The sequence below is a fragment of the Eriocheir sinensis genome, chromosome 55 (assembly GCF_024679095.1).
Source record: "Eriocheir sinensis breed Jianghai 21 chromosome 55, ASM2467909v1, whole genome shotgun sequence".
Classification (NCBI taxonomy): Eukaryota; Metazoa; Arthropoda; class Malacostraca; order Decapoda; family Varunidae; genus Eriocheir; species Eriocheir sinensis.
Window position 1 is genome coordinate 5,546,587 of NC_066563.1, and position 142,419 is coordinate 5,689,005.

Sequence of the window (142,419 nt, forward strand, 5' to 3'; positions counted from 1 at the left end):
TGCATCTCAAACGGGATAGTCACCCATGACAACCCGGTTAGTCTTTTCTGTGGCCTTGGAGAAGAGTCGTAATGGGAGCCCGATATATACGTTTTAAGACTATGGACCTTTGAGTCTATAGAGGCACACACAGGATCCATTAAATTGTTGTTGTTTTTATAGAAGGGAGAGTGAGATTTCAATGTTCTAGCCCGCGTTGGTGCATATCCTGGGAGCACACGAGACAGCCGGCATAAGCAATGGATGTGGGGCGCCGCTCCCTCCTCTTTCTCCTTCTGTATTCCACTGTGCGTGTAATTAAAAGAGAGAGAGAGAGAGAGAGAGAGAGAGAGAGAGAGAGAGAGAGAGAGAGAGAGAGAGAGAGAGAGAGAGAGAGAGAGAGAGAGAGATTAAGGAGTGTAGGCCTATCGAATTTAAGTTTAAGGAACAAAGGAAGGATTTAAGTTTAAGGAACAAAGGAAGGATTTAAGTTTAAGGAACAAAGGAAGGATTTAAGTTTACGGAACAAAGGAAGGATTTAAGTTTACGGAACAAAGGAAGGATTTAAGTTTACGGAACAAAGGAAGGATTTAAGTTTACGGAACAAAGGAAGGATTTAAGTTTACGGAACAAAGGAAGGATTTAAGTTTAAGGAACAAAGGAAGGATTTCTAATGAATGTTTTATGCTCAAAGTACAAAATATATAAGGGTCAAAGTACCACCAGGATCATTGAAATACTCATGGAAATGCCCCTAACTCCTACAAATAAATGACGTTAAATATGTGTGTGCTTCGATAGGCGCCTCAGATCAACTATTTTCAAAAGCCAAACAGGAGATCATTTAGATTCTAATGAGTGTGTGGGGTGGGGGGGGGGGTTAGATTCATGGTACTGTATAGGAATTAGGGTCATAAAACTACCCATGAAACTGCCCAAAACTTCTGCGAAAACCTTGTCTACAGAATTTTATCCTTGTTTTTTTAGGTTCATGGTACAGATAAGAAGCTAGGGCCATTAAACTATCCCTGGAAATGCCCAGAACTCCTACAAAAGCCGTGTCAAATATCTCCCAGGTTCGTCCCCAGCGCGCGAAAAGAATATTATCCATTTTTTTTAGGTTCATGGTACAGATAAAGAGCTAAGCCGCCATTAAACTATCCCTGGAAATGCCCAAAGTCCTACAAAAACCGTGTCAAATATGCTCCCAAGTTAAGTCCCCAGCGCGAGACGGGACAAGAGACGTCAACGGGATGGTGTTTGATAGTTTATTGTTGCAGGTAAACAACAAGCGAGAAGGTACAGATAAAGAGCTAAACCACCACTAGGGCCATTAAACTATCCCCGGAAATGCCTAAAACTCCTACAAAAGCCGTGTCAAATATGCTCCCAAGTTCTTCCCCAGCCCGAGACGGCCCAAGAGACGTAAACAAGATGGTGGTTGACACGAAGGCAGCTCCTGACAGCGCCGCCAAGAAGGAGCCACAGAGCAACCCCCTGGCCAGGAAAATCAACAAGATCCTCGAGACCCGCCTGGAAAATGACAAGGTGAGAATATAATCTTGCCATAGTTGTCGCCATTGCCTGGAGTGCCACTTGCCACTAGCTACCTACCCGGAACTTTGGTAAAACTTTTTGCTTATTTACTTCAGTGCCGCGTCTTAGTTTCCTTCCTTTCCTTCATTGCCGCTTCTTAGTTTCCTTCCTTTCCTTCATTGCCGCTTCTTAGTTTCCTTCCTTTCCTTCATTGCCGCTTCTTAGTTTCCTTCCTTTCCTTCATTGCCGCTGCTTAGTTTCCTTCCTTTCCTTCATTGCCGCTGCTTAGTTTCCTTCCTTTCCTTCATTGCCGCTGCTTAGTTTCCTTCCTTTCCTTCATTGCCGCTGCTTAGTTTCCTTCCTTTCCTTCTTCCTTCCTTTCCTTCATTTTCCTTCATTGCCGCTTTTGCTTCCTTCCTTTCCTTCATTGCTTCTTAGTTTCCTTCCTTTCCTTCATTGCTTAGTTTCCTTCCTTTCCTTCATTGCCGCTGCTTAGTTTCCTTCCTTTCCTTCATTGCCGCTGCTTAGTTTCCTTCCTTTCCTTCATTGCCGCTGCTTAGTTTCCTTCCTTTCCTTCGTTAGTTTCCTTCATTGCCGCTGCTTAGTTTCCTTCATTAGCGTCCTTAGTTTCCTTCATTGCTGCTGCTTAGTTTCCTTCATTAGTTTCCTTCATTGCCGCTGCTTAGTTTCAATGTTGTTTTCTCACACTTCATAGATTTTTAGTTCATTTGAGTGTTTTAGGGCCTCTTGTTGTGTAAATGAATAACAATGGCTAATGTTGAAGATGGGGTCGCCACCTCCTGCGAAGCTCATACTTTATGGATCCTTTTTTGGTCCCTGAATTCAGTGCAGTAAAATATGACTTCTGGAAAACTGAAGGGGGGATCGAGGGGAGTGAAGCCTAAATGTTAAGGGGACGAGGAGCTTCCCCATTAGGCAGGTTACATTAAATTAGGTTAGTGTAAATTTATGCAGCATGCGGTGTAGGCCGGTGGAAATATGCCAACGGGACGGGATGGGGCGGTGGTGGTCCACTACACTGGCCGATGATCACAGGTGGGAGTGTGGTGTCTGCGGGTGCACCTCAGGCATTGAAAAGTCAATTTATCACACAGTTGAAAGACAAATTAGGCATGAAAGTACCCAAATAAACTAAAAATCTATACCTTAAATTGATATAAAAAAATGGGAAGCAGTAATTAAGGAAATATTTATATACGTACCCATTTTTCTCAAGTGGTGAATGAATGGAACTAACTGCCAGAAGAAATTATCAACTGCAATAATGTTAATGTTAAATAAATAACTATGACTGGCATGTTAGAAAGCTGAGATGAGGCACCCTTTTATGAATGCTAACTCCCTTGCCTCAAGCCATCACTAGGGTAGCAAACATTTCCTGGTTCCCTGATTCCTTGACTCTTGCCGGCAGGACACCGTGGACGCCCTCAAGGAACTCTCCACCTTCTTCAAGGACAACACACTTAGAAGCCGCAGGAACCTCAGAGGGGAGATTGAGAAGCGAAGTGTTGGAATCAGCGAGGTATGGGAATGTTTTTTATTGTTTAACTTACAACGCCTTTATGACACATGATTGTAAAAATGGTAGATACCAGAAATATACATCATATGGTTGGAGCAGCTTGCTTAGTAGGAGTGGACATTGCAAAGGTGGTCACAGCAATGTAGTGCCCATTGTCAATAACATTATTATTTTTAGCCAGAATTAGTTTAAAGCTGCTCCTGTATTATGGTCTATGCCTTCTGTCTTTTTACCTATAGGAGATATGGATCCAAATAACAGTAGATAATGATGTTTATGTCCTCACAGGAATTTGTAGCTGCTCTCAGAGATGTGAAAGAGGCTGTGGATGACATCTACAAGGAAGTGAGTTCCATGAATGAGGTGTGTGTCGACATGAAGACACGGCTGCAGGCAACCAAGTCAGAGACTCGGCACCTCATTCACCAGACCAACTCCCTCCAAAATCAGAGGTATATAGATGATCATAGAAATTATATTTACAGTATTTTATTATGTAGCTAAAAGACACACATTTAATAGAGCAGTCATTTTATCTTTTTTTTTTTTTTTTACAGTAAAAGAGGCAGCTCAAGGGCAGAAAAGAAGTTACAAAAAATGCTTGCTATAGCACCATTAATGTTTACAGGATGCCCCACAAATTTGTGAATATGCTGATGTCTGGGGATACCTGTGTAAATGTCAAATATCACTCATCTGCCACACAAATATACATACTAGCAGTTCTAAGATTATTTTCAGTCGCTGATGCTTGGCAACTTTTACAGCAATAAGCTGCACATGCAGGAGACAGTTGCTGAAGCCTTTGTGAAGTGCTTCCAGCTGACGCCGGAGGAGGTGGCCGTCATCAAGGGCTCTTCCCGGGAGTCCCCAATCACACCAGAGTTTTTCATGGTCCTGGACAAGACTCAGAAAATACGCAGCAACACCAAATACCTTCTACAGGTCAGTGATGTAGCTGCTATAATGCAGTCTGGCAAATAATATAAATAGACATATTCAAAAGGTTAGCAGCATATCCCAAAGCCTTCCATCCTGTATTGTTCATCTCAGCCTCTGTAGCACTTGTGCCATTGATGGATAAATCTTTGTGGAAATAAATCCTTATGAATATTATGTGCACTTGATATCCATCAACCCAGTAAATATTCAGTCACAACAGCTAGAAATAAATGCTAATAAGTTTTGCTTTTCCCCTCACAGACCGGTCACCAGAAGACTGCCCTGGATGTAATGGAGCAGATGAATGTTTGTCGAGAGGCGGGCCTTGAGAGGCTCTACCGCTGGTGTCAGGCACAGTGTCGCTCCCCTGACCCCTCCCCCCTCCTCACTCAGGCCTTGGCAGCTCTTCAGGAAAGACCAGTGCTTTTCAAGTGAGGACATTTTCATTTCATAGACATCAAAATGTTTGCAATATTTTATGTGTTTGATGCATTTACTTTTGTGCCCTGTTACCTTATTCAGCACCTCTGTGGTGAAGTGGTTAGCAAGCCTAGCTACAAATGCACCAGCCTGGATTTGAGTCCTGGCCTGGGCAGTTTATTGTTTATATTTATTTATTTATTTATTTATTTATTTTTAATAACTGGATGTGGATCTCAAATTACTGTGGAGGAGCAATCCAGGGTGTTATAATGGTGGATAATTTTTACTATTCAGGAGATGTAAATCCTTCCCCTCTTCAGCCTGGTTGTTGAGGAGTGGGTGGTGGTGCGGCGCGGGTGGCTGGTGCGAGGGTTCCTGGACGCCCTCACTATCGGGGGTCCAGGCGGAGCACCCCGACCCATAGAGCTGCAAGCCCATGACCCACTGCGCTATGTGGGGGACATGCTGGCATGGGTGCATCAGGCCCTGCCATCTGAGCGGGAGGCAGCCCAGACTCTCTTTGCCAAATGTACCAACCTGGGTGAGTGCAGCGATCCTTGTGACCATGTTTTTATTTATGTTTTTTATCTATTTGCTTTTATGTAGAGGTTCTGTTGCACAATTGGTTATCCCATAGACAGTGAACTGTCCCAGGCCATTATTAATATCATAGGTGGATGATTACCAAAGCAATGTGTAACAAATCATGCATGCCTCTGACTTCATATGGTGTCAGTGTGTGCCTAGGGCTGTAAAATTCCCAGGAATTTTGAACTGGAAAACTTTCCATGGGAATTTCGAGAATTTTGAGGATAAAGAAAAATTTACTAGTTTGCCTGTGGTGCCTTTGGGCTTTTTTTTTGGCTGAGGTTATTGTTGCCCCATTAGACTTCAGTTTTAGGGGACTGTTAATGAATGTCTCTTAGCCTGGTGGTGATGCAGTTAGGATTGTTTAAGTGACGCCTATTGAGGCACATGCTGCCCTCCCGTTAACCAAACCTAACCTAACATAACCCCAAACAGTTATTATAGGTCTTGACTCAGAAACTTTATATATGCTTCCTTACTAATGAGACTTTCTATACAACAAAGTAAGGTCATTCTTTGTTGATTTATACCATAAGGTGGTGGCTATCATGTTTTGAAGATACACTAAACTTTACCTTAACGTGACAAAACCCCAAACAGTTACTAGAGGTCTTGACTCAGAAAATTCATATATGCTTTCTTACTGATGAGACTTTCTATACAACAAAGTGAGGTCATTCTTTGGTGCTGGCTGTCACTGTTTGAATATACCTTAAACTTAACCTAATCTAACAAAACCCCAAACAGTTACTAAGGGTCTTGACTTAAAAAAATCATATATGCTTCCTTACTAATGAGACTTTCTACACAACAAAGTGAGGTCATTCTTTGTTGATTTATACCATAAGGTGCTGGCTGTCATGTGTTTGAAGATATGCAAAACATAACCTATCAAAACCAAAACAAACACTACAGGTCTTGACTCAGAAAATTCATATATGCTTTCTTACTAATGAGACTTTCTATACAAATTGATTAAATAGTTATATCAACCAAAATTGATTTGTTTATTAATACAAATACACGTGAAAAAATTGAAAATTCCCGGAAACTTTCCTTGGAAAGTTTCTATTTTTCCAGAAACCTTCCCACCCTTTGCAACCCTTTCTGTGCCACAAAGAGCATCATGCAGGACACTCAGTATGCTCTTTCTCCACAGATCCCTCAGAGCAGACTAGAACAACCGTGGCCAATGTGTCCGAGAGTGTGTGTCGGCCCCTGAGGACAAGAATAGAGCAGATGATTGTGACGGACCAGCGGCGGGAGGGAGGGAAGAAGCCCGTCATGCTGTACAAGATCAGCAACCTCCTCAGATTCTACCACAACACCATTATGCAGGTAATTGTTTGTCCACTGCTTTGTTACGCATCCATTTCATTCCTTCTATACCCAGCAATGTATAATATTTGATGCTATCTTGGGATTTTGAGAACAAATATCATCTGAATCAAATCAGGTTCATAGTGGTAATTTTTATTATTTTACAGAAAGGTTAGTAAGGTTTCATCATCCTTAAGTTCAGTATAGTAGTGCCTGATGTTTCCTTAGAGATCTTAAACCAGTCTTTGTATGTATTGAGCTTTTTATTATAGTATACAGGTTCAAAATATTTATTCCTTTACTTCTCATGTTTTTGATATGAAGGTTAAAGAACAGGTTTCAGTGGGAAAAACAATTAAACTGCAATGTTAACCTCTTTCTTCCTTATCTGTCAACCTTTTTCTCGATCCACTGTGTACTTGATCTTCCTGTTCCTCTTGCAGGTGACAGATGGGGGCCTGCTGGTGGCCACCCTGGATGAGCTGCACCAGCTGAGCTACAAGATGTTCATTTCTGCCCTTCAGAGTCAGGTGAGAAGAAATATAAATGATACAAGGGAATTAAATGAATTGATAGTTATTATTTCTGGCTATAACATTACTCTGTTTTCAGGACATTTGCTTGTCCAGGTTCTTACAATCTTCTTGGCAGACAAATCACTTGATACAGTAGGACAGTCTAACCTCACAATAAAAAGATAAGAAACCGTGAAAGCTAGATTTTGATGATTTGTAGAGGTAAGGAGGAATGAAAATGCATCACTTCTTAAATTATCGCCTGGATGTTATCAGTAGAATTTTAACTAAGGATGAAGGTGCTTGAGTAATTTATATATCTCATATTGTTAGATTTATTTACTCTTGATACTTGCGGTCACAGGTGAGTCATGTAAGTGAAAGGATTGAGCCACCGGGGGAGACCCTATCGCCCACCCCCGGCGTGGCGCGCACCCTCAGCCTGCTCACGGAGGTCATCACCGCCGCCACCGTGGCCGACGACGCCCAGCACGACTTTAAGCAGGTAAGTTTGGCAGGTGGTCATGTGGGTTACTGGAGGTGTAGTGGTAAACCCTTGACACTGTGGCCTTGGCATTTTTGTATTAACTGTTTACTTTGAGGCCTATTCTAAAGATTTGTTTTGTCATCTGTTCGATTTTTACTTGGATCAGGACCTTTCTAGCTTATACATGCTTGGACAGACCACATTATTCTTGTTATTTTATCTTGCTTACAAGAAATATGTACTTTTTACTCATCTGCCCCAAGCACTGTACGATATATTCACTATCTATAACCTTGAAATACCGCACTCAAACCTGATGTACAGATAATCAGTTTTAAAGTTTCCACCTAAAATGTATCCATCTCATCACAACATTGACGCTCCTCCAGATTGTAAGCTGTGTAGTGGACCCTCTGATGAATGCTGTGAGTGAGAGCGCCTCAGGGCTGGGTGCTGTGGAGTCTGCCGTCTACCTTCTGAACTGCTTCCACCAGCTTCACTCCACACTCTCCCTCCTTCACACCACAGGAGAGAAGTTAGAAATGATCCAGGTACATCTACTCCCTTTTTCTGTATCCAGCTCATCATCATCATCTGCTCTGCTATGTATTGGTCTATAATGTGAAACTGCACTCTCTCATCTTGCAATCATAAGCCTTTTCCATTATAGTCGAACCATTTCATAAAGTCCATTGAGGCGCTGGCTTCTGCAGGTCGTTTCCTCCCCTCTGCTCTGCCATACAGTCCCAACACATATTTTTCCTCTCATATGTTACCTATAGCTAATATACGAGAGGAAGAGATGGGTGTTGGGACTGTGTGGCAGAGCAGAGTGGTGGATAGGATCCTTGTAATCCAATGTCCCAACAGACTATTTGAAATGGTTTTACTATAGCTCTCCTCTCTTCGGTAATATAGGGCCAGTTTTACACTTCAATACAGCAAGTTTGTAAGCTCCCCAACCAAACACAGAATACGACGAAAATTCCTCGCTTGGCGTTGATATAAAAAGGAGAAAATTTTAGGAAACCACACAGGAAATCTCTTTAGTATCTAGTAGAAACAACTGATCATTGTGGAGATATAGTTTGGTTTGGGCGCTTACAATGACTGTGTTGGACTGTCAATTTGGCCCACCTTTATTGAGCTGGTGTGTTTCTTTATGACAAATCATTGCTCATCAGCTTACCTTACAGTAATAAAGTTGCCGTTTCCTTTTTCCAGGGCCAGATCGATGCACAGCTGGACACCTTGACCCAGGAGCAGATCAACGGAGTGTGTCATAGCATAGGGGTGGCCTCCATGTACCCCCTGGTGACCAACCCGCCCTCCACCCCTCTCTCACAACACCCTTCGTGTCAACCTCTGGCCATACAGGCGTTCATGGTAACACATCTATTCTAGCAGCAGTGTCAAAAACAGTACTTACATTATGGCAACATTTGCTCAGTGGAAAAAAAATGCAACCATATATCCTTTTATCACAATGTTACAAGTGACGGATAATGACTGAATAGTTAATGGCACATCCTTTATACGGTCATAGTTAACATGTTAAGAGGTAAAAGAAGGAAGTTTCTACAGGCTGAGCATTGTTTTTGACATGCAGGAATGGTGTAAAATATTTGGTTGATACTGAATTACCTAAGATTATTTATAAACTGTCATGGTAGCATGTAAAGAATCTGATGCTGTGTACTTGTACATACCCTATGTATTCATGCAAAACCTTCAAATGCAATGATATAATCTGGAACCCTTCTATCTGTTAATATTCAAACTATTAAGTGTAATTTATTGAGCAGTCATGTCAGGGTTTCATGTTCATAAATAAGAGGTGGATATCAGACTGAAGAGAAGGTTAACCACAAGGCAGGCAAAGGGTGGCAAGAAGGGAAATGTATCCACCTCTGTATTTGGTCAACTGATTATATTGCAACCATTCTGCATCCTAGCACCAATGACATACATCAGAAATATATTTATCTTGCAGACTAAACTGGATGGATTCTTAGCCGCTCCTGACCACCTCATGCTGCCCCACACCAGGCTGCTGCTCGCCTCTTCCTTCCGACGCACACTTCAGCAGCGCACGGCAGAGGCAGTGTGCATGGTGTACAAGAAGCTGCACGAGATAGTCCATGACCCCAACCATGGCTACACAGACCCCAGCTCCCTCCTGCCCCGTGACCCAGAAACAGTCAAGACTCTCCTTTCATAGCAGTGATTCTAGACTTATGCCTCAATTGTTTTTGTATTTTGCATCTTTTTTGTAGTAAGTATAAAGCAACAGCCTCAGTCAGGTCATTTAGCTATGGTTATTTATGCACTGGGTTTTTGTTGTTTAGGTATTGTTGGGGAGGGTAAACTTCTTTGATAATATCAATCAAGTTCCTGGGCATGGAAGTCTTGCAGGTTTTGGCATATTTACTGCATTAGCATCCTGATTATTTTCATTAATAAGAAAACACTTGCCAGAATATCAGCTTAAGTGATGCAGTGCCTGCCATCAACAGTACTCAATCCAGTTTCACCATTCAAGAAGTTGTTCCATCAAGTTGCTTTTCCATCATTCTGTATAGCTATATCAAACAAACTAAACATTCCACAGTTTCTGTAAATAGTTAAATACAAATGCGTAATCTATATTTACACATTTATGTGATATTAAGTAATATAGCTGAAAAGGTATTGACAAGATAAAATTTTGGCATGAGCTAAGGGAATTAGCTAATTTAAATAACTCCACAAGTTCCTTCAAGAGCAGCAACCTTTTTTAGCCCTAGTGTGAGGTCATTGATTTATCTATTCACCATTCTTTGTGTATTTATATCAGGCAAACAACAGAGTTTTTTTGTAAGATGCAGTCTGCATTATATATTAACTTGGGTTTGTTGAAAAGTCGTGTAAGGTTGGACATCCATTTGTCTGTGATCCATATCCATGGCATTGTCATTCTTGCACAACTACATTTCTAAGTTTATATTTTGAGGCAGGACAGGACAGGAAAGAAAAGTTGCAATTACTGTCAGGCAATAGCTTTGATAAGGTCAGTGGAGGCTTCTTGGACTTTTCCTATGTTTGATTATATATTCACCAATACTGATTTGGACGTGGATCACAGACTTGTGGATGTCCGACCCAGAAAGGATTTCATATACATGGGAGTCGGTATTAATGAGAGAGAGAGAGAGAGAGAGAGACCCCCCCAGGGGTCCCTTTCAGCAAGTCTCCATGCAGGCCTCCTTCCCATCATCCTGAGTACCTCAAAATGGGATCCACAATTTGTTCAAACCCCAGTCTTTGTGGGCATCCCTTTGCCCTCATCCACTCAGTACCCTGGTGGTGTCTCACATGTCCATAGCCAGTGTTGGTGTTCACAGACTATGCAGGTAATAGGCCTAGATTCTTCGGTCTCTTGGAATAATTGGAGTAATGACTCGGTGAGACTGAATCAAGGCTTGGTACCTGCATAGTCCATGAATGCCAACTCCAAATTTAAGGACATAAGGCATGCTACCAAAAAGTTGAACCTATCCACTTACTTGTTTCTATAAGAAACAATCTCATGTGAAGTAGGTCAAGGGGGCACCCACAAAGCTCTTAGCTTGACCAAGTCCATAGATCCTGCCTCGAGTTCCTGGGAATGAGGTGGCCTGCATGGAGACTTGCTTGGAGGGATCCTTGAGAATATCGTCAGAGGGAGGGGGAAGCTGTGTACCCCCAACCGTATATTCCCCATGATTCTGAAATGTAGCTAGACAACCAAGGTTGAAAGATGAATTTCAAGTGTTTACCAGAGTAGGATAGGATATGTTGACTTTGACAGGTGAAGAATGTTTGGGAAGCCCTTTGTCCCTACAGTGGACTATTGTCCATTCATGGAAGCTGGATCCCTAGCTCCTACTTGAGCAAGTAAGGACGCTGCTTATTATTGGCTTTTGGTGGGCGGGGTGTCTGCTGTCTCAGGCGTCGAACACACTAGTTCAAGTTGTGTTCACTATAACACAATTTTCAAAACTCGATAGGGCAAAAAAACGTAATTACAGCAAGTAGAATTCAGGGAACAAAATTTGATCTTTATAACACTTTTTATTTATTAATATTTTGGGTAATTATGGAATAAATATTTTGAATAAAAAGTTTGAACTTGAATATAAAATCATCCTAAATATGATGGTACTTTTAAATTTTAGATAAAAAGCAATAGAAGAGGAGGTGGGGAAGGTAGTACAAATATTGAGTTATATTCTGATTTATACTCCTCAAAATTACTTTTTTACATTAATCAAATTTTGGAAATTGTGTTATAGTCATATAATCATTACTTGATCCAATGCTATCAACAAAATTTGCTCATCTTGTGTAGCAGGTAAGAAATGAATATTTTCTGAACATAACGTTTGTGTTGTGCAGCAGAGACAATCCACAGCAGCTTCCTTATTTACTCAGGCAGGGATGCAGCCACTGTTGGGAGGGATTCAGTTGAAGTGAATGGACTGCTGCAGTAAAGGATGAAATAATAGTGTTGAATAAGAAATAACTCCTTAAATTACTATTAATCCATATGGTAATATCAAATTAATCTAAATTTCAGTATATGTGACATTTCCATGAAACCTATATTCTTGTAAAGTAAAAATACACTGCAACATACACTATAAAAATTGAGATACCAACTTGCATATAGTTTACACGTATACAAATATATCAAGCAATTTATGGAAACTAGGGTTTTTGTTTGCCTGATTTAGTTATACTACGATGAATGGTGAATAACTTTACCAAGCTCCTCACCTCACAGCGAGTCAAGGTGTTGCTCCAGAGACCACTTGACCCAGGGTGTTGTTGAAAGCAGGAACCCACTGGGTGATCTTCTAGCTAGTGATATCTAAATGCCTTATTGCTAATATGAAGGACAAGTTCCTGGAATAAATACTGGTATTATTGAAAGTGTGAATCAGGTGTTAAAAAAATATTTTGTTTGAGAAAATATATTTATAAAAAATGACAGGTTCATTACCTCCCTGAAAAATACAGCTTTATGAGTGACTGCAACGTATACAAAAATATTTGTTGATCTGTAAATATTTAGTTTTTAATCTGAATTTTATTATTGTTTAGCTTATGAGATGAGATAAAATATATCAATGAAAGAGATGGATTTAAATAAAATCTTTAACTAGGCTTGTTTCAAGTTATTAAGCCAATCATAGTTTCATCAAAATGTACATGGATATATTTAACAAAATAAAAATCAAATCAAATTAAAATTAAGTGTTCAAATATTAAAAGAAAATCATCCATGTGAACAATGTCTTTGGGCATTAGTATACAGACAACTGGTGAAAGCTGATGTCTTCTGAAGTCTTCACAACCAAAGTAAGAAGAAAAGAAACAGATGGTGCCATAACACACAAACCATGGGAGGGTAGGTTTACAGCACCATTGGTACAAAAATCATCGTCTGCCATGAAGCACAGCTCCCTTGTGCATGACAAATGATTTTCATTACTCATCAGTTGGGGCTTGAGGGGGAGAAGTTGATTAGTAATAACTACACTCCTTTTTCAAACAAACACTCAAAACAAACAACTAGTATTAACTTCAAACATCTTGCAATAAAAGATAAACCCTGATAACTGCACAGTAATCTTGGATACAGTTCCAGACAAAAATACAGATCCACCATCATGGTGAAGTGGTTAGCACACCTGGCTATGAGTCCGTGGGTCTGGGTTTGAATACCGGCTTGGAGAGTTTGTGCACAGCCCAACCAGGTGCTCATCCTCCCTTAGGACTGGTCAAGAAATGGGTACCTGGGAATGGTGAACTGTGGTAACCCAGATGTCACACCAGCCTTGTGTCCCAGGGTAACGGTAGTTTCCTGCTATAGGCTCAAAGGCCAGTGTCACTGACTGAGATGGAGTAGATTTACTTTCTTTGTCTGCAACTGTATATAAGAACTTTTGCTAGTGATCAGATCAGTCACTCCACCCTCTAAGTGAGAAAACTGCCTCCTTCGTGTGCTTAGTGGCATAGCTAAACTGGTTTCACATTTCCTACTATTAAAACCCACACACCTAAGTTTCCTTCACCCTTACAGAAACAACAATATTGATAACAAGCATGGCCATTGAGGTCTGGAGACAAGCACCTAGAGCACAACATCAGCTGTATCTTAAACCTGTGTCAAGCATCAACTTAGTAATAGGATAGCATACAAGTTGAAGAATGAGCAAGTAGTCTATGCCAAGGCTCTTAACAGAGTCCCTACATTATGGTGCCTCTTTCACTAGTGTAAATATATGAAAATAATGCCAAACGTTCATAATTCATATTTCAGTAAAAGACATGAGAACACTAAGTAGTAAATTTAAGTTTATGGGCAAGACTAACTAAATGGATGCAAATCATTAGCACTTTTCAATGAAACGTTTGAGTTCGCTACTTCTCCACAAATTGTGCGACTAACGACAACTAAACCTCTGAATATCAATAACAATAAGTAATGCTTATAATACAGATATCAATAAACAAAATTTCTATTAATACTGAATCTGAATACTCAAGTAGCATTTACCACTTATCAAGCTTAATACAAAACAGTCATTCTTGACAAAGTTGAGTTTCCATTCTAACATCAAAAATATATAGCTATTCAGTACCGTAATCACTTTGTTTTATGCGCATTTAGACTATTTTAAACATGAACAGTTAGGTAGGTATTTCCTCTGCTATTTCCAGATTACTACACAATGCCAAGTAAAAGTAATGATTCATACTTTATTACTGTATTAATCATTCATATTAGTAAGCAGTATATCAACTGTTCTAATCAATAGGATCAGTGAACTAAGGCACCAGATTTTGCCAGCCATTCCATTTTCAAGTTTCTTAAATCCCTTTCTTCAAATGTTAAAATCTTACATATTTTTATCATATAAATATATATATAAATATCTATAATCAATATTAACAGCAAACAATCATGATGCGAGACTTGTGCCTTACTTTAGATTGGAGCAGGGCAGGCTTCACTAACTTCACAGAAAAATATTCGCCATTTCATCAAAGGCACCCGATAGGTATCAAAGGGCTTTATAATGCACTCTCTTCATGTGAGGTGGATTTCTGCATCAATCCTGGATAAGGAGATAGATTCAAAATGTTGATCACTGATACATTTGGTCTCATACAATTATATCTGTACCTTTACTCCGTTCATGATGGGGAGGGATGGTCTCAAGGGTGGCTTTAGAGCTCCATATCTTTTGGTCTGGTCTTGAAGTACACCAGGAGGGCAATGAGGAGGAAGATGACTCCCAGCACTGGCAGGGCAATGGTGAATGCTTTATCCTTGTTCTCCATAAATTCTTTCTTCCTTTCCTTTCTTTCTTTTGCCGTTTCTTTTACCTTTCCCTTTAGTTGACGCATTTTGTTTCCACCACTGCAAGACAAGAAACTGTAGCAGCAGGGGAAAGGCGACTGCTATGTTAGGGTTGATGGAGGAACAATGAAATCTGGGCCATAGCACCAACCCTTTACTGTAGAATGGGTTGACTTGAGCCCTGATCAAATTTAACAAAAATTGATTGTATAAAATTATTATTTTAGCAGATACAGGTTACTATAAATTAAGTTAAGTAAGTTTATCGTACACTTGATAAGTGTATCTCTCCACAAATCAAGTGGCAAGAGGTTACTATATTAGTGGGAATAAATTACTATTGTGAGTGAACTCTAGCAAACATATACTGGAGGAAGAAGCATTTGATACAACAGATGCAGGATGGTTATCAAACATCTATCCTTGTATGCAGCGAATTAATCACCAGTCCCAAAAGTATGGTTTTAAAACGTTATTGTATTGCCTTGGCTAGAAAATCCTGCCATACGTTGCTTCTATAACATTTTAGAAGATTAACCCTCTCGCACACCGTAAGTTTCCAATAAGTTTCTGTTTCACTCATAATGCATTTCTCAGGCCCGACCGGCCTTTTTTTTGCCACCGCGATACTCAACATTCCTGGACGTATTTACATTCACAGATATATCGTACTCCAATAAATTTGGTATCAATGGCTTCATAGACTTGTACTAGAGCACGCACAAATAAAAATAGAGGAAAATATATATATAAACAATACAAACTTGTTTCAAGTCTCCATATAGAGTATTGGAGACAATAAATCCTAAGTACCAACTCTTCCCCACTTGCTAGCTCCAATTTTTGTGGGCCAACTTTTTTAACAGAATATATGTTTCGAAGTGGAATTTAGTGAGGATTCTTATGGTATCCTCAAAATCCTCATACGCATGTTAGTTCTCGAGTTACACCAAGAAAACTGTATTTTTTTCCTCTCCCGTCAGAGTAGGCTAATAATTAAAAATTGCTCCACATTCCTCATCTACGCTCCTTAGAAAGGTTGCCATGTGTTACCATTAAGAAACTTATCCCAACAAATGGCGCTCCCAAATTTGACGCAATTTCACCGAAAACTTAATTTTCAATCAATTTTTTTAACTTTTATGACGCGTTTCGCATCATCGTGCGCCAGGACCTTTTACCCGTGCGCAAGAGGGTTAATGGGTAAAGATTGGTTTTATCAATTTTCCAATATCTTGTTTACTGAACCAACTGCTCCTCTGTTGTCAAACAGGTATCCTCCTAACCTCCTGGAAAACCACTGGAAATAGTGTAGAGATCAAAACAACTGTAAGAATAACCACAAAATGTGTGGGGGAACTGATGCAGCCACGGGCAAAGGAATAGCCCACAGAGTTCCACGGCAGCCAAAACCCACAGCTCACCACAGCTAAAATTCAATGGGCTCTTATCTATGGGAGGGAGCTTTGCCCCTCTCAACCCTCCTTTAGTAGCATAAAAGACAGGTGAATATACATGACCCTCTTAACAACTCCCTTGACCACCCTGTGTCTCCACATTTGGCTTACCTGAATTCCTTACCTGGATGGGGACACGACCCATCCAAAAACTGTGTGATGTCTCCAACCAAAACTGCAGCTGATGAATTTTCATGAAGATGGTCAGATGGTTGGCTAATATGACATCACAAGATGGCACGGACAACTACTAATTTTCAATACCCAGTCAAAACAATCAATCCAAACAAGACACCCAAAGAACAACCAAACCATGTGGCAAATTAATCAAACTCTTATAAGATCTGACCAAGATGCTCGCCCAGCTGGTGCCGGTGGTGGCTCAAGTCCTCAGCCTCCCGCAGCCCAGAGGGTTCGAACACAACTTTCCTCGCTATTTTCACATACGTTTTTATCATAACACTTTCCTACAGTTTTCCGGGAGTTAGGAAAGTTAGTAAAGACATACATGACAACAGCAGAGTACTTCGTAAGGCAGTGAGTGAGACATGGGTGCGTGAATATAACGAATCTCAACTGACCAACGGATAAATTACATGGGAAAGGAAACCAATGTCAAAAGATAAGGGGGCGGGGTATGCCTGCCACGGGTCATTGACAGGTGCACACACACACACACACACACACACACACCGTCACTGCCTGCCGGGGTGGTCAAGGGGGTTTACAGCTTACCCTGGTGAAGGCCTGGAAGGGTACGGGACGAAATCACACCCGGGGAAGGCCACAGGGGGAGGCGTGGGCAAGGAGCGGCCGCCGGGGAAAGCCTCAGCTGGGGACGTGGCGGCGTGGCGGTGTTTACGTGGGGCGGCCTGTCAAGAGTCAAGTGGCAGATTATCGTACTCAAAGGATCGTATTTACCGGTTTCTCGCCCATAACTATTGCCAAGAAACACATATAATTAACCATTTTAACGATAACTATATATGAAGGCAGTTATTTGGGTGGTGAGCAGCTTTTGGGTCGGAAATAGGCAAACACAGAATTCTGAGTACGACAATCTGGCACGTTCAGGAGTCAAGTGGCAGTCTTAAGTTCCTTGGGACGTCTGTCAGTATGTTGCACCTATTAATTATTAAGCAACAATACAAAAGAAATGACCTCTTTATCTTAGTACACCTGTCAAACCTGCCTCAAACATATTAAATAACAATAGTACCTACAATAAAAATGCAAATCCTAACTAATCTAACTTCCTATCTAACTAGTATATCTCTATAAACTATCACCTACTAACCTTTCCAACTATTAACCTACTAACAAGTGTTTCGGTTTCTCGACAAATACTTCGGTTTCTCGACAAGTGCTTCGCCAATAGAGCCGAGTCCTGGTTGAGTCAATATCTATGTCGTTCTTTATAACTTCTGATTTAACAAAACGAAGGCAAGAAATTAACAAGTGCTTCGGTTTTCTCATTAAGTGGTTCGTCAATCTGGGTATAGCTACTGCATGGTTGGGTCCCTATATATAGTTAAGGCGCCACCTATAACTCCTGATATAGCAAAACGAAGGCAAGAAATAAATAAAAAAATGTTAGATTAATTCCTTATATTTGACCTCACATAGATCGATAATGTCAGTTACCAAAGCACGATAACCATTCTGGAGGCCTTTCAGTAGGGCTAAGTCAAGTTCTCTTCAAAACTTACCTCATATGTACTGCTCAATATATTACGAGAGTATGAATCTGTTAACAAGACTATTGCACTATGCCTCTCTGTGAAGTCCTAAGAAGTGCACTGCATCTCCTAAGTCAAGTTCTCTTCAAACCTGACCTAATTTTATGCATGGGTCAATATATTACGAGAGCTCAAATTTGTTAAGCCTATCTGTGGAGTTCCATAAAACTGCGCTCCATCCCCCAAGTTAAGTTCTCTTCAAACCTGATTTAATTTTATGCATGGCTCAAAATATTACGAGAGCTCAAATTTGTTAAGCCTATCTGTGGAGTTCCATAAAACTGCGCTCCATCCCCAAAGTCAAGTTCTCTTCAAACCTGCCCGCATATGAATGGCTAAATTAGATGCCGGAGACTGAATTTGTTAACCGGACTATAACAGAGCTCTCTATCGTGTTTCTGATAAGTACGCTCCCTTAAATCATGTTCTCTTCAAATGTTCGTTTAGCAAAATAGAGAAACTTACCTTGTGCTGAATTTGGAGGCACAGTGGAAGGCCAACAGACCACTTGATTACGCGCGTCCAGCCACCATCAGTCTCAACAGTGATTAGGCCTTAGGCAGGTCCAAGGGAGTCTCGTCCGGTTCGAAGCGCGACTCGGTACTACTGCTTCATGACCCCGAACTTCAACGATTCCATTCGATTCTCCTCAGTTAAATGTTATAATATGATAGACTATGACATTTTTAGTCCCTGTTGTGTCTCGGAAACCATCTTAGGAAAGCTTTAGCAATGGATTCATCACCTGACTGAGGAATGAAAATAAAGGCTTCGTTTTTCTCGATAAGAGCTTCGTTATTTTGAGTCCTGGTTCGGTCTTTAAGGAGCGCATTATTATTCCTGATATCAGAAAACGAAAGTGAGAAATTCAATGACTGAACTACCATGGCGAGAGGACATGCAGTTTGCTCTTTGCTCTATTCACCTATAGATTCTCACACCTTCAGATACAAGACAAGTATAAGGAAAACTCAAATGAATTACAAGCATGAGAAAGCATAAAAGAACTCTTGATATGAATGTAGGGGAAACACTGTATATGCTTTTTAATATTAGTTCCAGTAGGGTATATGAACAGCACTCAGATTTAATGGCAACAAGTGTTTACAGTAATTGACTTTATCCTATTCAGTACACGTAACCTATGGGCCTGGTCGTTTGATTTTAGTTCACGTGGCTCAGTTTCTCATTGTAGTTTTTGTTAAATTTGATCTGTGGCTGATATGAAGTTGCTTGCTCCACACAGGACAGATATATGCAGAGAAATAGATTTGAAAGGCTTCCCCATTAATTACAGTGCAAATAGAGTAAAGGGCCACACCATCCTTAGTCTACATATCTTAAATCTTATGTCCTGTTCTCTTCTGCTTGTTTCATCATCATCATCATCATCATCATTTAACGTCCATTTATTCCCAATGGTGGGGTTGGACGGGGTATGAGCCTCCACTGTTAGCCATATCTTCCGTGGTGTTCAGCCTCCTCATATCTTCCTCTTCTGCTTATGTTTCTCTCTATGAATTCCACATTACTACCTGGTCAGATAAGTCAAATAAGAGAATAAGGAATCCAGTAGTTTTTCTTTACCACATTAGTTGACAAAGAATTTCCAGCCCTTGCCACCCATAGGTATAATACCCAAGGACATAAGAAAGTGGTCACTTATATCCTACAAAAAACATGATCAAAAAGCAACACTGATAGGCAGAAGATTTTATTTATCAGCACATTTGAAATCACTTACTTGCTAAAATAAATATTAATAATGCATTAGCAGATCATGGTATTTACATGCACCTCTAACTCCACATTTCTTTAATTGGAATGTTTTAACTATTAATGGAATGTAAATTTTGCACAGGACTGTAAATCTTTTTCCTGTACCAAGACGAATTTGTTTGTCAAAGGCACATAAATTTACTGTATATAAATTTGTAAAAATTTCGGTAGCATCTTTGAACAGGAATGTCAGACTAGCTGCAGTAAAATTATAAAACTGCCCTCAAATTATATCTAGTATGTCAAAACACTTCCATAGCCTCTCAGCCTCAGATTACTGTCTCCAAACAAATATATCCTCTCAAGTAAACCCTAGCCTCCATATTTACATTTAAAGCATACCCAAACTGTTATTTTGTTCCATATCTACCTGGTGCTTGGATAAAGACGACTCGCTATTGGCACACAGTAACTCTTACCCAGAGTCACAACAGAAGGTTCTCCAGACAGAGGCAGCCCCTGCAGCAGAGCAACACTGCCCCCAAGAATTGCACATAGTAGCCAGACCAGACAAGTTCAGCTCATCTACCTGGAATTTTGGTTTCCTTGTTCCCTGGTTTCCAATGAGATACTGCCGGAGGAAAAGTGCACGAGGCCAAAAACAAGTTAGCTTATTACAAACTTCCTCACACTAAATTACTTTCTCCTTTTATTACTTTTACACATACATGTATCACATTCTATCACAACTTTGCATTATTTACAAGTGCTATCACTAAAACTTTCATCACTGATGAAATAAAGATTATCTTTGTAACTGTACACTTCTGAAATGCACTGCAGTAAGTTAACATTCCACAAGACAAGATTAGTTTGTAACTATGACCAGAATGCTTCCCTACTTTGTGAGAAGCTTGGATGTGAACCATCAAACATCCCAAGGAGGGAGAGACCACATGCCAGCACACTGTCAGGCAGCTCAGTTTAAAAAGAAATTGCTGCTGCAGCAATTTTCCACGTGTGAATCTTGCCAATATTCTTATGTGCTTCACCTTTCTAAATACAGTTGCTATGGAAATGATGAATTATAAAATTGTTACAAACCACTAATGAGGAGATTTAATTACAGGGAAATATGATTTTGCTGATTCAATATGAGAAGAGAATAAGCAACTCCTAACATATATACAGTTTAGATGAGATTCCAGATTTCCAAGTGGTGAAGTACATGGCACTTGGATGGGAATATCAGCTGTTGGCATCCTTTTGGAGCACAGGAGAGCAGGCCTTTGTGTCTTCAGCCCCCTGAAGGCCCTCATCTGGATGTGAGGGAGTAGCCTCGCCTCTTACCAAGGTTCTTTTTCTTCTCCCGAATCATCATCTCGAAATCCGCCCTGAAATAAAGTTGTGTAAATTTTATACTTTGAAAACTTGAAAATATATAATCATGGTGGACAGCCTAAAAGATATATTATGTTCAATCATCGCTTGCCATTCAGAGCATGACTATTAATGATGATATTTTTAATAATAAAAATAATAATAATAATAATAATAATAATAATAATAATAATAATGATAATAAAAATATAAATAATAATAATAATAATAATAATAATAATACTCTCTAATTTTGCTATCCCAGCAATGGTTACTTAGATAGCACCTATATTATATATAAGACTACAAGCTGCTCAACACTCCTAGATGCCCAGGTGCATATGTAGTATTCCAAGAACTGAATTACAGGGGTTGACATACAGTCATTAAGATGCTGCCATTCCTGATACACTGATAAATGTTTTACCGTCATGTCAAATATAGATAAATCAACTTGAAACAAAGACACAACACACATCACTGACCATTAGATTTTTGTAGTAATAGGGTGACTTAGCTATATATAAGCTTATAAAGTTGATTTGTAAATTCAATTTTAGTGTATATTAGTCAAAATAATAATTTATAGCATAAATTCTTCAATACTAAGTGTAAAGGAAATATGAAACAGTTCTCAAACTTAATCTCATTGTGGAATATTTCATCTACTGCCAACCTGCTTACTGAAGCTCATCATAGCAAGTAATTGACTTGAAACATTTACTTACAGGAAACTCCCTTTTAAAGACAGGAGGAAAGAGAAATAAAGCTTAAAAATCACTGAAGAAAATATCTTCTGTGTACCAAATCTCTCGTTATTGCATGCATGGATGTGTAAATAACAGTCACTGGAAAAATATCAAGAACAGTGAAACATTAAATTAAGTTTTATGAAATCACTTTGGAAAATTTTTCATGACATCAGAAGATGAAGGGAAATGGTATATGTAACCGTATATATGAACATTTTTAGATCTTGAAACTTTGTTGCTATGGGCCAAATGTTAAAAAGAAAAGCTTAAAAAAAAACTTAAGAACAACGTGTTAAAATAATAAGAGGAGATTCATGGTACAAACTCAACAGAAGAAAACATACCCAAGACTTCATTGAATTAAAAAAGAAGACTTTTGTATTCATGAACCTCTAAATAGTGTATAACCAACAGGATGATTCTAACTTACTGTTTCACTGCATCAGGAATGTCCAGCTGGTCCAGAGGTATCATCTGTGCAAGCTCAGTCAGGTTGTTCACAAAGGTCAACTTGCGGTAGAATTTGGTGCTGTGGGAAAAAAAGGGTTGCTGTTTATGAAGCTTTAAAATTGTATTCCTTGTTTTCAAAAGGTATCACTTGTGGCCTCACTGTGGCGTGCGTCTCATATACTTGATGCCGTCCAGGAGGATGGTTCAACTCACCTGATGAAGGGTCTGGAGAATGCAACCACGGCCCTCACCCAGAAGGTTGGATGCACCACGTGGAGGGACTTGAGGTTTTTGCGCAGCTTCCGGTCAATCATCTGGTACGCTCGTTTCAGCCAGTGGAAGCTTGGCATGCTGGACTTTGGGGTTCCTCCAGCAAGGTAGAGCAAGATGTAGTCATCAGCAATCAGCTGCTCCAGAGTTGACAACACATACCTAGAGGTACAAATATAATGCTAGCATAACTCAAAGTGGCTACTCATTATAATAAAGATATTGTAATGAAAAATTGTAAATACACCATTATAATGAGAGTGTACGTTCTAACACATTCACATTGCCTGCCATATTGGCCAGTTTTTATGCCACTTATGTGCTGGAGAGTTAAGATTTGTACAGTAAAGACATCAAAGGTGTATTTAGTTATATACTTTTTATCATATTTCAAACTAGAGCTACATATTTTCCCTTGAAATAAGGAAACAATTATTACACTAAACAAAAATATGCATTCTGTATCATGGATGTCAAGAGGACTTTACTGCACAGGACATTTCGATGATATATAGCATTTCATGACTGCAAGTGTAAATTCTAACCACCACCCTCGAACTCACAGGAATAAGTTATCCATGACGTAATTGTAGTCTCTGCGAGAGCGGTCAGGAAGCTGGCAGGCGCTGATGACTATAACGGCATTCTGGTTCTGGCCGAGGTAACCGCCGTGACTCACGCACTGGTGGGGGTGATATCAAATGGTAAAGACACTTTTGAATGGGACGAATGACTTTTATTATCCTTAAAAATATATCTAGTTACATATGTACTTTAGTATTCAAGGATGTGAAGTGGGGATGAGCTGCTTGTGAAGGGTTTGTGGACTAAGAAATGGACTATAGCAAGAAATAAGTAAGTGGATAGGTGGACAAGCATAAAAGAAAGGTTTTGGGAGAAGTCGGCTTTTCTTTTGTGGAGAGTCGTTCAAGGGAATGACTGAAGGAACTGGGAGTATGACCTCTATAGGCAGATAGGCTACACAGCATGAAACACAAATCAGCAATTCAGAAAACTATGCAAATATTAATGTTCAACTGAACTAATTATAAAGAAACCAGTAGGAAAATAACTTTTATAGAGCATGATTAACCCACCTTCTTATACGGAGCAATAACCTTCATGTCAATCCTGTGCCACACGCCACCGATCACGATACTTCTCCAGTGCCTCTCCTCAAAGCTCTCCTCGGCCGCTGTGAGCTCCGGGATCAGCTGTGGCGGCGGGAGGGGCAGTGGCTCAAGGTGCGGATCACTGTCGAACTTGAAGTGTGCTGCAGGGATCTTGGTTTTGAAGGTTTCTATGTCATCCTGATGGTAAAGAAATCAGAAATTAAATTCATTGCAATGTCAATACTCCTCCCCCATCTTCTTACCCTAAACCCCCAATCTTTAATCTAACCCTCAACCCAGTCGTCTACTCCCTTTCCCCCTTTCCTTACTCTCCCCTTTTCTCCCTTACTTTCCCATTATCCACTTCCTCCCCTCATCCCTTCCTCCGGCACCTAACCAACAGTGGAAATAAAGGGCATTGAATGAGGAGGAGGGTTATCAGGAGCAAGGGAGCAGAATGATGGGATGGGCAGAATAACTGGAATGAATTTCTAGCAAGGGCAGTAAAGCAAAAAGTTCATGAACACACTACTACATATATGGAAGCAAATACAAAAAGATGTCAACTTGTTAAAGGACAGCCAGTCAGTTGGATTGAAAGAGTTGAGGTCTGCATGAGGGGGGCATATAAGATGTGAAGTGCTTGCGTTACAAAAAGAGAGTATGAAAAGAAGAAATGGAGACTATATCAACATGGGCACCCCTTCACTGAGGGGTCAGGACATCAGAGTTATACATACTCATTTATACAGATGTGGAAAGAAATATAAAGGACAAAATTTGTAATGACATACCACAATCCTTCTAAAATAATATTTATTACTTTATAAGAGCCCATGGAGCTATACTGAGGCTCTGTTGATGTTCAACAGAGACTGAGATGATCTTCATAACTATAGGACAAATTTATGTCCTAGGTACTTCACAACTTTCAAACCAAACCATCTTGTACAGAATATGAACAAATTAAGTGTATTAGAATCATAAGCTACAAAGCAACACATTTTTTACTTTGTCACTCACCTCAACTTCATCTTCACAGTCACTCCGCTGGCTGAAGGCCGAGGCAACAGAGATGCTGTCATCATCGGGGGATCGAAGGATGTCTTCAGCCACAGATATTCTTCTTCGGTGAAGTGAAATTTCATAATCCTCAAATCTGGTTTTGTCTGCAAAAGAAACTATTGTATAACAACTGATATTGATTTTTTGTGAGCAGGAGTCTTGAGAAATTTTCTTCCTTTTAATCAAAGTTAAACTTTAAAAGTACCATGACATTGTCTTTCAGCTTATATTTGATTTTAAAATGCAACTTAATAAGAAGGTAATTATTACACATAGCTGAGTTGTAGAGCCGTGTTATACGACAATAGTTTTCAGTAAATAAAATGCTACATACCTTCCTCTGGGATGATGTCATTGGAGGTGTCTGACACCTCAGGAGACTCACTTCCTGTGTACCTACTACACTTTGGTAAAAACATAGACTCGTCGTCCTCATCTATGACAGACTCTGCGGCATCAGTGATGACAATATCTGGGACAACAGAGGCTGGAGTCTCACCACCCTGCTCAGCAGTGGAAGGTTCAGGGATGGCAGAGGATGGCTCCCCAGCCTGTGACTGGCTGACATCAGTGTTGGAGAGGTCTGGGACATCATTCAGTTCGTCTGAAGTGTTTTCAATCAAGTCTATGGTTGGGGCTTTGATCTTCTTCAGGCCAATGTCTTGTGATTTGCTCTCAACAAAGACCCCCTCAACTTCCACCTCCTTCTTCCCTTCCTTCCCAAGTCTGAAGGACCTGCGATGCTCTAGCCTGAAGCCAGCAGCCTCATCCTCAAAGTCATCATCAACAAATGCACACGAGGACCTCTTGGAGGTGTTACCTTGATCTTCTTCACTTCTAGGATCACTGTCATCAATCACAGCCCGAATGTCAGCATCATCTTCCTGCTCTACTTCCACACCTTCAACACAAATTACCTTTTTGGGACATGAAATGCCACTATCAAACTGACCAGTAATACTGAGCGAGTTCTGCTGCTCCTGCACGGAGTTGTGTAGTGCTTCTATGACTTCTTTGTTCACGTACTCACTGTACTTTTCAGAATTATTTAGAATTTCTTCAACTTCTAAGTCAGTGAGTATGTCTTGCAGTCTTCCACTGAGAACATAGATATCCTTCAACTTAGTAAAGTCCAAACACTCACGAACCTTCATCATTGTGGTCTGTTCTATGCTCATGTTATCATCACTAATGTTTTCTTCTTTAGGGCTCATAAAGTAGCCTTCAGCATCACCGTTTGAGCCGGTGTTTGTGCGGCTGGACTTGGGTGTGGACGTAATGCCCTGAATATCTGCCACGGATAAGCCTCTCTCTTCACTCCTTTCATTTGACAGATCACCAATTATATCAGACACATCTCCAACTTCATCATCAAGCATACTCTCGATTTCTCTCAAGTCTTTAGCAAATGCTCCTGTCATCTCACTATTCATGTTGGACCGAGTTTCCTGGGCGCTCTCGTTAAGCTCGGAGGGGCTCTGGCCATTCTCGAGAACTATGCTCGACTCCTCTGGCACCATCTTCCTCCTGATACTTCCATGTCTCTGGAACTCTCCTGCGCGAACAAGGCCTTCAATCTTCTCTGCGTCGGGGGCATCAATGGGCGTCAGGTGAACCTTGCGCCTAAAACTCTTGTGCCTCACGAATGCGTTCTCATGAGAGTTGGGCAGGTGGTACTCCTCAAAGTAATCCTCCTCTAGGTCACTACTAACTTCAAAGCCATTGCCTTGCTTAGGAGTGTCATCATAGGACTCAAAATCATCTGCAAGCAAAGCCGCCAATTACTACAGCATACCATGGGGTCATACTCATTACTTAAACTCTCACTAAGACCTACAGTTACTTGAAGCATAGAGTAGCAAAAAAAAAATGGATTAGTCATAGACTATAGGGGATGCTAAACAACTTTTGCTTCTTATCTACATATTAAAATGTTTTACAAGGAATAGTTCTGTAGCTGTCCATCTATCTCCAATATTTTTTATCTCTCTATATATTTTTTTACAGCAGAGGAAACAGCTCAAGGGCAAAAAAAAAAAGGAAACAACAATGAAAAAAAAAGCCCACTACTCGCTGCTCCTATAAAGCACTCAGAGGAGTGGCCGAAAGATAGGTCAATTTCGGGAGGAGAGGTGTCCTGATACCCTCCTCTTGAAAGAGTTAAAGTGTAAGGTAAGAGGAAATACAGATGAAGGGAAAATTGTTCCAGAGTTTATCTGCGCGAGGGATGAAAGTGAAGATGCTGATTAACTCGTGCGTAAGGGATTTGGACAGTAAAGGGATGAGCTTGAGCAGAGAGTTGTGTGTGGCGAGGCTGTGGGAGGTAGGGAGGCATGCAGTTAGCAAGTTCAGAAGAGCAGTCAATATGAAAATATCGATAGAAGATAGTAAGAGAGGCAACATGGCAGCGGAATTTAAGAGGTAGAAGACTATCAGTAAGAGGAAGAGAGCTGATGAGACAAAGAGCCTTAGACTCCACTCTGTCCAAGAGAGCTGTGTGAGTGGAGCCCCCCACACGTGAGATGCATACTCCATATGAGGGCGGACAAGGCCCCTGTATATGGATAGCAACTGTGCGGGAGAGAAGAACTGGCGGAGACGATACAGAACGCTCAACCTTGAGGAAGCTGATTTAGTGAGAGAAGAGTTGTGAAGATTCCAGTTAAGATTTTGAGTTAAGGATAGACCGAGGATGTTTAGTGTTGAAGAAGGTGACAGCTGAGTGTGGTTGAGGAATAGGGGATAGGTGTTTGGAAGATTGTGTCAGGTTGGTAGGTGGAGATATTGGGTTTTTGAGGCACTGAAAGACAAGGTTCCTTTTACCCGAATCGGAAATGATAGCAAGGTCTGAGGTTAAGCTTTCTGCAGCCTCCAGTCTGGAGTCTTGTAATTCCTGTTGATAGGGTCTTTTGTTGAAGGAAGTTGAATAATGCAGAGTGGAGTCATCAGTGTATGAGTAGAGAAGACAGTTCGTTTTGGAAAGATCATCATCAATGAACAACAGAAAGAGAGTGGGAGATAGGACAGAGCCCTGTGGGACACCACTGTTGATAGATTTAGGGGAAGAACAGCGACCGTTTACCACAGCAGAGATAGAACGGCTGGAAAGGAAACTGGAGATAAAAGGAACAGAGAGAAGGATAGAATCCGAAAGAGGGCAGTTTAGAAAGCGAAGAGTTGTGCCCATCAAGGAGATTGCCAGTAGAACGCCCCTTGCGGAACCCATACTGACGATCAGATAGAAGGTCAGAAGTGGAAAGGTGCTTTTGAATCTTCCGGTCAAGGACTGATTCAAAAGCTTTAGATAAACCGGAAAGTAAAGCTATAGGAATTGGAACGGTTACCCTTCTTAGGCACAGACTGTATGAAGGCGTACTTCCAACAGGAAGGAAAGGTAGATGTTAATAGGCGGAGACGATAGAGTTTGACCAGGCAGGGTGTCAGCACGGAAGCAAAGTTTTTAAGGACAATAGGAGGCACTCCATCAGGTCCATAAGCCTTCTGAGAGTTGAGGTCAGAGAAGGCATAGAAAACATCATTCTTAATTAAGAATCGTATTAACAGGCATAAAGGAGTCAGAGGGGGGGATGAGCATTAGGGATATGCCCAGAATCATCCAGAGTGGAGTTTTTACAGAAAGTTTGAGAGAAAAGTTCAGCCTTAGAGATAGATGAGACGGCGGTGCTGCCATCAGGGTTAAGGAGAGGAGAGAAAGATGAAAAACTGAAATTGGAGGAGATATTTTTGGCCAGGTGCCAGAAGTCTCTAAAAATTAGAAAAAAGCAAGGTTTTGACATTTACTATGGATGAAAGAGCTTTCGGTAAGTTGAGGAATAGATTGGCACTATTCCGGGCAGAAATGTAATGTTTATGTTTAGCAGGAGTGGGAAGGCTCTGGTACCTTTTGTGAGCTGCCTCTCTATCTCTGATAGCTCGAGAACAAGCATGATTAAACCAAGGCTTTTTAGCATGAAGAGTAGAGAAAGTACGTGGAATATGTGCCTCCATTCCAGAGACAATCACCCCTGCGATGCGCTGGGGACACACAGAGGGGTCTCTCTCCTGGAAGCAGTAATCATTCCACGGGAAATCGGAATAAAACATCCTCAGGTCGTCCCACCGAGCTGAAGCAAAATGCCAGAAGTATCGCCTCTTCGGTGGGTCCAGAGGATGTACAGGAGCGATAGGACAGGATACAGAAGTAAGGTAGTGATCGGATCTCGAGGAGCCCAACGGAAAGAACAGTTTGACAGAGTAAGCAGAAGTGTTAGAGGTAAGGAAGAGGTCTATTATGATGGGCCTGTCTCCAAGACGGTCGGGAATACGTGTAGGAGTACTCCCCCAGGCGGGGACTCCGAGGCTATGTTAAGGTACGCCATTTTGAATTTGTAAAATTTGGGGAAAAAGTGTGTATGTTGTGTGAATGTAGTGTGGTGTGAAAAGAGAGTATCTGTCTTTAGAGAGCATGCTGAACTACTCTCTGGTGTTGAGACAATAGGGAAACGGAAAGTTAGGACATGGGAAGGGTCTTTGGAGGGCTTCAGCACCCTCTTCACTTCCCATATATACCTCTCCGGGAGTGACTTACGCCCGTTTGCCTTCCTATTTTAGTTAGCTAGCCATACTCTGGACTCGCACACACTTTCACTCTTTTTCATAGCCTACAGGATGCTAAATAACTATAGATGGCGTTCCTATCTACAAATATATCAAAATGGTGTAAAAAGGATAGTTCAGTACGTGTCCAACTATCTCCATTATTTATATTTCTACTTTAGTTATCCAGTCATACTTTGGACGTACTAACTTCCACTAGAGATAACACCAGCTCCGGAAATACTACTACGCACAAAGATAATTACACAGAGGGATAATGATACAACAACTGTGAACATTTTACATAAACATCCTATACTCTAAAGCTATCTAAATTACCCTCAAGATACCCTATAGGAGCTTACATCGCCCCTCCCGGCTTCGTTCTCCCCCCCGGACTCACCCGTCTTGTAGTTTGGCGTGAGGTAGTTCGTGGTGAGCACTTCGTCGGTCTCCAAGAAGCAGACTCCCGCGGCGCGACGGCCTCCACCCTTGAGCGACCGCGGGCTAGTCGGGAACTCAACTGAAACGCGTGCAGACTGTCATACACTAGGCACCTCAAAGCAGGCACTGAGGGGCGGTGTGTGTGTGTGCGTGCGTGACTGTGTGAATGTATGTGTGTGTGTTATCAATGAACATGCTTTTTAGTCGCCTCATGAGCATTGCCTTATTTGTAGGGTTTAATATTGGCATGGAGGTTAGAACAGTGAAGCACATGTACATTCTAACTTCCTTGGTACACGAGATCAGTATTTCCATCAAGTAAACAAGTGTATATACGCATAAGCCTCTTTATAATAGCACACCATTGAGTTGTTTTGTTGCAGGAAGGCAAAGTATTACAACCTACGTAGTCACAAGTGTTTGATAACTGAGAGTGAGAGGATTTCCACTTCCGGTCCTGCGAATTATTCACCTCCCTTTCCCTCGTGATTCAGTGTGTCCCGGCGGCCCCTCCACCCACCACCGCCCACGCCCACACATTACACGCGGGTTCAGTCAGGGGCACATCCACCAACAACCCCGCCCCAGCCTGTCACTGCAGCTACTGTTCGTCCCTTCAACTGGATACGGGGTCTATATACGCTGCTAACGACGCCTCACCCCATCCACTTTTTTCCTGATCCCAATATAATCATAATATTTAAAGCACTACAGGGAACATATACATGCAGTCCAGCCCCAGCCTATCAGCCTACTGTTTATCCCTTCATGCAACTGGATACAGAGTCTATATACGTTGCTAACGATGCCTTACCCCATCCACTTTCTTCCTGATCACATGAGTCAATATTAAAAGCACTACAGGGAACATATACATACAGTCCCGCCCCAGCCTATCAACTTACTGTTTGTCCCTTCTACATGCGTGGCTAACGATGCCACGCCCCTTTTTGCTTCCTTCCTGATCACACGAGTCAATGATTGAAGCACTACGGGAACATAGTCTATAGTAGTACCGTACATTAAGTCCCGCCCCAGCCTATGAGTATACTACTGTTTGTCCTTCAACCATAATATGCGCTGCTAACGATTCCACGCCCCATGCACTTCCTTCCTAATCACACGAGTCAATGGCTGAAGCACTACGGGGATATAGCCATGCAGTTCCGCCCCAGCCGTACACTGTTTGTCCCTCCAACTATAGAGCAACTTTAACACGACTTTCCACCGAGATGATATAACAAGACAACAAATTTGACCAGCATCCGTCACTCACCTGTCTCCGCCGTGTACTCTTCAGGGGCGGGCAAGGTGAGTTCGGGTGCCACCAGGCCGAAGGAGGAGGCGGGTCTGGAGGGCGGGTCTGACGGCGATGGGGACTCGGGGGTCAGGTCCAGGTCCGTGGCGGGGAGGGACACCTGCGAGGATGAGGGAGGCCGGGAAGACGCCGCGGAGGAGTACGCTGAAGAAGTGACTAGGTCGGGGTCACTGGTGGTCAGGTCACTCGGAGCCAGGGACACTTGGGAGACGGCAGCGCTGAGGGGTGGACTGGCCGTTCCCTTCACGCCCACCCCCTCGTGCCGCACCATGTCCCCTATCCCGCCCACCACGGCTTCACTGCTCTCGCCACGCATCACGCCCTGCCGGGAAAACACGTCGATCATTAGCCATTTGTTCCACTTTCGGGACGTCAAAGAAAGCCATTTTTTGAGAGGTTTTGAGAGAAGCCATTTAGTTATACTTTTTGGGAGATCAAAGAAAGCAACTTTTTGAGAGGTTTTGAGAGAAGCCATTTAGTTATACTTTTGGGGACGCCAAAGAAAGCCATTTTTTGAGAGGTTTTGAGAGAAGCCATTTAGTTATACTTTTTTGGGAGGTCAAAGAAAGCCATTTAACAAGAAGAGGGAATGGCGAAACACAGATACAAGGTACAGAGTTGATGCAAAACTTATCTCATTCTATTTGCACTGTTGATAAAGTTACGGCACTACTTATAAGATTGATCTCTTTGCACACGGGAGTAGACTGGCACCTGAGCCTTCCGAGTGTAAGCAGAGGGTCGGTCACTCCCTCTCACCCTGAACGAAAGTGATAGTTCATCTTGGCAAACAGTGAACATGGAGATCGTGGTGAGTCTGACAATGATGGCCAGAGGGGAAAAAAACACAGAAACACGACCCACAACTTTCTTTGTTCATTGTTTTTCTTATGTGTACTAGAGAAACACTGCACTTAAAAACCAACAAGTCAAAATTTTCTCTTTCACCTTTCCAAGCTTAAATATAGAGAAAAAATAAACGGATGAAAAAGATGGATATATAGCCTACCATGTTAAAGGAAAGTCTCGTTAACTTAATAAAAAGCTAAAAGGAAAAAAGATTGATTGATTGATTGATAGTTTACTGTTGCAAGTAAACAACAAGGGAGAAGGGAGAAGCATGCCATCCCAACCCCCAGGCAGTACAGAGTGTGGAAAAAGGTGGAATGGAAAACTATAAAGGAAAAGTTACTTTCTGCACACAAAACGGTAAAAGGAACTAAAGGAAGGAGTGTCAAAGGTCGGAGAAAACTAAGTAAAAAATGGTAAAATTATACAATGGAAGGAGGGGGGGGAGGAGGAAAGCGGCAACAGGTTATTAGGGGTTGAGAGGGAGGGAGGGGGGAGAGGAAACATGAGGGGCAGGAGGGGGGCGCAAGAACGGTTAAGGATGAAGTGGGAGAGCTTAAGCAGTTGAAGGCAGCACTGCACAAAACGCAACATAACTAACTGATTACATTTCACTCACACATCTAAATTCATACCACATTCCCTGCAACATAAAAATCCTTCACTACATACAATCTCTACGTTTTAAAGTTACCATCGGCGTCTCTATACACTCACAGAACATAAACAGACTACCATACCCTCTCATTGCGTTCATTCGCTTATTCAACATGACCCCTTCGTTCACTACACCTCTTCCTTATTATAGTTAGGTTACCATACATCACACATACGGTCATACGGTACGCCCCACGACAGAGCTAGGTTTTAATTTGTTTTATAGGTAGCGATGGTGTCCTTTAAATAGCTTTCGTTTTACATAGATAAGACGCAAGAGACGAATAAGAGAGGCAAGGAAGTGTATTAAGAAAAGTCATATGTGTAATTCAAGTAGACGATTGGACAACACTCATTAGTCCACTCCTATGGTGAAGAGACAATCACTTTCCCTTCAGACTACCCCCCTCCCAACCCCTACCCCTACTACGTGTGTATGTGGGCTGGGGTGTCATTCTCATCATGATTTCTGGTCAGCTGTGAAAAGAGCTTAGCCTTGCATGACGTATAAGGCCACACAGTCATAGTCATGTTATACGCCTCTACGTGTGTGTGTGTGTGTGTGTGTGTGATTATTACGTCATCCCTAAATCCTGCCATGAGAAAACGCACGAGCCACCAACTAATTTAAATCCCACTGCAAAAGGGAAGACAAACTTTTTATCGCTCTCATACATTAACGGACTAACTGCACCACATCAACAAAGGAGCTAAAGAGAACAGAGACTCCTCCTTTAACCCGCCTTAGCCAGGACGTGCAGGTGCCTGTCTTAACCGGGGAATAAAGGAGGAAACACCAAAATCATCGGAGGCGGGTGGCGGCGGCCAGTGAAGGGCCCCGTAACCGTCCACACACCTGCCCACATCCGCTGTTTAAAAGTCCAGCGGCGCCTCACCCACCCACTTCACTCACCTCTACTTAAGCTTCAGGCCGCCAAGGAACCCAGGAAACTCACGTGGCTCGCCTCCATGCGCTGGTATACGGGTATGGGTTAGGGACATCCACACGAACACGAAGTTAAGATCATCACTGGGTCGTCCCGTGCCCAGTGAAAGGTCCCCCGCCGCCGCCCGCTTGCAGGACCGCGGTGCCGGGCGTGGGGGTTAGATACTGTCGTACTGCACTGTTGAAATTGCCTCCCCGGTGTAGCAGGATAAATTTCCCCCCTGACTGAAGTTTCCCCCGGGGAGTGTTGCTACCCTTACTACTGCTCGGGGTAATCTGGCACTCGGCTGCTCTACACAAGGCCTTCTTTGCTCTACATCGCCTGTTGTTGACTTTGTTTCTTTATTTTCGTAATGCTGAAGTCCCTGTCTCGTGATGATCGAGTCACTGTATTGTTAGGCTAAAGTGATTTGTCAGTTTGCCTTGTTATGTTGGAGTTACTGTTTTTTGTAATGCGGTGCGTTGACTCGTTACGGCCATAGTTATAAACATTCACTTCATGCTTCCCGCTAGTGGTCCTTCTTACCCTGGATCATCCCTTATTATTGAAGACTTAGAAAAGTTGAATTTCTTGTATACATTACATCAGTATTGTTAAAAGAATGACGGTTTAATTTATGTCATTATTTCATTTGTTTAGTGATATTGTGGTTGTGTGTGTGTGTGTGTGTGTGTGTGTGTGTGTGTTGGGGGGGGGAGGGGAGGGGGGGGATTATTGGCAAGGAGGAGGGAATCTTATCCTGGGTCAAAATTCCCTCTCGGGGAGATCTATCCTGGGCCAGATTTCAGTCTGGGAGAATTTCAGACGGGGGGAAATACAGAATGGTACACCTGTAGCGAAACTTTACCATAGATTCGAGGTAGTCATTTCCCCATCTTTTCCAACCCTTGCCTTCCTGTAGCTAAGTGGGATGAGGCTGCACGTGAGGAATAAACATAATGCAGTACTTATTTTTTTTTATATTCTAGTTAAAAATCTGACTCTTGATAATACGTTTTACAGTTAAACGAGATACTATCGGGTGCGTGTAAGAAGGAAATCGATGAAGCATTAAATGCCCATCGACAACCAGAACGAAGCAACAGGCGCCCGGAAGCAGCAGCAGGTGGTTGGTGGGTTGCAAGGATGGGGTGACGCGGACCAAAGCACCCACTCGTCTCCCTCACCTGGGCGGGGCGGGGCGGGGAGGTACTGCTGGTGGACGCCGCGGAAGGAAGGAACAAGCAGCCACGCCTATGTTTAGCTCAATAATCTCCCTACGAATAATTCCAACGCATTAGGGATGTAGGCTGAAGCGCTGCAGGTGGAACTAATCCCTACATTCAATAATATACAGCAAATCACCAGCCTTTTCAATCCTATTCTGGTATTGATGTATCCGTAATCCATGTCTTTGTAACGGTAGCAATTAATTAATAACAATTAAAGTAACTACAGGTAAACAGATGCCCATGCATTAAGACTCGTTACACCTGTAGTTTCAGATTTACACCCAAGTCAGTTCTCGGAGCATGAGATTATCCAGATTTCGGTGTCAAATCCTTTCTCTGGCGTCCCCAAGATGACCACCAGCCCGCACCAGCCTCGGCCAGCCTACGATTTTTAACATACCTCGCTACTATTAAAAATCGTTCATCCTACTTTAAACCCTCCGTAAACCGCTGGTAAATGAAAATACACGGCTCCGGAGCTTGATATTTACTTTTTTTCAATCCTCCCTCCCCCGCACAGGCTTACCGTAACCTTTTCTCGTCCTCACGCGTGGGTTTAAACCATGTGATTGTACACCTGTTTTCAGACTAACAGGTACACTCAACCCTTCGTGCCTAGGGGAATACCTCTTTTGACGTGCGTGTTTAATTAGTTTTATTAATCTAGCTTAGTGGGGAGCCCGAAATTGACCTCTCCTTTGGCCACTTTACTTTTGGAGCAGTGCTTAGCGTTTTTTTTTTTTCATTTATTTTTTGCCCTTGAGCTGCTTCCTTTACTGTAAAAAAGTCATCATAATTTAATTACTTATATATATATATATATATATATATATATATATATATATATATATATATATATATATATATATGTATATATATATATATATATATATCAACTAATTCATATGATCACTTGTTTCGATGGCCCAGATTTGACAGGGAGTGCGCATGTTTCTTTAAATTGAAAAGAGGAAAAATTGAGTCTCACAAAAGTAAACTTATATCCTTCGGTATCTCGTTGCACGGTTTTCACTGTAAATTTGTCTTTCGAAACTATACTATAAGGGAGAAATGTACATAAGTATTATTATTATATGTGTAGTAGTAGTAGTAGGAGTAGGAGGAGGAGGAGGAGGAGGAGCAGGAAGAGGAGTAACTATCATTAGCAGCATCAGTTATCGTGAACACAAAACACCCGCATCTCCGCTCCCAGCTCTTCCTGCCTACGCGAGAGTTAATCTATAAGGCTACACTGCTATGGGGGCGGACGAGAGGGTGGGGGCGGCGGTGGCAACGACCCCTGAGAGGACCAGACCGAGGCACGACTGGATTCTTCTTAGAAATGTAGATAAAGAAAATAAAGGAATACATCTTTAAATACTAACAAATCATCTGCTCCTTTTCGGTAACCTTTTCTCGCAAACCACACCTGCTTGAGGCTGAGTATGGGCGTGGACCTGTCTCAACACCCTCACCCTACTTGAGGTCAGGTCAGTAGGGTAGTGCAACCTGAGTTCAGAGACACTGAGGTAAGCGTGGTCAGGCCAGGAAGGTGTGGCAGTATGTGACGGATGTGTATTTATTTTTATTCCTGTGGCTTTGTTTACTTCTTGGTCTGCCTTTTCTTACCTTAAAAAAACAGCAACAATAATATTAACCGTTTGTGCTCTTGTCTCTTTTTTTCTGAAGCGTAACTGATAACAAGACACAAACTGCTCCCGTACCGTTAAATATAATAAGTTTCTACTCTGTTTTGTCTCTTTTTTATCTTGAGTGTAACATCGAACACAACAAAGGCCAGGCGAATGTTTACGGGGTGAGGGCGGGACGCAGCGGAGGCGTGGCAGTGAAGGTTTGGGTTTGGCAACGAGACTTCAGAGGACGATCGTATAAAGATGAGAATAATCAACGCATACTCTCACTCTTGTTGATAGCTCGCCCTGCACCCTTGTAACCCTGCTCGTAAAGGTGAGTCATGATGATGATGATGATGATGATGACTTTCAATTTTACGAAGGTGGCATGGGTACAAGGCAAGATATATCAACAAAAGCGAGTGAGTTTAGAAGTAATAAACACCAAAAATCCGCTCTTGTTGATGCAATGAAAAACAGAGAACGAGAAAGTGAAGGACATCTGAATAAAAGTAATACAGAAAACTAGAAACCCAGGCAGAGCACGAAACCAATGGCAGAAAAGTGAAAAGAAAACAATAATGATAAAAATAAATAATAACAATAATAATAAAGTAATATGATAAAATAATAACAAGGAATAAGATATGTGTGTGTGTGTGTGTGTGTGTGTGTGTGTGTGTGTGTGTGTGTGTGTGTGTGTGTGTGTGTGTGTGTGTGTGTGTGTGTGTGTGTGTGTGTGTGTGTGTGTGTGTGTATAATTTATGGGAGGAAAATGATGTAAGAAAGGAAAGTGTGGGGTACCATAAATCCTCCTCCTCCTCCTCCTCTTTCCTATTCACTCGCTGCACAACTGTCTTCCTGCCCCGCCTCCCCCAACCCCCATTCCCACACACCTTCTGCTCCAACCTCTCCATAACATCAGTACACACCCGATCCTATGGCAAGCACGTTCCTACTGACCACACTCCTTCCTGTGCATCCCCTTCCTTTAGCACACTCTCCTTCCTTTGCATATCTCTTCTTCCCTTTAAAATTCTTCCCCTTCTATGTAATCTCCATTTGCTTCCATCTTTCCTTTGGTACGCTCCTCTTTTTCCTTTGTTGTCTTTCTTGGGTTTCATCTTCCTTTAATTGTAAGACTTCCTTCGCTTACATTCTCCTTTTAGTATATTCTCATTCCTCCTTTGTTACCTCCCTTCGCTTACGTCTTCATTTTACTACTCTCTTCTTCTCCCTTCCTTCTTTCTTCCCTTGACTTACGCTCTTCCTTCATGTCAAGTGGCGTAAGGTTGTAAGTCACTCATTCCGAAATACATACAAGTGTTTAAACCTACGCCGTCCTGAGTTTTGGTTTCATATCATTCTACTTTCTACTCTGCCCGTGTTTCCTCTCCTCCTCTAAACGCCTCTCATGCCCCTTCCTCAACAACAGAGCGGGGCACGTGGTTTGAGGTCCGTCCCTTTCCCTTCCCCCGCCATCAGGTCCTCCTTCCCAGCTGTTCCTTCCTTCACCCGCTCAATTACAATGCTGATCACGGAGCGGCTCGTGTGGCAGCTCCTAGCCTCGTTATTACATCTACAGGCGTCATGCACCATCTCCACCCTTCCCGAGAGATCACCGCTAATCATCAGTGTGACGCGACATATGTGGAGGCGAAGTCAACACATGCACCGAGGAGTGAAGTGGTCCGTTTGTGTGTGCGGTGTTGCGCTAGAACACTCCGGCGCCCCAGCACACATATTTGACAAGGCTTTCGTAGGAGTTTCGGACATTTCCAAGGGTAATTTATTGACCCTAGTGGTAGTTTGACCCTTCTTCTGTGGCATGAACCAACAAAAACACTCCTTAGAACCCGACTGATCTCATTTTTGGCCTTTGGAAATAGTTGATGTAAGAGTCGGAACTGTCTAAGAATACCAACCTTGGCTCAGTATTCCTCATCGTATCGGAGCCTCAGTTTGCCTGTTTAAAAAGCCTCTCGTAGTAGTTCCTGTGCTTTGTTTGGACCGTGTTGTGATCTTTGTGATAATTTTACCCAACTTCTACATCTTGAACGGGAAAAAGTCACCCATGAAAACCCAGTTAGTCTTCTTTGTAGTCGTGGAAAATAGTCTTAAAAAGCCTCTCGTAGTAGTTCCTGTGCTTTGTTTGGACCGTTTTGTGACCCTGGTGATAATTTTACCAGACTTCTACATCTTGAACGAGTGAAAAAAAAACCAGTTATTCTTCTTTGTAGTCATAAGGCTCGAGTGGTTCTGTCTTAGCAGCACGGAAGAAGGCTACTCGCAAACTGGTTCTGATTCTACAATAAGGCTACGGCTGTCACCTCGCCAACCATCCATGACGTGCATTAGAAGCCCTACGGTGGAGAGGCTAATGGGGTTGGTTTTGTCAGACACTTCCACTCCCTCACATCAACTATTTTCAAAGGTAAAGGTGGAGATCAGTCGGGTCCTCATGAGTGTTCTTTTAGGTTCATGGTACAGAAGAAGGGTCAAACTACCACTAGGCTCATAAAACTACCCCTGGAAATGCCCACAACTCCTACGAAAGCCTTGTCAAATGTGTGCTTGGGCGCCTAAGTGCCCGTTTTACAGTCCACTACAGCAAGTTCGTAAGCTCCCTAACCAAACACGAAATACCACGAGAATTCCTTGTCTAGTGTTTGGCGTCGATATAAAAAGGAGGAAATTTTAGGAAACCACACAGGAAATCTCTCTAGTATCTGGTATTGAATAGAGATAGCGGATCATTGTGGAGAATATAGTTTGGTTTGGGAGCTTACAATGGCTGGGTTGGACTGTCGAACTGGCCCTCTATGTTTAGGAATATGCCCCTCAGTGCGTCGCAGCGGCTCGGCAGTGTAAAGCATCGCCCCTTTAAGGACAGGATCAGGTTCTTGTAGCCTGTAGGTGTCGGTGCAGTTATACACGGCGCCCACGGTTAGGAAAAAAGCGGTTGTTACGTCAAGTCCCATCAGTGGTCGGTATGGTACGTTACATAAGCTTCGTTGAGTGTCTTGCTATTGCTGAAGACTATAGGTGACGGTATAGTTATGTAGCAACAACGACAGGGTAAAATAAAAGAGATATCCAATAGTGACTTCGTTGAGTGTCTTGCTATTGCTGAAGACGATAGGTGACGGTATAGTTATGTAGCAACAACGACAGGGGAAAATAAACGAAATATCCAACAGTGAGAGTATGGAAAGCTACGCCAATGATGTAGGTGCGCCACCTTCCCATTGGTGGTGCGGTTTGGTTAGTACAACTGCCCCAAAAATGAAATAATAAGCAAAAACTAGAGAGGACTGACCTTGCTAAATGTAAATTATGTATATCTTGGCCGGTTTTCATATCACTGAACAACCAGGAGGATTATTTTGTTTCCTCGATGCTATGATTGTAGATATTTGCAGGAGTCCCCCAGAAGAAGTAGCACAGAGAAAAGGTATTATTGAATTTATCGTATATGATCGTGTAACATTTTTTTTCTGTTATTTTTTTCGATAAAGTTTAGGCGGTCAATTCTTACATGAATGCTAATTATTAAGGGCACTACTATTACTACTACTATAACTACTACTACTACTACTACTACTACTTCCTTGGTGGATTGTCAAAGAGAAAGTCTAGTCATCTCGTTGGTTCTGAGGAGTGTAGTAAGGGAACACCTGGGGCAGACGAGCGCTTCCCTTCCTCCTTTCTCTGATACGCTTCCCAGCCTCACCAACCCACCCACCCACCAGCTGACTCCAGTCCTGCTCAGCGCTACCAGATGATCGTGCTGAGAACATTACATTTATCAGTTTCTGCCTAAAACCTATCACACGCATAGGTGACGGTATTCAGTCAAACTTATCACCTAAAACTAAATGATTACTACATTCTTATGCAAATCAACGCTAATGAACCTGATTTGACCGTCGTATTTATGTATGTACTTATGTATGTTGCGTCTCAGGCTCAGTATTCCTCATCGTATCGGAGCTTCAGTTTGCCTGTTAAAAAGCCTCTCGTAGTAGTTCCTGTGCTTTTTTTGAACCGTTTTGTGACCCTGGTGATAGTTTTACCCAACTTCTACATCTTGAACGGGAAACACACATGATACCAGATAATCGTACTCAGATCATTATCAGTTTATGCCTAAAAGCTGTCACACCCACACAAATGACGGTATTCACTCAAACGTGTCACCTAAACCTTGATCATTATTCTATACGAGTGGAAAGAACAAAGTAAGAATAAGGTAAGCTGACTTGACCGTCGTATCTTAGAATCATCGTCGCGTCTATGAGAACACTATCCCGCTGCTCTCCCAGGAATGTAAAAGTAGGAATCGTTGGCATTCTCTCGCCATACGAAGACATTAACCTGTGCCACTTCTACCTGTTGATAATTAGAACTGAAAGTGATGTTAGCGTGCGGGGTCAGGCGTGTAGGGCACCTGATCCTGCGCAAGTTGCAGGCTCATGCACTCAAGCGAGGATCGGCTTGCATCACACACACACACAGGCGTTGGCTAAGCGTGGGTGTTACAGGTGACTCGAGTCGGAGGTTGGCCAGAGTTAGATACAGAACAACAAGGAGGATTAGATACTGAACAACAAGAAGGATTAGATACTGAACAACAAGGAGGATTAGATACTGAACAACGTTGCCAGATTGTCGTATTCAGCCTCTTATATTTACCGACTTCCGACCCCAAAAACTGTCTCCTGGGCCCCAATGACAAGATTAATTTATATTTATCGTTAAAATAGTTAATTCCTGATGTTTCCTGGCAATAGTTATGCGTCAGAAACTGGTAAACACTATGCTCTGAATACGATAATATGGCAACGGTTATACTGAATAAGATATAAGGATTACAGATATAGAGCAGCAAGAAGGATCAAACACAAAACAATAAAGATTAGATACAAAACATCAAGGTGGATTACAGACTGAACGACCAGGAGGATTATTTTGTTTTCTTGATATTTGCAGGAGTCCCCCGGAAGAAGTAGCACAGAAAAGAGATATTATTGAATTTATCGTATATGATCGTGTAACATTTTTTTTCTGCTATTTTTTTTCCGTCAAAGTTTAGGCGGTCAACTCTTACATGATTGCTAATTATTAAGGACACTACTATTACTACTACTATAACTACTACTACTACTACTACTACTACTACTGCTACTACTACTACTACTACTACTACCACTACTACTACTACTACTACTACTACTACAACTACTACTACTACTACTACTACTATCACTACCTTTTATATAGATTTAAGATTTTTTCCTCAACTAAACTTAATATAGCCATGTAATCGACTTTTCCAGCACCAACTCATTATTTCCACAGATGTTCTTTTAAAAGTCATTATCCAATCAATTAATTAATCACATTCTATTTATCTATGATCCTGTGTAACACTTCTGGACGGGGGGACCGACTGTGCACGGCGCTTTCACGATACTCCTTTTCTTGATCTGATACGAGTTCTATTTTGTAGCTGGTTCAACTATAAAGATGCTGAATCCCTTGCCCCTTCACCTTCTACCCCCCCCCCTCCCGCTCTTCTGTTACTTCACCCCCCATCTCTCTCTAAAAAATAAATAAATAAATAAATAAATAAATCGCCATCAAGAGAGACAGTTGTGGCGGGTCAGGCATCACACAGGTACAGTTAACGCCTAGGAGCAGAACAAGCACAAAGCATGCACGTGTAACCCCCATCACAGGCCACACGGCAACATCCCCACCCACCCACACCGGAGGCTAAGGTCGCTATTTGCAGACGCCTCCACCTCTCACATCAACTATTTCCAAAGGCCGAAAAGGAGATCAGTCGGGTCCCCATGAGTGTTTTTTTAGGTTCACGGTACAGAAGAAAGGTCAAACTACCACCAAGGTCATTAAACTACCCCTGGAAATGACCACAGCTCCTAAAGCCTTGTCAAATGTGTGCTTACTTGGGAGCTGAAGTGTTTAAGAATATGTCCCTCATCTCTCCGTTCTAAGGCTCTGCAGCACTGAGGAGGGAAGGGGGGAAGGAGGGGAGGCTGCTAGGTGTTAATGGACCGCCGGAATGTGCACCAAGTGGATAAAACACGCTAAACTGCATTAACGGTGAGTCCTTGATGTGTGTGTGTTGGGTGGGTGGTGGGTGTGGGGAAGAGGCGCCAGGTGAGGAGACCAGCTGATTGTGGCCTTGCCGGGGGGGATGAGGTGGTGGAAGAGGAGGAGGAGGAGGAGGAGGAGGAGGAGGAGGAGGGAAGAAAGGAATAATACTGAGAAGAGTCTGAATAAGAAGTAGAAGCAGAAAAAGTAGAAGAAAAAGAAAGAGAAGAAAAAAAGAAAGATTGTAAGAATGAACGAGAACAACAAGAACAAAAATAAAAAGAAGAAGAAGAAGAAGAAGAAGAAGAAGAGGCAGAAGAAGAAGAAGAAGAAGAAGAAGAAGAAGAAGAAGAAGAAGAAGAAGAAGAAGAAGAAGATAGCAAAAAAACAAGAAAAAATGAGGAACAAGCAGATGAAAACGATAACACACACACACACACACACACACACACACACACACACACACACACACACACACACACACACACACACACACACACACACAAATAAAGAGACAAACCCCCCAAACTAAAACCTTCCACCCTTTCCAAACCCCACTACGACCTTGCTTCCTTTGCACACTAATAAACAAAACAACAAATAAAAACAAAACACGGTGCAAGCCAGCGGGAACGATCCATCAGACACTCAGGAGAGTCACCCACTGCAACACCTCACGACTCGGAACACCAGTCACTCGCCGAAGAAGGAAAGGGAGGACATAACAGAAAGGGGGCGTAGCGTTAGGGACAGGAAAGGGAGGATTAGAAGGAAAGCAAGACAGAACGAGTCAGCCCTTTAGTCAACCCTCGAGTCAGCCCTTGAGTCGGTTCCTGAGTCAGTTGTTGTGTGCCGTTCCTGAGTCCTCATGCACTCTTTTGGGTCGCTGCCAGACAAGCTGCAACGCCGACGCCAAGTTATCGCTGTTTTGACCTCCACGCTCTCACAACGCCCGTACCCGTCCCTCCTGCCTTTTCCTATCCTTAGCCTGGCATGCCTCTCCCTTCCCCCCTCGCATTGCCTTTACTCTTTCCAAGGAGGTATAGAGGGTGGAGTCGATCTTAGTGCCTGACCTGTGAAGCCGCCGAACTGTCATTCTCTAGTCGGCAAGATGGCGGATAACTGTCATGTGTCAGAGAGTCATGTAAGACTCGTCCACCTGCATGGGTTTTCGCAGTGTGAAGGGATTATAGCAGACTCATTTTCAGTTTAGCTGTGAGACCAATAGGATGTAGGAAAACAGTTTACAGCAAGAAGCGCTGCTCTAAAATCTGTTAAAAGCAGGAACACTATGAATAAGTTAGTGAAGATTCGTGGCAGACACACAAACACCTTATAGTCACGCCTTCATTCTCACTCTCTGTCACGCCTCCCCAACGCACTTCCCTGTTACAGTACATCAACGCCACGCCCCTCCACGCCTCCATGCACCTTATAGACTTCCACGCCTCCTCTCCTTGCTCCACGCCTCCATTCGCTGTCCCTATCTCCCTGCTGCACCCTTCCGCACCCCGGCCAGCTCACCCTCTCCTCCTGAACAATCTGCTCCTCTCCCACGCTGCCCCATGATGCCGCCGCCTCCGCCCACAGTGAAGCCTATAGTAAATTTTCTGCCTCTCGACGCTAAACACGGCAACTCACGCCATCTACACGCACGCACGCACACACGCTCCACCGAGGTATACCGAGGTTTACGAGAAGGTTTAAACGCCTACGCGTCACTCACGAGGGAAAATAGGGAGGAAGTTGATGAAGTTTCGTTATACTTGGACGTGTGCTGGACGAAATGCGTTGCAGTAGGCTTCGTTTTTTTCATAATGATGTGCAATGCAAAGGACAGAAAGAAGGAAGGCGATTACAAGGAACGAAAGAAAACAGAGAAGTAGTTAATGTGTTGGTCATGTTTGGACGATTAGGGAAAAAGAGAAAGAAATCTGGGAACGAAGGATTACGAGGATTAGAGGAAAGAAAGACATAAGGAAAGAGGTAAGAACAGGCTGTGGGAAAGGAATTAAAGAATGAATAAAGTAACGGAAGTAGTGTAAGGAAGGATGAGAAGGAAGGAAGGAAAGGAAGAAATGAGGAAGATGGAGAGCAATGACTGGTGGAATGCAGGAAGCAGAAGGAAGGAAGGAAAGAAAGAAAGGAGAGGAAGAAATGAGGAAGAAGGAGAGCAATGACTGGCGGAATGCAGGAAGCAGAAGGAAGGCCGTGGAGGTTACGTGGCTGGCTCCTCCTCCTGCTCTCTGGCCGCCGCCTCGCGCTGGTCACGCACGAAAATGTTCCCCGGAGCGCAGCGGGACACACAGGCCCGTTACCGTGATTTGCTGGCCTTTACGCGGCGCTGGTGGAGTCGAACGGCGGTGTTAGCATAGCGGGGGATGATGAGCCACGATGCTTGTTTTCCCGCGTGTGGAGGAGGAAAAATGTTTAAACTTTGGAAGGAGGATGAACGACCTTGTTTTTCTTGTGTATGAAGGTTAAGAAAAGTTAACTCTTTTTTTTTTCTCTCTCTCTCTCTCTCTCTCTCTCTCTCTCTCTCTCTCTCTCTCTCTCTCTCTCTCTCTCTCTCTCTCTCTCTCATATAACTTAAGCCCATTATAGTTCCAGACGTAGGCTTCAGCGCGCACTACGTATAAGGTCTTTGCTGCCAAATACAATACTAATATCAATCCTCATGTATTATCAAAGGGTGACGAGTGTGGGCGAACCTGCTGTGGCGGCTTGCACGAACGGGGCTTCAGTTTTTACTCTTTTGTTGGCGTTATAATCTGCTGGTGGATTGTGAGGGACTGTAGGATGGTGGAAGGACGCGTGTGTGTGTATGTGTGTGTGTGTGTGTGTGTGTGTGTGTGTGTGTGTGTGTGTGTGTGTGTGTGTGTGTGTGTGTGTGTGTGTGTGAGGACTCGGTGCATGAGGAGAGTTTCAGTTTTCATCCCTTTGTTTTCTTTATAATACCAGTGGATAGCGAGGGACTGGAAAGGTGGTGGAAGGACATGTAGGCTGTGTGTGAATGGGCTGTGTGTGTTTGGGGGGGGGGAGGGGTAGGCGTTATAGGTAGGGTGTGTTTGGTAATGACTGTGTATGTGTGTGTGTGTGTGTGTGTGTGGTTATAGCTGAGTGGGTTAGGTGTGTGGGGGAAGGCTGGGTGGATTAGGTATGTCAGTGTGAGTGGTTGGGTAACAAAGGACGATGGGTGTGGGTGTATATAATAGCAAACAAACAAGGAAACAGAGTCAGGCGGGCGTGTGAAAGGAGAATTACGGTATAGTGGAGGCGTAAGGAGGCAGCTCAACGGCAAAAAAACAAAACTAGCTACGAAAAAGCCCGCTAGACGCAACTAAAACAACAACAACAACAAAGAAAACAGAACGAGAGGCCAGAGGAGAGGTCAATGTCGGATGGAGAGGCGTCTTGATACTCTCCTCTTCAATATGTTCAAGTCGTAGGCAGGAGGAGATACAGGTACATGTGAGGGAGTGGCCGCGTAACAAAGGTGTGTGGATATGTATCAGAAAACAAGGTAACAAAGAGCGAACAGGTGTGAAGGGAGGTAAATAGTAGAGGTAGGTGTGTGCGTGTGTGTGTGCGTGTGGGCGGTGAGAGGTGACGGAGGGGCGTGGGAGAGGGCGGATGATAGGAAGGACGTAGAGGAGGAAGGGAGGGAGGGAGGGAGGAAAGGATGATTATGTGAAGGTGTGGGAAGGAAGAGGAAGAGGGGGTAGGGATAACGGAACAAGTGGAAGGGGAAGAGAGGGGGAAAGGAAGGGAGAGAGGGAAGGGATGGGGAAGAAAGAGGAGGAGGAGGAGAAGTAAGGGGAGAGAGGAGGGTAGAAGAGAGGGAAAGAGAAATGGAGGGGTGATGATAAGGTGGAAAAGGGAACTGGAAGAAAATAAAGAGAAAAGGGAAGATTGATAGTAGGGAGAGAGGGAGGAGATGGAAGAAAGAAGCGAAGGGGGAGGGAGAGGGAAGAAAGGAAGGGAGAGAGGAGGGAGGGGAAGGAGAGGGAAGAAAAAGGAAGGGAGGAGAGGGAAGAAAGGAAGGTGGGGATGGACGAAAGGAAAGGAAGAGAGTGAGGAGAAGGGAGGAAGAAAGGAAGAGGAGAGGGAATGATTGAAAGCAAGGGAAAGGAGAAGGAAAACTGAACGTAAGAAGAAGGAAGGGAAGAGCTTGAAAGTGAGAAGGAAGGCAGAAAGGAAGAGGAGAGGGAGAGAATGAGGAAAAGGAAAGCAGAGAGGAAGAAGAGAGACCAAGCAAGGAGAAGAAAGGCAGAAAGGAAAGGAAGAGGTTGAAAGTGAGAAGGATGGCAGAAAAGGAAGGGAAGAGGGAGAGAGTGAAGAAAAGGAAAGCAGAGAGGAAGAAGAGAAAGAGAGAGCAAGGAGAAGAAAGGCAGAAAGGAAAGGAAGAGGTTGAAAATGAAAAGGAAGGCAGAAAAGGAATGGAAGAGGGAGAGAGTGAGGAAAAGGAAAGCAGAGAGGTAGAAGAGAGACCAAGCAAGGAGAAGAAAGGCAGAAAGGAAAGGAAGAGGTTGAAAGTGAAAAGGAAGGCAGAAAAGGAAGGGAAGAGGGAGAGAGGGAAGAAAAGGAAAGCAGAGAGGAAGAAGAGAAAGAGAGAGCAAGGAGAAGAAAGGCAGAAAGGAAAGGAAGAGGTTGAAAATGAAAAGGAAGGCAGAAAAGGAATGGAAGAGGGAGAGAGTGAGGAGAAGGAAGGAAGAGAGGAAGAAGAGAGAGAGCAAGAAGAAAGGCAGAAAGGAAAGGAAGAGGTTGAAAATGAAAAGGAAGGCAGAAAAGGAATGGAAGAGGGAGAGAGTGAGGAGAAGGAAGGAAGAGAGGAAGAAGAGAGAGAGCAAGAAGAAAGGCAGAAAGGAAAGGAAAAGGTTGAGAGTGAAGCGAAGACAGGAAGAAAGGAAGGGGTTGGTGGCTGGCCTCTGACACGGCACCGACCCACCAACCAACGGATCTACGGGAACGAGAGCGTGACGGCCCCCGGGATCACCTGTGTGGCAATCAGGCGTCCTCAGGTGGGCGGGCAGGTGAACGCGGCGCCTCCCAGGTAACCACAACGACAGGGAGGTAATTGATGAGTGTTGTGTTGATTTTGTGTGTGTGTGTGATTTACGGTGGTTTTATTTTGTTTTGCTTTTTATCTTTATTTTTGTTTTTGTTTGTTATTGTTGTTTTCTTTCTAATTCTTCTTCGTGTTCGTGTGCCCTTGTGATTTATGGGGGGTTACTTTATATATATTTTTTTCTTATTTTCTTCTTGTTATTGTTGTTTTTCTTCCTTATTCTTCTTCTTCGTGTTTTTATTTTGTCTTTCTTCTTCTTTTTCTTCTTGTTCCTCTTGTTCTTGTTCTTTTTTTCTTTTTCTTCTTCTTCTACTTCTTCATTATCTTATTATTATTACACTGATTTACGTTCTGTTGTGTTATAGTCACGTGTTTCTACTGGCCTGAATTTAGTGGACAGACAGACAGACAGACAGACAGAAAGATAGACATAAATCGTGACCACCTTTGTTTCACCTTCTCTTTCTCCCCCTTCCACTTCTACCATCACCTCCACCTCTTCCTCCTATACCATATGTGCGTGAGACAGGGGGGGAGGGAGGAAGGAGGAGGAGAGAGAGGACAAATATGGAGGTAATGACGGAGGGGTTGCGGGTTGCAGGTCCTCAGAGGCGTCGGTGCAGCGGACAAAGAAAGCCTCACGTTCTCAGCCAGACTTTCTTTACTTTTATACCGGCGGTTCACGGGCGCGAGGGAGGGGGAGGGGAGGCGGAGCAAACAGCTGGAGGGAGGCGGGACGGCGTGGGCGCGGCGAGCCTTTAAAGGAAAGTCAAGGTCCCATTCAGGAGGGAGAGAGGCCCATTGAGAGAGGCCGAGTCGGGGTGTTGATTTGACCCACCCTTGCCTCCTCCCACCTGTCTCTCCCTTCCTCTCTCTCTGTACTTGTGTTGCAGCAGCGCCATGGTAAACACTTCCACCTGCAACAGTGTGCCTCAGCCTCCATCACCACCACCACCATCACCACTACCACCAGCATCACCATTACCACCTCCAACACTATTACCAGGACTAAATCACCACCAGCACTATCATCGGGATCATCACTAACTTGCAAGAGGAGAATATCTAAACACCTTCTTCACCCGAAATTGACCTCACTTTTGGGCACTCATCCATACTTTTTTTTTTATAACGGCAGTGATTAGCGGACTTTTTTCTGCTCATTTATTTTTTTGCCCTTGAGCTGCTTCCTTTACTGTAAACGACAAAGAAAACACACCATCCTACCACCACCACCACCACTATAATCATCACCAGCAACCACAAACATTTTCAGTACTACCATAAACATCGCCAGCATTACTAAACCATCACCATCACCACCACTACAACCACCACCACTACCATCACCAGTAACCACAAACACCTCCAACACCATAACCATCGCTAACATTACTCTGCTATCACCACCACCACCACCACCATCATCAGTAACCACAAACACCTCCAACACCATAACCATCGCTAACATTACTGTACCATCACCACCACTACCATCATCAGTAACCACAAACACCTCCAACACCATAACCATCGCTAACATTACTCTGCCATCATCATCAGCACCACCACAACGACACACTAAAGCATCACTGTCACCATCTTATCTCCTGCACCACCACCAGCATCACCATCACCACCACCAGCATCACCACCAGCACTACCACTACCACCACCACCACCATTACCACCTCCAACACTATTACCAGGACTAAATCACCACCACTTCCAGTACCATCACCAAGAGCAAGATAGATAGATGGATAGATAGATAGTGAAAGATATAGAGAGGAGGACATGTCTGTGCTGTGAATGTCAATGTGGAGAGAGTTATGTATTCTCTCTCTCTCTCTCTCTCTCTCTCTCTCTCTCTCTCTCTCTCTCTCTCTCTCTCTCGACCCCGTATAGGATGGTTGTCATTGTTACCAAGTCAGCAGTAACTCTTTTCCCTTCTCTTCTTCTCGCTCTCCTTGGCAACAGTTTAACAGAGGGGAGTGAGCGGCCGGGAAGAAAAAAAGGAAAAGAAAAAAAGAAGTTGGTTGTTTGTCTTTAACCAATAAGAACAAACGAAAGTGAAGATACAACTTTAAAAAAAACATGCACGTAAGAAATAAAACGTAACATGAGACACAGCAACAAGTAACCTCACACAATAATAAAAAAAGAAAAAAAGAAAATGAGAGAAAATACGAAATAGTGAATAGAAATCTGAGAGGAAATAACTTTAGAGACATACACGAAAGAGAAGAAAAAAGTAACATGACAGACACAGCAACAACCAGTAACAGCGGAGAAAAAAAAGTAAGAAAAAAGTAAGAAAAAGAAGCGAAAGTACAAATCTTTGACCAATAAGAAAACAAGAAAAGGAAGAGTAAACAATTTTAGAGATAAGCATGAATGAAAGAAAACGTAACATAGCAAACAACAAGAACCAGTAACAGGAGAAAAAAAGAAAAAAAGAAAAGAAAAAAAAGAAAGAAACGAGAAAGTATATCAATCTTTAACCAGCAAGAAACAAAACAAAACAAAAAAAAAAAGAGAGAGGAAACAACTAAACTAACAAACAAAGATGAGAAAAAAAAAGTAACATGAACAAACACCAACATCAAGTAACCTCACAGAAAGAACCAAACAAAAACTAAGACAAAAAGCAAGAGAAAGTTCGAAACACACACACGCACACACACACACCTATAAATGAATGGACACGTAATAGGTCTGCTTTAGCTCGCTTCTGCTTCTTCAGGTTCTAATACTTTCGCTTTTCTCTCTCACTCAATCCCTTATGCGCCCTTTCTCTCGCACTCCGCTTACTTTCTCTTGCGCCGTCTGAAGTCTACCGCCTGATTGTAAGAACGTCGTATTAAGAAAGACAACAATAACGTGGCTGATATACCTTTCTGGATCCGTTTTTAAGGCGTGGTTAGTTTATTCCCTCTCAGTCTTTTACGAATGGAGTGGAAGGAACAGGGAACTGGAAGAGAACGGATTGGAATGGAGGGGACAGGGAAGAGATAAGGAAGGGGTTGGATGAGAGGAAAGGAAGAGAAGGGGAAAGGAAGGGAAGTTGTGGAGTGGCAGGAGGAGGGAAGTGGAAGGGAAGGGATTGGCTGGTGGACGGATTTTGTGGAAGGGGAGCATAGGAGAAATGGAAGGAAGATGATGAGGCGGAAGGAAAAGAAGAGGGAAGACAGATTATAGGGAGAGAAAGAGAGAGAAAGAATGGAAGGAAGAAAGAAGCATAAAGGGAAGGGGTTGGGAAGGGGTGATGGAAGGGAGAGAAGAAAATAATGGAAAATAAGAGATAAGAGGGAGGGAAAATGGATTGCAAGGGAGAGATAAAAAGAAAAGAAGGGTAGTTGTGGAGTGGAAGGAAGAAAAAAGAGGAATGGAAGAGATTGGAATGAGAGAGGAGAGAGAGAAAGAATGGAAAATGAGAGAGAGGAAAGAGGGAAAGTGGATTGCAAGGGAGAGAGAGATGAGAGGAAAAGGGAAAAGAAAGAGGAATGGAAGATATTGGAATGAGAGAGGAGAGAGAGAGAAAGAATGGAAAAGGAGAGAGAGGAGAGAGGGAATGTGGAATGCAAGGGAGAGATAAGAGGAGAAGAGAAGAAAGAAAAAAGAGGAAAGGAAGAGACTGGAATGATAGAGGAGAGAGAGAAAGAAAGAAAAGGGGAGAGGAGAGAGGGAATGTGGAATGCAAGGGAGAGATAAGAGGAGAAGAGAAGAAAGAAAAAAGAGGAATGGAAGAGATTGGAATGAGAGAGGAGAGAGAGAAAGAATGGAAAAGGAGGGAGAGGAGAGAGGGAAAATGAAGTGAAAGGAAGAGAGAAGTGGACAGGAAAGAGGTTAACTGGTGCTTTCAAGAGACATAAGGACAGTCAAGTGAATTACAGTTGTTCGTTCCCCAGAGTGCTGAGAACTCGGCCTAGGGAAGTCTTATAAACAACGGGACGGACGTAACCTGTTTGTCCGCTGCCGCCAAGGTCACTCCGCACACACAAGACACCGTAACGGGCCTGGGTAACTCCTGCTCCCACGCACACACACACACACACACACACACACACACACGCTGACACACACACACACAAACACACATTCAAACCCGCAAAAGTTTAGACAAGAAAGAACAGAAAAGAAGTAAAGTTAAGCAAGAACACTCTGGCACACTTCTACACACACACACACATACACGAATTCCCCCCACCCCTCTCCCCACACACACACACGTACACACACTTCACCAAACGCTTCCTGTGATCATAAGGGGGAACAACCTCTCTAAGATCAGGTTGTTTAAATGTTTATATATAAGAAAAAGAGAGAGGGAGAAGGGAAGAGAAAGAGAGAGAAGCGAGAGGCAGCAACTAAGGAAGAGGTAACTGACCATCTTACATCAGCCGCAGGAGAAGATAATGATTAAACTTACTTTCATTTTTACTTTCTCCGATACGGGTCACCTTTTTTTCTCTCTCTCTCTCAGCCTCCTCGTGGTCTTATGACATTAGAGAGACGTCTACTAACTACTACACTCCACTATTTACCTGTTTATAATCATTAGTACCTGCGCTGTTTCTGGTTTTTGTGTTTTACTTTCGCTGGTGATGGTTCTCTTTTTTTTTTTTTTTTTTCCTTTTCAATCTCGTGGTTTTATGAAATTGCAAGGCTTTTCCATAATTTTTTTTCTTTCTTTCTTTCTTTCTTTCTTTCTTTCTTTCTTTCTTTCTTTCTTTGTCTGTTTGTCTATCTGTTTGTCTATCTCTCTATCTATTTATCTATCTATCTATCTATCTATCTATCTGTTCATCCATCATTCTATCATTCTATTTATCTATGTATTATCTATTTTCTATATATACTAGTTCCGATACATTGTTTAAGGTCCTTTCTATTGAACGAATGGGATGTTATTAGTATACCTGCATTGCCTTAATATATAATCTACTTGTATTTACTCCTTTCCATTAAATACATGTTTGGGAGAGGGACATTACCCCTTGCTTTATTTCCCTTACGTCTATTACATGTTCGTCTATTATACAGGGACGTTTAAAAAGGAATATTACCTCTTTCATTACTTACTGAACTTCTATTACATTCTCGTCTCTTACACACGTTTTTAAAGGGCTGTTACTTCTTCTTATTACATGTTCGTCTCTTACAATCGGAGTTTTACACATACGCGGTGGACGAGGGGACGTTAGTAGTCTTCCTCCTAACCAGACTTGTTGATTCAGCGAAGAGAAGGAGAGAGCAAGGTGCGTTGTGTGTATAGGTGAGCCTGGAGAGCCGTATAAGAGGCCGCAGGGTAGGGAGAGGGGGAGAGAGTGGTCGAGTGAAGGTTGGAAAGGTTGATGGACGGATGGAAGATGGAATGAGGGAGAGAGGAAGGAAGGGAAGGGTAGGGTAGGTGCATAAGTGAGGAACAAAGGGACAGAAGAGGAGAGGAGATGAAAGGGAAGAAAGAAGATAGAAAAGGTGAGAGAAGGAATACATAAAGATGGGAGGAGGAGGAAGGGAAGAAAAGAAGATGAAAGGGAGAGAGAAGAAACATATATACAGTCGTGGAACAGAGAGATAAGGAGGAAAGAACGGAGGAAAGGTGAGAGAGGAGAGATAGAAATAGTTAAGAGGGAGAGGAAAGGAGAATGATAGGAAAGCAAAGAAGAAAGAAGGGAACATATGCAACTAAGGAAAGGAGAGGAAAAAAAGGGAAAGAGGAAGGGAGAGAATGAAGCACAGAGGAAGGAGGTAAAACAAACATAAAGAAAGGGAAGGAGAAAAAGAAAGAGTAGGTTAAGGTTAAATACAGGGAGATAGGGAGGAGAGGGAGAGAGGGGAAGAGGAGAGGAGAGAGGAGGGAAGGGAGGGAGAGGAAAGGGGTAGCAATGTACACAAAACAGGTAGGGAGGTGAAGGGGAAGGAGAGGAGAGGGAGAGGACAGGTAAGGTAGGTAAGAGGTAGGGAGGTGAAGGAGAGGAGAGGAGGGGAGGGAGAGGACAGGTGTATAAGGTAGGTAACACAGGGAGGTGAAGAGGAGGGGGAGGGAGAGGAGAGGGGAGGGAAGGTGAGGGGAGAGGACAGGTAAGGTAGCACAGGTAGGGAGGCAGGTGAAGGGGAAGGGTTAGTCAGCAGGTGGGTGGGAGGGTGCGTGGCTTTGCTTGTGGGTCTTCCCGAAGCAACTCAACGCAACTCAACTCGCCGCGACCTTCCACTTCGGTTCATCGGTCTACAACACACAAAAAACAAGACTCACGTAACCCTGACCTTCCTCGACCTTTTGTTATCCTTTACTATGCATTTGTTATTTCTTTGTTATTCTTTTGTTTTTTCTTTGTTTTCTTTACTCAATTTGTTACGATCTTTCACCTCGCTTCATCGACCTACAACACATAAAAACAAAACTCACGTAACCCTGACTTTCCTTGACCTTTTGTTATTCCTCTGTTATGCGTTTGTTATTCTTTTGTTTTTCCTTTGTTTTCTTTACTGAACTTGTTACGATCTTCCATCTCGCTTCATCGACCTAAAGCACACAAATACAAGACTCACGTAACTCTGAATTTCCTCGTCCTTTTGTTGTTCTTTTGTTATGCATTTGTTATTCTTTTGTTTTTCCTTTGTTTTCTTTACTGAACTTGTTACGATCTTCCATCTCGCTTCATCGCCCTACAGCACACAAATACAAGACTCACGCAGCCCTGAATTTCCTCGCTCCTTTGTTTTTCCTGTGTTATTCTTTTGTTTTATTCACTTAATTCGCCAAGACCTTCCACTTCGGCTTTGTTATTCCCCTGACAATTTTTTTGACCTTTTTTTTGACGCATATCAGTCTCATTTTATACCGAATGAGGAAGTTCAAGAAATAAAAAAAAAGACGAAAAAAAAAGACGGTTAGGAAAAAAAAAAAGCTCGCTAGAAACAAAAACAACAATGACAACAACATAAGAAAACAGAGGAAAAATACCCATTAGAAAAAAAAGAGAAAACAATACCTCTGGAAACAACAACAGCAACAACAACAAAGTCCTAGAACTGAACAAACCCTCTAAAAAAAAAAAAAAAGAGGAGAGGGAAGGGAGAGGAAAAGGGGTGGTAAGGTGGATAACACAGGTAGGGAGGTGAAGGAGAAAAGGAGGGGAGGGAGAGGAAAGGGGTGGTAAGGTAGGAAACACAGGTAGGGAGGTGAAGAGGAGAAGAGGAGGGGAGGGAAAGGGGTGGTAAGGTAGGAAACACTGGTAGGGAGGCGAAGGAGAAAAGGAGGGGAGGGAGAGGAAAGGGGTGGTAAGGTAGGGAGGTGAAGGAGAGAAGAGGAGGGGAGGGAGAAAACAGGTGAGGCAGGTACATAACACAGGTAGGAGGGAGGTGAAGGGGAATGAGGGGAAGAATTAGCAACATAAGTTCGTTAGTACCTGGTTTAAGTCAAGTTCTGGTTTACGATCCTAATCCCAGCTATGTTATTCTTCTGTTAAAAAAAAACGCTAAAAACTACAAAAATCTAGAAACACACAAGCAAACAAATACAGAAAGAAACGATGGAAAAAATAACAATCACTGAAATCAAAGAGTTCGTTACCCAATTCAAGTTCTGGTTCACAATTAGAGTCAAGTTCTGGTTTGCGATCCTATTCCCAGCTGTTATTCTTCTGTAAAAAAACCCTTAAAACTACAAAACGCTAGAAACATACAAGCAAATAAATACAGAAAAAAACGATAGAAAAAAATAACCATCACTGAAATCAAATAGTTCGTTACCCAATTCAAGTTCTGGTTCACAATATCTTCCACTCTAACGTCTGTACCCGCTCTCTGTTTAATTTCTTTTTCTTTTCCGACTTCCAGCATCAGGCGCAGCGTCCCGGCGTGTTTCCCTTGACCTTCAGCACGGAGGACAGCAGCACCAGGGTCATGTCCGCTGCCCACACCCACCCTCACAGAGAAGAATTTCCCCTCCTACTTTCTCTCCCTCCATCTTCCCTCTTGTTCTCATCCCCTTTGTTCTCTTCTTTCTTCTCTCTCTTGTTCTCTTCCCCCTGCTGTTCCCTTTCCTTCTGTTCTCTTATTTCCTTCTGTCGTGTAGTTTTTCTCTCTTTCCCTGTCTCTGTCTTTCTTTCTCTTCTCTCTTGTTGTCTTCTTTCCTGTTTTATTCACTTTTGCTCTCCGATTTTCCTTTGAATTCTCTTTTAATCCTCTCTCTCTCTCTCTCTCTCTCTCTCTCTCTCTCTGTCCCTCAATGTGTTTTTCTGTCTAAATAAGAAGAGGAGAGAAAAGAAGAGAAGAGATGAGAAGGGAAGGTATTTGTATTGATATTATTATCATTATTATTATTAGTATTAAAACAGCAAAATGTATAGAAATCAATTTTAGTTTTGAATATAGAAAAAAAACATCATTCATAATTATATTTTCCATTTTTTTTACCGTAACTTCGCTTAGAATATTCATGACTTTACGAGCAATTTTACAACCCTATATTTATACCTCCTCCCGCGCCCACACCGCCTTCCGACACCCCCCTCACTCCTTAACAACCTGAGAACTGTAATCACCCACACCTGGCCGCCTCCAACACCTGCTTCCCTTGTTACGTGGGCGGGGAGGAGTCATCTGGCTTTCCACCTTAACAGCCGCTCATTTCAGTACGGAACCACGTAGGCGGACGCTGCTAACTACTACAAGAACGGTAAGTTGTAGACCGGATTCAAGCGTTTCATGTTCTGACGTAGGATTTAATTTGCTTGATTCTACTTTCTGGCTCCCCATCTCTACTGCACTTCATTCAGCACAGAAGAGGTTAAGGGAGCAACGTAGACGAACACTGTTAACTACTAGAACCGTAAGCCTTAGGCCGTATTCAAGCGTTTCTTGGATTGCCGTAGGATTTATTTGATTCTATTTTCTGACATCCCATCTTTGTTGCACCTCATTCTAGTACAGTAGAAGATGAGGGAAACCAGGTAGACGAACACTGCTAACTACCACAAGAACCACAACCTTGAGACCGTATTCGTATCATCTTAGGTTTTGACGTCGGGTTGGATTTGTTGGGCTGGATGCATAGTTACCCCAAAATTATCGCCCACCATTTGTTAGTCTGGCTTTCCATCTCAACTGCATATCATTTCAGTGGAGTAAGGGATGAGTGAAACGATAAAGACGCTGTTTACTACAAGAACCGTAAGAGGCCGTATTCCTATTCATATCACTTTAAGTTTTGACGTAAGATTGGATTTGTTTGGTTGAATGTATAGTTGCCCCTCAAATGATCGTCTACGTTCTCGCTTCCCATCTCAATATGACCTCGTTTCAGTAAAGGATGAGTGAAACCAGACGGACGCTCTTCACTACATGAGGAGTTAAGTTCAAGACAGTTTTCAGCTGACACGCACGCACAGAAACATGCACTCCCCCCTCTCATCCACACCCCCACACACGCACACACGTACACGCACTTAAGTAAAAACCTGATAGCGTTGATTCTTCCCTCCAACTTTCTCTTAGTCGCGAAATATGAACGCAGAAAAAAGGGAAACTATAAAAAAGAAGAATTAACAAAAAAAAATATATATTAGAACATAAGAACGTAGGAGTCTGCAAGAGGCCGGTAGGCACGATGACACAGACGAAGACAAGCAAATTAAATGAAATAACGTAATAATAATAATAATAATAATAATAATAATAATAATAATAATAATAATAATAATAATAATAATAATAATAATGCTACTATTACTACTACTACTACTACTACCATCAAGAAGAAGAAGGAGAAGAAGAAGAAGAAGAAAAAGAAGAAGAAGAAAAAGAAGAAAAAGAAGAATAAGAAGAAAACGAAGAAGACGAAGAACACGAAAAAGAAAAAAAAAAGACGAAGAAGAGAGAAAAGAGGAAAAGAAAAAGAAATTCAAGAGGAACCATGACGGAGAAAAACAAAACAAAAAAAATCAAACGGAAAACAACAACATTGAAGAAGAAAAAGAAGAAAAAGAAAAAAAAAACACAAACAAAAACGCAAACGGAGAAGAAAACAACCCAACCAAAAAACAAACGCCCCCCCCCCAAAAAAAAAACACTATTCCCACGCTCTTTCCAACCAGTCCCATAATGCCAAAGGAATCCAAACCTCTTTCCACCACTCTGAGAATCCCATTGTTCTCTATAATTCAAAGCGGCGAGACGCAACACACTCAACACACGGCCAATAGAAGGGCGGTGTTCCCACTTCCTCAGGCTCATTTCCTGCCCTCAGTGACCCTGGCAGCCGCGTGTTGAGAGATGCAAGGGTCAGGTCAGGTCAGGTGAGGTCAAGAGGGAGATGGGAAAAAGCGCAGAGGTCACGGAGTATATTTCTTGTTTGGTTCCTGATGCAGACTTGACTTCCTTTTCCCACCATTGGCTGTATTTGACTTCATCGTCCCTCTCTCTCTCTCTTTCTCTTTTTTCTCTTCTCTCCTGTTTCTTCTCTCTTCTCTTCTCCCGTCATCTTAGTTTCAATCTCTCTCCCTCTCCCCCTATTAGTCTATCTATCTCTTCCTTCCCTCAATCTTTCCTTTCATTCTCCTTTTCTATCTCATTTTCTGTCATATCTTATTGCTTGTTTTCCTTTTCTCATATATTTTCCTTTTCCGTTGCATTTTTCAATTTTCCCCTCCATCTCTTTCTCCCTTCTTTGGTTTCCTCTCATCTTTCGTCTTTCTTCTTTTCTCTCTCTCCTTTCTCTTCGTGCCTCATCTCTTAATCTTCCTCTCATTTCCTCCCTCTCTCTCTCTCCTTTCTTTTCCTTACGTCTTTCTAACTCCCTCCCCCTCCCTTCTCTCTCAATCTTCCCCTTGTTCTCATTTCCTTTCTTTTCCTCTTATCTTTCGTCTTTCTTTCTCGCTCCCTTCCTTCTCACTCTCAACCTTCCCCCTGCTCTCATTTCCTCCCTCCCTTCTTTCCTTTCCTTTCTTTCTCTCTCATCTCTCGTCTTTTCCCTCTCTCCTTCCCTTTCCTCCGTCCTCTTCCTCGCAGCCCCAGATATACTGCCCCCTAACCTCTGCTCACGACGTCTCTCCCGCGGAAAATTGGGCCAAACTTGAACTCTTACACAACGAAAGCAAAGACTCCAGACGGCTTTCAGTATACCGGCTTAATGCTGGCTAGACGAGGAAGGCGTATAAGGAGGGTTTTTACTGCATTGATTTTGAGTTACGTTGACATCCACGGGGAGAGAGAACTTTTTAATTGACTAACTAATTTGGGAAGAATAGCAAAAGGAAAATGATAGCATGAAGATAGCAAACGAAAGAAAAAGACGATAAATAGGAAGAAAGGACTATATAATGTTGGCATCCACAAGGGGGGGGGGGGGAGAGAGAGAGAGAGAGAGAGAGAGAGAGAGAGAGAGAGAGAGAGAGAGAGAGAGAGAGAGAGAGAGAGAGAGAATGAAGAAAAAAGAAAAGGAAGAAAATAATCGGACAAAAAACTCGGCCATTCGATTGGAGAAGAAAAACAAGAGGAAAAACGATAACAAGAAGAAAGCAAACGAAAGAAAAAAGAAGAAAAGGAAAAGGAAGAAGAGGGTTGGACACTTATCTAACTGACTAACTTCCAAGTGTTAGAAGAAAAACAACAAGAGAAAAAGGAAGCAAGCAAGCAAGAAAGAAAGAAAAGCAAGAGAGAAAATCAGGGAAAGAAAAGAAAAAAAATAAAGAGAAGGAAAAAGAAGCAAAGAAAAAAAAATAGATAGAAAAGCAATCAAGAAAATCAAGAAAAGAAAGCAAGAAAGAAAATCAATTGAAGAGAAAGAATAATAAAAAAAAAAAAAAAAACCAAAAACCAAAAAAAAGGAAAATAAGGTAGAAGAATGAAAAACAACAACAACAACTCGGTCACTGCAGGCTGAGGCAGGACACGACGAAAACAGGGCCAGCTTAAAAGAAGGTTAGAAACTTATTAACTAACTAACAAACTGGATGAAAACAACAGGAAGGAAAATTGATAACAAAGCAAACGAAAGAGGAAAAAAAGGAAAAGAAAGAAGAAGGAAAAAAACAACCCGGTCACTGGAGGCTGAAGCAGGACATGACGGGAAGTAGGTCAGCTTAAAAGAAGGTCGGGCCAGAGTGAAGCGGTGATTCTGAGGCCATTCCAAGCTGGGCAGGAAGAGCCTTAAAACGTGTTAGGTGATTGGGGGAAAAGCTTTGGTGATTCTCTCTCTCTCTCTCTCTCTCTCTCTCTCTCTCTCTCTCTCTCTCTCTCTCTCTTCCTTTCTTTCGTTTGCTATCTTGCTTTTCTTTCTTTTTCTTTGATTTTCTTTCTTTGTTTTGCTTTCTTTTTTGCTTCCTTTTGTTGTTGTTCTCTCTTCTTTCTTCTTCCTTTTCTCAATTCTCTCTCTCTCTCTAAGTTGAATGGATGCTTGAAAGCGACTCATTATTATTCTCTCTCGGTCTCGATTCTCAACTTCAATGATCTTTTTTTTATTCGTGAACGTGAGAAGAAAAATAACGAGGAATAAATAAATACGATACAAGTGCCCGCCCCATGATGCCACTTCGGGAAATAGAAGGATACGGAAATAGAAGAAAACTTGAATAAAAGCCTTGACCTCTCTTTCGGCCACCTCTTTTGATTTTTTTTTTTTTAGGAGCAGTGAGTAGCGGGCTTTTTTCTTATTACTGTTTCCATTTTTTGTGCCCTTGAGCTGTCTCCTTAGTTGTAAAATAAATAATAAATAAATGAATAAATAAACTTGCGCCTTGAAAATACGGTAAAACATATAGGGTCATATTCTTAAACATTTCGCCTCCCAAGCACACACATTTGACAAGGCTTTCGTGGGATTTCTGGGTATTTACAGGGGAGTACTTTTATAACCCTAGTGATAGTTTAATCCTTCTCCCGTACCATGAACCTGAAAACAAACTCATTAGAACACAATTGGTATCCTTTTCGGCTTCAGGATATAGTAGATGTTAGAGGCGAAAGTGTCTGAGAACACCGATGAAACAAACACGATAGATAGATAGATAGAGATAGATAGATCGACCTCCAAGTGAGAAGAACATACTAACACACAAACACACGCAGATTGAGAAACGAGAGATGAAGGACGAAGAGAAAGAAAGGATGGGAAGAAGAAGAAAGGCAACAAGAGATGAGATGAGAGGAAAATAAAAATAAAAGAGAAACGGAGAGAGAGAGAGAGAGAGTGGAAGGGGGATGGGAAGATTCGATGCAACGGAAGAGGAAAATAAGAGAAAAGGGAGATAGATAAAAAGAGAGAGAGAAAGAGCTAATCCTTCAAGTGGGTTCAGATTCATCCTCTGCACTGCCTGTTATCCGAGGTTTCTGCGCACTTGGTCCATTGTCAAGGCGAGGCGATCACTCTCCCCGATGACAAGAGACTAACCGAAGGAGGACGAGACTTGGTAATGGTGACTCGCGCAAAGGATGAAGACGAGCGCAAACAAGGTCATCATGTGGTTATTTAGTTGTCATCTCTTTTGCTGTCTCACGTGGATGATCTTAGGACATTTTCTCTCTTATTAAATCATAGACGGGACAATAGCAAAAGAAAAAGATGGTTGGATTGTTAGTAGGTAGAGAGAGAGAGAGGATAGGAAGGGGAACACTCTCTCTCTCTCTCTCTCTCTCTCTCTCTCCTATGATATATTCGTGGTCGGACCCAAACTGTCACCCAGCGGTCGTATTTTTTTTTTTAGTGGCGTCATTTTATATATATCTTCCTACGGTCGTTTTAGCTCTTTAGGTCCTTAACAGATATATTAGTGAGTGTGTAAACAGCATCACAGTAAATACTAATGGCATGGGAATAAGAGAAAATATAAAAAGAAAATTAACTGAATCTTATTTCTGAGATACTATCAAAATTGAAATCACTCTGAAATTGAATTAGATAATGTTTCTTTTTTGGACTTTAGCTTAATTTCCATAATGGTTTCTTTCCCTGTTACGGGTGAATATAATGGCATGTCTATCCGTTTATCTATCTATCTATCTATCTATCTATCTGCCTATCTGTCTATCCGTCTATCTATCTATCTGCCTATCTATCTATCTATCTATCTGCACGAGGAGGAATTCTTAACAACAAACTGACAATGAAGATTATAATTCCTTCCACAACGAGAGACAAGATGAGTTCAGGACCCCATAACGGCATTGGAACCCTTGTGTGTGTCTGTGTGTGTGTGTGTGTGTGTGGTAGGTGTGTGTGAGTGTGTGGCGAAGCATTGTCGTGTGCGAACCGTCGAGGAAGACAATGAATCCTCCAAACACACACACACACACACACACACACACACATGCACACATACGTATTTCATCTCTACGTGACGATGCAGCTGCGCCTCAGTGACCTAGTAAACACACACACACACACACACACACACACACACACACACGGGAACGGTTCGTCGGGGTGAGAGGAACATTCCATCAAAAAATACGAGTGGAGTTTTCTTCCTTTCCTTTACTTTGGTGGAGCGTGTAAAAGTTTCCTCCTCCTCCTCCTCCTCCTCTTCCTCTTCCTCCTTACTTCTATCGCTTCCTCTTCCTTTTCCTGTTCCACTTTTTTCCTTGCTCCCATTTTCTTTTTTTTTATCATTTTCGTCATCGTCGGGGAGTTAAAAATTTTGTAGTTATTGTTATCGGAAAAGAGCATCAGTAAGCATGAAGTAAAAATAGGGTTAGAGAGAGAGAGAGAGAGAGAGAGAGAGAGAGAGAGAGAGAGAGAGAGAGAGAGAGAGAGAGAGAGAGAGAGAGAGAGAGAGAGAGAGAGAGAGAGAGAGAGAGAGAGAGAGAGAGAGCGGAAGCAGTCAACGGTTTAGATAAGGATGATAGATTAACCAGTGAGCTGAGTACAAAAACAACAATAAGAATAAAAAACGAAACAAACAATAGATAAAAAAAATCATGATACTAAAAGGTTCAAATGGTTTCTATAGGCGATTCGATCCTGCCCGGTCCTTCTCGTCTATTTTTAAGCTCCTGGATTTGATTTTCTGTGATTATTGTTTTATTCAGTATTTTCCAAGAACTATGAATGAGTTAGCTGGTGTTTTCTGTCTCATGATGTTTTGTGTCTTACTGTTAATTATGTCTTGCTGTCTTGGTCTTTGTTTCTTCTTTTCTTTCTTCTGTATGATCTCCTTGTATTAGTTGGTGTCTTTTTTTATTTTTATTTTATCCGTTATTTTTTGTCTTTATCATGATTTCCTTTTTCTTTTTTCATTTCATCTCCTTTTTCTTTTCTTTTCCTTTATTTGGTCTATTTGTATTATTTTTATTATTTTCCTCCTGTCTTTTATCTTCTCTTTTTTGTCTTTTTGTGTTTGTTGCCATCTGTCTCTCCTGTCTTTTCTGTCTTTCTATTTTCTCTCCTGTCCTTTTGTTTCTTTCGTTTTCTATCTTCATGTATCAACTGTCCTCTTTCTCTTCTCTCTTTCTGTCTCTTTTCTGTTTTTTCCGTCATTTCTACTTTTTTTTGTCATTTTGCCTATTTTTCTCCTCTGTCTCTTCCCTGTGTATTCTGTATTGCTGTCTTCTCTGTCTCATCCATGCTTCCGTCTCCCCTGTGCTCTGCCTCTCCTGATTTTTGTTTCTTCTGTTTTTTTGCATCCTCTTTCTCCTCTCTTTGTGTCTCTCTCTCTCTTTCATTTCTGTCTCCTCATCGCTTACGTCTTCTTTGTGTTCTGCCTCTCTGTGTTCTCTTCCTTCTCTCTCTGTCTCCTCATCGTCTCCATCTTCCTGTGTTCGTGGGGCCTAACATATAGACACAGGCAGAGAGGGTCGGCCCGCGGCGCCCTCTGATATTTGGATGCATCTGAAATTCGGGTCAGGGTCACGTTAGCCTCTGCCCCGCCAACCCGCCAACTCACACACACCCCGCTGCCCGCCTCCAGTCAAGCCCTCCTCTTCCCCGCCGCCTCCGCCTCACAGTCAGTACCCATGAACTGCCAAGGCTTTAGAAACATTGCCCCCAGCCTTTAGACTTTTCTCTTTGCTTATTCTTATTTCTCAGTTTCTTACCGCTAATATTTCCTCTACTTATTGTTTTTACTTTCTCTTTACTTCTTTTCTTTTCTTTCTTAATTACCTCTTATCTCTTCTCTCTTCTTTATTTTACTTTATACTTCTTCTCTTTCTTCATTTTATCGCCTCTAGTCTGTCATATTCCCTCTTGTTCTCTCTACTTTCCTCTTTACCTATTCTCCTTTCTCGCTTCTTTACTTCTATTCTTTCATCTCCTTATTTCCTCTTCTTTCTCTTATCACCTCTATTTTCCTCTTTATTTCTTCTCGTTCCTCACTTTCTTAACTCTCATCTCTCCCTCGTATTCCTATTTTCTCTATTTTTCTCTTTCATCACTTTCTAACCTCTCATCTCTCCCATCGTTCACATTTTTCCTTTCTTCTCTTTATTTCTCATTTCCTATCTCTTTTTCCCATCTCCACTTCCTTCCCACCATTTCCTTCTTTCCTTCCTTTTTCCTCAATCTCCTTCCCTTCTGACCTTCCAATCTTTCCTCTTCTTTCCTCTCCTTCCTTCTACCTTCCAGCCACCACTTCATCGCACTTCTCCACTCAATATTCCACTCATTCCATCCTTGCTCTTCCATTCCCTTGCACCGAACCTCTTTCAATTTCGCCCCCCGTCCAATCCTTCCCATCCCTACCCCTCTCCTGATCGTTTTCCTGAGTCACGAATCCCAGTATGAGCTCCGAGGGTGAGTGAGTGCTGGTGAGGGGAGAATAACCACTATTTACCGACTTGTGGGCGAGCAGGGAACCGCCGTGGAGCTAAAATACTGCCCAGAGACTACGGGGAGATTTCTGATATTGATGATCGCTGGATACATTCACTTTTCGCATCTTTGCCAAATTGTAAGGAATAAGAGTGTTTAGTGGGGTGAGGATGAATGTTTTACGTGGAGATCTATATTTTAAGAAGTATATTTAGCGAGTCTTAATGTATCCCACAGAAAGATCGTTGTTATTTAGAATCGCTAGTATTTAGTTTTCGCCTCTGTGCCAAATTGTAAGGAAAGAGGAGGGTTTTGAGACGAGACTGAGGTTGGTATTTATAAGACACTTCCGCTTCTCACATCAGCTAATTCTAAACGCCAAAGAGGGGGTCAGTCGGGTTTTAATGAGTGTTCCTTCTGGTTCATGGTACAGAAGAAGGGTCAAACTACCACCAGGGCCATAAAACTACTCCTGGAAATGCCCCAAACTCCTACAAAAGCCTTCTCAAATAGGTGTTCTTGGGCGACGAAATATCTTATAATACGACCCGGAGTGTTTTGCGTAGAGTCTCGTGAATTCTGAAGCTTGAATAATATGAATCTATCCCACAGAGAGATTTTTGTTATTTAAAAAGTGTGGATATATTCAATTTCCTCTTTTTTTTATCAATTTAAGTGGTAAGGAATGTGTGAGGTTCAGTGAGGCGAGAATGAATGTTTCCCGTAGAGATCCATATTTTCAGAAGCATAAATAGTCCTAATGTATCCCACAGAGAGATCTTTGTTATTTAGAATGTCTGGATATATTCAATTTTCCCGTTTTTATCAAGTGGTAAGGAATGTCAGGTTCAGTGAGGCGAGAATTAATGTTTTCCGTAGAGATCCATATTTTTAGAAGCATAAATAGTCCTAATGTATCCCACAGAAGGCCCTTTGTTATTTAGAATGTCTGGATATATTCAATTTTCCTGTTTCTATCAAGTGGTAAGGAATGTGTGCGGTTCAATGAGGCGAGAATGAATGTTTTCCGTAGCGATCCATATTTTTAGAAGCATAAATAGCCCTAATGTATCCCACAGAAGGCCCTTTGTTATTTAGAATGTCTGGATATATTCAATTTTCCCGTTTCTATCGAGTAGTAAGGAATGTGTGAGGTTCAGTGAGGCGAGAATTAGTGTTTTACGTTATGTGCCTCGTGAATTCAGAAGCATAAATAGCTCTGACGTATCGCACAGGAAGATCGTAGTTATTTAGAATCGAGGAATGCATATATTTTTCTCCTTTTCCTCAAGCTGTGTGGAACGAGTGAAGGTTAGTGAGGCGAGAATGACAATATTTTTACCAACATAATCTTAATGTATCTTATTTGGACCTCTTGAATGCGTGACTTTTCTCCTTCACTTCATAACGTGAGAGTGAGCGTTGGCGAAATGGGAGTGACTATTATATCATCTCAAACTAGTAGGACCTCTGGACACGTAACTTTTCCCTTTTTTTTTAATATTTACAGCAGAGGAGACAGTGAAAGGGCGTAAAAAAAAAAGAAACAATAATGAAAAAAAAAGCCCGCTACTTACTGCTCCTAAATAGAGAAGAATTTTACTTCATAAGGTGAGAGAAAGCGTTGGTAAGATGGGAATGACTGCCTGAGGACTCTCCATTACTGACGTGCAGACTCGGGGGCGTCAAGGCCAAAACGGGACCTAAAAACGGAAGGCGGAGGCATACGGGAACCTTACTCAGGGCCGCTGGCTGCCTGGACTCACTTGCTCCCTAAACACATGGCGGGTGAAGGCGCGTCAGGGGGCCGAAAGGAACCATAAGAAAGGGGGGAGAGAGAGAGAGAGAGAGAGAGAGAGAGAGAGAGAGAGAGAGAGAGAGAGAGAGAGAGAGACTAAGGATATATGAAAGAAAACAACAAAAACAGAGAGAGAGAGAGAGAGAGAGAGAGAGAGAGAGAGAGAGAGAGAGAGAGAGAGAGAGAGAGAGAGAGAGAGAGAGAGAGAGAGAGAGAGAGAGAGAGAGAGAGAGAGAGAGAGAGAGAGAGAGAGAGAGAGAGAGAGTGTTCAGAGGGTAAAAGAACGTTAAAAGGATCTGGACACCTTCGATTTTCTTTTCTCTTACGGAGGTAACAGACAAGCGAGAGAAAGGGATCCGAAAATAACCATAACTTAGCGACGTGAATTGGTGTATTGACAGGAATGGGTCGAGAGAGAGAAATAAAAGGAGAGCTGAAGGTAAAAAAAAAACCATTTCGAACGCCCTTACAACGATGACGGAGGAAGTGAAAGTTGGTGAGGCGGAAACGATCAAGACTTTACCGACAGAAACTTGGGAATGAAAGGAACACTGAAAAAGGAAAAAATCTAACCTGAAAAAATAATCTGGAGAAATATATGCAATAAGCTTAACTAATCTAATGAAAACCTAATCTGAAGACAACTATATTCTAATCTAATCTAATCTATTCTGAACAAACTCAAATTAAAAAAAAACTAAACTGATTTAATCTAACCTAAAAAAAAAAAAAATCAAATCACATCTAAAAATAAACTACTCTAATCTGAAAACTTGTGCGTATGTGTGTGTGTGTGTGTGTGTGTGTGTGTGTGTGCCACCCAACTCTCACCTGGCTCACCTTGACGGCACCAGGGGTCACCTACGCCCGTGTGTGTGTGTGTGTGTGTGTGTGTGTGTGTGTTTAAACTATACACCTAACCATTTCTACAGTAACAACATGAACTACTACTACTACTACTACTACTACCTGATCCTATTGTGTGTTTATAATTGTAATGGACGCCGTGAGTGTACCATAAGTAACAGAATCACATAGCTGTCATTAATCTTTCATATCGCACTCTCTGATAGCCTTCCTCTCATTCCTATTCTCATTCATCAAACAAACGGCAGCACAAGGCTATAGAACGCACCAAATACGGTCCTCTAAGTATATACAGTAAGCCAAAAGCACACAGCGATACGTCTGTGATATATAACCGTCTCATTCCTCTTCTCGTGCATATAACAAAAGAGCATCAAGGAACACCACAAGGCTATAGATCCCCCTAGATACGGTCCTTCAAGTATACAAAGGCCTTTCTCTTAACCATTTGATAAGACTTTCGTAGAGGTTGCGTTGTTAGTATTTCCATGGGTAGTTTTATAAGCCTAGTGATAGATTGACAAGGCTTCAGCTCCTTAAGGCTATAAAACGCACTAGATATCGTCCTTCAAGTATATTAAGGTCCATATTCCCATACATTTCAGGGTCAACACACGCAGATTTGATAAGACTTTCGTTGAGGTCAGAGTTAGTATTTCCATGGGTACTTTTACGAGTCTAATGATAGTTTGACAAGGCTTCAAGTATACTAAGGTCCATATTCTCATACATTTCAGGGTCAACACACGCACATTTGATAAGACTTTCGTAGAGGTCAGAGTTAGTATTTCCATGGGTAGTAGTCTAGTGATAGATTGACAAGGCTTCTGCGCCGTGAACGTAAAAATAACACTCATGAGAACTCGGCAAATCTCCTTTGTGGCCTTTCAAGAGGAGGGTATCACGACACCTCTCCTCCCGAAATTGACCTATCTTTCGGCCACTCCTCTAACTCTTTTTAGGAGCAGTGACTAGCGGGCTTTTTCTTTCATATTTGTTTCCTTTTATATGCCCTTGAATTGACTTCTTTGCTGTAAAAAAAAAATTGTTGTGATTCGTGAAAGCCGAAAGAGTCTGCGGATACGAGACCAAGAACACACATTTGACAAGGCTTTCGTAGGAGTTTTGGGCATTTTGAAGGGTAGCTTTATGACCCTGGTGGTAGTGTGACCCTTCTTCTGTGCCATGAATCTACACAAACACTCATTAGAACACGACTGATCTCCTTTTCGACCTTTGGAAGTAGCTGATGTGAAGAGTCGGTAGCATCTCAGAACACCGCCCCAAGCCCCTCACAAGCATAGAGTCAATACGAGAAGCTACAGTGGTGCAGCGGTTTCCCCCTCGGTGACTTCCCCCTCGGCAGTGATTCAGCCATGGGCCACTTGGTTCTTGGGTGAGGATTATCATGTTTAAAGGGAATGGGTGCTTGCCAGGGGAGGGATTCTGGTTAAGGAAGGCAACGGGGACGAACGTAAAGCTGTCTGTAAGGTAACCAGTTTGTCCCGCAATTATTTTTTACAGTAAAGGAAGCAGTTCAAGGGCAAAAAGGCAGGAAAACAACAAAAAAAAATCCGCCAGGCATTGCTCCTATAAAAAGAGAGTAGAAAAGAGTGGCCAAAAGAGAGGTCAATTTTATTTTTTACAGTAAAGGAAGCAGCTCAAGGGCAAAAAGACAGGAAAACAAAAAAGCTCGCTATTCACTGCTCCTATAAAGAGAGAGTAGAAAAGAGACGCCAAAAGAGAGGTCAAGTTCGGGTAGGGAACAATAACGAATTAGCATTTTCTCCATACTTAAACCTTCACTTACTAATTTTAATACTACTACTACTACTTACTAATTTTTACTTAACTTTACTTTACTTGTTTACTTTCATACGTAGCACAGGATTTGGGTCAGTCTAGGCTCAGTAAGAAAGAAATGTAGCCTTGGATGTAAGGAGTCACTGTCCCAAGGCATTCCCAAGCCATCCGAAGCCCCAGCAAAGGCAGCCCCTCCCGTACCGTGGTTAATAGCGGCATGATTCCAGCCCTCCGTGCGTTCCTTTCCCTGGCCATGACCTCTGCCCACACGAAGGGGAGGAGAAAGGGAACTGCTGCAGAGGGGAGAGGCACCAAGCACGATGTAGAAGGGGAAGAGAAGGGGAGAGGAGAGAATGGTGATGGGGAATGTAGATAATGGAGATGTGAATGTAGGAGAGAAGGAGATAAGAGAAGAGAAGTGCAGATGATTGGAGGGTTAGGAAAGAAGGGAAAAAGAATAGTGAGGGGGAATGTAGATAATGGAGATGTGAATGTAGGAGAGAAGGAGAGAAGAGGAGAGAAGTGCAGATGATTGGAGAGTTAGGAAAGAAGAAAGGGAGAAGATAACAGGTACAGATGAAAATAAAGGAAGAGTGAGGGGGAATGTAACTGTAGAAAGAATTGGAAGAAATAGAAAGCAGTATAGATGAAAGAAGCGTCAGAAACGATATAATGGAGGGAAAGAAGAAGGGGTAGAGAGGAGAAAGAGAAATGCAGACAAAAGAAGAATGCATGTGAAAGAAGTGGAAGAGAAGGAGAGCAGCACAGAGGGGAGAAGAGTGAGGAAGGGAGGGAAGGAGAAAGATATAGAATGAACGAGAGATGTAAGTGGAGATGCGGAGTGAAGTGGTATAGGTGGAAGAGCGAAGTGGAGAGAGGGAGGAGGAGGAGGAGGAAGGAAGAAGGTGAATGAGAGGAGGAGAGAGAGAGAGAGAGAGAGAGAGAGAGAGAGAGAGAGAGAGAGAGAGAGAGAGAGAGAGAGAGAGAGAGAGAGAGAGAGAGAGAGAGAGAGAGAGAGAGAGAGAGAGAGAGAGAGAGAGAGAGAGAGAGAGAGAGAGAGAGAGAGAGAGAGAGAGAGAGAGAGAGAGTGAGAGAGAGAGAGAGAGAGAGAGAGAGAGAGAAAAGACTAGACAGTAAACGAATGCAAGAAGAGAGGAACAAGAAGACAAAGAAAGAAGAAAGAAAAAGAGAATAGAAATAACAAGAGTGGAGAGAAGAACTTAGTAGGAATGAGAACAGAAAAGAGAAGAATTAAGAACAGGAAAGAGAGGAAAGAGAGAAGAAAGGAAAGCATGGTAAGGAAGAGAAGACAAACAGACAGGCAGATAGAACATGTGGCTCGCTATATCACTAACAGGAGAGGAAAAGGGCCCGAATTAAGAAGAGAGGAAAGAGGAGGAAAGGAGGCGAGGAGGAAGATGAAAGGGGAGAGACAAATGGTGAGGAAGAGAGAAGAGAAGAAGAGGCTACGAAGAGAAGGAGACAGAGGAGATAAATAAGAAAACTAAGAAATAGAAGATAAAGGAAAACAAGAGGAGAGAGAAGGTAAGGAAAGCATGGTGAAGGAGAGGAGGAGGAGGAGGAGGAGGAGGAGGAAAAGGAACAGGCAGGCAGACAGAACTCATGGCTCACTATAAATAAATCACTGACACCTAAAGTTCCCTCAAGAGCCACTCGGAGCCACGCTGGTCCGCACACAACCTCTTATAGCAGGGAAGGAGAGCCGGGATGTTGCAAGGAGTCGGTGTGTGTTGGGTGCTTGCGCGTGTGTATGTGTTTGTATATGTGTGTGTATGTGGGGATGGGGGGGAGTGTGTGGGGAGGGGGAAGTGTTTGTGTGGGGGGAAGTGTTTGTGTATGCCTCCTGTATATATGTATGTATGTATATCTCATTAGGTAAGGTTTGTTTGACCCTGAAAAGACTTTGTTCCGGAAGAGGGGGAGCGTAAGGGAAGAGGGAGGGAGAGAGAGAGAGGAAGAAGGGGAGGGATTAGATGAAGTAAGGATTAAGGGAGGAAGGTGTACAAGGTAGGAAAGGGAGGAGATAAGAGAGCAAGAGAAGGAAGGAAAGGGGTGAGATAAGGGATGAAAGAGGAGGAGGAGGAGGAGGAGGATGACAAAGGAGGAATGGGGAAGACAGGTGAGAAAGGGGAAGGAGAGACAGGTGCAAGGGGAAGAGGAGAAGAAGAGGGGGAGAGGGAGGGAGGGAGGGAAGTCTGACTAAGCGGGTATCCATCATGAAACCTTACAGAGGAGTCACACGGCGGCTTCCTCACACACACGCACACACACACACACACACACACACACACACACACACACACACACACACACACACAAACATACACACACAAGGCCATGCACCGTGCCCTGAATCCCATGCTTCCCCGTGTTTTGTAACTTAATAATAACAACAACTAGGATCTGAAAGTTAAGCAGTCATGTTTTTAGCGTTTTTCTTGCTCTCTTTCTTTCCCCCCTTTGTCCTCATCACTGCCATCGCCTTAACACACACACACACACACACACACACACACACACACACACACACACACACACACACACACACACACACATACACTAATAGCAATCTAGCACGAAGCGGTAAAGATCATATGCAGTGGTAACCCGTTTGCCCTATATTTGCAACGATTAAGATATAGAAAGGCGATATCATCCTACACATGGATACACACAAACACTTCAGTAACAGGACACCGAATATCCGTAGAAAGATGTCACTTCAGCATTCAGAATGGCCTCAGGAAGTAGGATTTATGAGAGGTATTGTATTACGAATGAATAACTAAAGGATCAATTTTAACCATACACAAATACTTCAGTAACAGGACACAGAGCACCCGTAGAAACATGTGAGTCTTCGCTGATCAAAGGACGAAGAATGACTCGGGGTATTTCAAGGGCAGGTACGCGAGGGAAAGTCTTGAATCCCAATGTGCCAGCTGCTGCCAACACGATCTCGCATCTCTGGGACGGTACGAATTGTTGCACTTCGCCACGGCTGGACACAACGGTGGGACTGTCAACACAACACATGACCCATACCCTCCAGCATTTCATGGCCTACACACCTACAATTTGGTTTTCGTAGAGTATTTCTGAGTATATGCAGTAATGGGTATCGAGACAACTCTCCTCCCGAAATTGACCCCTCTTTCGGCCACCTCTTTTGATGCTTTACAGGAGCAGCGAGTAGCGGGCTTTTTTTTATATTATTGTTTCCTTTTTTTTTGTGCCCTTGAGCTGTCTCCTTTGTTGTAAAAAAAAAAAAAACACGACCCAAGCACAAAGCATACGTCATACGTTTTCCTATTTTCCTATTTCACACCGGTTACATGATGACAGTTACTAGATTAATCGTCAATGTTATGTTTACGAGTTCATTTCATTATAAGTTTTCTAATTTCCAGTTATTTTTTCCTATTTTCCTATTTCACATCGGTTACATGTTGACAGTTACTAGATTAATCGTTCAGTGTGATGTTTACCTGTTCATTTCATTATTATTTTTCCCATTTTCCTATGTTACTTTTTCCTGTTTTCTTATTCCACACCGTTACATGCGAACAGCTCCTAAATTAATCGTTACCCAAAACAAAAGGCAAGCGCAATGAGTGGAACCAAATCATGACTCGCCAGATTGAACCAAAGCCTTTCAGTACAAGCTGCGAACGTTCGTCATTTATCTACGCTCTTTTGTATCCGTCACGCTGATATGTTACCCCGATGAGACGGCGGAACAGTGTGTGTGCGTGCGGTCACTAACCCAACACAGCAAATAAGTTTTACTGTTAACACGAATCTGAATGTCAAGTAGGCTATCGCTGAGGCCGACACTAAAGACACGCGCTTGATAGCACACACAAGGACGTACAGAAGCATATAAAGACTCCTTGTCCTAATATAGAAATCGATCTTATATTCACCTTTCACTGTTACAATGAATCTGAAAGTCAAGTACATAGGCTATTGCTGAGGTCGATCCTACAAATTAACTTAATATACACACACATGGACGCACAGTCACACACATAAGAATAGAAGACTCCTAGAACACAGTTGGCCTACCCTTGTTTGCTCCATAATATATTTGCCATCTCCTCGTCCTAATAGATTGATCGATCATTTCCACTCTGAATATCTTCCGAGTACCAGTTATTTGCCCTTTGCTCGATCCAATAGAGAATTTGATCTTGTATTTATTTGAAACTTTGTCTCGTATTTGCATCCACAATCTATATCTGCTTGGTGATGAACGTAGGACCCCAAACTGGTCAAACAAGACTAGGAGACCCATCCCATCAGACACACACAGTGGAGGAAGTTGTAAGTTGTAACACCGGATGAAAAAGAAGGAAAAAAGTCACATTTTCGTAACTTTAATCAGCTGAGGTTAACTTTCACGGCTTTTATGACGGGAAACATGTCGCTTGGTATTCAAAGCGAGTTTCAACGTTTTATTTTTTTATTAATGAACGATATATATTAAGGCAACGCGACTGACAGGGGAAACCTTACCTGGTGTATGGTGAAAAAAAATAAAAGTTAGGTAAGGTAAAGGAAGATGAAAACAAATTAACTTTATAGAGATTTTTCACTGAGTTCATTCAATTTTAGGTGTAACAATGTCTTTGTCTGTCTGTCTCTCTCGCATCACTGGTTTCTAATGCTGAGGTGAGGAAGCAGCGAGCGAGAAGGAGGAGGAAGAGGCGGCGTGATGCTCTCCCTTCCTAGGCCAAACCCTTGACATCACTTTCTCTCATATCCATCAGCCCGCGAGCTTCCTCTGGGCCACTTTTACGGGTTAGCGCCTACATCCAACCTAAGTAATAGCATCAAATGTAAGTAATCAAGTAATCAATCCAGTGTCGCTGTAGGTAATAGGAGCGCAAATAGAGCGAGAGAAAAGGTAATTGGAAGTGAGGTAGATGTGGAATTCAACGAAGGCGGAAAACGATTTAAAAGATGCCGTTGATGTTTTGTGGGGGGTTGGTAAAATGAGTTTGCGTAATTAGTATATTTCTTTTTAGTAAGGGAGAGATTAGACTACGATCGACTGGAAACGAGGTAGGTGTGAAGTTCATTGAAGGTGGAAATCGGTCTAGAAGATGCCGTTGCTTTTTTTTAGGTGGTATAAACTGACATCCTTTTTATAGTAAGGGAGAGCTTAGACTATGGGTCGTATTTTAAAACATTTCGTCGCTCGAGTTCACATATTTGCCAAGGCTTTCATAGGAGTTTCGGGCGTTTCCAGAAGCAGTTTTATGAGCCTGGTGGTACTTTGACCCTTCTTCTATACCGTGAACCTAAGAAAACACTCAATTAGAACACAATTGATCCCCTCTTTGACCTTTGGAAATAGGTGATGTAAGAATCGAGAGTGTCTTATAAAACCGACCTACGTATAATCGATGGAGTATTAGCGAGTTGTCAAGGGAATAGGGAATGGCGATGAAGGAGTGAAGATGTTCGGGATATTAGTGATGTCACCCATGGTTTGTCCCCTCCCCTCTTCCTTCCTCTTCCCCTTCCAATGCAGACTTTCCCTATGCAGTTATGAAAGGAAAACGGGTTGCACTGTGTATACGAGTTAATTCTATTGGGGAACATTTTTGCGCTGTTTCCCTTTGTCGTGAGCGTGTGAATGCGGTTCTTTGTCTCGTTAATTTTTTCCCACTTTCTTTGTTGCTATTTTACACCTGGTTTGATGAGTCCTTGTGGCTTTACAGATGTTGGTCAGGGTAATTGCTTTAGGTAAGTTGAGAGGGAATGTGAAATAATTGTGTGTGTGTGTGTGTGTGTGTGTGTGTGTGTGTGTGTGTGTGTGTGTGTGTGTGTGTGTGTGTGTGTGATGATAAGAGACTTCGATGTTGTGATGTTTATGAGTTTATTTCGTTAGTTTTTTTTTTCCTATTTTTTCCTATTTTACAATTTTACTTTTTTTTCCTATTTCCCTATTGTTCCTTTGCTTGTCTTCTCTGTGTATAATTGACAAGACTTTCTATTTTTTTTTTGGGTGGTAGTGTTAACATAAATCAAACAAACTCCACTATTGAAAACAAATAAACAAACATATCTAGTGTCCATGCATCCCTATAACACACGCACACACACACACACACACACGCTTCCTCCTCCCCATCCCCGAAGAGATAACGCCTCTCACGTGCCTGCTTCCCCCCCTTTCCCCTCTCTTCCTCCTCCCTCCTTTCCTCCCTCCCCGCCCTCACCTGCCTCTTCCACCTGTCGGCTGCTCCTAGGTGGCCTTCTCTACACTACTTCCGCCCTCCCGACACAATGAGCCTCTTTCTCCCTCTGTTTGCTTCTATTACTTACGATTGTTCTCTTTCTCTCTCTCTTCCTACTTGTCTTCCTGTTCACTTATTGAGGAGGAAGAGGAGGAGTGAGACAGATAGATAGATAGATAGATAGAGATAGATAGATAGATAGATAGATAGATAGATAGATAGAGAGAGAGAGAGAGAGAGAGAGAGAGAGAGAGAGAGAGAGAGAGAGAGAGAGAGTGGGAAGGAGGAAATGCGTAGTTGATTGAGTGTATTTGTGTATGTGTGTGTGTGTGTGTGTGTGTGTGTGTGTGTGTGTGTGTGTGTGTACTTTAATTTATAAGGAAAGTGACTAATTACTGACAACTCTCTCTCTCTCTCTTATGGACTCTTTCGTCATGCAGGCAAGACAGGTGTGTGTGTGTGTGTAAACGTGATCGTGTGTGCTTGAGAGAGTGGATTTGTTTACAGTGCAACCACGTCTCTCTCTCTCTCTCTCTCTCTCTCTCTCTCTCTCTCTCTCTCTCATCTGTTTTAGTTGTTTTCTTCCATATATCCTCAGTTTACATGGCTATTTGTTAGTCTCTCTCTCTCCGAAGGGTGTGGGTGCAGAAGGGTTCATCGAAGTGTAGAGGAAGTGGCGACAATGAACTTAAGACTCATCATTTTTTCCCTCACGCTCCGGAAGATGAAGAAAACGAGACACTCAGATCTAATTTCATGGGTTAAGTGCGTATAATTTCAAAGGCGGCTTAGTTAACATCACACGACCCTTGTTACTTATTATTCTCATTAAACATTTCGTCACCCTGGTATACACAAATTTGACAAGGGTTTCGTAGGAGTTGTGTGGGCATTTCAAGGGGTAGTTTTATGACCCTGGTGGTAGTCTGACTCTTCTTCTATACCATAAGCCTAAAAAAAGCTCATATTTGACAAGTCTTTCGTGGGAGAAGAGGGGGCATTTCCAGGGATAGTATTTTGACCCTTCTTCTATACCATGAACCTAATAAACACATATTTGACAAGCTTTTCGTAGGTATTGTAAGTATTTCCAGGGGTAGTTTTATTACCATGGTGGTTGTCTGACTCTCCTTCTATACCATAAACCTAAAAAAACTCATATCTGACAAGCCTTTCGTGGGAGTAGAGGGGGCATTTCTAGGGATAGTATTTTGACCCTTCTTCTATATCATGAACCTAATAAACACATATTTGACAAAGCTTTCGTAGGAGTTGTGTGGGCATTTCAAGGGGTAGTTTTATGACCCTGGTGGTAGTCTGACCCTTCTTCTGTACCATGAACCTAAAGAAACACTCATGAGAACCCGATTAGCTAACTCTATTTTGGCCTTTGGAAATAGTTGATGTGAGAGGAGGAATCGTCTGACAATGCCGATCTTGGGCCTTATGGTCGTATTACACTGGGCAAATTTTTCGTGGATCTTCAGTCAAACCACGATCTCCGCTGCGTGGTTTTCTGACGTGTCCACGATCTTCCAAAGCTACGGTAGATTTCAACGAAGGACGACGGTATTACTCACCATCATCATCAGCAGCAATAAGAAGAAACAAATGAGAACCACGCCAGCGGAAATCGTGGTTTGACTGAAGATCCACGGAAAATTTGTCCAGTGTAATAGCCCCTTTAGAAGACAAGCCTACGAGTGAAACTGAAGGAGATATCAATGATCTACTAACTCTTGCTGTTGGTGCGAGTTGAATCTATACAAAGTGAACGATATACATCTGAAATTATGAAAAAAAAGCATATAAATAGTTAGAGCGGGCACAGACTCAAGGGGTAATGTGACTGAAGTGAACACTGAGGTCATGCGAAGCTAAAGCGTATGTCCCCAACTTTACCTTATCTAAAGAACTATTTTTACTTTTTTTTGTTTATGTTATCACTTATTAACATGATATGACCTGTCCAAGTCCATATCTTATCCTTATTGTCGTGATCAATACACAGATTGATATAAGGATAGATAACCAATATTGATGATAAATGTATAGTCACTTTATAATAGCCAAAGCCAGACTCTTCATCCTCCGAGAAAGTTTGTCACGCATAGGCGGAAAACTGTGGGAGAGACACGAGTCCAGCGCTTTCCGGCAGTGCTCGAGGCCGCGGACGTGACTGTGGGTGCAAGTTTCCCTGAGAATGACGAGGAAGAGAAGGAAAGCAGGAAGGAAGGAAGAAAGCGCAAGGTTATGAGGCGGTGGGATCAAGGAGTGCGGTGATAATGTAAAAGCGGTAGTCACATCTCACATGGCGTTCAATTATAACTCATGCATAAAGTGTCTTGATATACCTTAGCGTGAGTGCATTAGGATATACTGCGCCATATTCTTAAACATTTCGTCGCCCAAGCACACATATTTAACAAGACTTTCGTAGGAGTTGTGGGCATATCCAAGGGTAGTTTAATGGCCCTGGTGGTAATCTGACCCTTCCTCTGTGCCATGAACCTAAAAGAACACTCACGAGGACCCGACTGATCTTCTTTTTTGGCCTTTGAAAATAGTTGATGTGAGGAAGTTGTGGGGATTTTCAGGAGTAGTTTAATGGCCCTGGTGGTAGTCTGGCCCTTCCTCTGTGCCATGAACCTAAAAGAACACACATGAGAATTGAGGACCCAACTAATCTCCTTTTTGCCCTTTGGAAACAGGTAATGTGAGAGGTGGAAACGTCTAAGAATACCAACCATATGATTTCAGGTTTACCGCACAAAGTATCTAATTTACACATCTGAGAGCTCCGGCAGGCTGTTATGTCTCAATTATACGCCCTCTCATTACCCTCACACCGCGTCCTCGCCGTAAACAGAATTAGCACACCGGTGATTACCTCAAGAGCTTTGTATTCCCCCGTGCTGGGAGGGTCTCTTCCTGCGGGCGGCTTTGTGTGGGCTGGCTGCTGTTTCCGGGCTTTAAACGGCGCATCGTGATAGGAAGTGAGCGAGAGACGAGACACACAGGAAGCTGGTTAGTTGGTTGGCGTTGAGTTGCGGCTGCATTGGGTCAGGAAAGAGTCATGGGAGCGGCTCAGATTTCTCTCGGCGACGTAAAAATCAGGTTCTGCCGCATAACATTACTCACTCACTCATCCGGTCAACTTCCTAGAGAGAGCGATGAGAGCCTTGCATGTACACCGTCCCCCAGCTTCTACCTACCCCCTTCCTCCTTCCTCAGTGTCCCCAATCCTCACTTACCCCCCTTAATTCCTCCCTCTTCCTTAGTCTTTCTACACGAGAGCTTCTGGTTACCGCCACTCCCTTCTCTCTCTCTACCTACGTGATGAGATTCTTGCATGCACGCCGCCTGTCTACCCCTACACCAACCCTCCTCCTCCTCCCTCTCTTCTTTCCCGCATGTTACCACCTTCCGTTTTCATCCGGTGTTCCTGCCTCTCACTCCTACCTCTCTTTCGTCTTGCGAGAGCCTCAGCATATTGTCACGTCCGAATTCTCAGACGCTTTCGACTCACAACATAAATTTATCAGGGCCACAAAGGAGTCTAGTTGGGTTCTCATGCGTGTTTTTTGTCACATTCATAGCGCAGAAGCCTTGTCAAACTATCACTAGGCTCATAAAACTAACTATTGGAGATACTAACAGCCTCGATGAAAGCCTTGTCAAACTATCACTAGGCTCATAAAACTAACTATTGGAGATACTAACAGCCTCGATGAAAGCCTTGTCAAACTATCACTAGGCTCATAAAGCTAACTATTGGAGATACTAACACACCCTCGACGAAAGCCTTGTCAAATACGAGTGTGTAAGCCCCGAAATGCTTGAAGCCCGTATTCTTAAACGTATCCGCGCATCAGTTCGCCAGTTTAAAAAGCCTTTCGTAGAGGCTTCTGGGATTTCAATGTTTTGTGATCCTGCTGTTTGTTTTACCCGACATCTGCATCTTGCACGGGAAAAGCACCCAAGAAAACCCTGCTAATCTTCTCTGTGGTCTTGGAAAATAGTCGCAATGAGAACAAGATACGTTTAAAAATCTGGACATGAGAATTTCCTGTTTCCCCCGGGCGTCCCTTCCTACCACACCCTTCCTTCTGTCTTCCGCACGTTGCCTGCCGCTCTTGTCGCCTTCTCAAACTTCCGCGAGTGTTGTTAGTAGTGAGTATACAAAGCCACGAGCGACATGACGTGGCGTGCGGGGGGAGAGTTGAGGAACGTGACGGCCAGCACCACCTTGCTCGCCGCCATCAACTTAACGAGACGAGAGACAGTCACCCCCTCGGACACCTGACTACCGGCGGGGAAAGTTACCTGAGGCGGCGGCGGCGGCGGTGAGGCAGTGGGGCATGTCGCTAGGTTAATTAAGTTTCCCAGCTGATGAGGCCGACGGCGTGAGACCAGCCGACCGTGGGAATATGTCACTAGTCATTAACCCTCTATCATGAGTTATTGCCTTCAAAATGGGATACTGAGCCCCTCATTACGTTAAGTCGCTGATTCCAGGCTGTCCTTTTCTCCCTAATATCAACCTGCTGTTTTAAAAGAATGTCCTACCTCCCTAATATCAACCTGCTGTTTTAAAAGACTGTTCTATCCTCCCTAGTATCAACCTGCTGTTATATTATATTGTGTTCGGTGTTGGGTCATATTCTCAAACATTTTGGCGCCCAAGCATACATATTTGACAAGGCTTTCATAGGAGTTTTGGACATTCCAGGGGTAGTTTTATGACCCCTCTGGTAGTTTAGCCATTGTTCTGTACCATGGACTTAAGGAAACATTCATTAGAACCTGATTGACCTACTTTTTGGCATTTGGAAATAGTTGATGTGAAGGGTGGAAGCGTGGAAGCGTCTGACAGTACCGATCTTAGCTCCACCAAAGTTAAAGGGCTCTCAAGTGGAAGCAAATCTCTATCTCGCCTTATTCAATATATATTCTTCAAAACAGATCTGCCCTCGTTCACAACACACTACAATCGTTACTAAGTGAAAATCCTCCATAACCAGACCGTTCATCCTCCTCCTCCCCTCTTATAAACCATTAGTTATCATTATAGTCTAGTAATATAAATGCTTTCTCTGCTCTCGCGGCACATCGAGAAAGTTATATTAAGTGAAAGTCGCCAATTCAGCCTGTCCCCTTTGACCTCTCCAGCTGGGTATCGGTATTATCGGTGTAGGTATCAGAGCACCAAGTCTAGGCGTCACCAGAGCACAACAACGATACAGGAGTGAGTCACAGCCACCAACGCGTGCCGGCCCAGGACCCGCCCAGCAACACCCACGGAGAGAGGTGACCCGCGTCTTGGTCCCATGTTCTCAGACGCTTCCACACACCATATCAACTACTTACAAAGGCCGAAAAGGAGATCACTCGCGTTCTAATGAGTGTTTCTGTAAGTTCATGGCACAAAAGAATGATCAAACTACCAGAGGGATCATAAAACTACCTCTGGAAATGCCCAAAACTCCAAAGAAAGCCTTGTCAAATGTGTGCTTGGGCTCCGAGATTTTTCGAATTATGGTCATTAGTCTTATGTTCTCAAACTTTCATTAGGGGGGATTTACACATTCACGTTTGATGTGGCTTTCGTAGAGGTCGCTGTGGGGTGTTTCCATGAGTAGTTTTATGAGCCTATAGTGATAGTTTGACAAGACCTCTGCACCATAAATGTCAAAAACACTCATGAGAACCCGACTAATCTCCTTTATGGCCTTTATAAATACTTGTTGTGAGAGCCGAAAGCGTCTGAAAATAAGGACTTTATTCTCAGGTGTTTGACGTGTGTTCTTTGTAGCACGACTCACGCCTCTGCACTTGGTCGCCACTTCACGAACAGATAACATCAACCGGCGGAAAGCACACTGCTCTTAGTACTGTCAAGTGAGTGATAACTAGGTGGTGAGGGTAATACAGGAAATGAAACAATAATGCAGAGAGAAAGGTTTGAAGAATAGTCCTGGATTACACTCCGAGGGTCCTGAGCTACACCTACGCGCCTCTACCCCTTGATTACTGACTCCAGTGGCAAAGGGTTCATCATACCAAACAAGTCCAGAACCCACAGCAGCAGATGGCCGGAGCGTTGAGGACAAGATGGCAGGGGGGAATGTGGAAGAGACATAAAAGAGATAAAAGACGTACGGAACCTTTAACACGACTAGGAAGTCCACTACCCATACACAGATGAAAGCAGCGCCATGGATAACAAGACGATGTAAATGATGATAGAACGAGACTAACCCGGTAGCAGTGACGGACCAAATTTGTGGCTTTACCGTGCAGCAGCGATGGGCCAAATTTGTGCCATGATATAAACCCCCCTAAAAAGATGATACAAACTGATCACAAATGCTTTGATATATATTATGAAATGGTTTGTGTGGATGATGATTTTTTCTCATTTTTCTCGCTTAGAGGGACCATTAAGTAACATGATCCCCGCTGCTACCAGGCTAATAACCATCAACACGAGTGGTATGAGCCTTGTAAATAGTAACGGTGTGTGTGAGTATAAGGACACAGATAGGAAGGAAATGAGGCGTTACTATCTAGCAGCCAAGGAGCCCCTCAGCGTCCCTTGGCTTAGCTCATCTGCACAATCCCGCGCCTGGCTGCCCCTGGACGCCTCTCGTGAATGTCAAGTTTGCAGGCGATAAAAACAGCTGACTTTCACGTGGGGGAAAGCTGGGAAAAGGCGACGGCGGATACTGGCGGCGCAGCGCTGGGGGGCAGACAGACCCTACGGCGGCACCCTCGGGACACACACACACACACACAAACACATGAAGAGGTTATAATGACTCACTTTCACTGGGCCTGCTGTGTGTGTGAGTGCCGGCGACGCTGCAGCAGCCTTCACGAGACACCAACACACTCCAACACCTGCCCACGAGTCTCACCTGAGGAAGAAACAAAAAATCACAATAAAAACTCGAGCCAGGAATGGAAGTGAGATAAGAGACATGTAACGGGGCATCACTAAGCCTTGGCCGTCCGCAGCGTGTGAAAATAGGCCATGAGGAGGGTGTGAGGAGGGGGCGGGAGACACTAAAGAGAGCCATTAACCAGGCCAATTAAAACCACCACCGCCTTGGTCACTCACTCCTCGCTTCCCTCCTCGTGCTTTCTAACTGGAGGAACTTCACACTACGCGAGGCCCTTCTTTAGGTCATTAGGGAAAGCTTGCGAAGGTAACACTAAAGATGACGAGGGTGATTACAGGTAAGAAGAGAAAGAGAGATATAAAGAAGAAAACACGGGGCTAATCTTGGTCTCGTTAGGGAAAGCTCGCGAAGGTAATACTAAAGATGAAGAAGACGATTCCACTAAAAAGAGAAAGATAAAGATGACGAAGAAAATTACAGGTAAGAAAGAGAGAGAAAGAGAGAGAGATAAAGAAGAAAACGGAGGAGTCATCGTCACTCTCACCACTTTCTTTTTGATACAAAGGAATGAAGCAAAAACCTGAAAATGTCCAAATGAATTCACGTTTCATTGCAAGCGAGAAAAAAGGAAATTAAGAGAGAGAGAGAGAGAGAGAGAGAGAGAGAGAGAGAGAGAGAGAGAGAGAGAGAGAGAGAGAGAGAGAGAGAGAGAGAGAGAGAGAGACTATAAGGCTTCAAATATTTCCTTGGTTAGAGACAGGAAGAGTGAAAAGAAAGATAAGATGTGCGTAGTTCTCTCTCTCTCTCTCTCTCTCTCTCTCTCTCTCTCTCTCTCTCTCTCTCTCTCTCTCTCTCTCTCTCTCTCTCTCTCTCTCTCTCTCTCTCTCTCTCTCTCTCTCTCTCTCTCTCTCTCTCTCATTTATTTTATTTTACTCTTTCCTTTTCTCTCTTCCTTCCTTCTTTATATATCGTATGTCTCCTCCTTTCCCTTCTCGTTTTTGGTCTTTCCTCCTTCCTTCCCTTCCCTTACTGACCATGGAACTAAGAGAAGAAAAAGTGGTATATTGGTAATGGTGTTGGTGGTAATGGTGGTAATGATGGTGGTGGTGATATCTCGTACCGGCCATCACCTTTCTCACCAAACGATTTCTACTTAATGACATACCACTATAAAAAAAATACAAGCGACGTACAGCCAAGAGGGTCAAGGGAAACTGAAACAACGGAAACTCAATCTACTGAAACTATCTGCGTATTCTCTCATCTAGAACTTTCCTGTGTGTTTATGTTTATTGTGTGTGTGTGTTTTTGCGTGACTCATATTTGGTTTCAGAGGCTTAAAGGAACAGAAACCATACCAATGCGTTTTCTTGCTATAAATACTACATCATTCTTTTTCCTGTGAACTGAAACCTTTGTGCTATAGGTGCGTGTGTGTTTGTGTGTGTGTGTGTGTGTGTGTGTGTGTGTGTGTGTGTGTGTGTGTGTGTGTGTGTGTGTGTGTGTGTGTGTGTGTGTGTGTCGTTGCTTCTTTCTCTGCCTGCCTGTTTGTGCCTGTGTTTGTTCGTTTGTCTATAATTTTGTCTATTCTTTTCCTCGTTTTTTTTCTGTTTTTGTCCATTTGTCTCCGTCGTCGTCCTCCTCCTCGTTCTTTGCTTTGTGGTCATCATCTGTGTGTGTGTGTGTGTGTGTGTGTGTGTGTGTGTGTGTGTGTGTGTGTGTGTGTGTGTGTGGGGTGGGTGGGTGTGTTATCCCTTTCGTCTTCCGGGGGGGAGGGGGGGGAGGGGGGGATTGAACGTGACTTTATTGTAATTGTTCAGATCGATCCCCACTGACAACGATCACGACTCACTTAGGTAACAACACACATTCATTCTAAACACACAACACACTGAAAGATGATGTTGTGTTCGCTGTATCCACACACACACACACACACACACACACACACATCCTTTAATACGGAAGTGATAAATCTGCAACGTGACAGCTAGGTGCGTGTGTGTGTGTGTGTGTGTGTGTGTGTGTGTGTGTGTGTGTGTGTGTGTGTGTGTGTGGAGCCACGGTGGGTCATCTGGGAGGTCAAAGATTTATATTTCTCTTAATTTATGTAAAAGTGTCGATGGTGGTGGTGGTGATGGTGGTGGTGATAGTGGTGGTGGTGGTGGTGGTGATAGTGGTGGTGGTGGTGGTGGTGGTGGTGGTGGTGATGGAAGAGAATAGAGAAAGTTACAACAGAAATGAAGCAAAAAACGAAGATATAAAAAGAAAAAGAGGGGGAAAAAAATGGAAGAGGGGGAGGATGAATGAAAAGAAGGAAAATTTAAGAAAAGAAAAAAGAAAAGACTAGGAAATAAGAAAAAAAAGACAAGAAAAGACAGAACGGGGACGCAAAGCGGAAGATAAAAAGATAGACGAAATAATACAAAAAAAAAACATGAGAAGGTAAAGAAAAGAAGCATAGGAGAGGAAAGAATGGAGACAAAAAAGGAAAGCAAGAAAATAAGAAAAGAAAAACAAGAAAAGGAAGGATGGGAGGATAAAGTAGGAGGAGGAAGTGAAGGAAGAAAAGTTGGAAGTAAAATGCAAGTAGTAAAAAATATAAGAAATGGAGGAAGGGAGGCTTAGGCAAACGTACAAGGAAGACTGTAAGGAGGAGGAGGAAAGAAGAAAAAAGAAACAAAGTGAAGGAAGTAAAAACAAGAGGAATGGAGATGTGAACAAGCCAGCCAATCCTTCCTTCCTTCCCTCCATCTCTCTATCCAATCCCCCTCTCTCTTTCTCTCCATCCCTCCATCCCTCCCGTCCCTTCGCCACACCTGTCCACACGTCTAAGGCCCCCAGCAGGTGTCGGGAAGCCGGGCAACACAGGTGGGACGCAGGCAGCTTGTTAGGGCGCCTCCGGGAAACTGAAGCCTTTACAAAACACACAAAGGCCTATGGAGTTTCAGCTCTCGACCCTGTATTACGTTCAAAGAAATTAGCGTTGTGGAAAGCGACTCTAGCTTCTCTTTCTTTCTCGTTAACGCAGCCACTTAGGGAGTTATATATAAACGCTGACTCGCTGTGATTTAACTTTCATAAGAGGGAGGAAGTACGAGTGAAGATATCGCATGAAGTCATCTAGTAATAGGGGAGGGAATACGATTGGAAATAACTTATGAAATCATTTAGTATTGACAATTATTAGTTCAGTATAGAAAGACGTTGGCACACTGCAGTTTAACTATCACAAGGGGACGAAAATACGATTGCAGATAACTCGTGAAATCATCTAGTATTGACAATTATTAGTTCAGTATAGAAAGACATTGACACACTGCAGTTTAACTATTACAAGGGGACGAAAATACGATTGCATGAAATCATCTAGTATTCACAACAAGTCTTACTTCATTATAGAAACATTTAACACACTGCAATTTCACTAACATGAGGGGAAGAAAATATTACGAAAACCAATCAAATCTGGTTTTGATATGTAGTAGTTCAGTAAAAACATATTGACACACACTGTATTGCAAAGATCGGAAGAGGGAGATAAGATACTAAAACACATATTCTCAACAATCAATATTTGTGTATGCTAATTATTTACACAAGACTCCCCTCTCCTCTCTGTTTCATAAGAGCAAATACGATAACAAAACATAACCAGGTATTCACAATCAATGACGCAATACTTTTTTCTTTATGCTTTACTTCTTATGTATTTGCTTTTTTTTTCCTTCCTGCGGGGTGTTTCAATGGATGAACAGCGTAATGCGTCATTCTTAAGCACTCAGTCTTTCCTCCCCTCACAGTCACGAGCGTTGCGTAAGGAGCGGCAGGATCAAAACGAGAGATAAGGAATGCTGAGAGGGTGATGTCATTGTTGCCAGCTCCGCCGTGCATGTACCCTCCTGCTCGCCGGTGCCACCCCTGCCCTCCCAACGATACAACCTTCCCCATACTTTTAGCCTCGTATTAAAAGACATTTCGCCTCCCAAGAACACAAATTTGACAAGGCTTTCCTAGGAGTTGTGGGCATATCCAGGATTAAATTCTTGACCCTGGTGGTAGTGTGACCTTTCTTCTGTGCCATGAACCTGAAGAAACACTCATTAGAACCCGACTGACCCCACTTTGACCTTTAGAAATAGCTGATGTGAGAAGCGAAAGTATCTTATAATACCGACCTTAGTCTTGCTCCCCACAGCAACACAGCCATCACTTTTAGCCAGGCCATGTAGATATCGCGTTTCCTTCTTCTGATTCGAGAGGGGATATCAAAACAGCTCTGGCGCTAAATCTGTGACAATTCTTAGGCATCTCCCGTTGCAGTATTTTTCTTTATATGAGTAGTTAGTTTTGTTTACATTCTCCTTTTAATATGGAACTCATTATCTGTCGCCTTATACAGGAGTCAAATACTTGCATACCCAATTAAAATTCATCTTAACGAGCCATAGAATCTACGAGTAAAGCAAGAACTGCAAATTGGTAAAATATTGTAGCCTACATAATATATACATCAAAGTCTCCTGTTTTCTTTACGTTTTCATTGTGTAAGGGCCTTGAACTCCTTGAAAAACCTATAGCATGAGTATTCCTATGTACGAGGCTAACAACACCACCATTAGCCCCAATAAAAGAAAAATAAAGAGGAGAAAGAAAGTCAGCTGAAAGTCCAAGGCCTGAGAGGAAGAGATGCAAAATGTGGGACGTGCAGGCTAATATTTACTTCTTATTTACCTCTTCTTAACCCTTTCTTTACTCTTTTGACGTATCTGAACCTCACGCTGGATGCTTCTGTGAGAGTCTGTGTGTGTTCAAAGGACGAGAGCCGAGAGAAAATAATGAACAAGCAAGGAACACAAAGGAGGAGGAGGAATAGGAGAAGGACGGAATGAGGATGAGGATGAGGAGGACGGGAGGGAAACTAAAAGAAAAAGAGACGACAAAGCAGATGAAAGCATGGAAAGAAGAAAAAATATAAATAGAAGCAACAGAAAACGAAAACGATGAAGAAAATGAGAAGAATAATGGAGAAAAGGAAGAAAACATGAACTACCAACGTCAAAGAGATGAAGAGGATGAATAAAAAAAGGATATGAAGAAGAGGAAAAAGAAGAAAAAAAGAAGATAAAGAAGAAGAAAAGAAGAAGATAAAGAAGAAAAAGAAGAAGGAAAAGAAGATGATGATGAAGAAGATGAAGAAAAAAAAGAGGTACAAAAAACAAACGAAACTAATCAAAAAGAGAAATGGACGAACGAAAAAAATAAAAACAAGAAAGAACTAGAAAAACAACAAGTAGAATTAGCAAAGAAGAGGAGGAAAACAAGAAGAGGAAGAAGAAGAAAACTGAAAACGAAGAAGACGTACGATAAACGGAGAGAGAGAGAGAGAGAGAGAGAGAGAGAGAGAGAGAGAGAGAGAGAGAGAGAGAGAGAGAGTAAACACAACCTGTTCCACCACCTCTGTTAGGCTCACGGCTATATACTCTATTTGCTTCCTCTTCCTGTCTCATAACTGGTGATGTCAAACTCGCTTCCTCTTTGCCTGACATCATCATTTTTTTAAAGGTTGACTTCACCACCTTTCTATGACTGACATCACCTTTGTATATGACTTCACAGGCTTCCTATAACTAACATCACACTCTCTCATCACACCTTTCTATATCTGACATCACCATTCCTGAATAATTGTCAACCATCTTTCGCTAACATCACATAACTTCTTTAGATAACTCCATAAACGTGTATATTAAAAGAATCCTCACGTGTTTATATTCTAATTGACATCATCTTTCTATAGCTGACATTACCACTTCTAAATAACTAAAAACAAAACCTTTCTATAACTAACATCACACTGCTTCTATATAATTAACATCCCTGTATAGCCAGTTCCATAAACGTATATAATATTAAAAGAATTCAATGTCTCTATACTTAACATCACCAGCTACTCTATATCTGACATCACAGCTTTTCTATATCTAACAAACATCTAATTTTCGTATAGTTATCTCAGAAAACGTGTAAGTCTTCCACGTCAATAATATAAACATCCAAGTGTCTTTTTTTTATATCTTACAATATCATCTTTCTATAACTGACTTCACAACCTCTATATATAAAACTAACTCCACATTTTTCCTATATACGGGTCATAGTGATTTTTTTTATATCACATCCTCAGCTGCTTTCGGACTGTCTTTATGTAATTCGTATCTGTAGGAGAAGTGAGCAACAAGGCTGACCCGGAGACCAGCTGATATCACCACCGCTCTATTACAAGACGTGAATCACTAAACCTCCTGATGCATTAACCTTGATCCCAGGGGCACCGAGTCTTTTCTACGAACGTGAGATTTGGGAGGGATTATCAGAAGCGCGCTGACACACACACACACACACACACACACACACACACACACACACACACACCAACGTTGCCAGATTGTCGTATTTACCATATTGCATTTACTGATTTCTGACAACTATTGCAAAAATGACATCAACAATTAACCATTTCAATGATAACTGCAAATGAATCTGTTTTTTGGGGTGTAGGAGGCATTTTTAGGTCGGAAATCGGGAAAGATAAGAGGCTGAGGAGGACAATCTGGCACCGCTGACACACACACACACACACACACACACACACACACACACACACACACAGATAAAAAAAGGATGATTTGCCACATGAAATCGTGTGTGCCAATCGTATGCATAAATAAAAAGAAAATCGCATGACAGAATGTGATTAAAAAACGAGGCATTTCAAACTGGACTCAATACACACACACACACACACACACACACACACACACACACACACACACACACACACAGGTGGTAGGTATATACGTAATAAGGTCAGTAGCACCTCAGTAGCATTTGCGGTCATGGGGTATTCAACGTGCCAGTAAGGTGATGAGTGCTAGTTCTATAGGTGAAGGGGAACACCTGAGAGCCATTAAATAACCCAGGTAAATAGAGGTGTAATTAGAGTAAACATTTGTGCTGCGTTATACTCTTCCTCCTCGTCCACCTCATAGAGACCCGTTAGCGAGAACAACAACAACAACAACAACAAACAAAAAAAAAGTTGAACGAGCGAACAAGAAGACCAAAAGCGGCAAAAAAAATAAGAAGAAAAACGGAAATCGAAGAACAAAACAAAAAACTAAAGAAAAATAAAGAAAAAGATATGAACGACGAGTGAGCAAAAAGAACAAAAATGAACTAGAATAACAAAAAGTAGTAGAAGCGGCAAAAAAAGAGGAAGAAAAAACGAAAATCGAAGAACAAAACAAAAACTAAAGAAAAAGAAAGAAAAAGAGATGAACGACGAACGAACAAGAAGAACAAAAAGAACTAGAATAACAAGAAGTAGTAGAAGTGGCAAAAAAATAAGATGAAAAAACGGAAATCGAAAAAAAAAAAAAAAAAAAAAGAGATGAACGACGAACGAACAAGAACAACAAAAAGAACTAGTCTAACAAGTAGATGCGACAAAAAAAAAAGAGGAAGGAAATGAAAAACGAATCACAGAACACTATCACGAATCAGAAATAATACAAAACAAACATCCTTTCTCGTTCTTCAATATGTATAATCAAGCTACTAAGGACTATCTATTAATAAGCCCACCAACAGCTATCTACCTACCACCCTTCGCGTTGTCATACTATAAATACACGAATAAATATTTCTCTCGCCTATCTGCGTTACATCCATTCCGCCCCGTTATTCCCTAAGGCTAACTGAGTGGCTAGAAAATCAGGTTGGTGTTGTTAGATGCTTCCACCCCTCACATCAACTATTTCCAATGGCCAAAAATGAGATTAATCGGGTTACACTGAGTGTTTTCTTAGGTTCGTGGTATGGAACAAGGGTCTGACTATCACCAGGGTCATTAAAGTACCCCTGGAAATACCCCAAGCTCCTACGAAAGCCTTGTCAAATGTGTGTGTGCTTGGGCGCTGTAAGGTTGAAAATAATATGACCCTGAGTGGTCTTTTTATACGTGAAGAAACCCGCTCAGCTTCACATGTTTTCTGACCCCAGGAAATGCAGTGTTTTCCAATATTTGAGAGAGAGAGAGAGAGAGAGAGAGAGAGAGAGAGAGAGAGAGAGAGAGAGAGAGAGAGAAAGGGAAAAGAATGTAACAGGAAGAGGAAAGACAAGAATGTGAGGTAACACGGAAAAAAAGCAAAATAAAGGAAGGAGGGAAGAAAGAAGTGAGAGAGAGAGAGAGAGAGAGAGAGAGAGAGAGAGAGAGAGAGAGAGAGAGACAAATAGACAGACAGACGCCCCACATACAAGCATCTCTCCCTGTCTCGTGCCCGTCTACCTTCCCTCCCCTTTCCCTCCTCTCCCTCTACTCCCCCACCTCACTCCTACCCTCACAGCCTCCCTCCGAACACTCCCCTTATAGAAACCACCTGTGCCGCGGCCCCTCAGGTAGCAAGGAGGGTATTGTCAGACGCTTCCACCTTTCACATCAACTATTTTCAAAGGCCGAAAAGGAGATCAGGCGGATTCTATTGTTTTTTTTTAGGTTCATGGTACAGAAGAAGGGTCAAACTACAACCAGGATCATAAAGCTACCCATGGAAATGCCCCAAACTCCTACGAAAGCCTTGTCAGATATGTGTTAGGCCGCCACAACACTTTCTACTCCAAGAGGCTATTTGTCACCGTCTGTAGTAGGCTAATGATGAAATGATTTACCTGCCAGAAAGTATGGCAAAGGAATAAGTTTGGATATTCATAGACGCTACCTTCCCTTCCATCAGTCATCTCTAAACAGAAATTACACGCTTCCTCATGAGTGTTTCAAATCCATAAGCTTATCAAACATAATAAAACCAAGTCTATATCTGTTAAACGCTGGGAGGAAAGCCTAGGTGACAGCAAACGTGTGACCTCGGTATCTGTGTATCTCCTCTCCACTCAGCACGTCACCTCACACAACCAGTTGGCCAAGATAAGGAACCCCACGACTTCCCGTTGTTATCTCCCAAGTCAATAAGCTTTGCGTGTTCCCCGACTGGCTGATAAGGAGGCTGTGATATGCATTGTTACGGCTGAGACATTTATCACACGTATTTTTGCTTGGGTTACTATCTAGCTTTTCCTCTTGACTCCTCTCTGTTAGGGGTGAAGAGTGCGGGGAGATCTGATAGAAGTATTCAAATGGGTCAAGGGTTACAACAAAGGCGATATAAGTAAAGTACTGAGAATTACCCAGCAGGATAGAACACGCAGTAATGGATTTAAATAAGAAAAGTATAAATTTAGGAGGGAAATAGGCAGGCATTAGTTTAGTAATAGGGTGGTGGGGGAATGGAATCGACTAAGCGTATTTTTGCTTGGGTTATCTAGCTTTTCCTCTTGACTCCTCTCTGTTAGGTGTGATATTAATTGACACGGCTAAGGCATTAAATTTTATATCACACGTATTTTCCTTGGTTATTTTCTACTCTACTCTTATCTCCTTTGGTACTATTTCTTTTCATTTTTTTTTTATTCTTTGCCGAAACTTTTTTTTTCATTGCTTTGGGTATTTCCACTTTTCCAGTCCCTACATACTTTTCAGGTCAATGTTTATAATTCCTTAATCGGTCAGGTGGTATATCTCATTAGCTCCTGGCCCTCTGAGGTGCTATTTACGTATGCCTGGCTATACACGCTGGCAGTTATAATCGTCTCAACCAAAAGACTCGTCAAGCACCTAAAAAAATTATGGTGACTTCCTCCATGCACCATTCATAGGCTTCATGCCCGCCCACGTCTCAAAGCAAGACATTATAATCGTTTCAACCAAAGTAAAGCCCTTCAGAAAAATTATGGTGATCTCCTTCATGCATCACTCATTAGCATGTTCCTCTCTTCTCCTTTGCAGTATACCCTCCCTGCAACAATAAACTATCAATCAATCAATCATTAGCTTCATGGCCGCCCACGTCGCAACGCAAGACAAACACAAGAAACTATACCGTTGACATGGAATGGACACGAACCCGAGCCAAACAACACACGCGCAACACGCCTCCTCCCCCTAATCGAGTGTTCCCATTTCGCCCCGCGCCAGCAGCGACATTATTCATGAAGCACGAACTGACACGCCCAGGCACAACGAGGCCCCGCATGGGTGGCGGCGGCGCCCTCAGGTCACACCCTGCCGAGACATTCCAGTGTTCTGCTCACCTGTTACTGGTAGAGGCGGGTAGCGGCGGGCCGGCTTACTTAGTTCGCAACGCAGAGTTAAACGCCACAACGCAGGTTCATAGCACGCAACACACTGACTCACCACGCAGAGACTCGGAAGCACCCACGCGCACACACTAACGTACTGGCGGCTAGGCGCTAACTGCCGCTGGCCCGCTGGCTCAGGCTCAGCCCCGCTGCCGCTGATCCCGGTGAGCCGCCCCGCAACAACGCGTGAGCCCGCGACCTGCCGGCCCGCGCCACGCAGCCTCCCCGTCACCCGCCCACTCTGCTGAAGGGGCAACATTGGCCGGGCACTAACAACACTGACAGACAGCTCATAAAAAATAAAAAATTCTCTCTCACTCTCTCTCTCTCTCTCTCTCTCTCTCTCTCTCAAGCTGTTCCAAGTGTAAACACTTATGTGGAAAACTTTACTTTTTAAAGTAACTCAAACAGGTTCCTTTATTAAGTTTCTTCTTATGTCCTCTCAGCCCCTGCGTTTTCGCAGTTAAGTTCAACATACATTATTTGGTTGTATTTAAGTAGATCTTTGGGTTCATGCTCGTTTAATTAAGGGAATCATGTAACTGCAGTTTGATGAAAGCAAGTGCAAAGTTAAGGGACATGGCTAAAGCTGTGCATGGCCTCAGTGCTCATTTCTTTCACACCGGCCCTTGAGCTTGTGGTGGATATATGTGACTCATTACCCCGGGCCAGAGGGCAAGTATAACCTCCAGGTTACCAAAGCTTGCCTTCCCCAGGCTTTCTCAGGTAACCATATATTGAGCAGTCCAAAAGGGAGGGTGAGCAGCTGGGTGGGCTGACGCTGGATTTGTTGTTGAATGAATTTACTGCACTATAGCAGAAAAGGTGGAAGCCTATTCAATTTAACTCATGATAAAAAAAAAATAAAAAAAATCTTTGACATCTTATGGATAGAAGTTTTTGAGTCTCTTGTTACTTGTTTCCAAACTTGGCCAATGGACCGCTGACGGGAGACTTGATGAGCCTTGGAGATGCCAAGTACTTCTTGATGGTTGGAAGCTCCTCAAATCGCTTGATATAGACTTGAAGATTCTTATAATTGTCCAAGCAACGCTTGTCCAGATCCAGGTTGATGATAAGGACTTCATGGAATATAAAGTCTGGGATGGTAATCTGCCAGGGAAAAGTAGGGCAGTCTGAGCAGGGTAGACCAACCAGCAAAGGATGATGTACTAGTAAGGCATGGACTAATGTTCTATCATCTCCTCTTGAGGCCCTGACTTGCCTTCTCGAAGGCAGCAGTATAATCATATCTTCACCTAGCTATTATTTTCCATATGCCATTAATCTGAGTTTTTCTCTTGTTTAAAATAAGATGATAAAAAGGTGGCTTAATACAGATAAGATAAAAATATAAACTTGTGTGATTCTTGTGTACGAGTGTGCTGGGGCCTAATGTTATCCTCCCCCTTTTCTTTTAAATAGAGTGGGTGAAGTTCAGCACTAAGATATTAAAAAGTGATATTATAAAGTCTTGAGTATTACAAGTATACAAAAAACTAGCTGTTTTATATGTATGTTTTTGTAAACTAATCAATATAATCTACGGATACTACCGGAAAACTATTTCAAATCCTAGAATGATGCCTTCAAATTTGGCATCCAGGCCTACTCCATTACACCTTAGTTACGTCACTGCCTCCTAACATAATTTCTAACACCAGTTTGTTGTTTTAATTCTCCATTAACTAAATACGGAAAAAATGAAAGAAATAATAAAGTATAACCCACCTGGTCACCGAGGACCCAGGTCTTGTCGCCCAGGTAGTCAGACAGCATCTTCAGGGTCTTTGGCAAGTCTTCATTCAAATACTTGGGTTTCTTCTCTTCCTGAAAAATATAAAAATACTGCCATGAATGATATCTTACTAGTAGAGTTTACCCACACACTTTTTAATCATGCAATTTCAATATGTCGTTCATCACATCCTCATTACAGCAGTGATCTATTGTAGCAGCATGCCTGTATATTAATGCAGCAGTAAGCCTGTATGTTAGTGCAGCAGTAAGCCTGCATGTTACCCCCTGCTGCAGCCACTCCCACAACATCAAGGCCCACACCAAGGAAGCTGCTTCAGCATATTTGCTTAGGCTATGGTTTGATATGTTCATGTGATATGTGTTTGGCCAAGTGGGAAAAATAATGTATATAGTCAATGCGTTTTTTTTATCAATGTTGTAATTGATTGATGAACACTGAAAAATTAATGATGCAGTTTGTCCACTTCATTGCCACCATAAACAGGTTCAGAGGTCAAAGCTAACTGTTGCAACAAGATGAGCAATGCTTAGACAGACTGGCTGGAAAGGACTATAGCCTGTTTTAACTATACAAACTTCAGTCAAATGATACAGGAGGAACAAAGATGTTTTCATTTAACAAATCTTTCCGACACCCTCAGCCCCGTTGTTGGGCCTCCTCCACTTAAACGAATTCGGCATCTCTCTACCCGCCGTCTGGGTGGTTGCGCGGCATGCACCGCCCTCCTCCCTTGGGGTATATCCCCAACGAAATACCAAAAATACCATATAACAAATATAAACGCTCAGTATTGATGCCTTGTCCCTTAAAGAATTAAAGAAGCCACAAGTGACTGCTTCCACAAAGGTGCTAAAACACTTAGGAGATGTGATAAACAAAGGAAACTATCAAGCTAATTAATGGGGAGCATACGCTCGGGGGCCTGCTGTTGCTTCTCTCACTCGCCGCCTCCACTCCTGACGGTCCCCCCGAGCAAGTTTCCACGCATTTACCCTGTCAATCTTAAATCCCTCCTGGCAGGATTGACTGACTGACTTGCCAGAACCATGCGTTATGTGGGTGTCCTCTTGGTCTCCTCCACTCAGGGCTGTCTGATACAGAAACAACCCTATCAGCAGGAGTGCCATGTGCCAATATTACCAAAGTTGGCCCTCACAGGGCAAGATGGTTACAGGCCTTGATTTAGTTTCATCAAGTAGTCAATGGTTTGCCATAAAGTCATTCCAGCGATATCCCATGATCCTGCAAAGCCACTTGGTATCAAAGGCATCAACACGCCTCACCAAGTCAATGTCTCATAGCCATGCAGTACGGCAGGGAGCACAAGCAATTTTTTAATTCAATGTCATACACTCTTGTTGAGCGAGTCCATAACACCGTGAGCCAGACCAATCCATCGAGTGATGTTCCAGTAAACTCCACCATTGTTATGAACTACACTAACAACTTGGTATGTGAAACTTTTAGTAACCTCGACATCCTCTCCACAAGCATGAACAGACTGAACCGTGTCATCCAGCAAGCCTCCAAATGACTGGACTTTGGTTTTGGGTTTGGGTCAGAGAGTAAGGGATTACATGGGTAGAGTTTGGGTAAAAAAAAAAATAATAATAAAAAACAGAGGCTGAAAAGAGCAAATGCAGTGGTTTCTAACACATTTCAGGGCTAGGAATCTGAATAGATCGAACCTGCGATCAGTAAGATGGGAAACCCACTCCTTACCCACTCAGCCAAAGTGGTGCTCCACTCGTTAAGTGGGTTTGGGCGGCCTACTGCATCAGGCGGGTCAGTCACTACACATGCAAAGACAAATAGCTATAAAAAGCTGCAATTGTCACACTATCTTCTTATTCAAAGCAGGTTAGGTAAGTAGCAGGGCATGAAAGGATAGGTAGCGAACCAATTCGGGGAAGAAATGACAGAGAATCAAAAGTGCTACTGAGGGAACTGGCCAGCAATTGTCAATGATACTTACCATGAGAATGAACCAAATGGTATATGCTGTATGTCCCTCAAATTTTTGTTCCCTTTATTCATGCAAGCTACCTCTATATGAAAATTCCTGAAGTGTACAGTACTCACAAAATCAGAATCATTAACAAGGTATGCATAGCGCATTCGCATGTCTACGGCTTGGTTGACCAGCATATCCACGTACATCTTCTCCTCGTCTGTCTTCCCAATCATGTTGTTCTTCCGGCCAATGTAGTACATTATGGCAGCAGACTGTGTGAGCTTGACGTTACCATCAATGTAGTATGGCAACTGAAATTGAGCATCACAAAGTGAGCACAAGAAAATATAATTATTTTCATGCCTTTACCCCTTCACTAATAACAGGACAGTGACACAAGAGTATATTGTTTTTATATGATATTTTTTTTTAAATGCTGTAAAACTCGTGCATGCTCTGCTAAATATGAGAGGTACTTGCTTGTCACTCTACGGTTGAAGATGACCTTGGGAGATCATTGGGCTAAAGATATTAAACAAGAGCTATAAAATACAATGAACATGAGAAGAAAGTGAATGCCACAGATAATTAGAATATGATTGACCTGAAACAATAACCAGTGACCAGGTTGTTCAGAAATGTATGGTAAGTGGAAAAAAGTCATCAGTTTATTTACATTTACTCCTGACATATCTCAGAACCCAAGAGATCCAAGGTATCTTGCTGTAGTGTATAAGAAGAGTATTTCGTGTGACATGTAACTTGTTGATTTACTTTACTAAAATATAATGATAGCTACTGAAACTCGGGACATGAAAATCACCCCGGAATTTGCCTTTAATTTAAATGTTTGAACATTCTCTGCATTGAAATAAACTTCTGCAAAGCTGCAGTGATTCATGATAATATACTTTCACTTACATTGGGAAAATCAAGTCCCAGGTTGAATTTGTCATCTGGCCATGATGGTTCGGAGTCAAAAAGGTACAGCTTCTCTTCATACTTGGTGCCGGTGTACTCAAGGAGCGTCCGGATGTACTGGGCCAGCTGGGGGGAGGAAAAACTGGATTAGCCATACTCGCTGATATTATTACTTAAATGCAAATCTGATGTACATTTTCCTATATTTTAAGATAGTCTTAAGTTATCAATATTTGTTGTTATAACTTTTGGCCATCATTATATTGTAGCAATATCTTTTTATTCAACACCAGTTTCACGGCTTACCCCAGGCACACATTTCTCGCAGCCCACTAAGGGGAGAATGAACACTTGTATGGGCTATGGACTGACTGCCCTGAGTGGGACTGAACTCAAACACAGCAAATAACATCCGTCAGTGGGTTTATTGTTGTTCGTTAAGTAAGTTGAAGGTGGGGAGATAGCTTTTGCAACAGCCCCCCTTTGCTTCCTCCCAATTAAGGTGCTTATAGAGTCTTCGTCTTCTTCTTCTTCTTCTTCTTCTTTTGCTTTTGACCTGCAACGCTTTGTATCGCTTCTTCTTGGGGTCCTCCTCCTCCCGATCTTCTGTTTATCCACACGCTTTGCTTTTCAGTATACTACTTTAAGGTCTATAGTTTTACTCTATCTCTGTATGCATTCCCATCTAGTGCCTTAACAATGTACTTCTCCACAGAGAGAGAGAGAGAGAGAGAGAGAGAGAGAGAGAGAATGTGTGTGTGTGTGTGTGTGTGTGTGTGCGGGGGAGAAGGGGGAGGGCAGGAGGGAGGGAAAAGGAGGGATGGGAGTAGGGGAAGCCAGGGGTGGAAGTAGTTGGTGGATACACGTCACAAATACGTCACGCCTCACCTGTTCGAATGTGTAAGTGGCTCACGCAGGTTTTGCCATCACATTCAAGAGTAAACACCATAATTAACCGCATCTGGCAATGCACAATAGCGTCAATAATAAGCGGAGTGTGTGAAACAATGTGCCAAAGCACCATGCTGATCAGAGTCTTCGTTTGAAAGAAATTACGAAAAACGGTATGTCTTAGGGTCTGATATGGATAGTACTCACTAGCCCGACAGGAACGATGATCGAGCAGCTGCCAACTGGGTGAGTTGCTCGCCGACTGACCGGCCCGGGATTCGAATCTGGGCTCACGGATTCGTAGTTTGGCACGTTAAACACTGTTACATGGAGAAGGTAATTTATTAATATTTTGATCCCGATGTTCCTCCCTCCCAAAGAAAAAATAGCTAGATGACACACGACACCACACTATTAAAGGTTACAGTTGAATTAACGGAATGTATATACCAGCTGGAAACAACAGTAGTGATAACCTAATAGTAATAATGATAATGATAATGATAATAATAATAACAATAATGATAACTACAACGAAAATAATAACCTCACCCCACGAAGTTTCCAGTAGCCAAGCAGAGGAGCCATGGTGGAGGATGGTGTTGGGAGCCAAACAGAGCAGACTGAGGCCACTATCATCTCTCAACTGAAGATGATTGCCGGCTCGCAGACTTGACTCACGGTGACGGTGCAGCTTCTCATCTCGCTCATAAGCGGAACTGCTACTCATAATCTTAATAACCTCAACTGTAATTCATAGCCTCAATAACCTCATAACATCAACTGCAACTCATAATCTCAATAACCTCATAACCAACTGCAGCTCAACCTCAATAACATCATAATTTCAACTGCAACTCATAACTTCATAATTTTAACTGCAACTCATAACCTTAATAACGTCATAACCTCAACTGTAACTCATAACCTCAATAACCAGAGGTGGGCAAGTGCGGTACTTAGTGCAGTAGTACCGCACTACCGCAAAATTTCTGAAAATACCGCACTAAAAAATCCTGCGGTATTTTTTTTTGCGGTACTCTGAAAACTATCGAAGACGACATTTACAGCGCGGCATGCTCACCGATTTTTTTTTTTTTTTTTACAGTGACTCGGACTCAATCAGTCAATCGGTATCAGTCATCAGAATCAGTGATTCAATCATTCTGACTTTTCAGTTATTGTTCAAAATTAAATACTAAATAAACAGACTAAACTACTACACTGCGAGTCTTCTTTAACCCGCGCGGTGCCGGCCATTTCAACCCCGGACCCGTCCGTGGGCACCACGGATGTAACTGCCGATTTTTCATTTTGGGAAAATCTATCGTAAATCAAGGCAATTGTACTATATTAAGCATGTTTCCTTGGTTTGGATAGCCAGGATAGGCACTCAAGTATTTTTTATTTTGACTACCGCTACCGCACACCACGTACCGCACTGGGAAAGAAAAAAATGGGACAGCACTACCACAACCGCACTACTCCGGAAAAAGTACCACACTACCGCAACTGCACTACTGATTTTTCAGTACCGCGCCCACCTCTGTCAATAACCTTATAACTTAAACGGCGTCTTATAACCTCAAGTGCAAATGATTGCCAGCTCGTGGACGAGTCGGTGACGGTGCAGCTTTTCATCTCGCTCATAATTTAAGCTCTCAAGTAGACGATAACAAATCTTGAACAATGCAAATTAACGCTCCACCATAGACACCTACTTCGAAGGTGGGCTACATGAGCTGCTCTCTCTCTCTTTCTCTGTGTGAGTGTGTGTGTAATTTCACCATGGCGTGATCGTGTTCTGAACTCGTACTCACAAGCCAGTAGTACCTTCCCTGTATGATCTATGGAGCTCTGGGAGTGCCCTGAAAGTATACGGTGAGGGAGGGTGTCCACTTGAAGGGGTCAAGTCTTTTCCCAAAGGACACCAGTGTTAAGGGAGCTTCTCATGATGGGATGCAGCACCGAAGCTAAAGATGTTTTCTAAGGGGGCCATTTTCAGCATTACTTAAAAAATAATAATTTCTTTTCAACTTTTTAAATGTTTGTAAGCCATCTAGAGTCCTTTCGAATGTAGAAATTTCTGGCCGTTTCCTCTGAATTACACCAAAATGGGCATGTATTTTCTAGCTATGGTTGCAGATGTCAAGGATTGCTAGGCTTCATGGCACACAGTTTTCACTCAAGGTATGACGTGTGAGGTAGGAAAGCTACAAAACTAGGTTCTACATACTTTATTTGGTTGTATTTAAGTAGATCTTTGGGTTCATGCTTGTTTAATTAAGGAAATCATGTAACTGCAGTTTGGTGAAAGCAAATGCAAAGTTAAGGGACATAAGCTAAAGCTGCACATGGCCTCAGTGCTCACTTCTTTCACACCGGCCCTTGAGCTTGTGGTGGATAGATGTAACCCATTACCTTGGGCCAGAGGGCAAGTCCAGGTTACCAAAGCTTGCCTTCCCCAGGCTTTCTCAGGTAACCATATATTGAGCAGTCCAAAACGGAGGGTGAGCAGCTGGGTGGGCTGACATTGGATTTGTTGTTGAATGAATTTACTGCACAATAGCAGGAAAGGTGGAAGCCTCTTCAATTTTACACATGTAAAAAAAAAAAAAATAAAAAAAAAAAAATAACATTTTATTGACACAAGTTTTTGAGTCTCTTGTTACTTGTTTCCAATCTTGGCGAAGGGAGCATTGATGGGAGACTTGATGAACCTTGGAGATGCCTGGTACTTCTTGATGGCTGGAAGCTCCTCAAATCGCTTGATATAGGCTTGAAGATTCTTATAGTTGTCCAAGCAACTCTCGTCCAGATCCAGGTTGACGAAAAGGACTTCATGGAATATAAAGTCTGGGATGGTAATCTGCCAGGAAAAAGTAGAGCAGTCTGAGCAGGGTAGACCAACCAGCAAAGGATGATGTACTAGTAAGGCATGGACTAATGTTCTATCATCTCCTCTTGAGGCCCTGACTTGCCTTCTCGAAGGCAGCAGTATAAACATATCTTCACCTAGCTATTATTTTCCATATGCCATTAATCTAAGTTCTTCCCTTGTTTAAAATAAGATGATAAAAAGGTGGCTTAATACAGATAAGATAAAGATAAAACTTGTGTGACCCTTGTGTAAGAGTGTGCTGGGTCCTAATGTTATCCTCCCCCTTTTCTTTTAAATAGAGTGGGTGAAGTTCAGCAGTATGATATTATAAAGTGATATTATAAAGTCCTGAGTATTACAAGTATACAAAAAACAGCTGTTTTATTTGTTATTTACAGATATTTGCTTCAGCTTCCTTTGTAGTTCTGTGGTGATGTGCAACACTTCTGAAGCCATGAGGGTGCCAAAGTATTATGAATAGTATATTCTACATCCTTTTGTGTTGCCTCATGTGTAAGGCATCTCCTCTATCCTCCAGTCTTCAGGTAGCCATAGTCTATCCAAAGAGAGGACAGGCATTAGCCTGAATCAACAGGAATGGGACCAGATGGCTGTGATCAAGAGGACAGTGGAAGTAGCTACCCCAAGGTGGTGCCTAGGACACCACTACCACAAGGATTACTGGTTCTGTAACATCCAGGAGCAGAACTACCTCATCAACATCCACTGGAAGTTGTACCAAAGCATCCCACCCCACCAACTTCGAGCTACTGCATGATGTTGTGAGATGCACACACATACGGTCACCAGACATGTTTGTAGCACAGGGCACCAGTGACCAGATACCCAATGCAAGTGAAAGACTGCAGTAGCAGTAGTAGCAGCAACAGCAGTCAACATAAGTGGTGAGCTTGCCAACATCTAGAAGCCTCAGAAAACAGCACCAGGAGTGAGTGGCGTCACGTCCTCCATGCCGGCCCACACCAGGTTAGCCCATCCTGCCCGTAATCAACTACTGGTAGGATGTCTACCACCAGTGTGGAAGAGAGCTAACAACCAACCTTTTCCTGAGGCCATGGAAGCCACCAAGCTGAGATCCATTTCACTGCAAGGCCAAAACTGCAGAGTGGATGGAACTTGAACTGCCATGTCAGGGCCCCAGCCCCATGCAACAACATGCCTTCAGCTTCACCAGTGGGGTGGGCACAGCCATCTACAGAGCCAATCCCCCATCTCAACCAAGCTACACAGACAGCCGAGGACGTGGACGCAGGTGGGCCAAGGAGGGCGACCAGAGTGAAGAGGCAAACTGGAGCAGTGGACGGGGGCAGAGCTCTGCTCCTGTGAGATGGCCCTCTCCTTAGTGAGGAGGCTGCTGTGTGAGGGCAAGACAGTGCTGCCCAAAAATTGCCTCTTTCTACCCACTGAGGAGCTTCCTGTCCTTTTGTGACCACATGGAGGAGTCTGCTTCTGTGCCCTACAAGGCAGGAGACTATGACGAAGTCGAATTGGTGGTCAACAACACACTAATCCTGGGCCAGAGGAAGGACAGGACCTGACCCATCAGGAGCTGGTGTGGCTCATCGTCTGATTTGGCTGTCTTTGTACCATGTACATTGTACAATTATTACTTCTACTTTTGTAGCTCACCTCAGGTGGTTCCTCTCTGAGCCACAGCTGCTAGTGGTTATTTCTATATCTGTTTTTTATATTATGATTTCTGTTCATTGTATGTTTTTGTAAACTAATCAATAAAATCTACTGATACTAGTCAACTGGAAAACTATTTCAAATCCTAGAATGATGCCTTCAAATTTGGCATCCAGGCCTACTCCATTACACCTTAGTTACGTCACTGCCTCCTAACATCATTTTTAACACCAGTTTGTAGTTTTGATCCTCCATTAATTAAATATGGAAAAAATAAAAGAAATAATAAAGTATAACCCACCTGGTCACCGAGGACCCAGGTCTTGTCGCCCAGGTAGTCAGACAGCATCTTCAGGGTCTTTGGCAAGTCTTCATTCAAATACTTGGGTTTCTTCTCTTCCTGAAAAATATAAAAATACTGCCATGAATGATATCTTACTAGTAGAGTTTACCCACACACTTTTTAATTATGCAATTTCAATATGTCATTCATCACATCCACACTACAGCAGTGATCTATTGTAGCAGCATGCCTGTATATTAATGCAGCAGTAAGCCTGTATGTTAGTGCAGCAGTAAGCCTGCATGTTACCCCCTGCTGCAGCCACTCCCACAACATCAAGGCCCACACCAAGGAAGCTGCTTCAGCATATTTGCTTAGGCTATGGTTTGATATGCTCATGTGATATGTGTTTGGCCAAGTGGGAAAAATAATGTATATAGTCAATGCACTTTTTTATCAATGTTGTAATTGATTGATGAACACTGAAAAATTATTGATGCAGTTTGCCCACTTCATCGTCACCATAAACAGGTTCAGAGGTCAAAGCTAACTGTTGCAACAAGATGAGCAATGCTTAGACAGACTGGCTGGAAAGGACAATAGCCTGTTTTAACTATACAAACTTCAGTCAAATGATACAGGAGGAATAAGGATGTTATTATATAACAAATATAAAACTTCAGTATGCTAAAACACTTAAGAGATGTGATGAACAAAGGAAACTAACTTGGTGAGGCATGTTGATTTATGATACCAAGTGGCTTCGCAGGATCATGGGGTATCATTGGTATGACACACTCAGGGGTGCGTTGCTTCTCTCAATTGCCCCCCAACCCTGTCAATCTCAAATCCCTCCTTGCAAGGTTGATTGACTTGTCACAGCCACGAGTTACTTGGGCGTCCCCTTAGTCTCCTCCACTCAGGGCTGTCTTATACAGAAACAACCCTATCAGCAGGAGTGCCATGTGCCCATATAGCCAAAGTTGGCACTCACAGAGCAAGGCCTCGATTTAGTTTTGTCAGGTAGTCGCTGGTTCGCCACAAAGTCATTCCAGTGATATCCCATGATCCTGCAAAGCCACTTGGTATCAAAGGCATCAACACGCCTCACCAAATCACTATCCCATGTCCTTGTCTCATAGCCATGCAGTACAACAGGGAGCACAAGTGATTTTTCGTATTCAAACAATGCCATATAGTTGAGTGAGTCCCTGATTATTCGTATTCAAACAATGCCATATAGTTGAGTGAGTCCCTGATTATTCGTATCCAAACAATGCCATATAGTTGAGTGAGTCCCTAATTTTTCGTATTCAAACAGTGCCATATAGTTGAGTGAGCCCCTAATTTTTTGTATTCAAACAGTGCCATATAGTTGAGTGAGTCCCTAATTTTTCGTATTCAAACAGTGCCATATAGTTGAGTGAGCCCCTGATTTTTTGTATTCAAACAGTGCCATATAGTTGAGTGAGTCCCTAATTTTTCGTATTCAAACAATGCCATATAGTTGAGTGAGTCCCTGATTTTTCGTATTCAAACAATGCCATATAGTTGAGTGAGTCCCTAATTTTTCGTATTCAAACAATGCCATATAGTTGAGTGAGTCCCTAATTTTTCGTATTCAAACAGTGCCATATAGTTGAGTGAGCCCCTGATTTTTTGTATTCAAACAGTGCCATATAGTTGAGTGAGTCCCTGATTTTTTGTATTCAAACAGTGCCATATAGTTGAGTGAGTCCCTGATTTTTTGTATTCAAACAGTGCCATATAGTTGAGTGAGCCCCTGATTTTTTGTATTCAAACAGTGCCATATAGTTGAGTGAGTCCCTGATTTTTTGTATTCAAACAGTGCCATATAGTTGAGTGAGTCCCTGATTTTTTGTATTCAAACAATGCCATATAGTTGAGTGAGTCCCTGATTTTTTGTATTCAAACAATGCCATATAGTTGAGTGAGTCCCTGATTTTTTGTATTCAAACAATGCCATATAGTTGAGTGAGTCCCTGATTTTTTGTATTCAAACAATGCCATATAGTTGAGTGAGTCCCTGATTTTTTGTATTCAAACAATGCCATATAGTTGAGTGAGTCCCTGTGGGCCAGGCCAATCCAAGTGATTTTCCAGTAAACTCCACCATTGTTATGCACTACCACACTAACAAGGTATGTGAAACTTTTGGTGACCTCAACATCCTCTCCACAAGCATGAACAGACTGAACCATGTCGTCCAGCAAGTCTCCATATGACTGGACTTTGGTTTTGGGGTTGGGTGAGAGAATATATATATATATATATATATATATATATATATATATATATATATATATATATATATATATATATATATATATATATATATTCACACGACCTTTGTATTTCAAGAAAAACACAGGCATTAATGAAGACCCAGTGAGGGTTTTACCGGTGCTGGGGATCGAACCAGCGACCAACGAGATGGGAAAGCCACACCTTATCCAGTTGGCCAAAGTGGTACTCCACTTGTTAAGTGGCTTTAGGCAGCCTACTGCATCAGGCTGGTTAGTCACTACACATGCAAAGATAAATATCTATAAAAACCTGTATTTGTCACACTATCTTCTTATTCAAAGCAGGTTAGGTAAGTAACAGGGCATGAAAGAATAGCTAACCAATTCAGGGAAGAAATGGCTGAGGGTCAAAAGTGCTACTGAGGGCACTGGTCAGCAACTGACAATGATACAATGAGGAAAAAACAAATGGGATATGCTGTCTCTCTCCCCCAAATTTTTGTTCCCTTTATTCATGCAAGCTATCCCTATACTCCTGAAGTGTACAGTACTCACATAAACAGGATCATAAACAAGGTATGCATAGCGCATTCGCATGTCTATAGCTTGGTTGACCAGCATATCCACGTACATCTTCTCCTCGTCTGTCTTCCCAATCATGTTGTTCTTCCGGCCAATGTAGTACATTATGGCAACAGACTGTGTGAGCTTGACGTTACCATCAATGTAGTATGGCAACTGAAATTGAACATCACAAAGTGACCACAAGAAAATATAATTATTTCCATGCCTTTACCCCTTCACTAATAACAGAACAGTGACACGTGTATACTGTTTTTAAATGATTATTTTTTTATGAAGTCAATACTTTTATACTGTAAAACTCCTGCTAAACAGAAGATGTACTTGGTTGTCACTTTATGGTTGAAGATGACCTTGGAATATCACTGGGCTAAAGATATTAAACAAGATCTATAAAATACAATGAACATGAGAAGAAAGTGAATGCCACAGATAATTAGAATATGATTGACCTGAAACAATAACCAGTGACCAGGTTGTTCAGAAATGTATGGTAAGTGGAAAAAAGTCATCAGTTTAATTACATTTGCTCCTGACATATCTCAGAACCCAAGAGATCCAAGGTATCTTGCTGTAGTGTATAAGAAGAGTATTTCGTGTGTGATATAACCTAGATCACTATACATATATAAAATGACACCTAGCTACTTTAACTTTGGAAATGAAAATCTCTCCGAAATTCACTTTTGAATGTGTCAATATTTTCTGCACTGCAATAAACTTCTGCAAAGCTGCAGTGATTCATGATAATATACTTTCACTCACATTGGGAAAATCAAGTCCCAGGTTGAATTTGTCATCTGGCCATGATGGTTCGGAGTCAAAAATGTACAGCTTCTCTTCATACTTGGTGCCGGTGTACTCAAGGAGCGTCCGGATGTACTGGCCCAGCTGGGGGGAGGAAAAACTGGATTAGCCATACTCACTGATATTACTTAAATGCAAATCTGATGTACATTTTCCTATATTTCAATATATTGCCTTAAGTTATCAATATTTGTTATTATTACTTTTGGCTAACATTATACTGCAACAATATCTTTATTATTCAACACCACCAGATTCTTTTAAGGAGCAGTACTTTTAAAAGTACTATTTTACATGTGCACCCGGAGCACAGCAAAAGACACCCATGTGCTTTAGGAAGTTCTTTGTGGTGATACAATACACTGCTGTATTCCTTTTCTGTCGGAAATTACTTGTTCGAAAGATTTTTTTTTATATAATTGAAATGAGCAGTTGTCGCCATTAGGAAGTACCATATGACTAATAAGGTAATGGGATAATGCTTAGTTTGGTTAGAATTTTTTTTTTTGGGGGGGTCGAGGGGGGAGCAGCCTCCCTGTTAAGTTAGGTTGGTTTTGATTAACCAATAAAGGATTATCTAGTGCCCCGCCGGTGGAAATATTGGTTTCAAAGGGGGGTAAAAAAAATAATGATGTGACAAAAACGGTCAGCAGAATATTTCAAAACACACTGAAAACTTGAAAAATGTTACCCTTTTCTTTGCTTTTATCCCCTGGCCTGCCTTGTGCTAGTAAAACCAATAACATCGAGCCTTACCACATGAGTAACTTGGTCTAGTAACATGGCCCCCAATAAAGACTTAGTCGTGCCACATAGGGAAGGGAAATGTACAGTTGGGGGCTTACGCTAGGGCGAGTGTTGCATCAGCGCTCATCTCCGTCTCTTCGGCCCCTGAGCCCATGGCGGGTACAAGCTCATCACCCAGGGACACGGGGTGAGGCAATACCCTGGGTCATCACGGTTTACCCAGGCACTCATTTCTCGAGGCCCCCGAGGAAGCCCTCTGAGTCTGTTGTCTGACGTGTGTCTCTTCAACGGGTAACGGAACTATCTTCTTTACTTTTAGTTTTGGTGAGCTAGTATTGATATTATACTTGTAACCTTACATATTCAAGATAAACGGATTTCCCGGCCCAGATATCCCCCACAAGTGTCATTTCCCCAGACTTTATAATATACTCGTCACCAGTGTGTTTATTCACTGTTAAGGCGGGAGTGTTGAGGCGGGTGGAGGTGAAGTGAAGTGAATCATTTGTCTCAGGATGCAGAAGTGGTGGCCAGTGTGTGTCGTCATTTGTAGCCTATAACCTGCGTGACACCAAAGCGGGAGCGCTAGTCCCGCAGCTCTCGGTCACAAGAGTACGTAGGACCCAAAAAGAATGGTTCCTACCCAGGAAAAGGGACTTCGCCACTCTTGGTCGGCCCATAATTACGGTTACTAATTATAGTACGTAAAGGTGGGTGCATACGCGCATATCAGTAATGTCGCAAATAGGTCTTATTAATATAAAGCCTTCTAATTTTCTCGGTGGTGGACAGCTTCAAGGCTGTTTAATTATCATAATCAGCGATCTTGTAAATTAACAAAACAGCTATTTGCGACATTAATATGCGTAGGCTAGCGCACACAGTATCCATGAAATCGGACACGCCGTGTGGCTGCAGGTTGCCGTTGCGCGATAATGTACACTTCAGACTCGGATGAACCAACTATAGCAATATTTAAGAAACGGGGAAATGCAAAAAATAGGAAATTTAAATATATTTTTTCCCACAAACAATCGTCACATGCTCTATATGTTCTTCCTTTAAAGTTCCATATAGCGAATGTAATATTATAAGATGCTAAAGATATATGTATTATGATTTAAATTAGAAATATGAAATAAGTATAACACTTGCTGCCGGCAGCGTACGATATGTTTAGCAGCAGTGTAAACAACCTCCCGCGCTGTGATTGGAGGGACAGAGGAAGGCACCGTGTTGAGGCAGCGGCGTGCCAGCCGGAGGATTGAAGTGGCAAAATTTTCAACACTACCTTCCACTATTACTATATAATTGTGCGAGCATGACACCATGTCAGACTTGTTTGACTTCTCTTTTCTTGCATGACGGAAATATTTATCCAAGAGGCCGTACGGATGCATTCCTATTAACCACGGGATGGAGCGTTGTAGGCAGTTATATCGATGAATGCTCTTATTTTGCCAACAGTGTTCATTTACAACATGAATAATGTACAGCACTCAGAATTTTTGGTGTAAACATGGTAGTGACCATTACAACTGTATTTTGGTAGGTTGGTACAGAAAAATGTCAATTCAGCCTCGCGCCGCAGTTCAGTGAGGGGGGCGTCTGTAAATCATTTATCTTAAGACCAGAAGTCAAAATAGCTACAGGTACTTAAACTAACAATTAATTAACAGCAAGTTAAATCATTCTTAACCTGCTGGAGAGCAAAATAAAGCCTCTGGGAGAAAAAATACGAAACCTTCCAGCTGTGTTTTGCCTGTTTGGGCCGCTCAGGAGATTATAAAGAAAATATCAGACATAAAAACTGAACTGATGCCAAGTTTATTAAAAGAACATCAGTAGGCTATTCAGGAAATAAATTAAGACTCACTCACGTACTCAATCACTACGACGTTTGCGAATAAGTGCATCGAGGATTATTATCGAGGCTAACATTGCTATTGGTGACGGCCCTCGCAAAGCGCTGCACTATACAGCAGTGGAGCGGGGCCTGAAACCTCATCAACGGTAAACGGTATAAACAAGGGCTTGCGGATTCGTAGCTAGTCACGCTGATCACTGCTTCACTGTGACGCTAACTAATTGATATTTTGACTACGATGACCCTCCCCTCAAAGAAAAAAGCAAGATGGCGCGCGGCACCACACTATTAAGAAATTACATAGTCGAATTAACAGAATGGATATACTACCAGCTGGCGTTAATTAACAACGATAGGGATAACCTTATTATAATAAAATATAATAATAATAATGATAATGATTTTAACTACAAAAATAGTAACCTCACCCCACGAAGTTTCCAGTAGCCAAGCAGAGGAGCCATGGTGGAGGACAGTGTTAGATGCCCGGGCAAGTTAAGCAGACTGGGACCACAGTTATACCCTTGGTCATACCAGTGTTGCCACTCAGTTGCCAGATTGCACCAGTTAAAAGTACCAAATGAGAACAAAACGTATCAGATTGAGTAAATATAACATTATTTACTGGTCTTCATACCTTTAAAAATGTAAATATATCTCCTCTAGGGTTGCTGAATGTGCTGAACATTTACGAAGTACATAAATATGTTATTACTTAGGACACTATTCATTTTTTCAACAATCTATAAAACAACAAAAAACAAAAAAACAGATTAAGTGAAGTCGTACTTTGTACACCCAAAAGTACCACATCTGGTACGTTCGTACCATAAACGGCAACACTGCATGGCATCCACTTCAACTGAGGATGATTGCCGGCTCGCTGACTCGATTCACGGTGACGGTGCAGTTTCTCATGGTCTCATCTGCTCAGCTGCAACTCCTATCCTCAACTGCAACTCATAACCTCAATAACCTCATTATCTCAAATGCAACTCATAACCTCAATAACCTCATCACGTTAATTGCAACTCAATTCTACCTACTGTGGGAGTACGTAGGGAGACACCTACCGAAACGGGCGCAAGCCACTCGCGGTGAGGTATATACAGGAAGCGAGAAGGGTGCTGGAAGCCCTGCAAAGATCCTTCCTGTGTCCTCACTTTCCGTTTCCCTATTGTCTCATCTACACCAGAGAGTAGTTCAGCATGCTCTCTAAAGATAGATCCTCTTACTTACTACACCACACTACATACACGCCACACACACGCAACTTCTTCTTAAAAAAAAATGGCAGTAATTAATAATGCCTCGGAGTCCCTGTCTGGGGGGAGGGGGGGGCCACAAACGCCCCCCAGAGCGGACTCCAGTTTCGGCCTTCAACCTAAGAGATGTCTTGATACCTCTTCCAACTTTCTCTTCATTAACTTTTGCAACATTCGCGGCCTAAGTTCTAATTTCATTTTGTGGAACACCATCTCTCCTCTAAATCTCACTTTCTCTTCCTCACCGAAACACAGGTTTCTGAGGCTACTGACAGCAATCTCTACTCTGTTCCCTCCTACTATCTCTATGCTAAATTTTAATCCAACGCTGGACGTTGCGCATACGTACGCAACGACATCACTTGCCCTCGTGCCCACGACCTTGACTTCAGATTTTTTCACCATCTGGCTAAGACTTCATTGTCATTCTATTACTAAATACATCTGTGCTGTTTATCTCTCACCCAACTCTACTAACCATGTTAAATTCTTCGACTATTTGAACTCTAAAGTGGAGCTCATCTTGACCCACTCTCTCTTCGCTGAAATCTCCATCCTAGGAGACTTTAATGTTCACCACCAGCTTTGCCTTTCATCCTCTTTCACTGACCAGCCTGGTGAACAAGCCTACAACTTTGCTCTCCTCAATGACCTAGAGCAGCTGGTTCAGCACTCTACACGTATTCCCGACCGTCTTGGAGACAGGCCCAACATACTTGACCTTTCTCTTACCTCTAACCCTTCTGTTTACTCTGTCAAACTGTTCTCTCCGTTGGGCTCCTCCGATCACAACCTTATTTCTGTATCCTGTCCTATCGCTCCTGTACAGCCTCTGGACCCACCGATCGAAGAGGCGATGCTTCTGGCATTTTGCTTCAGCTCGGTGGGACGACCTGAGGATGAACTTTTCCGATTTCCCGTGGAATGATTACTGCTTCCAGGAGAGAGACCCCTCTGTGTGTGCCCAGCGCATCACAGAGGTGATTGTCTCTGGAATAAAGGTACACATTCCACGTACTTTTCTACTCCTCACGCTAAAAAGCCTTGGTTTAATCACGCTTGTTCTCGTGCTATTAAAGATTTAGAGGCAGCTCACAAAAGGCCTTTGCACTCCTGCTAACCGTGATCTTTATATTTTTGCCCGGAATCATGCCAAAGCTATTCTTCGACTTACCAAACGCTCTTTCATCCATAGAAAATATCAAAACCTTGCTTTCTCTAATATTTCCAGAGACTTCTGGCACCTAGCCAAAAATATCTCCTCCAATTTCACTTCTTCATCTTTCTCTCCTCTCCTTAACCCTGACGGCAGCACCGCCGTCTCATCTATCTCTAAGGCTGAACTCTTCGCTCAAACTTTCTGTAAGAACTCCACTCTGGACGATTCTAGGCATATTCCTCCTTCTCATCCCCCCTCTGACTCCTTTATGCCTGTTATTAAGATTATAAAGAATGATGTTTACTATGCCCTCTCTGGCCTCAACCCTCAGAAGGCTTATGGACCTGATGGAGTGCCTCCTCCTCTTGTCTTTAAAAACTGTGCTTCCGTGCTGACACCCTGCCTGGTCAAGCTCATTCGCCTCTGCCTGTCAACATCTACCTTTCCTTTCTGCTGAAAGTACGTCTTCATACAGCTTGTTCCTAAGAAGGGTGACCGTTCCAATCCCTCAAACTACCGTCCTATAGTTTTACTTTCTCGTCTATCTAAAGCTTTTGAATCAATCTTTAACCGGAAGTTTCTTAAGCATCTTTCCACTTCTGACCTTCGCAACTATGGGTTCCGCAAGGGGCGTTCTACTGGTGATCTTTTTGCTTTCTTATTAACTGATTCTTGGTCATCCTCTCTTAGCCGTTTCGGTGAAACTTTTGCTGTTGAGCTAGACATCTCAAAAGCCTTTGATAGGGTCTGGCACAAATCTTTGCTTGCCAAACTATCCTCCTACGATTTCTATCCTTCTCTCTGTACCTTTATCTCCAGTTTCCTTTCTGACCAATCTATCACTGTTATAGTAGACGGTCACTGTTCTTCACCTAAACCTGTTAGCAGTGGTGTCCCACAGGGCTCTGTTCTATCTCCCACTCTCTTTCTGTTGTTCATTGATGATCTATCCAAAACGAACTGTCCTATCTATACTTACGCCGATGACTCTACTCTGCATTACTCAACTTCTTTTGATAGAAGGCCAACCCAACAGGAACTATACGACTCCAGGCTGGAAGCTGTAGAACGCTTAACCTCGGACCTTACTATCATTTCCGACTGGGGCAAGAAGAACCTGGTGTCCTTCAACGCCTCAAAAACTCAATTCTTCCATCTATCAACTCGACACAACCTTCCAAACACCTATCCCCTATTCTTCGATAACACTCAGCGGTCACCTTCTTCAACACTAAATATCATCGGTCTATCCTTAACTCAAAATCTCAACTGGAAACTTCACATCTCCTCTCTCACTAAATCAGCTTCCTCGAGGTTGGGCGTTCTGTATCGCCTCCGCCACTTCTTCCCCGCACAGATGCTTTCCATTTATAGAGGCCTTGTTCGCCCTTGTATGGAGTATGCATCACATGTGTGGGGGGGCTCCACTCACACAGCTCTCTCTTCGTCTCATCAACTCCCTTCCTCACAGTGACAGTCTTCTACCTCTTAAATTCCACCGCCATGTTGCATATCTTTTTATCTTCTAACGATATTTTCATGCTGACTGCTCTTCTGAACTTGCTAACTACATGCCTTTCCCCCTTCCCCGGCCCCGCTGCACTCGACTTTCTACTCTAGCTCATCCCTATACTGTCCAAACCCCTTATACTGGAGTTAACTACCTTCTTCACTCCTTCATCCCTTACACTGGTAAACTCTGGAACAGCTTTACTTCGTGTGTATTTCCTCCTGCCTATGACTTGACCTCTTTCAAGAAAAGTGTATCAAGACATCTCTCCACCCGAAATTAACCTCTCTTTTGGCTTCTCTTTGCATGTGTCTATTGTGGCAGCAGCGAGAAGCGGGCTTTTTTTCTTCTTCTTTTTTACACTTTTTGTTGTCCTTGAGCTGTCTCCTTTGTTGTAAAAAAAAATAATAACCTCAATAACCTCATAAGAATTGCAACCCATAACCTCAATAACCTCATCACCTTAACTGCAACTCATAACCTCACTAACCTCACAACCTCAATAACCTCATAACCTCGCAACTCATAACTTCAACTGCAGATGCTTGCCGTCTCGTGGACTCGACTCGGTGACGGTGCAGCTTTTCATCTCGCTCATAAGATCTCAAGTAGACTGTAACAAATCTTGCAAGTAATGCTAATTAACGCTTCAGCATCGATGACTATTCAGAGAGGGGTGACATGGCATGTTCCTGAGGAGAAGATAAACGGAAAAATATATGACCTTCTGTTCTGTTATCTCTCTCTCTCTCTCTCTCTCTCTCTCTCTCTCTCTCTCTCTCTCTCTCTCTCTCTCTCTCTCTCTCTCTCTCCACACACGTACACACGCGCACACACACACACACACACACACACACACACATAGTTACGCATATTCTTTCTGCTTCACTTTTAGTCTTTATATTAACTCATCGTCACTCTGGTATGCCATTTTATCCATGTTTACTTCTCAGGTCTTTCGATTATAGAGCTGGCAAAAATTTGCTAAGAAACATGTTCAGCTCCCTGTGACCTTTGTCGTGTCTGAAGCGGACCAAGCTTTATTGCGGTTAAACTGACATATGGCGGTAACTAACAATCGAGTGGTTACACGATTTTAGTATCCGAATGTACATAAAATTTAAGTTAAGTATACATAAGGTTTGAGATGGATAAATTTACATTCAACAAGGACATTGGCAAGAATTGATTCACCAACAGAGCCAGGGCCGTAATTTCTGGGGGGGCTTCGGGGGCTATAACTCCCCCAATGTGTTCTGTATCGGCTTTAAAATGCCCCTATAACTCCCCCCAAAAGTTTCGGACCTGAGAGTGGTGGATGAGTGGGACAGGCTTGGCAGTGATGTGAGTGCCAATACGATTGACACATTCAAGAAAAGATTAAATTCATAGATAGTGATGTTAGGTGGGGTTAGGCTCATAGGAACTGCCTTGCATAGGCCTACCGGCCTCTTGCAGTCTCTTCTCCTCCTCCTCAAAGATTTATCCCCTAGTATCACTAGGGGAAACGGGCCCTTGTCCTAAGACAAGGTTAAGAGTGTAAAGGTGCTCCCTCCCTGCGCGGGGGAGCACGGGCTAAGCCTTTGGCGGCCCGTAGCAGGATGCCGACAGACCGACTCTATCGGCGATCGAAATCTAGCCGACCGAGTCGGTCTGTCGACGAGGACTGGCGTGTCTCTGCAGTCTCTCCATGTTCTTATGTTCTTATAAACTACGTAGTAAGTCGTGATTAACTAGCTTCATATACACGTCAACACGTCATTATGTTGTCTTATGTATATTTCCTCGTATGCTATAGCACAGTGATTTGATGATAGTGATGGTCGTGGTGATGGCTGTCATTGTGATGAGGATAAGAATGATGACCATCTTGCGAAAAAATGGTAACAAAAGAGAAAATGATTATAAGATTGAGAGGCAGGAAAACGCTGCAGGGAATTACTAGGGTTCCCCACTGAACGAGCCTCGAAAGAGAATGAAGTTGATTTAAGAGAAACTACACAAAATATAATATTGATTTTTTTTTTTCCTAAACTTTACTCATTGTTCGTACCGGCCTGATGGTCTAGGGGTATGATTCTCGCTTAGGGTGCGAGAGGTCCCGGGTTCAAATCCCGGTCAGGCCCATGGGACATAATTTTGATTATTTACGCACATGTACACATCGCTGCTCCTGAGCTGATGTCAGCCTTTCTGAGTGGGCACACCAGGGGACTGCGATGCATGAAGGTGTTCGAAAGGTTATGATGATAATAATAATAATAATATGAAAACCACAGCATTATTGGCAAAAAAAAGTTTTATTAGTCAACAACAAAATACATAACTTTAATAAATAAATTCAATGCCGTGTAGTACAAGCTTCAATCCTTCTCTGATGAGATAAATAACTCGTGTTAACAGACAGATGAGATCCCTTCCAAGCATAATGAAACCATCCATAACTCTTTTTCTCCTCCTGTACGGTTTACACCTGCAGTTCGCTCCGCTTTCCGTCACCGCCGCCAGCAGCAGCTCATAAGTGCGCGGGCCGTGCGGGAGTGCCGGCACCTGCACCCCGCCCCGCCCCGCCCGCCTCCAGGGTGTTTAGAGGGCGCGGTTCGTGACGGCGGGGTCCTCCTCGGCGTCACCCCATTTGGTGGCGGCCAGGGCCAGGGCGTCCAGGATTTCCGTCATGGGCTCAAGGGATCGGCTGTGGGGGATATGTGCTTGTTTAGGATATAATAAAGGGGAAAAAAGGGCTGTTGCTCTTCAGGCAGGATGATCAAGACGGTAAAGGTGCGATTGTGAATAATAAAAAAAAAAAAGATCATCGGCCAATGTGAAAAGTGACAGTTTTAGCAAATTAGGTGTTGCTGCTGATTTATTTATATATCTATAAGTCTATCTATTAATTTATTATCTTCCAGTTTATTTGGTCGTCTGAAGGTAATAATAATAATAATAATAATAATAATAATAATAATAATAATAATAATAATAAATGTGTAAAATGATTCAGAATGTCGCCTATACTAGATAACATGGAGTCTTCATTATAATAGACACATTAAAAAGAAATAGATAAATTCATGGATAGTGTTTTAGATGGGGGTTAGGTTCACAGGGGGTAGCTTGCATAGACCTACTGTCTTCTTGCATAATCCTTATGTTCTTATGTTCTTACCTTCCTCGCAGGGAGTCCACGGGGTAGGCGGGGTCCCTGTCGAGCCAGGCCTGGGCAGCGGAGGCCACCACACTCCTGCCGTAGGGGGCGTAGGATTTGGTGAAGAGGTCGAGGAGGAGGATGGCCGCGACCACCACGAGAACAATCAGGCCGCCAGTCTTGAGGTCGAGCCCCGAGATCCAGCTCCTGAGGTCGGTGGATCTGAGGCTCTCCTGAAGGGTGTTCATGATGGGGATGAGGGCGGAGCTGGGCATCTGTAGGGACAAGAGAAGAGGTGAGTGACTATACTAATGGGCCTCTCATCTGGGCACTCTTTTATTGGGGCAGTGTGACCTTTTTTTTCTAGATTATTTTTTTTCTGCCCTTGAGCTGCTTCCTTTACGGTAAAAAAAAGCTATTCAAGTGACTCAAAAGCTTGGAGGCAATAACGTTTAGAACCAAAGTATCATGACCATTACAGATTTTTTTTGGCAGTGTGACCTTTTTTTCACTCGTGGGGTCGTGGGGCTCACCTTGAGGTATGAGGTGGGTGCAGGTGAGGCTTAATATCAGGCTGTTGTGTGGCCAAGCAGAGGCTGATGACTGGTGCCGAGGAAGGGAACACTGTCGCTTTTATACGCTGCGAAAGGGAAAGTTCCGCACGCCACGCCCCTTGTACCGCTGACACAGGTTTATCCGTGATGCTCAGACGCCTCTCCTTACCTTGCGGGCCAGTTACCTTATGTTACAGCACCGGAAGGAGAGGAAAAGTAAAAAAAAACAAAAAAAAACCACTGCAACTAACATTCTCCAAGGCTTAGTTCCGTGTCCTTTCAAACAGGTGCTGAGTGCGATCGTGTAAACTCTGAGGGTCATCCTTATCAGCTCATGCACACATATTTGACAAGGCTTTCGTAGGAGTTCTGGGCATTTCCAGGGGTAGTTTCATGACCTTGGTGATAGTTTGGCCCTTCTCCTGTACCATGATCAAAGGAAAACATTCACGAGAACCCGAATGATCTCCTGTCCGGCCTTTGATAATAGGTGGTGTGAGGGGTGGAAGCGTTTGACAATACCGACCTGAGACCTGTCGCCGGTGAGCAGTTCAAGCCTCACTGATCATTGCTCGGGGTCATGATGAAATACTTTACGGGTGAGGACGAGCTTTCGGGGTGACTGAGTGCTGGGGACAGAGTGTTTAATTGCAGTGTTCAGCCATTGTTCACTATGCAGCCAGAGGACAATAGCTAAGTCAGAGATGCTTTGTGAGTGATGTAAGCTCTTGTTCCCGAAGCCCTTGGTCCTGGATGCTGGGGATGGAGTGTGTTGAGTGTTGTGGTCAGCCTCCTCCTTCTCTTCCTCCTCCTCCTACTTCTCCTGTTCCCTGATGTCTTGTGAGTCATGCAAACCACAATAACCATTAATTAAGGGTGCTGTGTGCTGTTGCTGAAATGTGTTGAATATACATTACAGAGAGGAGCATCAAGACACCTCTCCATCCGAAATTGACCTCTCTTTTGGCTACTCTTCTTTGCTTACTTTTATATAAGAAGTTCTAGAGAGCTTTTTACTTTTATTTACTTTTGCCTTTGACCTGTTTCCTATACTGTAAAAAAATATACTGTTCAGAGCTCGGCGAGAAGATAACAGTAAAGTCCATGATGTGAGCTATTGAACCCCAGACGATTATTGCAACCTATGGCTTCAAGCTCAATGAATCGTAGGACGCAATTGATATTACTCAGCGATTTTGACATGATGAATTTTTCTTCGCTCATAATTCACGTTAGGCAAGTAGAGCGTTAGAATTACTTATAACTGAGCAGGAGGAGGAAGAAAGAGCAAGAAGATAAGGAGAGAAGGAAGAGCAGGAACATAAAACACGCCGCTTTACCTCTAAACGTGAAAAGAAGAAAGCAGATAACGTGTTTACATAATAACCGTACTAAAATAACGTATACAAACTCACTATATATATTTCCCCATAAACTTTAACCATAATTATCTAGTACCTTTCCATGCAGATTTCCCCTAGCTCTGAAAGTCCATGGATCTACCTAATCTAGATACAACAACAGGTAACTCTTTTCCCCCCATCTACCTAATCCCCGTCACCTTTCTTCAAGTTCCAGCACCTTACCATGCAGACATTTCCTACCTATGACAGTCCAATGACCCACCTAATCCAAATATAACAGGTACATACTTGCGCTCATCTACCTAACCCCCTTCACCTTCAATGTTCTTCAGGTTCCGGGTTAACATTCTCCGTCACTTCCTCCCCCATTCGCTCTAAGCTCGCCCCCTCCCGGATCTTCTACCCATCCATAAGTTTCCGTCGCTAAGAAAGTAAAACTGGGATTCCTGGTAACTGGGCGACCCTCCTGACGTCAGAAGCTCACCGCGTAATGGTCCTCCTCCTCCTCCCCTTCCCCCCATCCCTTGAAAAAATGAAAGTACGAGGAGGAGGAGGATGAGAAGTAGGAAAAAGAGGAGTGGATGAGATAGCAGGATGAGGAGACGGGGGAAGAAAGAAAGGAGACAGAGAGAGAGTTGGGGGTAAAGGAAGAGGAGTAGGAAAAAAAAGGAGTGAAAGGGAGGGTGAAGAGAGTAAAGAGGAATGGAGGAGAGGGAAAGGGATGAGTGATAAAGGTGGAAGAGGAGGAGGAAGGAGTAGAGATATATGAAGGAGAAAGGAATTGAGAGAGATAAGAAAAGAAAGCAGAGGAAAAGGAATAAAAAATGATGGGAGAATAGCAGGAGTTAGTGGAGGAGAATTAAAAAGAGGAATAGAAGATTGAAGTAAAGGAGGAAGAGGAGAAAGAGCATAGGGAGGAGTAGAAGAATGAAGTGGAGTAAGAATAGAATTATAAGGAGGATAAGTAGAAAGAGGAATAGAAGAACAAAGTATAGGAGGAAGAGGAGGAGGAGGACGAGCAGGATCATAGGAAGCAAAAAATGAGGTGAATATGAAGAGAATGTCATATCCAGGAGAAAGTTATGATAGGACAAACAAGGACAGACAACACCCAACTGATTGACACCTGATCGATCAAGAGACATCCTGCTAACCTGCATAATAAAACACACAAGCAAACAAACAGACAAACAAAAATACGAGTAACAAAATATAACATAAGAATTTCAGCTCATTCACCAAGCGATCAACAAACAATTCCTGACTTTGTTTACGTAGAGAAAAAAAAAGAAGAATCAAAACAAGAAGCTGAATAATGTAAAAGAGGTTAATTTACTAGACAGAGAGAGAGAGAAAGATAGATAGATAGACAGATAGATGGATAGACAGATAGATAGATAGATAGACAGATAGATATACAAATCGACAGTTAGATAGATAGATAGATAGATAGATAGATAGATAGATAGAAAGCCCAAATCATTACTCAATATCATCTTAACTTTCCCTTATACTCAAAATCCGTTAGGGGGTGAAAAAAAAAAAGAATCGATTTAGTTTCCTTCCTCTTACTGAATGAAGTCTCTCGCTAAGGCCCGGAAGTGACGTAGTAGGTGAGGGCTCGGGAACCAGTCTTGGGCTTGTCAATGAGTGCGTATGATGCGTAAGCTTGAGGCGCCACTACGAACGGTGAGCGTGGATCCCCATGAGTCACACTTTTACTTTCACTCTCCGTAAGACAGGATACAAACACCTTTACCATCCAGCCTCCTCCTTAACCCCTTCCCCTTCTCTCCCTTCTACCCCTTTCCCTTCTTTCCTTCCACCCTCACTGTCTTGTTCAGCTGATGACAAAACAAACAAATACACAAACAAACTAGATAAACTGTCTTTGCTACCTTCTCCCTTCTCTTCTTCTCCTGTTTCTCCTCCCCCTCTTTCCTCTCCGAGTTTCTTCCTTTACCTCCTGTATCTTCCCTCTTCTATTCAATCTTCTCTTTCTTCCTTCTTACCTCTCCTTTTTGCTGTTCACCCCCACTCTTGTCTTCATCTCTCTTCTTCTTCTCTTTCTCCTCCTCCTCCTCCTCCTCTTTCCCTTCCTCTACCTCCCGTTTCTTCCCTCATCACCCCCTTCTATCTCTCCCTTAAATTATCTACCTTGTCTTGTTACCTCTCTCCTCCTCCTCCTCCTTCTTCCTCCGGCGTGCCTGTTCTCCTTTCTCCTCTTCCTCCGCAGCTACTCCCATCGTCGTGACCTTGGCCGATGAAAGTAGCACACGAGCCGGAACCAAGCTAGGGTTAGGAAAGGGGCGGCGTTTTTTTTTTTTTTGTCGTTGTTGTTGTTGTTGTTGTTGTTGTTGTTGTTGTTGTTGTTGTTATGGATATTATTGTTATTATAATTTTTTTACTGTTGTTTTGCTGCTTTTTTTCCATTTCTTTCTGTATTTCTCGTTCTTCTTCTTCTACTACTACTACTTCTACTACTACTACTACTGCTACTACTACTACTATTATACCTCTTACCTCCTTTTTCTCCTCCTCCTCCTCCTCCTCCTCCTCCTCCTCCTCCTCCTCATCATCATCATTCTCTCTCTCTCTCTCTCTCTCTCTCTCTCTCTCTCTCTCTCTCTCTCTCTCTCTCTCTCTCTCTCTCTCTCTCTCTCTCTCTCTCTCTCTCTCTCTCGCTCTCTCTCTCTCTCTCTCTCTCTCTCTCTCTCTCTCTCTCTCTCTCTCTCTCTCTCTCTCTCTCTCTCTCAACCCTCCTAAACATCAAAACAAAATATACCTGCCTTAATTAACACCTCCACGTCAGGTATTCACAGGTAACTTGACACCCTGACCCGTTGCATATAGCTCAGGTAATTGCTATATTGTCTGTTTCACTCGCTGGTATAGTACTACGCTGTTCAAGGTGGAAGATGTGTACCAATGACTTCATCCCCGTCAAGAAGCGTGTTAGGAAATGACAAAGAAACATTTGAACCCACTTTTTCTTCTTGCATCATCATCACCACCAACACCACTATCACCACCAACACCCATCATCACCACATCCACCTTCACCATCGTTATTATTATGAGAGGAAATGCTTGGGAGGACAATGGTCTCTTCCTATCTTCTTCCTTTCTTTTTTCTTTCTCCTATTTCTCCTTTCTTTTCTGTTCTGTCCTCATTTTTTTTGTTTTCTTTTTCTTCCCCGTTTTTGGTTTTGTCTTAATTCACTTGTTTTTTCTTTTACTCTTTTCTGTTTTGTTGTCTTTTCTTTTGTTATCTCTTCGTTTTTTCTGATTTCTTTTCCTCTTTTAATTTGTGTTTCGTCTATTTGTTTATTTTTCTCTTTACTGTGCTTTTCTTTCCTCTTTCCTTTCTCTTTTTCCTCTTGTTATTGTCCTTTCTTTTACAGTTTATCTTCTTTCCCTTCCCTTTTGAGTCTCTTCTCTTCCCTTCCCTTCCCATCCCTTCCCTTCCCTTCCCTTTTCTTCTCTTCCAATCCCATCCCTTTCCTTCCCTTCCCATCCCTTCTCTTCTATTCCAATCCCCTCCCTTCCCTTTCCTTCCCTTTTTTTCTCTTCCCATCCCTTCCCTTCTCTTCTCTTCCCTTCTCTTCCCATCCCTTCCCTTCCCACTCCCTTCTCTTCTCTTCCCTTCATTTTCTTTCTCTTTTCTTCCCTTCCCAATCCTTCCCTTCTCCTTTCTTTTCTTTTCTTTTTCTTCTCTTCTCTTCCCATCCCTATCCTTCCCTTCTCTTCTCCTCTCTTCTTTCCCCTTCTCTTCTCTTCTCTTTTCTTTCCCATTCTCCTCTTCTCTTCTCTTCTCTTCTCCTCTTCTTTTCTCTTCCTCAGATTCCCAAACAAGACCTGACTTTGCAAAAATTAACCCCCAACATTTACATATAGATTACACAAGATCTATTTTTACGGGAGAAGGCGGAAGTGAGAGACTAATAGATAGATAGACAGACATAGATAGATAGATAGACAAACAGATAGATAGGTAGTGAGATAGAGAGAGAAAAAAAAGAGTGATTAGAAAAGGAAAGGAGCGAACTCAACACACACAAAAAAAAAAAAATCACTCTTTTCTTCTAACTAACTGAAGCGAATCAAGCATCAACCAAGTTCCGGGTCATCCAAAGGCGTTTCGGGAATTGGTTGCTGGAGGGGAGGGGGAGGAGAGGGGAGAGGGAGGGGGAGAGGAGGGGGAGCGTGAGAGTGTGTTGCAAGATTTCCGATTCGCACTCTTTGAACGAGCCACAGAGAGAGAGAGAGAGAGAGAGAGAGAGAGAGAGAGAGAGAGAGAGAGAGAGAGAGAGAGAGAGAGAGAGGAACGTAACTATGGGGGGAGGGGGGGTGATGGAAGACACGCAGTAATGGTAACAATGGTGAGAGTAAGGTCGGGATGACACCACACTTAGGCGTTTTTACGGGGCTGTGGTGTTTCTAGAGTGGCGGCGGTGGTGTCCTCTCTCTCTCTCTCTCTCTCTCTCTCTCTCTCTACGATGAGTCTGCGCAAGTGCATTGTTTGTGTTGTCAACGTGACGTAATACTGTGCTTTCATTTCCTTTCTAACGGTATCGAATTGTCTTTGGATGATTCATTTCTTTTATATTTTTATCATTATCTTCAGGAGACCAATATTCGCAAAGGTACATGCAAGTAAAATTAATCCTATACAAAAACCGAAGCAGATGTTTTTCGTCTCATCTCAGTATTTTCATTCTCTTGCTATATTAGTCTTTTTCCACTCTCCTCCTCCTTCCTCATCTCCTTCTTCTTCTTCTTCTTGCCTTATCTCAGCATTTCCACCATTATGCTTTAATAGTCTTTTTCCGCTCTCCTCCACCTTCCTCATCTTCTTTTTCTTCTTCCCTTATCTCAGCACTTTCACTATCTTGCTTTATTAGTCTTTTTCCGCTCTTTTCCTCCTTCCTCATCTTCTTCTTCTTCTTCCCTTAATTGTTTACCTGGCACGTCGCTCTCTCTCTCTCTCTCTCTCTCTCTCTCTCTCTCTCTCTCTCTCTCTCTCTCTCTCTCTCTCTCTCTCTCTCTCTCTCTCTCTCTCTCTCACACACACACTCACACACAGGTAACACAACACCGAGGAATTGTGGGAAATGAGGATAATGATTGCAGGCGGTGAGAGTGTGAGGTGTGGTTTGTCTTTTCCGCTGTGCTGGTTTCCCGCGTGTGTGTTTTCTCGGTTTTCTCTTTCCTGAGCACCGGCGAAGATTTAGTGCGCCGTGAGTGAGTCTGTTCTGCGGAAAATGCTTGGTCGTCGCTTCCTTCCCACTTTACTTACTTTTCCTTCTCCTAAGTTTCATAATTCTATATACCTTGATGTGTGTGTGGGGGAGAGGGAGGGGGGGGGAGTATGTGTGTGCGTGAGGGGGGGAGTAGTGTGTGTGTGTGTGTGTGCGTGTATGGTTATGATACTGTTCCCACCCTCTTTTCCGATATGGTCAACCGCATAGGAGTAATTACAGAAGCTCACATAACAAAAATCAGTAAATATATTTGTTAATAAAATATACATGTGCATAAGAGGTAATAAATACAGAAACATAAGGACAAGGTGATGCATTTAGCTGAGTGTCCTAGCCAGCAAGACACACCGAGAGAGGGCGCCACCTTCATCATGTTTGAGCCAGACACACAGGCAGGCAGGAAAAACAGACAGATAGAGGAACAGACAGATAGACAGACAGTTGTATATAGATGCTGTGGAGACATGGACATAGAGGCAGAGATCTATGGACACCAGTGATCTCAGTCCTATCATCATTTTGCTTTATACATTGTTAAGTCATTTCTCTACATGGCATGATTATTGTATCTCCTACTGGCACACAATTACGTATTTATGACTGAGTACGTTGCCTTAGTAAGAGTGTAAAATAAAGGAATGTTGGGCTTTTCTGTGTTTGCTGTAATGTCTAGTGTGTTCTGAGGTGTGACATGATTCGTGTGTGTGTTGTGTGTGTAACTGTGTATGTAAGAGATCATTGAGTGCTGGTCCCTAAAAGGTGCCTGATAAGAGCTCCTGGCAACTTAAGGGACATACTAGCGCCCTCTTTCTCCTGTCGGGGCGGAGGGTGCGTGGTAGGGGGATATGAGAGGCGGCATGGCTCTGCGTCTGTGTTGATCCCTAAAGAGACGAGCTTGAGATTTTGGCATCATAGGAACACAGCGGCGCCTTCACAATCTCCTGGCATGATTGACGGGGTGATGCGAGGGACTGGTCTGTGGTCTTTAGAGGTCCTTACTTTTGCGGGTCTGCCCCACCTCGTTGTTCTCCGCCTTGTCATACATGATGATGGCGTCGGCGATGGAGTCCAGGATCTGAGTCATGGAGTCCAGGCCGCGGCTGTGGGGAGAAAAGTCAGGTTAGGTTCACGTGGATCAGTGTGTAATGGATCAGTGTGTCTCAGTTTGCTTTGGTTACAAGAGCTGAGTAAGTATATGCGTAGGAGAGAACAATTGCTTTTGCTTGTGTTATCTAATATAAGTAAGTCATAAATGTAATTCTCACACACAAGCAAAATTTTCATTGAAGGCGTCAGTTCGTCTTACCCGTTGCGGAGCTCTGTAGCGAAGCCATGCTGCTCCCGCTGGTCCCAGATTTTGGCGGCGCTGGTGGCCAGACTCCTGCCGTAGGAGGTGTAGCTGGAGGTTTCACCGGCGTAGCTGGCGTAGCCGTAATGGATGATGTCGAAGAGGATGATGGCGGCCACCACCACCAGCGTCACAAGGCCAAACGTCTTCAGGTCGAAAGCTTTGACGAGGCCCTTGAGGTCAAAGCCGAGGGTGCGGAGCGTCTGGTCCACCTGGGTCATGAAGTCGGGGCTGAAGGGCAGGGTGGTGATTCCGGCGGATGGCATCCTGAGGGCACAGAACAGGGCCTTGATTAGGGTTATTCTGTACCATTTAGTTATAAGTGATCTATGCTAATCTACTAAAGAAAGTATTAGACTATATATGCTTGAAAAAATTACGCAAATTTACACAGAGGGTTCTGGCTATAAATGATCAAAGTTATGAATCACGTGAATGACCGCGGTCGAAGTTTGTACATGTCTTCCCTTCTGTCTCGCTGCGCCTACCTTGCGGTCTTTGGGGGTGAGCGAGACGCGGGAGGGAAAGGCTGTGCGTTGCGCGGGGTCTGGCGAGGCAGTGACTGGTGCCTGGGCCGAGCCGTGGCGACCTTATATACTCAACCGCGATGAAAGGGCACGGCTCCCTCCACTCGCGTGTTACATCACCCCAAGACTGAAGACTCCGGGAAGTGGGGGAATTCAGGACCTGAGGACGTGTTGGGACAGGGCGGAGGCTGACCTGATGGGATGGGGATGTGAGGGCGTGTTAGGCGAGGCAGAGGATGGACTTAGTGCCTTAGCGATAGAGGTGCATTGAGGCGAAGCGGAGACTTGGTGATCAGCGATGGTGTGTTGATGTTGCTGTGTTCTGAGGTCAAATTGTTGGTCGCAATGATTCACTCGTGTTAAAACTAGAAACAAGACGCTCGGCTATTGCTATGCTTTATTACTGACCTCACTAATCCTGTTTGCAATAGCTTTAACACTTTTATTTTTATCTGTTTTTATGGGAAGCAATTATTGTACCTCTAAACATCCTCGTCCCGCCGATTTTTGTGAATGTACGGTTTTCTTAGCAGTAATATAACAAATGATAGCTGTGAATATGATGTGTGGTTAGTATATTTGATACACACACACACACACACACACACACACACACACACACACACACACCAGGTAAGTGCGCGGAGCTAATTACCTGCTGCTTTAGAACACACAATCATTGACGAGGCCTGTGTATACCTGCCTGATTGTGTGTGTGTGTGTGTGTGTGTGTGTGTGTGTGTGTGTGTGTGTGTGTGTGAGAGAGTCTCCGTCTGTCTGTCTGTCTGTCTGTCTGCCTGTCTGTCCATCTTTACCCAAGTGTCCTTCTCCTACTCTCCCGAGCTCTAAATCTCTTCTTCACACTGAGTTCGATCTTAATTCTGCGGCATTTCGATCTTGTTCCATTCTTAGCTTCCTCGTCGGTGTAGGAGAGCCACTTTATGCCCTCCACTGGCACTCCGTCATGGCACAAGCTCTCCCCGGCAGCCTAACCCGTAGCACTATATTAAAGACTTCCATAGACCACATGCTAGCTGCCCTTTGGTGCCCTAAGACCCTTAATCTTCAGAGCGTGACGATTGCTTGCCGAGTTACGCGTCTCATCCACGACTTGCTGCTTATTTTCCTCTACGAGCACGCCAGTTCGCATTCTTGACTGTGGGTAATCTGGGTCAGTAATCGTGTTAAAAGACAGAACGTTGAGCTTTCATGTGTTTGCCGCAAAGTCTAGTGTGTCCTGAAGTGTGACATGTGAGGTGCAACGTTTATTTATTATGGAAGGATGTGAGCGTTTACCGGAGGATAGGTTGAGTGAAGATTCTGGTTCACGACACCTCGTTGCTTTAGCCAGAGTTGTATCTGTGGCGCCAAGAGAGCTTCGAGCATGACGTTACTATCATTTATTGCGGATTTTACGTGATTACGTGATTTTGTTTTTAGATCATGCCTCTGAGCCTGTTGGTTTTGCTCATACTCTCAAAAGTGTTTACGTTATCCGAGTAATATCATTCGTTTTATTCTGCTGGGTTGGTCACATTTCTTTCGTACATTCTCCGGGCACGCTGTTTAGAAGGCAAGATAGGGTTTGATGGCTATAGCAGTATACGAGATTATGTGATTATGTTTTTAGATCATGCCTCTGAGCTTTTTGGGTTTGCTCATACTCCCAAAAGTGTTTACGTTATCTGAGTAATATAATTCGTTTTATTCTGCTGGGTCTCTGCTCACATATCGGTCACATTTCTTCCGTACACTATGCGGGCAAGTTGAATAGAAGGCAATATAGGGTTTGATGGGTATTACAGTAGGTAGGTGAGGTTGCGACGGGGGTATTTTTTCATGTCCAAGGGTGGCGCTGTGTGACTTCTCTGCCGGGCTCCATATTCTCAAACATTTCTGGACTTGTTATATGTAAGAATCAATTTCGTTCTATGTTCCCTTTTTCAGGCGCATCGTGACCTTGGCTGTTACGGCATCTTGGTTACCGGTATGTACTCTCTCTCTCTCTCTCTCTCTCTCTCTCTCTCTCTCTCTCTCTCTCTCTCTCTCTCTCTCTCTCTCTCTCTCTCTCTCTCTCTCTCTCTCTCTCTCTCTCTCTCTCTCTCTCTCTCTCTCTCTCTCTCTCTCTTTCAGGCGCATCGTGACCTTGGCTGTTACGGCATCTTGGTTACCGGTATGTACTCTCTCTCTCTCTCTCTCTCTCTCTCTCTCTCTCTCTCTCTCTCTCTCTCTCTCTCTCTCTCTCTCTCTCTCTCTCTCTCTCTCTCTCTCTCTCTCTCTCTCTCTCTCTCTCTCTCTCTCTCTCTCTCTCTCTCTCTCTCTCTCATCCCCCCTCCTCCAATACACACATTCCTACAAAACACATCACAGGAAGGACCGCCCCAAATATCTAACTCCCACACAAATGGTCCAAATATTTTACCTCCTGAATTGGTCATCTTCACAAACTTGCACAATATATACACATTACTTTAAAATACATTCTTTTATATTGCACGTATACTAGTAGAAAAAAACAGAATTACTTTTACTTTCTATAATACAACCTCAAAACCTCAAAATAACAAGAATGCACAAACAAATAACGTAAACAATAACTGGTGAATCCTTTGTGTTTTTTCTCTCACGTGTATTTTTCTCGGCAAACGGAGCGTCGAGCGAGCAGGTGAACGTATAGCGATGAATGGACTGGCGTTGTTGTCTCATCTTACGCTGCGTACGTACGGAGATGACGCAACACTCACCTCTAATCAGGGCGTGAGCAGGATCTGTATAGCTTTCCCTCGTGACGTAAGAGTGACAAGGCCCACCACACACACACACACACACACACACACACACACACACACACACCCTGGTGACGTGACATGCTTGGGTTAGTCACAAGATACACTGCCAATCGTTTTCCCGCGTGACATAATAACGTTTTTTTGCCAATTAACGTGCAGACAAAGTTTTTCAGGCACACTATTTTTTTTTCCCCCACAGGAACACTTTCTCCTTCGTTGGCTTGGTATTTCATCTTAGTCTCGCTCTCACTGCATAAACTGTGAAACGTGATATTTTGTTTTAACTTTTGACGTGGAGGAGACGAAGGAGACGCCCACATAACTGAAGGCTAAGGCAAGTTGATCGATCCTTGGAGGGGCTTGAGATGGGATGGGAGGATGCATGGAGGCTTGTTAGGGAGGATGGAGGATTGTTGGGAGTGGGGGGCAGCGGGTGAGTGAAGCGACGGCACTTTAGTCTCCCCGTTAGTTAGTTAGTTTGATCGTGTTTTAAAGTAATTTGCTCTTGTTAGCTTGTCCTTTATTTTTCTAATGGGTCAACATAAACGCCTCAGAATACTCAGCGTAAAGTAACTCTCGAAATAAATGATCAAAGTTAGTTTTTCTTCCCAACACTTTGTCATATTTCAAGTCATTTGCTGCTTACTATTTGTTTACTAGTTTGTCCCCATTTTTTCTAACAAGACTTTGGTGTTTGCTATTATTTGTTTGCTATAGTTGGCCCCATTATTTCTTTTTTCTAACAAGACCGATATTTGCATATTACTTTGTCCCCAGTGTTTCTTTTCCAATAGGACTCTGGGAACTCCGAAGGTAGGATGGGGCAGGAGGAACAGGAACAAGGCCGGTTACTGAAGGAGGGTAGAAGAGAAGGGAGAGAAGAAAGGAGAGAAGGAGGGAGGCAGGGAGAGAGGGAGGGGAGCGAAGGAGTGGCGCTCGGAAGGGAATCCCTGGAGAGAAAGTAAAAGTGAGTGTGGAGGCGGAGGAGGTGGGGTATCGGGGGCATGATCGGGGGTATCAGTGTGTGCTCTTCTCCCTCCCTCCCTCCTCCTTCCCTCCCTCTTGCCTTTCTTCTTCTATTTCACTCTCACTTTCCTTTTAGCTCCTGCAGTCCCCCTCTCCCACCCTCCCCCCGTTCCTCCCTTTGTCCGCACGTCCTTCTTGAGATTCGATTAGGTCATCCTTTGGCAAATCCTTTTCTCCGAGTGTTTGCTGCCCAGTTTTACGGTAACGACTGCAGTGACACGTATTTGGGCCACTTTTGGGGTTATCCATTAGCTACGTTTTATTGCAGGGTCAGAAATCGTGTAAAGTTCATTGTATTTGTTATTATGTTTTGTTTTTTATTTAATTTTATATATATGTTTACTTGACTGGTCTTTTGCTGAGCTTCCTCCTCCTCCTCCTCCCATCTTTGTTGTTGTTGTTGTTGTTGTTGTTGTTGTTGTTGTTGTTGTTGTTGTTGTTGTTGTTGTTCTTCTTCTTCTTCTTCTTCTTCCTCTACTCACACTCCACCACCCTCAGACACGGACGGGGAACTCATTGTATTTTGATAATATCTTCACGCTGTATCCTCTAAATCACCTTCAGCTTCACAGGTAAGGGACAGGATGTGACGGAGGAAGGTCTGATGTATGTAGGGGACAGTGCCGACGTCAGGAATCTTTAATAAATGTAGTGAAATAGTGAGGTGTGGTTTGTTTACACCTGAGCAAGCGCACGCGCATTGGTTGCTGGGTGCAGACGACAGCAGACCTATGAAACCGTAAATATGGAACAATACAATTTGCTCTGCTTTTTGAGTGCCACCAAGTGTGACTGCTCTACGGAGACGTTGTGTGATATAGTTGTGCCTTACTCACATGAGGAAATCAAGGCATCAGAGAACTTAATAGCTAACTTAGTGAAGAAGAGACATTGGTGACTTGAAAACGCCAATTAGGGCAGGATATCCTTACTTTATATGTTATTTGTTTAATTAAAGGCGAAATTCAAATTTGTGGCAGATTTACATAAGATTACACGGCCTATGGGCTCAGGGATGACGGCTCCTCTCGTGAACAACCGTACAGAGGGAGTTCAGAAAGTTAACGAAGTCCCTGAAATTCTTGATATCGGGTCTGGTGCCGGGATCAGTACATCAGTGCCGCGGAGAATTAAGTTTATGTACTTGGTAACAATATAAAAACAATTTTGAACCTACTAGAGGCTTACCAATGTGTTTTGAGGATATACAAAATTTAGTTAGCATACTTTTTTCTTATTTTTTTGAGGTGATATATGCAAAGTAGAAATTATTGAATATTATGAAGTAAAAAATAATTGATCTATTTATTTATTGATTGACTTCTACTGTTATTTTTTTTGTGTTATGAGAAAATGACTGAATGACTGATTAATTGACTGATTGATTAATTGACTGATTGATTAATTGACTGATTGACTACTACAATTATTATTCTCCTCCCGCAGATGAAGCGAGCCTAAATTATGGTGCACCTGAGCCTCACGCCGCCGCTGGAGTGACGTCGCACCTGGGCAGGCATCACCTTCCCTCGGAGCTACAGGTAAGGCAAGGTTAATGTACTTATCTGTCACGGCGCCACTTTCCCTTTCTCTTACCTGTGTTTGTGTTTCCTAACCTCTCCTTACTTTGCTGCCCCTATCTGTCCTCCTTCTTACCTGTGTCCTTACCTGTCCTTACCTGTCCTTACCTTGCTGTACTTACCTCCGTCCTTGCCGTCCTTACCTGTCCTTACCTGTCCTTACCTGTGTCTCCCTTTTACCTGTGTCCTTGCCGTCCTTACCTTGCTGTCCTTACCTGTGTCTCCCTTTTACCTGTGTCCTTGCCGTCCTTACCTGTCCTTACCTGTTCTTGTTGCCCTTACCTTGCTGCCTTTACCTGTGTCTCCCTCTTACCTGTGTCTGCTTCTTATCCATTTTTTTTTTCACTGGCAAATCTTTTAAAACTTCTTCCTAGCTTAAGGTTATTGCACCATCCAGTTCATTCTTTACTTTCCCGTTCATCTTTCTTTCCTTTAAATTTTTTGTTTTTATTACTTATTCATTTATTCATTCACATATTCTTTTTTTATCACTCGGTGTCATATCGGTCCCTTCCCTCGTATCACTTTCCTTTCACTCTTTTTCCTGTTTATTCTCCCACGCGTCTAATTTTTTTGTCCGCTGTTCTGAATTTTTTGTGTCCGTTTTTTTCCCTCTGTTCTATATTTCTTGCAGTCGTCGGCCTCGCTATCGTTTTTTTCCCGTTATTATTGTTACTGATGTTGGTGTAAGAAAGTAGTATTACCAGCAAATAGAAAAAAAGCCCTAGCCTACTTAAAAGAACCACGGCAGCGACCCACACCCTAGTAATAGAAAAACAGCATGATGACCTAACTTAACCCGTCCGCTGCGATTGGCACGGATTTCGCCTTCACTGGTAGCCTAGTCAAATATGCTCCCAGGTCTATCTGTGCCTCTGGGATGGGTAGTGGAGTGTTTCCCATGTGGTATTGGTATGCTGGATTTCCCCTCCCAAGATGCATGACCTCACATTTTTCTTCACTAAATTGTAGCAGCCACTTTTTGTTCCACTCCTGTAGCTTGGTGATGTCTTCTTGTAGGAAATTCGCATCCAATGGGTTAAAAGGCATCATGTGGAAGCGGCTTTTTCTGATGACCCTAATATATTCATTCCACTTGGCTCATTCAGTTCCCTGTGCTCCATTTGACAAGAGTTCAAGGGGGAAGAGCAGAGGGGGGGCTGGGGGAGAGGGTAGGGAGGGTGCGGGTAATCTTAGGTCACTCATTCTTCCGTGGCTCAAATATCGTAAACCAACACCAGCAAGAGTCGAACTTGGACCAGTGCGTTTACTACACTCGAATACTGACCCCTCCGCAACCTCCTTCCCATTGTAGTAGTAGTAGTAGTAGTAGTAGTAGTAGTAGTAGTAGTAGTAGTAGAAGTATCATCATTATCATTATCATATCACTTTTTAATACAACGCTTTATTAATTTATGTGAAAGGGAACAAGAAATTTTAGTAGGGTGCTGAGTTTACATGTGTGTGTGTGTGTGTGTGTGTGTGTGTGTGTGTGTGTGTGTGTGTGTGTGTGTGTGTGTGTGTGTGTGACTGGAACGTGTGTGAACGTGTAAGTGTGGTTTTAATGCCCGGAAGTTTGACAGTCACTGGAAATATCCAAAAAAAAGTCGCGGATTTGAAAGGAGGATGTGTATTATGAACCTTTCTCTCTCTCTCTCTCTCTCTCTCTCTCTCTCTCTCTCTCTCTCTCTCTCTCCCCTCTGGTGGGTAATACACACACACACACACACACACACACACACACACACACACCTGCCAGAGAGTGAAAGTGCAGTGACTCTGTGTTGTATTAGTCAGCAAAGACACTTCCACAACGCAGTCTGTTAGTGAATAGAAAAAAGAAATGAAAAAAATAATCCTCGGATGGAAATATTTTTGGTGCCTCAACAGAACCCGAGGCGCTGCGGGGCCTGGTTAGATGAAATTTCTGTCGATCCATGATTCTATTTTCTATTCAGATTGGTGGAGTTAAGGTAGGGTACATACTCTCTCTCTCTCTCTCTCTCTCTCTCTCTCCTCGCTATCCGAAATTGACCTCTCTTTTGGCCACTTTTTCATTCTTTTTTGTTATTATTTCTCTTTTCCCTTTAGCTGCTTCCTCTACTGTAAAAAAAGTGTTACAGGCTGTTGTGTCCCACCGTGTACCTTGCTATCGACTACTATATTGTGTGTGTCAATCTAACTAGTGTCCAATTCACCCCGTAAGTGACTTATAAATAACCCAGAGCAGGAAGTACGTGGCTGGAGGCATGACCCTCCAGCACTCTACTACCCAAAGCCCCGTTCACACTGCCGACTCTGGGCCACGACAACCCAGCGACTCCGGGAACACGAGGTCTTGGGTGTGAAATGTTGATATGCAAGGGTCGCACATAGTCTTTCCGACCTTATGCGACCCTTCCACATTAAGATCTCACACCCAAGACCTCGTATACCCCGAGTCGCTGGGTTGTGGCTCAGGGTCGGTACAGTGTGAACGGGGATTAAGGCTTCAAGAGTTACCTATATATCCCTCCAGCTCGCCTTTAACTAACCCCAGGCCCAGTAACCCAATTAGCAGAGTTACTCATGCGCTGAATATAGTGACGCTCGGCATCTTTCCCCGCAAAATCATGAAATAACTCCACTCGTTTCTGCTCTCAGGGGAAATGACAGCATGTAGCACTGTCTATACGTCCTTTTGAAATTGAAATGCCTCCACACTTAAGCTCCGAGGAATATCATGAATTCTTAACGGCTTTATGAATAACACAGACTTTGCTGGGTCGGCGCTAGCGATGTGATGTAAGGGAGAATAGCGACAGGAACAGCGAGACTCAGATCATTGCACTCACAGCGTTGCGTGTATCGGGTTCAGGCTCCAAAACTGCCGTACTAGAACATAACCACAGCCAATTAAGATTATCGTTAAAACCGTTAATAATAGACATTTTTTGTACAACTTATGGGTCAGAAAGTACGATAATCTTGTAACGCTATTTGTGACGCTGAAATTATCGTACCCACAAACAAGCCAATGAAAGTTATCGTTAAAACAGTCATTTATGGATGCTCTTTTGCCCTAGTTATGGGTCAGAAATCGGAAAATAGGGCCTACAATGCGCTAAGTACGACAATATGATAACGGTGATTGTGACGTAGGGTAGAGTAGAGGCTTAGTGGGAGGCGCAGCACAAACATGAGATAGTGGAGGTGTCGGTGGTGGTAAGGATGGACTCCGCTAAGGTTCGTATTGCAAGCGTTTGGAAGGGTCTTAATACCGTCTTATCGTCATCTTACAGTGTTTCTTGCAGTCCTCTCTTCCAGTTCATGTCGGTGAGTCCAGGGTGTTTGTAGAATGGTGCTCGTGTGTCTCGGGTTATCGACTGCTTGTGTGGGACCTGCTGTGTGTTTCCAAGGCCGAGGGACGAGAGAAAATGTGCGAGGCTTGAACTGAAGGAGTGACGCAACTATTTCGGTGCAGTCCTGTTAGTGGTTTCTGGTCCTAGATACTACTGACATATTGTATCTTTTTATGGTGAAAGGAACATGCACACCACAAGAAAACCAAAGTTGTATGATATATTTCGGTGAGTTTTTAGATCATCGTATTAGCGGTATTCTTTTGAGGCTCCATAATATATACCACCTACATATACTTACAGACCTTACTTGCATTACATTATAAATTAGATATCAAGAAGTTTATTTTTTCATTCTGTAATAAATGTCTGGGGGCCTCTATAGTTAATGAGGTCCCCAAAGCTGCTGCATGTAACGCTTATTACCTAAAACTACCATGAAAATTTTACGTTCTGGGATATTTTAGGCAAGGTAAAGAGGTTTGAGGTTGAACTTAAGACAGCTCTACTGCTTCTTAGGGATGAATACACACAGACAGATACACACATATTTTCAACATTAAGGCCGGTATTCCAAGACACTCGCTTCTCATATCAGCTATTTCTAAAGGTCAAAGAAGGGATCAAATGAGTTCTATGAGTGTTCTTTTCGGTTCATGGTACATAAAAAGGGTCAGACTACCACAAGGGCCATGAAACTACTCCTCAAAAAAAAACAACCCTACCTTGTCAGCTCAAAAATATGTGTTCATGGGCAAATAATGTCTTATAATGTCGATATTATAAGACACTTTAGGTTCACGGCACAAAGGAAGGGTCAAACTACCACAAGGGCCATGAAACTACTCCTGGAAATGCCCCAAACTCCTATGAAAGCCTTGTCAAATCTGTGAACTTGGGCGACGTAATGTTTAGTAACACGGCCCTAAATACCTTCATTAATCATTTCCTCCTTTTTTTCCAGGCCTCAGGGATGGAAGTGGAGGGAGCCGCCGTGAGCCAGGGGGACGCCCAGCGCTGGCTCCGGCCGGCCACTGATAAGGAGGAGTACTTCGAGATAGCTCATCAGAACTGCCTCTGTCTGACCTTCTACAGCCTCGCCCTCAGCGCCTCCAAGCCCCTGAAGGAGGACCTGGTCAGACGGGCGCTTGTGCACCTCTACAGGCACGTCCTGAGATGTTTGATCAGAGCGTTTTGTGTATTACTGGATGTATTTCACTTAGTACTTCAAGCATTAACTACGAACTTTTGTCTCTTCTTTCTCTTTTCTCCGTCTGTTTTTTTTGCATGTTTTTTATCTTGTCTCCTCTTGCTGCCTGTTCTGATGCTTTCTCTTATTCCACCTCCCTGGCGTGGGCGTACGGGCGTGGAGCAGGAAGGTGCCGGTGCTGCGGGTGTGCCTGGGCCAGCGGGACGGTCGGCTGTGGCTGCGGGAGATGGACGGCTGCCGGCTGGACTTCCAGGTGACTCACACGTTACAAGTTGTAGGATGGGAAAAGCTGAGGCCGAGCTAGTGTTTCTGGGTTGTCTGGTCTGGTTAGCGAAGGAACACATGACTGTGGGTTGGATGTACTTGTAGAATTTAGATGCTGCACGTAGATTATTTTCTTGGTATATATTTACTGCATGTCGCACCATTTTTCTGTCCGGAGGGGAAAGGGTAATCTGCTCCTTGCCTCACGAGCGGCGGGGGCTTCCAGTCCTTCGGAAAACAGGGCAATATTATTTTCTATTACGGGTATGTAATTTATACGGCTTCAAAACCATAAGGGCTTCTTATTGTACAGTGACCACAGTCTAAGAATATTCTTGGGTTGTGACCCTGACGGACCCATTCTCCGACAATGGAGGGGTGAAGTCTGCCATGGTCGTATTACGCTGCGCCGTCTACGATACCTATCGTACAGGGGCGTTATAAACATTCACAACAATACTATCATTTATGGTAGGGCACGGAGGGTACCCCTGGACAGAGCGTGGGCCAAATTTAGACTCTGCGAAAGAGCAGTCGTCACAGGAAGGTTGCATTTGAGGAAGGGAAGGGTTCTTTCGCGCCTCCTCATTCCTCACCTCGGCGTGTCCCTGTCTGCAGGTGGTTGAAGGCGGGGTGGAGGAGGATGAGGAGGAGAAGCTTATGGACTACGCCTTCAACACCGCCGAGGGCCCAATGTGGTGCGGGAGGTTCCTGCCGGCCGCGCAAGGTCTCGGGGGCGTCATACTGCTGGGCGTCCACCACTCCCTGGCAGACGGGTTCACGAACATCAGAATTTGTAACTTGCTGCACGTCATCCTGGACGACCTGTTGGCCGAGCGAGTCGTTGACGACGAGGAGCAGCTCGGCGAGCACGTGGGGGACGAGGAGGCGGAGCGGCTATACGAGAGGGAGCGGCAGCGATTCCTGCATGACCCCGACCTGTACAGGCGACGCAGGGAAGAACTGGTGACGGCCACCAAGCCTCGGCCTCCTCTTCTGTCAGTTCTGGCTCCGCCGAGAGACGGAGACATCAAAACTCGCTCAGTGAAGCTGATCCTCGACGAGGCCACGACGCGGGCCTTCCGCAGTAAATGCAAGGCCGAGGGCGCCAGCCTGCACTGCGGCCTGACGGGCGTGACCAATGTGGCTCTGGTGCGTATGCTGGAGGCTCTCGCCGAGGCACCTCCGGAGTACAACTTCGTCACGAGTCATGACCTTGGTCTGCGCCGCTATTACGAAGGAGACACTTCTCGCATTCTTGGCAGCCATATACCAACCTTTTCCTTTAAGATGTCTCTTAAAACACCGAGGAATGTAGTCAACAATTTCTGGCCCTATGTAAAAGAATTTCACGGCAGATTCCATGCCGCCCTGAAAGACAGGGTGCCGATGCAGGCCGTCGCCGTCAGGCTTATGGAAAAGTCCAAGGCTGACAACTTCAAGGAGTACTTCAGGACGACGGCTGACCCTGACTACTCGTACGCCCTGTCCAACATGGCGGACGTGTCCCACATGCTGCCAGGCAACGGTGACTTTGTGCAGGCCACAAGGCTGACGCGGTTCTCCACGCTGCGCAGCTCGGCCACCATCATGTGCCTCTACGTCCACACCTTCAGAGGGCGACTCAACATCAACCTGGCCTACTCGACGCGCTTCCTGGAGCGACACGAGGCCCAGCGCATCCTGAGCCTTATGCACGAGACCATCACTAGTCTCTGCTGACCCACAGGCTGTCGCCGCTAGCGTAGACCAGTTGCGAAGTTTCCATTTGGCTTTATAAATTGTTGTAAAAGCGGCAAATGTGACTTTCTTTTAAAAATATATAGATATGTGATATTCCCCAGGCCTAATATGGAAATAGAAACAATATAATATACAAGCGTAGAAAAGGATCTCCCTCTCCTCACTCCCAGAACACACACGCACCACCTTCTCTCTCTCTCTCTCTCTCTCTCTCTCTCTCTCTCTCTCTCTCTCTCTCTCTCTCTCTCTCTCTCTCTTAGCCATATGTTTAAAAATGAGGACAAACTTTACTTAGCACTATATAGTTAGATCTTATCTCGATTATGCGGCTCAGGTCTGGTCACCCTACTATAGAATGGATATCAAGATGTTAGAATCTGTACAGAGGAGGATGACAAAGATGATTCAGGGGCTGAGAAACTTGCTTTATGAGGACAGACTGAAGCATTTAAATCTACACTCTCTAGAAAGGCGAAGGTTGCGAGGAGACCTGATGGAAGTCTATAAATGGATGAAGGGCTTCAATAAAGGGGATGTCAAAAGGGTTTTGGATGTAAAACAACCAGGTAGGACACGTAGCAATAGTTTTAAGATAGATAAATTCAGATTCAACAAAGACATAGGTGAGAATTGGTTTACCAAAAGAGTGGTGGATGAATGAAACAGGCTTGGCAGCCATGTTGTGGGTGCCAATACCATAGATACATTCAAGAATAGGTAGGATAAAGTCATGGATAGTGAGGTAAGGTGCGGTTAGGATTACAGGATCTGCCTTGTAAAGGCCAACCGGCCTCTTGCAGACTCCTTATGTTCTTATGTTCTTAAGATGAAAGTCTACAAGTATTTGATTCACCTGTTTTTCTGTCTGTCTGTGTCTCCCTTTCGGTCTCTTTATCTCTTCCATTTTCCCTCCACCTCTATATTCAACATCTTCCTTCACATTTACAATCTCTTTATCTCTCTTTCTCTTCTTCTTTTCTCTTATCCATTTGCTCTCCACCTCCATTTTCAACATCGTCTCCCTTGTTTACAATCCTTATCTCCTTTTCGGTTTCTCTCTTATCTTTTTGTGCCCTTCTGTATGTCTGTCTCTTCCTATACCTTTCTGTGTGTGTGTGTGTGTGTGTGTGTGTGTGTGTACCTGTGCGTTGCGTAAGGTGAGCTGGCGTATTACCTGAAGGTTCTTGTGCGTCACCCATTACACGCGGTCAAAGGAACTCACGGATATGAAAGGAGGATGTGCACGAGGCCCTTTCTCTCTCCCTCCCTCTCCCTCTCTCCCTCCCTCCCTATACCTCTCACTTTTCTTCGGTTCGCCTCTCAGTCCCTCCCTTTCTCCATTCTTTCCTTGGGTCGCTGGTGAAGTTATTTTACTTTCCGGGGGTGGGGGATGGGGAGAGAGAGAGAGAGAGAGAGAGAGAGAGAGAGAGAGAGAGAGAGAGAGAGAGAGAGAGAGAGAGAGAGAGAGAGAGAGAGAGAGAGAGAGAGAGAGTAAAAGTAATAGTGAAAGTTACACATGAGCTTTACCTGGAAAGCATTTACCCTCCACGGAAAGAAAAGAAAGGAAAGAGAAAGGAGGAAAAAAAAAGTGGGAAAAATGGGAAGAAAGATGAAAATATTAAAGGAAAAAGCCGGATCAGTGTTTACATCCGTCCGTTTTTTGTTGTCGCGAATTCTACGTTATTTTTGGGGAGACTTGTTTAATAATTTTTCGCTTTCTTTATTACGTGTGGTTTCCTTACGTAAGCCTGTGACGCTGCATTGTGTGTGTGTGTGTGTGTGTGTGTGTGTGTGTGTGTGTGTGTGGGCGGCAAGGTGGGGAGTGGTAAGCGAGGTTACACACACTTGGAGAGGTCGTGGTGGGGAGGAAGAGCAGACGGGGAGCACGGGGAGGGGTTATAGAGGGAGGGAGCTTATATGTGTGGGTGGTGAGAGGGCGTAGCATCAGACCTCCCCTTCACCCCGTCTATCCCCCTTACCTGTTCTTACCTGGCTGTGTCCTGTGGGAGGGGGCAGGTAGGAGGGTTGACATAAATAATACCTCAACGCTTTCCCTTAAGTGTTTATTGCTGAAGAATTTCCTGATTGCGAAGTAGTTGTGTGTAGATTAGGGTCTTGTCCATTGTTGTTAGTGGTTATTGCTTTCCTTTCTCTCCATAATCATCTTTTTTCGTCTTTTTTTCTTCGGCGGATCAACTCTCTCCATCTCTCTCAATTTTCTGCCTCTCCCTCCGTCACTCCTTCCTGGCTGCATATCATCCTCTGCGGCCTCCATGAATTTCCTGTATTTTCCTGTTTTCCTTCTCAGCATCCTCCTCACTACATATTGTGCATCTCTCCTCTGTATATGCTTAAACCTCTTCCCATCTCATCGCCTTATCTCCTTTTTGGCCTCTCTCTAATCCATGTTTCGTCCACTTCTATAATCAACATCTTCCCTATTTACAGTCTCCTTATCGCCTTTACGGTCTCTTTTACCCATTCACCTTAAACCTCCCTTTTTATCAACTTCTTTCCCTTTTAAAATCTCCTCACATCCTTTCCGGTCTCTCTCTATCTTATCCATTTGCCTTCCACCTCCATTTTCATCACCTTTCCCATTTAAAGCCTTGCCCCGTGCTCCTTTTGCTGCTATAAGAAAAACATGAGTTGCCAAAAAGCTACATTTCCTCTTCCTTTGTATTCCCACTCTCTCGTAAGGGAATCCAGTACTCACTTCCTCCCCTAAGAAACAGTCCCTGCGTTTTCTCCCTGTATTTTTGGTCCACATTTTCTTCCGTTGGCATTTTCAGCTCGACCGGATCTTGTTTCCTACTCCCGCCTGCCCGGACTGTTTACAACCTTCACATCGGCTTAGCTTCTTCACTCGTTGTACTGGTAAAAGTCTATGCACCTCTCTTGTTCTATGTCTCTCTCTTTCTCTCTCTCTCTCTCTCTCTCTCTCTCTCTCTCTCTCTAATTTTCTTCTTTTATCAATATTTACGTCTAGTCATGGATGGTAGCGTAATTGTTTTCACATATATCTTTTTTTATCTTCCTTATCTTCTTCTTCTTCTTATCTTATTTTCTTATTATTTTTGTATATTTTTCTTATTGTCGTTCGTTGCCTTTCTCCATTGTCTTGCGTTTCGTTATATTTCTTTTCTTTTCAACTTTTTATCAGCTTTTTTTTCAACGTTTGGTTTAGTGGAGAATCATAAATGGTAAGCTTATATATTTTTCTCCGTGTATTTCCTTCCCTTCCTTAATTTCGTTGTCAGTTTCCTATTATGTATGTGTTTCGTCAGTTACTTCCTTTAGATTTCAACGTTAATATTCACTGCTACAGAGAACTCACTCTTGAACAGTAACAATTTAAAAACCGTTCTTGCATCTCTTTTTTTTCCTGTTCACTTACTGTTTTCTCTTTCATCTCCAGTTGGCGAATTCGTCTTGTTTTCTGCTTCTCATTAGTGAGGTCAAACGACACTCATACAGAAAACTTTTGAACGGTAACAGAGGAAAAACAGCTCAGGTATCTTTTTCCCCCTCTCTATTTCCACGTCAGTTGGTCTCTGTGTCTCATTTTTTCCCCTCTTCTTATTAGTGAGGTTACATGACACTGATCCAGAAGATAACTTTTCCACGGTAACAAAGGAAAAATCATTCATGTGTCTTTTTTCCCTGTTCTCTTTCCGTGCCGTTTTCAGCTCCAGTTGGTCTGTCTCGTTTTCCCTGAGAGCCTCCCTCGTTTTTGTGTCGTGGAGCCATTTAGCAGAGAAACACAGCCTCTCGCTAACTCGATTGTGTCACACGAACACCTCTACGTGACAACCCATCCAGGTATTGTTCCCGCGGGCTCCAGGGACGGGACGGGACGGGAAGGGGCGGGTTCCAAAATCGGGAAGGGAAGGGAAGGAGAGGTAAGGGATGGGAAAGGGGAGAGGAGGGAATGGGAGGGATGCAAGATAGCGCGAAAAGGTAAAGGAGGGGAGGGGGTTAAGGGAGGGAATAGAATGAGGGGAATGGAAGGGAAGGGAGGAGAAGGGGGCGTGGCGCATAGCAAAAATATGAAGAACGAGGTCATGTGTGTGTGTGTGTGTGTGTGTGTGTGTGTGTGCACTAGAGAGGCGGACATGTCAGGATATATAAGTGTTCATACAGTAAGGAAACATGCGTGATTTAAGGTGTCGATATGTCTCTTCGTTCTCTACGTTGAAACTGATACAGACAGTGGTTAAAACAGGTAGTCTTCATGTACAAATTATTTTGTCTCCCTGTCTCGTATCTAAGGTCAACTAAGGTAACACTGGAGTAAAATAAAGTAAACACGGGTGCTTTATTAAATGGTTCGTTGATAAGAACAGCATCGTGCATTAAAAGCAAAGAATAAGAGAGTTCCATTTCTGAGAGTATGTATTTGGTTTACCTTTGAAATAGTTATTCTCGTGTTTATATCATAACAGTTGCTTATTTCCTACGTTTTCATTGCATATCTATCCCGGAGAGGTCATAATCTATCACCGAGAAGAGCTATAAGGACAGGAAACATATCACAGTGTCGGTTCAAGGCTCGTCGTCGGTGCAAACATTCGCTCGGTGACTGTATCGTGAGGAGCCGAGAAGACGAGTCCTTCCTTGGGCGCGGCGGGTCCCATTGAGTCCCAGCGAGGCGGCGGCGTACGGGCGTCTAGAGGAGCCTGCTCTTCTCCCACCTCGACCCGTACTTGGCCGCCGTGGTGGAGAGGGAGCGCAGGATGGGCCCCACAGCGTCATCGGATCTAATTGGAGGGGAGAAAAGGCGGCGGTGAAAGGCATTGCATCAAGACGACGATAGTAGTGAAGAAATTTATGTATATTGCATCACATACATAATTGCATACATGAATACATACATACATATAGACAGACAAATATACATATACACAGGCAGACATACATACATTACACGCATACAGATACACATACAGACAAACATATATACACACATACACAGACACACATACAGGCACACATATAGACAAGCATACACACACACATACACAGACACAGACAGGCACACAGATAGACATACATACAGGCAGGTAGATTGACGCATTTATTTCCACGTTCAAACATAAAAAAATGCATGATTCACCGTTTCGTAATGCTAATCTATTCGTTTAAATTTTTTTTTGGTGAGTGATTATTTCATGAAGTTCTTGATGCGCGATTTATGTGTGTGTACGTTTCTGCAGTTGTTTACTTTATTTTTTCATGTAAATGCTATGGTTGTAATTATATTTTCATGATATATATAATTGCTTGTTTTATCCCAATTAAATATGAAGTTGAGAACATCTTATTAAATTTCTTGTATGATTAGCGCCATTGTTCTTGTTTTCTATTTGTCTTCCTTCGTGTTTTGTTATGTTCCTCTTTTCTATTTGTTTGCTCTTTTTTGTAATATTCTTAGAGCAAACAATCTTTTTTTTCGTTCACATTTCCGTCATTGTTCTTGTTTTCTATCGGTCTTCGTTCTTGTTTTGTTATATTCCACCTTTCCATTCGTTTCCTTTTGTTTATAATATTCTTAG

At 43.0% G+C, this 142,419-nt stretch overlaps 7 protein-coding genes, 1 long non-coding RNA gene and 1 other non-coding gene across 16 annotated transcripts in view; 3 read left to right on the forward strand and 6 right to left on the reverse strand.

Moving 5' to 3' along the window:
* The first annotated feature begins 1,367 nt into the window (after positions 1-1,367).
* Positions 1,368-12,344, forward strand: LOC126983962 (conserved oligomeric Golgi complex subunit 6-like). Its single transcript, XM_050837232.1, has 12 exons — positions 1,368-1,527; positions 2,948-3,058; positions 3,347-3,510; positions 3,826-4,003; positions 4,262-4,431; positions 4,744-4,964; positions 6,171-6,349; positions 6,775-6,861; positions 7,211-7,351; positions 7,723-7,884; positions 8,558-8,719; positions 9,327-12,344. Exons 1-12 carry the CDS (start codon positions 1,414-1,416, stop codon positions 9,552-9,554), a joined length of 1,917 nt encoding a protein of 638 aa, XP_050693189.1. The 5' UTR covers positions 1,368-1,413; the 3' UTR covers positions 9,555-12,344.
* On the reverse strand, positions 12,312-18,405 carry LOC126983963 (uncharacterized). Of its 2 annotated transcripts, none has more exons than XR_007736307.1 (4): positions 18,385-18,405; positions 16,916-17,052; positions 14,547-14,783; positions 12,312-13,152 (listed from the first exon to the last, which is right to left on the reverse strand). It is a non-coding gene; the product is annotated as an uncharacterized LOC126983963 (long non-coding RNA). The 2 variants fall into 2 exon arrangements; XR_007736306.1 differs by lacking the exon at positions 18,385-18,405 and adding an exon at positions 17,147-17,165.
* A 1,212-nt stretch (positions 18,406-19,617) lies between these two features.
* On the reverse strand, positions 19,618-92,393 carry LOC126983964 (uncharacterized). Of its 4 annotated transcripts, none has more exons than XM_050837235.1 (10): positions 92,116-92,393; positions 30,984-31,347; positions 29,667-29,786; positions 25,002-26,429; positions 24,626-24,771; positions 23,588-23,800; positions 23,054-23,172; positions 22,434-22,652; positions 22,201-22,299; positions 19,618-21,032 (listed from the first exon to the last, which is right to left on the reverse strand). In XM_050837235.1, exons 2-10 carry the CDS (start codon positions 31,339-31,341, stop codon positions 20,954-20,956), a joined length of 2,781 nt encoding a protein of 926 aa, XP_050693192.1. In that variant the 5' UTR covers positions 31,342-31,347; positions 92,116-92,393; the 3' UTR covers positions 19,618-20,953. The 4 variants fall into 4 exon arrangements, with proteins under 4 accessions (XP_050693192.1, XP_050693194.1, XP_050693191.1 ...); XM_050837237.1 differs by lacking the exon at positions 92,116-92,393 and adding an exon at positions 81,828-81,906; XM_050837234.1 differs by lacking the exon at positions 92,116-92,393 and adding an exon at positions 33,488-33,707.
* A 158-nt stretch (positions 92,394-92,551) lies between these two features.
* LOC126983965 (glutathione S-transferase Mu 2-like) lies at positions 92,552-98,953 on the reverse strand. 2 transcript variants are annotated; one of them, XM_050837238.1, is made up of 6 exons: positions 98,244-98,953; positions 97,899-98,011; positions 96,801-96,926; positions 96,008-96,190; positions 93,895-93,993; positions 92,552-93,276 (listed from the first exon to the last, which is right to left on the reverse strand). In XM_050837238.1, exons 1-6 carry the CDS (start codon positions 98,419-98,421, stop codon positions 93,076-93,078), a joined length of 900 nt encoding a protein of 299 aa, XP_050693195.1. In that variant the 5' UTR covers positions 98,422-98,953; the 3' UTR covers positions 92,552-93,075. The 2 variants fall into 2 exon arrangements, with proteins under 2 accessions (XP_050693195.1, XP_050693196.1); XM_050837239.1 differs by lacking the exon at positions 97,899-98,011 and having other exon boundaries at positions 92,557-93,276; positions 98,244-98,354.
* A 960-nt stretch (positions 98,954-99,913) lies between these two features.
* Positions 99,914-109,342, reverse strand: LOC126983966 (glutathione S-transferase Mu 2-like). 2 transcript variants are annotated; one of them, XM_050837240.1, is made up of 5 exons: positions 109,204-109,342; positions 106,120-106,245; positions 105,328-105,510; positions 102,524-102,622; positions 99,914-100,560 (listed from the first exon to the last, which is right to left on the reverse strand). In XM_050837240.1, exons 1-5 carry the CDS (start codon positions 109,237-109,239, stop codon positions 100,360-100,362), a joined length of 645 nt encoding a protein of 214 aa, XP_050693197.1. In that variant the 5' UTR covers positions 109,240-109,342; the 3' UTR covers positions 99,914-100,359. The 2 variants fall into 2 exon arrangements, with proteins under 2 accessions (XP_050693197.1, XP_050693198.1); XM_050837241.1 differs by lacking the exon at positions 109,204-109,342 and adding an exon at positions 106,918-106,959.
* A 5,421-nt stretch (positions 109,343-114,763) lies between these two features.
* Positions 114,764-114,835, forward strand: Trnap-agg (transfer RNA proline (anticodon AGG)). The gene has a single exon. It is a non-coding gene; the product is annotated as a tRNA-Pro (tRNA).
* Positions 114,836-114,990: 155 nt separating this feature from the next.
* On the reverse strand, positions 114,991-125,039 carry LOC126983830 (uncharacterized). Its single transcript, XM_050836961.1, has 6 exons — positions 124,873-125,039; positions 124,343-124,651; positions 124,036-124,136; positions 116,356-116,387; positions 115,876-116,129; positions 114,991-115,401 (listed from the first exon to the last, which is right to left on the reverse strand). Exons 2-6 carry the CDS (start codon positions 124,648-124,650, stop codon positions 115,296-115,298), a joined length of 801 nt encoding a protein of 266 aa, XP_050692918.1. The 5' UTR covers position 124,651; positions 124,873-125,039; the 3' UTR covers positions 114,991-115,295.
* Positions 125,040-129,191: 4,152 nt separating this feature from the next.
* LOC126983967 (uncharacterized) lies at positions 129,192-137,010 on the forward strand. Of its 2 annotated transcripts, XM_050837244.1 has the most exons (5): positions 129,192-129,298; positions 130,173-130,267; positions 134,612-134,815; positions 135,027-135,110; positions 135,740-137,010. In XM_050837244.1, exons 3-5 carry the CDS (start codon positions 134,621-134,623, stop codon positions 136,841-136,843), a joined length of 1,383 nt encoding a protein of 460 aa, XP_050693201.1. In that variant the 5' UTR covers positions 129,192-129,298; positions 130,173-130,267; positions 134,612-134,620; the 3' UTR covers positions 136,844-137,010. The 2 variants fall into 2 exon arrangements, with proteins under 2 accessions (XP_050693201.1, XP_050693200.1); XM_050837243.1 differs by lacking the exons at positions 129,192-129,298; positions 130,173-130,267 and adding an exon at positions 133,437-133,531.
* A 4,153-nt stretch (positions 137,011-141,163) lies between these two features.
* Positions 141,164-142,419, reverse strand: part of LOC126983968 (uncharacterized) — a 3,525-nt gene continuing 2,269 nt past the window's right edge. The window contains exon 2 of the mRNA XM_050837245.1: positions 141,164-141,624. Coding sequence (XP_050693202.1) covers positions 141,534-141,624 — 91 coding nt within the window. The 3' untranslated portion in view covers positions 141,164-141,533. The remainder of the gene's footprint in view (positions 141,625-142,419) is intronic.

Bases quoted from the DNA above. Each gene is read 5' to 3' on its own strand.
- LOC126983967 (XM_050837243.1), top strand. The intron at 134,816-135,026 runs GTCCTGAGATGT...TGGAGCAGGAAG, and splicing joins TTGTGCACCTCTACAGGCAC to GTGCCGGTGCTGCGGGTGTG. The intron at 135,111-135,739 runs GTGACTCACACG...CCCTGTCTGCAG, and splicing joins GCTGCCGGCTGGACTTCCAG to GTGGTTGAAGGCGGGGTGGA.
- LOC126983966 (XM_050837240.1), bottom strand. From the start codon at position 109,239: ATGGCTCCTCTGCTTGGCTACTGGAAACTTCGTGGG. The intron at 106,246-109,203 runs GTGAGGTTACTA...TCCTCCCCCCAG, and splicing joins GCTACTGGAAACTTCGTGGG to CTGGGCCAGTACATCCGGAC. The intron at 102,623-105,327 runs GTGAGTACTGTA...TATATTTTTCAG, and splicing joins TTGTTTATGATCCTGTTTAT to GAAGAGAAGAAACCCAAGTA.
- LOC126983962 (XM_050837232.1), top strand. From the start codon at position 1,414: ATGGTGGTTGACACGAAGGCAGCTCCTGACAGCGCCGCCAAGAAGGAG. The intron at 4,432-4,743 runs GTGAGGACATTT...TCCCCTCTTCAG, and splicing joins GAAAGACCAGTGCTTTTCAA to CCTGGTTGTTGAGGAGTGGG. The intron at 6,350-6,774 runs GTAATTGTTTGT...TTCCTCTTGCAG, and splicing joins ACCACAACACCATTATGCAG to GTGACAGATGGGGGCCTGCT.
- LOC126983964 (XM_050837234.1), bottom strand. The intron at 26,430-29,666 runs GTGAGTCCGGGG...CTTTGCTTGCAG, and splicing joins CACGCCAAACTACAAGACGG to ATGATTTTGAGTCCTATGAT. The intron at 24,772-25,001 runs GTATGTAGCATT...TTTCTTTTGCAG, and splicing joins TGACATCATCCCAGAGGAAG to ACAAAACCAGATTTGAGGAT.
- LOC126983830 (XM_050836961.1), bottom strand. From the start codon at position 124,650: ATGCCATCCGCCGGAATCACCACCCTGCCCTTCAGCCCCGACTTCATG. The intron at 116,130-116,355 runs GTCACACTGCCA...TTGTCCCTACAG, and splicing joins ACCCCACGAGTGAAAAAAAG to ATGCCCAGCTCCGCCCTCAT. The intron at 115,402-115,875 runs GTAAGAACATAA...TATCCCCCACAG, and splicing joins GTGGACTCCCTGCGAGGAAG to CCGATCCCTTGAGCCCATGA.
- LOC126983965 (XM_050837238.1), bottom strand. From the start codon at position 98,421: ATGAGTAGCAGTTCCGCTTATGAGCGAGATGAGAAGCTGCACCGTCAC. The intron at 98,012-98,243 runs GTGAGGTTATTA...TCCATGTAACAG, and splicing joins GCTACTGGAAACTTCGTGGG to TGTTTAACGTGCCAAACTAC. The intron at 93,277-93,894 runs GTGGGTTATACT...TTTCCCTGGCAG, and splicing joins CCTGGGTCCTCGGTGACCAG to ATTACCATCCCAGACTTTAT.